The sequence below is a fragment of the Erpetoichthys calabaricus genome, chromosome 1, assembly GCF_900747795.2.
Source record: "Erpetoichthys calabaricus chromosome 1, fErpCal1.3, whole genome shotgun sequence".
In the NCBI taxonomy this organism is placed as follows: Eukaryota; Metazoa; Chordata; class Cladistia; order Polypteriformes; family Polypteridae; genus Erpetoichthys; species Erpetoichthys calabaricus.
In genome coordinates this window covers 181006924-181109423 of record NC_041394.2, presented here as the reverse complement: position 1 = coordinate 181109423, position 102500 = coordinate 181006924, and the positions used below count along the sequence as shown (strand labels likewise).

Here is a 102500-nt window from a genome sequence, read left to right as displayed (position 1 = left end):
GTAATATTATCTGAAATCCATGGTAAAAGATTGATGAAACTCTTCTACATCACTTTCAAGTCTACTATGTCCCATTGTCCTCTCCACTCAAAGGGACACTCACTTCTACAGCTGAGCTTTTGCCTCAGAGTTGTGAGCCCCAACTGTTGCTTGCAGAATGAACATTAGACAGCTCAAATTGTTATTGGATTGGCTATTTTTTTCATTATTTATTAATTTATTTATTCATTCAGCCTCTGTTAAAAAGCACATTTTCCCTTAGAGGACAAATAGAATTCTATCTATCTATCTATCTATCTATCTATCTATCTATCTATCTATCTATCTATCTATCTATCTATCTATCTATCTATCTATCTATCTAATCCTGCCAACTACGCTATCTATCTATCTATCTATCTATCTATCTATCTATCTATCTATCTATCTATCTATCTATCTATCTAATCCTGCCAACTACGCTATCTATCTATCTATCTATCTATCTATCTATCTATCTATCTATCTATCTATCTATCTATCTATCTATCTATCTATCTATCTATCATATAGTGCCTTTCACTCTATCTAACTATCTATCTATCTATCTATCTATCTATCTATCTATCTATCTATCTATCTATCTATCATATAGTGCCTTTCACTCTATCTAACTATCTATCTATCTATCTATCTATCTAACTATCTATCTATCTATCTATCTATGAGATTTTGAAACATTCATATTATTTGTCAAATGAGGTACCAAATATCCACTGATACACATTTGTATGACAAGTCAATTAAAGAGTCCGACAAACAGCAACTGAGATATTGAAACATTTTATTGAATCTGTTCTGACAGTTATAGTCTTTTAATTAAAATAATGATTATAATTATCAGAAAACGTAGCCGTTTTAATGTCAGCATAAAACCAGGCCAGTAACATCTTTGTGAAATAATATCAGCAGTTTTATAAATTCCAGAATGTACACCGATAGCACTGGCATGAACTTCCTTACAAGTATCCTTTGTCTCCTAAACTCAACAAATAACTTTCATATTCCTCCTGTTGCCCTGCTAGTCTTTTTGACAATAGTAAAGGTCATCCCCTTGAAAAAATTATATTCACGCACCAATTAATAATATGGTTATAATGTAAAACACTTCAAACAAACCTGCAAAATGTACATTTTCTTTGTTTAAGTTGACTTCTTCAATGGATCTCACACTTACAACATGGGGCACCACAACACACATACACAAATATCTTTCAGTATTTTTAAAAATAGCCTTGAAAATTGTTAGCATCTGTTCTTAATCCAAGCCACCCATTTACAAAAGAGATTTACAGGCTTGGGCCAAAAGATAAAAAATTAGACGGAAAGAAATGCCAGTCTAGTGCTTGCCACACTGACACTCGCTCATACTACTACAGTTTACAAGTGCAACCCAACCTGATGCCAACTCTTTCAGATGGGCAGTGAAACCTGGAAAATGTATTAATTGGCACAGGAAAAAAGTTTAAAGACTTATTCTGACAGTAACCAAGTTGGGGATTGTTGATCTGTGAAGTGGCAGTAAAAATAAAAAAATATTTTAAAAATCTGATTACAAAATATATCAAGAAACATCAAAAGGTATATAATGATTAATTTATGAAAACTCCATAGAATAGTTTCTAATACATGTTTTTCTTTCAACAGTCATGCTAATGTCAGAATTTGTGTGTTTTATTACCTATACTTTGTGCACATATTGAAGCTGTTTTATGGAAAACGCAAGCACATGAGTAAATAATTGTCAGCGGTTACAATTTAAATGTATATTTGCAGTATATACTGTATCATGAAATGCCAAATTAGAAATGAGAAGATGATGAAAAGTTATTTTTGCTCAATATACTTTAAACAAACTGATCACAAAATTTCCTAATTAGTTTGACTTTGTTGGTACCCTAGAGTGGCACATATCTTGGAAGAAGTCCTATCAGGTTTATTTGAATTTTAAAAAACCTAAATAATAATAATAATAATAATAATAATATCTTACATTTATATAGCATTTCTCTGGCTACTCACAGTGATTTTCATAGACATACTTAAAAAAGACAGTGTAAGCGCTTGATTTTTTTTTTTTTAATTAGTGATTGAGTGGATGAGTAAGGAACATAATAGACAAAAAAGTGATATAGAAGACTTCCTTCAATCTTTTGAAATAAATTGTGGACAATTTTGTAATTCCAGTATTAATTTTGCAAGCAGAAGACAGGGGGCACACATTTCTATACCATAGACCAAGATGTGGAAATGAGTGTCTCTTCTGCTAGAAGGGATTAAGAGACACACTCGATATGAAAGTGCTATAAAAGACTGTCTGATAGGCTTATTAAAGAAACTGTGCACAATTTTAACTGCCTGGCGTTCATTTTGTAATGGACCATGGCAGATGAGGAATGCCACAGACTGCTACAAGTTTTTAAAATACATTTGATGAGTTTTAATCTCCCATGAAAAACGGTGCACAGAACTCCTATGTGTTTTATAGGATAATTGCACCTGCTGTGAAAACAAGATTCCTCTCCAATGTACAGGGGTTAAAGGGTGGTTGTGATAGGAAATTTATTTATTTATTTTTATAGAACTATATTTCATTCCAATAGTTTTAATGACTCAAATGGCGGAAGTGAAATTTGAGTTGAACAACAAAGCCTTTCCCTTGGATTTTTTTTCCTTTTTTATCCCCAGGAAAAACCACCTGTGCAAATGTTTAAGAGCAAGCTATCACTTATAGCATAATGGATTGCTACATTTATTTTAACAAGCTGTCTTTTAAATGTCTTTGTAAAGTGTTACTGGGTGTCGAGTAATGTATTATTATTACTGATATTTTACTAAATCTTACTATCCACATTTCTTTGTTGATGAGCCCCGTTGAAGAATTTTTTGGTAACAGAACAGTAAACACGCCAAAACGACTGAAAATACAACTGACGACTGGTATTTTTTGATATCAGTTCGGATTCAGCGGGTTGGAAAATGGATGGATGGATTGATTTTAACAAAGTTTACTGTCCGCCCTCAATCACAGAGCATCCCAGTAAAACGTGAATAGCGTTTAATATACCTGCAGCCTTAGAATGCAGACATCAGGACATCGCTGCGCGTGCATGTTTAATAACAAGATATGACAGCATTTTGCACAAAGCATGCGTTAAAACAAATTGATTAAGATCAGCGATTTTCAACGGTTCACATGTGTGCCGTAAGATTTTTTAAAGCAAACTAATTAAAAACACAAATAAGTCTACGACGCAGATTCTATACCATTTTATATGATTTTTATATCATTATTTTAATAATATACATACACTATATGTGGACTATAAAGCAATACATGTATAATTTCGTGCATTTTAACCAGTTTACATCTCTCAACTTGTTAAAAATTTGTATATAATCAATTTATATGAACCTTTACTTCAATAATATACACATTATGTTTGTATTGCGTGCGCACCTTACTGTGTAATTATTTCAATGAACTTGTGGTATTGTTGAGCGAATAGTGTCCCTATTTATACTCCACTACGCAGCGGCTGAATTTGATCACGCATTCACACGTATAATAATAATAATAATTCCTTACGTTTTATAGCGCCTTTCTTACTACTCAAAGCAATTTGTAAAAATAAATAAATAAATAAAATAACAGAAAGGAAGCCCCCCGGACACAAACCAGTGATCATTTAGCTGTGAGTTAGCATTTTACTCCTACCACCACCTTTTCATGTTAGATACGCCGCATTATAATTTTGAGCACTATTTTTTTATTTTAAACTGTCATAAATAAATTATATCAAAAAGGTTTTTTAAAAAGCCAATTCAAAGCAAAGAGGGTAAGTAATAACTATTTTCTTTTGTAAGTCAATCAAAAATGCTTAAACCTAAAAGAACATCGTCCTGTCAAAATAAGAGACTCTTTCGCCTGGTTGACGTGAATCATCTTTAAATGAAATGCTGCCAATAAGGAATAATAGAAATCACCGCGCTGCTTTCTAACTTTGACGAACTAAAGTTTTATTAGGTGAAAAAAATGATCGCCCGTGACAGATACACTTAATCAGTTGTGTGTGCGACCTACGATTTGTGACTTTGAGTGTGCGTGTGTTGTGTGTGTGTACGTGCGTGTGTGTGGTTTTGTCAGTTTTACAATAAAAACAGACATCAGTTATTTGTGAAGCAGGAATATTCTGATCATTCTGATCCCTAATCACTTATAAACATTCAGAAGAAACAGCGCTATTGCAGTGTTTTCCTCCATAACATCCTTTAATGTCCCTGCTGAAACAGATCGCCCTTTAATGAAATGCTGCCAATACGGAATAACAGAAATCACTGGGCGGCTTTCGGTTAATGATAAACCAGCGTCTCTTGATGATCGCCCCTGACACATACACTTAATCAGTAGTATGTGGGACCCACGATTTGCGAATTTAAGTGTGTGCGCGTGCGTGTACGTGCGTGTGTGTGTACGTGTGTCGTTTTGTCAGTTTTACTATAAAAACAGTTAAACGTCAGTTATTTGTGAAGCAAGAATATTCTGGTCATTTTGATCCCTGATCAACATTTTAAAGAAACAAAGCAACTCCAGTGTTTTCCTCCATAACATCCTTTCAGCAAATGGGACTAAGTTCCTTGCTGAAGCATATCGCCCTTTAATGAAATGCTGCCAATGCGGAATAACAGATATCACCATGCGGCTTTCGGTCACTGATAAACCAGCATCTCATGAGGTGAAAAAATGGGACATACTGCGGTTGCGATCAATGCTTTCCGGTAACTCGGCTTTTGAGAAGAATCTGTCATGGGAGGGACAAGAGGGAGCGAGTGAGGCGGGTACAATGAGCCAGGGCGGGACGGAGCTGGGCGAAGAGGCGGGTATCTGTGCAAGTGTTTTAAATAATGAAAGGAAAAAAAGTGCTTTGAAATCAAGGACCCCCAACCAAGAGGGCTTACGAAACAAAACGTGACAGACAGGCATATGCTAGTTGCATAAAATATGCACAATAATTACAACAGTGTTGAAGCAATGATGAAGTGAAAGGGAGATGCTAAACATGGGTGGCCACGTTGTGCCTGCCCGTAAATCCCAACCAATGTATATATTTGAACGGATCTATCTGAACCAATATATATATATATGAACGGATGTATCTGAACCGATGTATATATTTAAACCAATCTATTTAAACCAATATATATATCGAAACCAATGTATATCAACCAATATATATATCTCAACCAATGTATATATCTGAACGGATGTATTCAAACCGATGTATATATCTGAACGGATGTATCTCAACCAATGTATATATATCAGAATGGATCTATGCAAACCAATTTATATATATCTCAACCAATGTATTTAAACCGATGTATATATCTGACCGGATGTATTCAAACCGATGTATATATCTGAACCAATGTATCCCAACCAATGTATATATGTGAACCGATATATATATCTGAACGGATGTATTAAAACCAATGTATATATTCAAACCAATGTATCCGAACCGATATATACATCTGAACCAATGTATATATTTACTAACCAATCTTTTTTTCCGTGATCATCTCCCCTCCCATTCACCTCATTTCATTCACTTCATTTCGCTCCAAGCTGAGCTCCGCAGCTGGCGCGGTCTTGCTGTTCTTGATTTGCTTTTCACATGGCCAAGTATACGTTGCATGCTCAAGAGTAAGCTCAGCGCACAACTTGGTCATATTACAACCGGAGGGGCGAACTGACAACATGGTATACAAAGAGATCCTTAACAAATAATTATTGGTATAATTTCCCTCAGTTTATTATTTAAAATTTTAAAGCAGTACTTCGCCGCTGCGAAGCGCGGGCATTTTGCTATATATATATATATATATATATATATATATATATATATATATGTGAATGTATGTATGTATATATGTATGTCTATATTTATATCTATATATATATATATATATATATATATATATATATATATATATATATATATATATATATATATGTAGATATGTAAATTTGTATATGTATGTATATATATATATATATGTATATATATGTATATGTAGATATGTGTATATGTAGATATGTATATATGTTTATGTATATATATGGTTACATAACGTCTTTAACACACTACTTCTCCGCTGCAAAGCGCGGGTATTTTGCTATATGTATATATATATATATGTGTCTGTATGTGTATATATATATATATATATATATATATATATATATATATATATATATATGTGTGTATGTATGTATGTGTATATATATGTTGATATATGTATATATATGTGGATGTCTATATGTATATATATATATATATGTATATATGTTGATATGTGTATATGTAGATATGTATATAAGTATATATGTTTATGTATATATATGTTTACATAACCTCTTTAACACACTACTTCTCCGCTGCGAAGCGCGGGTATTTTGCTAGTAAAATAATAATTTGGACTTTTATCTGGTGTCTGACGCATTGTCTGAGGGTTCAAGGGAGCAAGAGCTCCCCCTATCTGTCACAACATATATATATATATATATATATATAATATATTGTAAAAGAATCAGTCTCAACACACAAAAAAAGGTTTGGAGCAGCCACCCTGTCCCTGGCTGCAATTGAGTAATAGTAATGTTGCTCAGTTGAGTTCCCAGACTAAAGTGACTGGATAGTGAAATGATGGCGGCTTTAATATCCAAAACTGGAAGTGATGTAATCTGTGGCAGGAACTGGAAGTGACGTCGTTTGTGGCGTCGGAACCAGAAAGTGACATTGATGATGGCGCGTCTGGTAGGTTTTCCCGTATCTAGCCTGTAGAGGTAACAAAAGTAGGATTAGTGCACCCTGCCAGCCCCTGGCCTGGCAGGTAATTACCTCCACTTGGTCCACTCAGCTTCCTCCTACTTGCCCATGTGTGACATTATATATATATATATATATATATATATATATATATATATATATATATATGTACTCAAAATACCTCAAAATGCACATACACACTTATACTCATGAATGTAAATGAACCATCATATATAAAGATAATACTTAATCTTTTACGGGGTTAAAGGCCAGCTAAAAGAAATGTGTCTTTAATGGTGACCTAAAAAGTAACTAATGTCAGGGTAGACCTAATATAATAAGGTAAGCTATTCTAAAGAGAGGGAGTGTCCACCGCAAAGGTGTAATCCCCCTCATCCTTGACACCACTAGTAGACTTGTTGCCATCTAAACGTGAAGGAATTTCAAAAGGTAAGAGGGGGCCCTTATATTCAAACTTTTAAAAACAAGTGACAACATTTTAAAATTAGTTCTTCATCAGACCGGAAGCCAATGGACCGAGGTCAATATTGATAAGATATTGTCACTCTTGTAAGAGCCTGTCAATAGGCAAGCAGCAGAGTTCAGGACTAATTGCAGTTGTCATAATGATACCTGATCAATACCTACATGCAGAGAGTTGCAATAGTCCAAACATGATGTTATAAAAGCATGGGTGGCGTTTTCAAAATCATTCAAGGAAAGAAAGGCCTTTACCTTAGTTAAACTTCCCAAGTGGAGAAAACTACACTTAACCACAGAGTTTACCTGTTTGTCAAGTTTGAATGAGCTGTCATAAATCACGCCTGAACTGAATTTTTATTATGTATGTCTAGTCATCCAAGAACAATGTCAGAGACACTCAAAATTTCTGGGTATCTGAACATCACAGTCTCGGTTTTGTTATCATATAGTTTAAAAAAGTTCAATACCATCCAGATTCTATATTACTTAAACACGCATGAAGAGACTGTGTTGTCTCGCTCTGCTTTGATTTCAGTGGTCTCTCACAGGGATAATGGCTGTGTAAAATTCATAGTTTCCTTATTTCTCATAGTAATGAACACAGTTTATAGCAATATGGGCCTTAACAAGATTTCTTAAATGTTCATTCAACCCTAATTAGATTAAGCAGGTTTAGGAAATTAATGGATGCCTTTAAATTTTTAATATTTTACCTGAAACTGTCTTTTATATAAAGTAAAACAAATTAGTTTCTTATTCTGTAACTGATATACCATATTTTGCACAACAGATCCTCATTCATTTTGTCATTTGATGAATCTTCGTATATACAGTACTTGACATTTTTGTTTGGCCTTGTTTAAAGTAAAAGTGCTATGCTTACTTCTAAAAATGGCATCAAAACTATGAACACATATTATTCTCAAGAAATATAAAATTATAATTGCAAAAATAATTTAAAATGGAGTTTTCTTAAACTTAGCCTAGTAAATTCACATTATGTTAGTTCATATTGGACAGTTAAGAAATTATTGTCAATTGCACCCAAAAATATAACTTCAGTAATCTGAATTGCAGCTACACTACAGTGTGTGATTTACTCTGGTTCCAAACCGACCATATCATTCAAATTAATGTTGTTTATAGGTTAGGTAGAGGTTCTGGTATCTCCTGCATTTTGGATACATTTTTGTAATTATTCAAAATGCTTCACATCCCCACTTGCTGACAGATTTATGTCAAGGATCTCACAGAGCATGCAAGGTTTATCAACATAAAAAACAAGAGATCCAAATAATTTACATTAATTTGCATTATTGTAGAGGACTTTTATAATTATATATTAAACTGCTGAATTACTATTACTTTAATACAGCTGTTGTATGAATTATATTTAGAACAGCACTGAATTAAATTATTTTTAAATGAATACAAGTTCATTTTCATTTCTCCAAAACACTAAAAAAATTTGGAGGTGAGCGTCAGTAGGCTTTGCACCTTAGGAACCAAGTTGCTCAAACTATTCTATAACATTTCAGTAATTATTCACTACTTTGATGCTGATCATTCTGAACATAGAATAGGTCACTATGATAGTAATTGATGAGAAGAATTCATAATTAATTGCAGAATTATGGGATCTGAGGATTCCTCTAGAGTGCGTCTTTCTATTGCACGATTTGGCTCAGAAACTAATCAGCACATCGTCCTTTCATAATAGGGTTAAGTTTGGAGTTTGGTATTTTTCCATCCAGCTGTTTTAGCTCTAGACTGTCCTCAAGAAACTGTGATACACAGAAACTCACACACACACACAGACAGACACACACCAATCATCGAGATATTGATGTTTTTGGTATCAGAGGACACTAAAACATTGAGATCCGTCAAAAACCGCTAATTGAAATGTTTGATAAATCTAAAACTTTCACTTCTCTCCCATAGACGAGAGGTTATGGTGGGGGGGTATGCACAGCAATAAAAAGTAAAATATATGTGATAACATTTACCCATTCACCTGTCTGGAACAATTTGTTTTATGTTATAAGATGCTGGGGTATTGACATGAGGAGATTTTGTAACCTACACAATGACTAGTCGAGTAGTGTAACCCAGGTTGATGTCTGTTAGGATTTTGCTGTGATTTGTGACGAACGGCCGGGTCCCATGCCCGGCCGGGACGCCCCTGCTGTGTATGTTCTGGGGGAGCAGCCATGGACAGCTCAATACCTCCCCCGGGGCGCTTGATGGCAGCCTCCCTGGCTGACGCTGATTCCCCAACCTCCCGCAGGGCTCCATGGGAGATGGAATCCTCCACAGCTTGGTTGGGGCCCGGGGTGGCCACTAGGGGGGGCTGTCTCCTTCCAACAGCCCGGCTGGATGAATCTGCAGCCCCACCCGGAAGTGCAATTAGGAACAGGTGGTCAAGCACCTAGAATGCTTCTGGCTGGGATATAAAAAGGGCCAGCCACCACCACTCAGGCAGCCAGAGTCGGGAGGAGGAGGACTAAGCCTGAGAAGTATTGTTGTGATTATTGGGACTGTGTTGGGCCTGTGGGACACAGGGAAGGCGTGCCCCACGGCTGAAGAAAAATAAAAGTTTGTTTATTTAAGTACGTGCCTCTGCGTCAGTCTGTACCGGGTCAGGCGCTATATAGCTCCTTTCACAGATTATGTAAAATAAAGCCACACTCATTTAAATCCTATTCTGTTATCACTTTATACAAATTAAACTGATGATTTCAGAAAAGCCATAACATCTAAATTTACATTGGCATTATTGTCTTCTTGCAGGATTGGAAGAAACTGATCATTCCGTCAAGTGACCTTCGTCAGGTGTGTCCCCAGAGGCCACGGTTAACAGTCTGTGATGTTGTTGTCGCTCAGGGAAACAGTCCAGTAGAAGCAGTGGAAGAGAAGGAAATGATGACGACGGAAAAAGAAACTCTTAGGCTATAAATACAGGGATATTTACATTTTATGTTCATGACATCCTAAGCAAGCAGCAACAACATGCTTCAAAAGAGTGTTTTGCCTTTATGTTGTTTTACCTCATAAAAGAAAAGAAGGACAGAAAAAAGAAAAGTTAAAAGTAAGAAGACCACCTTTAGGGAAAAGAGAAATTATTTTTCAGGAGAAACATTGAAGAAAGCCAGTGATTTTGTACTCTCACAAACCAATAAACCTAGTTTATTTTTATACATTGATTTTTTTGAACTGTGGATGTATACCTTTGATAAATAACAGGCATTTATACTGTGCCTGTGAAAACAAAGAAGGTGCTGGGTTTAGTAGCATTATTTTTTATTACATATCAGCACTTGTTTAGAATATCTTTATGAATTATTTTGAAATATTCAGTATTAACCAAAAGTCGAAGAATACATGTTTTTTTTTTCTTTTTTTTGTTAAATCATTGCAATGTGGAACATATTTATAATGATTAACTTTCATCTTCATTTCCAAAAGGCAAAAGGACTTACTGTGTGGCTCAGGTACATGTTGAATTCAAATCTATTTTGAAGGACAATATTTTTTAAGCATTTTCACATTTTGAATTTTATTTTCTTGCTTTTATAAAGCTGCCACACAGCTTCAGAGCTCTGGGTTGGAATCCCAGCTCTAGAGGATTGTCTATGCAGAGTCCACATGTTCTTGCCATGTCTGCTTGAGTTTCCCTCAAATTACTGTGGTTTTTATCTTAAAGATGACCAGGTAACATACCCATTACTGGTTTATTAAAATTTTACTAAGTAAAAATAAAATTTGTATATGATTGGCTGATGTACCATATGGGACTGTAGGGTAAATGGCTTCTGGCCCTATGCAAACTTGAAGTTGACAATCACAATTGGTGGAAGGAAGACACCATGAACATTATTACAAACATCAGCTTATAGCATATCATAAATGAAAGATAAATAAAGAGCTTTTCTAATTTAGTTCAATGTGTTTTTACTCACTGGGTATCCTAAAATCTTACAGTAATTTGCCTTTGTATATAGATTGATTAATGTAAACCTTAATGTTTTGTTAGGTACTTATTTGAGATGGGTCCAGCTGCAGACCTCCGCAGCTCTGCAATGCAGTAGCTCTGCTGGAGATCCAATTGGATTGTAGAATTTTGTCACTTGGCTTACTTGACTTGAGTCACATAACCCTCCCCTAACCCTAATCTTAGCTATAGTGTAACCAGGCATTATTATTGATGTATATTATAAAGCGAAAACCTCCTTAATGGAGTGGAGCTCTGGAGGTTCACAGCTAGAGTCTATTAACTTGTTTCACTGAAGTTTTGTTTTTTAAAACTCAGAATATACAGTCATATGAAAAAGTTTGGGAACCCCTCTTAATTCTTTGGATTTTTGTTTATCATTGGCTGAGCTTTCAAAGTAGCAACTTCCTTTTAATATATGACATGCCTTACGGAAACAGTAGTATTTCAGCAGTGACATTAAGTTTATTGGATTAACAGAAAATATGAAATATGCACCATAACAAAATTAGACAGGTGCATAAATTTGGGCACCCCAACAGAGATATTACATCAATACTTAGTTGAGCCTCCTTTTGCAAATATAACAGCCTCTAGACGCCTCCTATAGCCTTTGAGGAGTGTCGGAGGTATTTTTGACCATTCTTCTATACAAAATCTTTCCAGTTCAGTTCAATTCGATGGCTGCCAAGCATGGACAGCCTGCTTCAAATCATCCCATAGATTTTTGATGATATTCAAGTCAGGGGACTGTGACGGCCATTCCAGAATATTGTACTTCTCCTGCTGCATGAATGCCTTTGTAGATTTCGAACTGTGTTTTGGGTCATTGTCTTGTTGGAATATCCAACCCCTAACTTCAACTTTGTGACTTATGCTTGAACATTATCCTGAAGAATTTGTTGATATTGGGTTGAATTCATCTGACCCTCGACTTTAACAAGGGCCCCAGTCCCTGAACTAGTCATACAGCCCCACAGCATGATGGAACCTCCACCAAATTTGAATATTAGGCAGCAGGTGTTTTTCTTGGAATGTGGTGTTCTTCTTCCGCCATGCAAAGTGCTTTTTGTTATGACCACATAACTCAATTTTTGTTTTATCAGTCCAAAGCACTTTGTTCCATAATGAATCTGGCTTGTCTAAATGAGCATTTGCATACAGCAAGTGACTCTGTTTGTGGCGTGAGTGCAGAAAGGGCTTCTTTCTCACCACCCTGCCATACAGATGTTCTTTGTGCAAATAGCGCTGAATTGTAGAACGATGTACAGATGCACCATCTGCAGCAAGATGTTCTTGCAGATCTTTGGAGGTGATCTGTGGGTTGTCTGTAACCATTCTCACAATCCTTCACATATGCCGCTCCTGTATTTTTCTTGGCCTGCCAGATCTGCTGGGTTTAACAGCATCTGTGCCTGCGGCCTTCCATTTCCTGATTACATTCCTTACAGTTGAAACTGACAGTTTAAACCTCTGAGATAGCTTTTTGTAGCCTCCCCCTAAACCATGATACTGAACAATCTTTGTTTTCAGATTTTTCGAGAGTTGCTTTGAGGATCCCATGCTGTCACTCTTCAGAGGAGAGTCAAAGAGAAGCACAACTTGCAATTGACCACCTTAAATACCTTTTCTCATGATTGGACGCAGCTGTCTATGAAGTTCAAGGCTTAATGAGCTAATCCAACCAATTTGGTGTTGCAAGTAATCAGTATTGAGCAGTTACATGCATTCAAATCAGCAAAATTACAAGGGGACCCAAATTTTTGCACAGCCAGTTTTTCATATTTGATTTAATTTTTTAAATACTACTTCACTAAAAATCTTTCTTCAACAAAACACCCCTGTACTCAGATGTTCTTAGGAAATGAAAGACATACCACTGTTATCTTTTTTGTTGAAAGTAGAGTAAATTATTATGCAGGCTGAGAGGGGTTCCCAAACTTTTTCATATGACTGTAGTTAGTTACTTGTGAATGGGGTTGTTTGGGGTACGTAAAAATTATTTTATTGGTTGGGGCTACGCCTGGTTTGGCTTCCTAGTTTTAGGCTTTGCACTCCTTTAATGTCATGTTTATTAGAATTGCATATGAATGTTTTGAAATCACTACAGTTTTTTTTTGTCTAGCACATCTTACCTCGCTAGTACAAGGAAATCCCCATATATGAGATAGCATTTAATGCGTCTTGATGTCTAGTTATGTAAGCTGTTGCACTTTTTTTGTCCTCTAGACCTGAAAATCCCCCATTTCTAGGACATTTTTGGACCATACTTTGTGCAGGAAATTACACCCTTATGATAAACAGTAAACTAATAGGTGTCTTCAACAAAAATGATCAGAAGGACTTGAAGTTGTACATGACACATGGACTGACTCCAGGAGTCACACTCTAATGGTATAAGAGGGGTGAAAGTTACTGCCTTTTCACACACCTTCAAAACAATGGGGATCAATAATATAGGCAGGTGGAGTGTCATTTATGCTACTTCGAGGTTATTTTTCATGAATATGATACTATTTTTGATATTTGATTCTTTACTAGTGGTTCGAGCCCTCTGTGAGCTGCTCCCAGAAGTTTAAAATGACAAATTTCAGACATAAGCATTTGGAGTATCATGTTAGACTATTTCAAGGTCAGTGATTATGAATATGATATTGGGTTTGATTTTTGATCCTTTACTAGTGATCTAACTCCCTATGGACTGCCATCAGAGGGTGAAAAATTACACATTTCTATTATAAATTTAAGAAAATGTACATGTATTGAAGCACACATTTTAATATTTCTAATTTTTGATGCAACTGTTTTTGCTTATTATGTACTTCTGCCTTACACTAATTCAGACTTGTTTGTTAGTTTTTCTTCTTGTTACTACCAGCGGAAGATGTAAGATGATCAGGGAAGGGTTACAGGACAGTTCAACTCAGTAAGTGCTAAAGTCTGTGAGCAGGTCATAGCTTTGGTTTTCTTGGCACTTTTGGTTGTCTTGTAGTCTGAGGGTGGAATTTTCTGTTACTTTTTACACTTTTCAAAGATGGTTGGGTTGTGGAGGGTGTTTTTGGGGTGACTAAATGTGGGGTGGAATTTTGAGTGCAGCGGTCCATCTTTTAGTATCGTGCACTGCTTTATTACTGCCGAGTCATGCCGTAGAACAAAATAACATACAAGAGGAAAAATAATCAATTCATTATGGTCATTTGTTTAGCTAATAGCTAATGCAAGAGCGGCATTTGGGGGTGGCAAGGGGGCCCCGCTTCTGAGGTCCGTGTGTCCTGTTCAAGTGGATTTGTCAAGTTATATTCTCCAGTATATATATATATTTGAAATGCTTCTAAGAGGAACCCTTTTAAAATCCATCTTCAAGGTCAAATTGTGTACATGTACGTCTTTGAAAACATTCCATAGTCAACCTTCATTGCTCAAAAATGGTTGCCAGTATAATCCCTTCCTAAAATAGGTATAGCCCATTAGTTGCTGGGTTGGCTTCTCCTATCTATAGAAAAAGACATTGCATCCAGATTAGACTATGAATATGTCATCAACGACTTTTTCAATCGGAAGGCAAGAAAAGTGGATCTTCGTCTCTGAACCTGGAAACCGGTAAGAGATTTCATGATGATACCTCTACATTAATTTCACACTTCCTGTTGAAACACTGAAACTCACATTTTATTTGTAGGCCATAAACATGTCTGAATACTAATACACAAAAACATGTACCGCTAATGATAACTGATTGACATGACATCAACGTGAGTTATGACCATGACATCCTGCATATCGAGACTCAGAGTATACTTGCAATTTGGGTACTTTTCTAGAAGAGGCCCTACTAATTTCACGCATGACACTGCATTGCATTTCACACTGTCATGGTATTGTCATGAATTATGAATTGCCCTTTTTTAATAGATTATATCGTTATATTTGAATAAAGTCCGCATGTTATCTTGCAAAAATTTAGCTGAATACTGTAATGAGAAAATCCAGTGTATGTTAACATTATTTTTATTAAATTTGCGTGCAAGTTTATACAGTCCACACATACTGGTAACAGAGTTTGACGTAACTGGCCCTGTGTGGGTTTGGTCAGCCCTAGGACCCATACACCCCTAAGGCTACCTCTGAGCTAATGTATCCTAATATCAAGAGTTCTGCTTCAACTACATGATTTAGTATGCTGTTCAAGATTTCTACAACTCTTTGTAAGTAGAAGAGTTTCTTGGCTTTAATCTTAGATACACTTCCCCTTAATTTCCACTGGCGTCAAGATTCATTGATTAATTGAAAGAAATCAACTAGATCAACTTTATAAATACTGTACCTTTAAAATTTTTGAAAACCTTAATAAGGTCCTAACTCAGCCTTCCCTGCTCAAGACCAAAGACATTTAAATCGCTCAGCCTGTCAGAGAAGGGAATGCCTTTTATACCTGGAATGCATTTGATTCTGTTTAGATTCTAGAATTTATTAACTTGTTTTTACTTCTGTCTGAAGCTTTCCATTTATTTATTCTTTCATAAACACTTTGTTAAATATGATATCCATTAATCTGCTATGTGCTTCTTACTTTCAATGATTTCTCACTGTGCACCTCAGAGGGTTCTTAAATTTACTTTTACTGTTTTTTTTTCCTGCATGCGAACTGGTAAATGTGTTTGCTGTTTGTTTGTCTTAAAAAGAATTGTTTTATCAGTTTGTCTTTTGACCTTCTGGATACTTTTTGATCCTTTGCTTTAGTATTTTGTATTCCTCTACCTGTAAATTTTTGGCAGTTTTGAATTTCATTGTAGAGAAATTCATTTTAGTTTTTTTTTTTTATGATGTCCTTTTTTATTCATTTTAGCCAATACTTTGGTCTTTGCATTTTATTGTTTTTAGAATACATTTACTGTGGTCATGGATTAGAAAATCTATGAAATGTCACCATTTATCATTTATAGTTACAGAGCTTTAATTTCCCCATTCTGTATTTCCCCATTCTGTTCTGTATTATCCAGAACCTCACCCCATAAAGTCTGCTTTATAAAAATGATAAGTTTCTGTTTTGGCAGATATTTGTGCGTTTCCAAAGACAAGTTGAAATCTAACTATATTGTGATCACTGTAGCTTAAAGTATCGGTTATCTTTGTTTTTATTGTTTTGTCTTTATTATTTTAAACAGCAAGGTCTAGGCAGGTGTTACCAAGTGCCGGGCTTAAAACAAATTGGGTGAGAAACGCTCATTTGTCATTAGCATTATTTTGGGTTCTGCAGTGGGCTGGCGCCCTGCCTGGGGTTTGTTTCCTGCCTTGTTTCCTGTGTTGGCTGGGATTGGCTCCAGTAGACCCCCGTGACCCTGTAGTTAGAATATAGTAGGTTGGATAATGGATGGATGGATTATTTTGGGTTTCTTTTTTTATATTTCCAAGAGGGACTTACCAATCAGTGTTTAGAAAGTTAAAATCCCATGTGATCACCACATATCAGAATTTGGTTACCTGCTGCAAATTCAGTTACCAAATTTTTGGCTTTCTTCCATACTATCTTAACACATAGTGATTCTGACATTCTTTTGTCTTGAGCTCTTCATTCTAATGATTATTTTTCACATAGACGGGTGCACGGATGGACATACTGTATAATGTCACATATCCTTCTTTCCATTTTTGTCTGCCTTTCATGGAGGATGTACAGCCATTGATATATTTGTCTTCATCACTCTCATTTGGAAATGTGCTATATAAATACAATGCATCGTCATCATTATTATTATTATATTATTAGTATTAGTATTAGTAGTAGTAGTAGTAGTAGTATTTAGCCATGTCCTAGGCTGTTCCTTCTAATCTGTATATCTCTGTGCTTGTGTTTTTTTGCTGTCTACTTAGTAACCTTGATTTGGACTATGGATGATTTAATAGTAGCTTTGTGGAACATTCTAAGTTTAGGTTTTCTAGTCCTAAACCCTTTGTGTTTTAACTTCCTTCACCAGCACAATATTAATAGTGGATTATTATAGGAAGCCTACTTTAAAGCTATTGAGGTAGTACAGTGCAATGGCAATTGTAACAGCTTTCTTCACTGTTCCTTCTGCCTTCCAAATTGCATTTAATCCTGAGCTTTTGGTTAAAAAAAATATCTTTTTCTATGTATTTAATATCTGTTTTGGCATGAATCCCAGCTCTTGGAATTAATTGCCCCTACCCATCTACTTTTGTTCCTACCCAATTTTTCACTGACTTGGTGCACAGTTTCTATGTTTTAAACCCACCCGCAGGAGAATTTTTATTCTATTCTTGCTCTCAAAGAATTCAATTATGAATTGACAATATTTTCATTTTCCATGTGCTCTGTCTTCAACACAACTGATCCAAGCTTCATCTTTTCTATCCGGTTATAAGTGATGACTGTTAAAGCTGAGATCACACTTATTTAAGACACTAGCAAGTGAGTAGAACTTTTTTTTTACAAGAAAATGAGCAGTATTGTGATCATCTCTCACAAACAATAAGTTCATGTTGTCATCAGATTTGCAGCCATATTTTCTTGAACCTCTGGTGCAGGGCAGAACAGAACTGTCAGCTGATCACCACCTTTTGGTGAATTGGGTGAATTGGGTCAGATGGTAGGGGAGGCACCAGAACAGACATGGAAAACCCAAGTGTGTAGTGATGTTGGACTTGGAATATTTTCGGGAGTCCCCTGTCCAGAAGACCTTCAACTTCCACCTCTGAAAGAGCTTTTTCAATATTCTGGAGGAGGCTGGAGACATAGAGTCTGAATGAACCTTGTTCAAAGCCTCCATTATGGAAGCGGCTGCCAAGAGTTGCAGCCTGAAGGCCATAGGTGTCTTTTGTGGTGGGGACCCAATGGTGGACACCATAGATGAAGGATATTTCAGGCTGTAGAAGGAGGCCTTCTATTTATGGTTAACATGGTGTTCAGAGAAGCAAAAAACAGAGTGTGGGAAGAGTTCAGAGAGACTATGGAAAATGACTCTGAAAGGGGAGGGCTTCACATAGACTATTCTCAACAAGATTACACACTGATAAATACTGTATAAGTCAATTCATTCCAAAAGTGACAGTTTCACAAAAAAGGGCAAAAATAAACATTCTTCTTCCTTTTCACAGTTCCTCAAACTCTAATCTTTGTGGTGGCGAAGCTGACTTCCACAAAATGAACAGTGCAGGAATTTTTTTTTTCTCCAACAGAGGAAATGCACTTTACCATTAAGCCAAGAAAAGCCTTCCAGAAAATTTCTTCCTCAGTTCATTAAACACAATATTTCAGATTTAAAGACATACAAACATCTTTAAAGCATACATTACGATGCAAAAGCGTCTTTTATTCAATGTCTTGTGTGCTGCAGAAGCTTGACTTCCTCTCAAAAAAAGTTAGGTGTGATCCCTGTAGACAAATTAAAATCACATACAAGTCTTTCCATTCAAAGATTTTTTTCTTTTTTGTGTGTAGGAAGTATGTGACTCTCCACAATGGGAAAACAGAGAGACAGCTTGAATATTGTTATCCAAAATATGTGAAATTGGTTCATTTGTAACCCATTTATCAATTCCAAGTACACAAGCAGCCAGTGTCTATGCTGGCAACACTAGTCAGAGAGCATGATCAAGCTGCATACAGGGCAGCAGTCCATTGCAAGGCTCATGTATGCACACATTTACACTCACAAAGGGCCAGTTTGGAATAGCCAGTGAATTTGCTCTGCATGTCCTTTGGAATGTGGGGGGAAAAAGGGAATCATATACCTACAGACACAAGAAGAACATTCAGCTATTTTTTTAATCGTAAACATATTAAGCAATAGCACCTCAAGTCTTATTATAACCCAAAAGATGTTTTCCTCCCACATCACGCAAGACATGCGTGATATGTTAGTGATTTCTACTTGGGCTCACTATAAGTGCCAATCTGGGTGATTGTGAGTAGGCATGCAGTGGAGTGGCATCTCGTCCAGGGCTGCTTACTGACTTGTACCTTGTGATGTCAGAATAGGGTCCTAGCCCACCAAAACCCTGAATGAAATTCAGTGATTTTGAGAATAGTATGAGAGTGTGATGGAAGAGGTCTGTGGCAATACACATTTTTAATGAAATGAATAAATTGTGTAGCTCTAACTATTATGGATTATGTATTGAAGCATTGCACCTTTGGACACTGGTTGTTTATAATAAAAGCACAAACCACTTAAACCTACCTGTTGTGTGTGTTCCCATTTGTCTGGCTTATTCTCGGTTTAGTTGTCAACGGTCCCAGGTTCAAGCTGCCAAGGACTGTGGAGCCAATCCAGACTGTCATAAAGATGAAAGATACAAAGATATTTTTTCTAAGCGTATAAAAGCCTGTTTCTTTTTTTAATAAAATCAGAAGTTTTTCCTCAGAGGAATTTAAGTAAATACATATTTTGGAAACAGGGGTACAGAGAAGTTCCACTACATTATCCATTATTGTGTGTCCATCATAGCTGTTTGAATAAAATTACAGGAATGTGTGACTGTCTGGTTCGGCACCACGCTCCCATCTCACTTCGGGGAGCCTATTAAACCCGAAACCATCGATGGTCATGAACCAAGATGAACCTGGCAAGTGTGGACACACACATTCAGCAAGTGGTTTGTGCAATAAAGTGTCAAAGTAGTTTTTTTTACAATCAATCAAAAAATGGTGTTCAAAAAGTGCAATGCAACAATGTCTTCATTAAATAAATAAAAAATCCCATAAAATTAAGTGAATGAATAATCTTTTAAAATTAGGTTAAAAATCCTGGGCAGTAAAACCATGCTACAGTGCTTCCTCTCTAAAATCTATAGTCTCCCAAGCTTGCCATCTTTGAACCTTGCAGCACAAGGAGACGCCAACCAGCAGGTACAGACAACCCTTAATCCTGGCCTATGTCACCACCGCCAGTCCTTCAACGTTCCAAGGGGCACCACTCCAAGCCTGCTCCTACTACCGCCGACATACCCTTAACATCTGCAGGATCCTTCATTGAGCATATGGTTGCTCCTGTTCTGTGGGGTGCTCAACAGGAGCAACCCACAGCGCCCTCTTGAACACTGGCCACATACACCTTCCCCAGGGCTCACTTCCTCTTTAACCTCCATTCCCTTCTGTCTTTCTCCTATTTTGTTCCTTTTGTCTTTCTCTGTTCTAATGCCCCCTTGTCCCGTGGCCTGATTGGGCATAGCTCTGATATGCCGCTAACTCCAAGGCGTGAATGAGACACCTGACTGATTCGCTCACTTTTGCACGTGTATGCACGACCAGCCAAGCACCCCAATCAACCCCTCTTGCACACACTCCCACCCGATTGGAGCCCGCACTTCCCGGGATGCAATTATTTAAAAGCTGCATTGCACCATGGACCTCTTATCATATAAAGGAAATACAGAAAAAAAGTTAAGGGTTTAAGTGTACTTAGGCAGTTTGCTTTACTACACATTTTTCTAATTTTTCTCCAATGAATAAAATTTACAGTAGGATACAACAAAAGCAGTCTAATTATCTTACAGCTAAGGTTAAGTGCATTAACTGGCTCCAAACAGAACAAAAAGGAAATCATTCACCCAGACAGTAGTTGTTGTATATTTGTAGTTACCATTCTACTGCTATGCCTTGGTATTGGTTTTGAATTTGTAAGGGCTATCATTCACATGGATGATACATAATGTGCATTCTTTTTCTTGTTAGCAATTTTTGAATAAATAGACAAATTAGTGCAAATCACACACAACCATTAACCATCAATAGAAATAGAAATACCCACCTCATAGTGACCTCACAGCCCCAGGTAGCAGTAGAAAGGAGCCCCCAGGTCACACCATTAATTTTAGAAGCAGAAAGCATAAGGTTGTCAAAAAGGGATTTACAGAAATGAAAGAATATTGTTATTTCTTGGTACAAATTAAACACTGTTTTTGTGTTGTAGATAAATTTTATATTTTAATTAGTTCATATTTATAAGATTATGTAGCATTATAAATGGAAAATATGCCAAAAAGAAATCAGATGAACTAAACTCAATTGAATTCCAGAACTCTGTTTTTGGTTACTTTGGTTTCGGTATTAGTAAAAAAAAAAAAAAAAAAAAAAAAAAAAGGAAGCGTGTTTAATAAATTTTCTTAAGTGCTCACCCTGGAAAAAAAGGCATTTAATTTATTTGTTTCTAACCGAACATGGTGAGAGATCTATTCCTGGCCCTCAACCTTGTTTCCATTTGACTTTAAAGGGTCACATTATATTTCAACCAGTCTCCAAATTAGAAGTGGACTTCCCTGAGTAATTACACTTTTTGTTTCCTTACTCTGTCTTAATGTTGAAGTCAAAATGTTGTAGAAAATCCTGTTAGCATCAGGATTCCTCAGGGGTTCACAAATATAATGCTCCTTTCACATCTGTATTTATTTTCCAGGAACCTGCTTCCTTGCAGCAGAAATTTCTACAAAGCTGAGGATGTAACTGGTTTCTGTCTTACTGAGTTATGTAGTGCTAAGAACTCACATATGCATTATAATATGCATTTAAATGCGTTATAAATTCCAGTAAACCGCAAGACAATAATTATATTTTTATATTATGTACATTAAAGAACCATCAAATACAAATCAAATCAAATTAACAATATATTGAACAATTATTATAAAAGTAAAGTTGAATAAATCGGACTCTGCAGCTGCATGAATGAAAGGTAAAGTACCATATCTGGCTAGTGGAAATAGCCCAAAAATTGATAGAAATCTACATTTTGTACCTAATACATGTATACAAATTTGGTTGACCTAAGTGAAAGCATACTCAAGTTATCGTGTTCACATACACACATACACAGACACACATAGACAGACACACAGACATAATTCCAAAAATGGTATTTTCGGACTCAGGGAGGACTAAAATGTCAAGATTCATCAAAATCTCAAAATGGAATTATTGAAGGATTCTAATTCTTTCCCTATACTTCATATACAAGAAAGTCAGAGAGGTCTTAAACATCAAGATTCATCAAAATCTCGACATCGAATTTTTGGACGATTACAATACTTTCCCTATACTTGTTATATGAGAAAGCAGAAAATGATTTAACAAGCAACCACTTTTACACCATCAATCCAGGTGTTTACCTCAGATATTCTGTACACTTAGAACATATGCTATTGAGATTGCTCTTTTTCTATTAGATACCAAATAAAGTAGAGTTAGTAAACCTCCTGTAACATTCGTTTTAACATACCCAAGATACTGCACTATTTATAAGTTAAACAAGCACCCCTTTGGGCTTCGTCAATAAATCAGTCAGAGATAAATAACCCAAAGTAGAAAGTCTGCCATATCAGGAGAGGAGGGCTCATAAGACTGAGGTTCCTTTACCTTACATTCCATTTATTTTTCACCCTGTGTGAGGGTGGGTGTGTGAATGACTGGACCCTGTGTGGACTCACAATTCATCCAGGCCTGTTTCCTGCCTTGCGCTCAGAGCTGTTTGATAGGCACCAGACCCTGAGAACCTGAGTTGGATTAAGCAGGCTTCACAATGCATGTATGTTTTTTACTGTGGGAACTCTTTTGTTCATTTTTGATTCCTTTGTTTGTTAATATTGTGGATTATTTAGTTTCTATATGTCAGTGTTTATTCTGCCATGTTCTTTATGTTTTGTGGCTGGTCCCCCAAGAGGCCCATCACTGTAAGGGACTGCCCCTGACCCTCCAACAGCCCCACCCTGACTCCTCCCAGAATTTGGCATATTTGAATATGGAAATCAATATAAATAGCAACTTCCATCCACTGTTTTGTTAAATGGCAATGGCAAAAGCATGTGGATTTCAATGGCAAAAGCATGTGGATTTTTGAAAAAAGAAGAATTTAAGCAAATGCGAAATTTAGGTCCTGCTCGTTGAAATTTAGGCGAGGAAAAACATATTATTTGGTGGCTTTAATCTAAAAATTTCCACTTAAACTTGTAGTTTATTTTGTCATTAATGTAAAACATTGTAAACCTCATTTTAAAATTGATGTTTAATTTACTGGAGTTTTATCAAACCCCATTGCAGATAAAGTAGCATGTTAAATGCATTGTATTCTAAGTGTTCTCTGACCCAGTCATTAATTGGTATGTGTTTCTTAAATGGGCTTTCTCTTATGAAGACTGGAATGCACAGGTAGTGATCGCCACATTGCTTTCACCGCTCAGAAGAGCATCCATTGAACTCTGTGTTTGTGTCCCTGACTACCAGCTCACGAACCCAACATTTACACATTATTTCAATTAAACCAGTGGGATACTTATTCATACATTTAGCCTCTTGGATCCTTATCACTGCTATAAATGTTCTCTGCATTATATGTACAACTGCTTTTCCAATCACTTTTTAGAGATACTGTGGCAAGGTGCCTGGGAATTTAATGGATGTTCTTCTGGATGAGCTTTCTTTATTCTTTATTCTTTATTTTAGCAGTACTGTCCTGTTCTTCTATTTTCTTTCTCCACATAACCAATTGCCACCATGCCCCCACATGTTTAATACATGCCTTAATGCATTTCTTCATGAAAATGAAGAATACATCTTAGTATTCTAAAATGTTCAGAGAGCTGCAATATCATGAATACAATGAATTCCATGTGGCAGTCCCTGCCTGCACGTTCCTGTCGGTGTGTTGCGGTGTATTGATTCACTGTGTCCCGACATGTTTAATTATTAAGAGTATACATTATTTAACACTAGAATAACCAGAGCCAATGAAAAAACTCGTAAATCCGGCCAACCTTAAATCCCTTCACACCTCTCTGTCAGCGTCTTTTGTCTTCTAAATGTGTCGATGAGCTCAAGCAGCAAGCAGCCTGCTCTACCATCCCCCCACTGCCTCAGAACAGGCAAGAAGTTCTCCCAGTTCCTGCCTTGATTGATTATCTGGGAGTGAGCTACCCAGAATTGTAAGGGGAAATAATTTGATGTGTGTTTTGTGTCTACAACAACCTGTGTAAACACATCGTTAAAACAGAAACATTTTTCATGTTTTAGTAATAAATGACAAAATGTAGACATGAACTGTATAATGTGTGAAGGCTGATGGGCAAATATCAAATGAACACTTTCACAAAAGGTACACGTACAATACGATAGCTTCTGTGGTGTAGCGGTAAGATCCACTTTGCATTTCATTATAAAAATGATATCAAGTATACATCCTAGTATTCTAACAGCACACAGCTCCAAGAGGATAGTTCTTGGAAATCTAAATCAACTTAGAAGCCAGTCTTCATCTTTTGTAAATATGCGCTCTCTTCTATTGAATTGAATTGAATTCCTTTATTGTCATGGTATGGTACAATGAGATTCTATAAGCAACTCCTCCATAAAGTAATTTTATTCCTTCAAAATAATAAAAAATAATAATAACAATAATGATACAATAAACAAAAATAAAAAAAACAATGAGTAATATACAGTATTAAAGCATAAGTACAATATAAATGTACATAGAGTACAGGATCATAAAGTGGCTCAGGCTGTGTAGTGTTACAGCTGTAGTGCAAGTTTGCAGTGAGGTAATCATAATTAAAAATACACAAAGTTCTTGATGGACTGATTGAGTGCATTTATAGCTCTTGGGATGAAACTGTTTCTGAGCCTTGAGGTCCATCCAGAAAAGGTTCTGAAGCGGTTGCCGGATGGGAGAATTTCAAATAAACTGTGACATGGGTGAGTGGATTGCATGCAGCTGCTGGTTGCCTTCCTTGAGGCAGCATATGCTATAAATGTCCTGCAGGACTGGAAGCTGTATCCTGATAATCTTCTGTGCTCTCGACACAACCCACCGTAGAGCTTTCCGATCAAATGCTGTGCAGCTGTCATACCACAAACAGATACAATGGGTTAAAATACTGAGTATTGCATTGAGAGTAACAACGCTAAAGCAGCTATGGTATTTGGAATAGTTTGTTAATTCCGTAGACCATTATATTGTTACAGAATCATTACAATCAAGTGCCTTAAATTTGTAAATGATATGCAATTAATTTCAGTGTACTTGATACAGCCTGGATGTGAATATGAAACTACACAGAAAAAGTAGCACTGCTTTTACGCTGAGTGTTGCCAGTTTACAAAACCAAGCAGAAAAGTGTGATCACATGGTGTGAGACTGCAATGAAAATATTCATGGCTTTACGACAAGTTTAGTTTTTACACCTCTCAAAGTGAGTGTGGCAACAGGCGTGTGCAACATTTTTATGCGTACGCACTGTTTATACATGGGGCCCTGGAGAGGAGAATGAGAGGACAGAAGTAATAGTGTATTGTTGTTTCTGTGTACATCATCTTTCTGAAGCATTTCGGTCTGTGCAAAAGGTACTGTGTCAAATGAAGAGTCTTTTTGGACTAGCACTCTGTGTCCTGGCCAGTTGTGTCTGGGGTTTGGGGTGTGAGACACCCCCTATAGTCCACAATATATAAAGGGTTAGTTTAAATTCTTAGATTTCCCCACCACCACAATATAACACCCTTCAAATCAGATACTATATTAGGGGCTGAAAATGGAATTGCTTTATGGATTAGAATTCCCCTTCCTGTCATTCTCTTACAGTAGTTGGAGTGAAAAATTTGACCAATCTTCTTTCTATCTTCAGCTAGTACTATTTAATTGCAACTCCTGCAAATATTTTGTCTCAGGGAAGTATTTTTTTCCCTGTTAAATTAATGATTGATAGCCTTGACATTCCAGGTTAAAAATGCATTCAGTGATCCATGCTTAATTGTTTTTGTATTTTAGGATTCGATTCCATTTTTTTTCAATTTTCAATTCCATTTTTTTAGACAGAATATTGGCTCATAGTACTGTAGCAAGTACGTTATATGGATAAAATACAAACTGCAAATTTTACAAACTACATAATGAACACATACCTGTATAAAAGTACTAATATCAAATAGACAGAGGATTCTTTTCAATCATGATTTTGGTCAACAATGACTTTGCTAGCAACAGTACACACAAAACAACCAATAACAACTCAAAGTAGAAGTGTAGAAATTGAGGAACTATTTGATAGTTTGATAATAAGAACAATATTCTGTGTGGAGGGAATTACCACAGTGAACAACAGCCTTTTGTCAGCCTTTCAATTAATTTTATTAGAACCTTTACAAAATAGGTAGTTTACAGTTCAGTCATTGTAAATTATTGACAAAAATTATGGTCATCATTGCTTTCATATTTGATTCTTTTAGTTGGTTGCACGATTCTAGCAACTTGTTTCAAGCCTATCATTGACATCAATCATATATTTTCATATCAATGTGATTTCCTAGCCTCATGGCCCAACGTTTTCTAATAATATAAGCTTTAGAAGTTGTAATTCAGACAGAACAATTGAGAAAGACTTTCACCTGCACAGTTCAGTACTTTGTAGCAGAGTGCAGATTACAACATGCTCCTCTTTATCAGTCAGACAGGCCTGATGCACACTCTGACTTTGTATACAAGGAAACAAAATCCTCTTATCATCACAGCGATAAAAACATATTTCATATGGGAAATGATAATTGCAATGCTATTAAATGGATTAAAAGTAAAGAAATAATACACCAACGGCATTGTCTAAAGACAGGATACTAAGCACAAAGGCAGCACAATGGTTTAACTGTATTTAGAAAAAAACAAGAAATTAGATACTAAGGGAAAATAGATTGGGGGTTGACTTTAATAAACACCATAAGGCATATTACTATATTATCATATAGTTGTAAAACCTTTGAAACCTCTAAAATCTTTTTTCTTTTTACAAGGGAAAAAAGAACTGTAGTCTAAAGAAGCAGTGACCACAAGGCAGAAGGCATTCTGCCCTGTTGTCAGACCATTGCAGGACACACTCACTCACTTACTAGTTTACAAAACTCAATTGACATAATTGGGGGGGTGGGGGGTGGGTGGGGTTTGGAAACCAGAGAACCCAAAGGAAACTCATGCCAATATGACGAAACATGCATGCCTCACTCAGAAAATGAATCCAGGTCCCAAAAGATGTGAGGCAACAGTGTTTAGCTTAGCTGTATTAAATGTTTAATCAACATGATTTCGTCTGCCTGGTTCCAGGTCAGTATGTGAAAGGCCGTACCTTGTACCTGCCGTCTGTCTTGGCTTGGGTGTAGTTTTAGATTTCTTTTCTGTTTCTTTATGACCCCCTTTCTTGTTACTCATGTTTATATACTGTAGTAGAGACTCTTTTGGTTAGGTAAATACTGGATACCTCGGGATAATAAGAAATAAGAGAAAAAATAAAGCCGCTGCAACGGAGCTCTGCTTCAAACGTCCATCTCCTGTAACAGACGAGACCAACGCAGACTTCCCAGGACCCATTCCACTGCTTCATCTCAAGTCGAGAGCGAAAATGGGAGCGAAGGTGCAAGTGATGCAGGTCACGATAGCTCGCCAATTCCAGAAGATCACTTGAAACTAGAGATGGCCTTGCAGTCCACGCATTCATCTACTCATCACGAGCCGGAAGCATCGGCTATAATGGGGGGTTGCCACTTCACCCGCGGAGCACAAAAACCGAAACGATTTGTCTGAACTGAAGGAAATGATTGCAACATTGGCCATGGCCATGGTAAGCGAGCTCAAGAAAGACACTCAGAAAAATATGAAAAAAGAAATAAATGGCTTGCTCAAGACAAACGAGAACACAACTCAAGACTTGCTCAAGACAAACGAAAAGCTACAGCTGGAGCTGCAAGAGATGTGGCAGGAATATAAAGACTTGGAAAAACATATATATAATCGTTTGATGCAGTCTTTAAAGATACAGTGGAACCTTGGTTCACGAACGTCTCTGAACATGTACGAAATCAGGTTATGACCAAAAAGTTCGCCAAAGTTTTGCATCTGTTCACGAACATACACTCGGTACATGAACAAGCCAGTTTCCCTTTCAGTTTGTGTGTGCCGAAGATTTCCGCACATGTTCAGTCTCTCCCTGTGCATTCCCTGTGCAGCGAGTGAGAGTGAGAGACCGCGAGCGAGAGAGACACAGACACACGCGCGCGCACGAGAGAGAGAGAGAGAGACAGAGACACACACACACGTGCGAGAGAGAGAGAGGGCTGGCAGCATAATGCAGAGAAGCCAGTTAAAGAATGCATCAGGCTTGTTTTTAAAGAGACTGATTCAAGCATTGTTTTAACCTCGTTGTATTTAATGAAGACTTTTTTCTATTGGATTTTAACCTCCACTTCACTTCTGTTTACAGCGATCGGTTCATAACGTGCATTGTTGCAATGTTACTTTTCTTTGTTATTTATTAAATTACGGATTTTTCAAATGTTCATTTTTTCCCCTGTGCTTAAAACGCATTAAAAAAGTGTTTTTAGTGAGCGGTTCGTAGCACTATAGCGCAAACTCTTGCAATATTAGTTTTCTCTGTTGTTCAAGGTTTTCTCAGTGTTATTCAATGTTTTTACATTTAGTTTACTGTTATACTGTGCATTCTATGGCATACTTAACTATATTTGTGCTTAACAAAATATATTTACATACAGTTCGTATGGTCTGGAACGGATTAATTGTATTTACATACAATCCTATGGGGCAAATTACTTTGGGTCACGACTAAATCGAATTACGACCAGAGTTTTGGAATGAATTATAGTCGTGACCCGAGGTTCCACTGTATGCTGAGAAAAATTGAGGAATATATTCAGGAAAATGCGTCTAAACTGAGAGAACTTGCCGGTCAGCTAGAAGACGTTAAGCAGACATTCACGGCTTGAATTGAAACAGCAGAATAATTGGCATCTAATGCCAATGGAAAAGCTACACCTGCGAATTCTGAATGCAAAAAACTCAGAGATAGACTTGCATCTCTGGAAGATGGATGCAGAAGGAATAATATTAGAATTGAAGGTCTACCTGGGAATCGTGAAAGTCCAAACCCAGTGAAATTCGCAGCTGAACTATTCTCAAAAATAATTGGAGAGAACTTTAAATCAGATACCGAGATAACAGCAGTTTACCTCATACGTGGATTAAATACCTCTAAACCTAGGACTTTAATTGTCCTCTTTGAGAGATTACAATTTAAGCTTAATGTAATGGCACTTTTCAGACACAAACAAGAGATTATATTTGAAAGTAACCGTATTTGTATTTTCCCTGATTTCTCACCCTCAACAGCTGCTAAACATGCAGCCCTGTACAACATTAAACAGCGGTTACGGAAAGCCAATATCAGATACAGCCTCTTGTATCCTGCCACACTGAAAGTGGATATTCAAGACAAACATCACATCTTTTCCTCCAAGGAGGAAGCAGAAAAGGAGTTAAGAAAGCTGATCCCAACGCTTTTTTGAAATACGAAAGTGAGTTGCATCCTGTCATGGTATGGCAAGAACATATTACCTACTGGCTGATCTGCTTGCAATGATATGGGTACCATAATTATACATCCTTTTTTCTTCTTGGCCACTTTTTGTTTATGTTTTAATTACAATTACACGCGTATGTGTGGAAGAAATTAAAGTAGTTTGTTTTTTTTTGTTTTTTTTACTATTCTAAAGCAGACTGTTTAACATCATAACCTTGGTTTATTGTTATTGCTATTATTGCATTAGAATTTACTATGCTTATCCAGGGCCACTTTTTAACACCATTCCCTGGGTTTACTGTCTTAATATTTCAAGATTGTTGATGACTATATTTTATGCTTATAGTATTTAGACTTTATTGGCAATATATATCTCTACTTATTAATCCCCAAATGCCGCTGCTGGGGGACTTGTTTTGTTTTGGACGTGCTCTGTCTCTAGGTATGTCAGAGGACTGGGACTTTGTGAAGTGGGGTCCAGCCTCACGTGGGGAGGCAAAATGGGGGTGGGGTGGGGGGATAAGGGGGGGGAGAGAGAGAGAGCAAGCTATATTTAATCTATCCTTTTAATCATTACAATTATAACTTCCAACATAACAATAGGCTGCATAGCAATAACTTGACATCAAAAATTCAGAATCAATGTTTCCATGATGGGACAGTTAACTTTGTGAGCTGGAATGTTAAAGGCCTGAATCACAAATTAAAGAGAAAGAAAGTATTCTCTCACCTAAGAGGTCTAAACGCAAAAATAGTATTTTTACAGGAGACCCACTTATTAATCAAAGATCAGTTCCGGCTGAAAAAAAACTGGACTGGCCAAATGTTCCATTCCAGCTTTACAAAGAAAACTAGAGGTGTGGGAATTCTTATACATATAACAGTCTCATTTGTAGCATCAGATGTAGTATCTGATCCTGAAGGGAGATATGTGATTGTCATGGGCAACTTATTCAACTGTAAAGTGATTCTGATAAATGTTTATGCACCCAATGTCAATGATAGGGAATTCATGCAAAATGTATTTGCATCTATTCCCAATGTGAACACTCATAAAATTATAATGGCTGGGGACTTTAATTGTGTTTTAAATCCACTCTTAGATAGGTCTCCTGTCACAGTGGGGATGACATCTAACACTGCAAAGACAATTACACAGTTTGTAACTGACCACAACGTATCAGACCCCTGGAGGTTTCTAAACCCAAACTCAAGAACATATTCCTTCTACTCACCAGTGCATCATTGCTACTCAAGAATTGATTATTTCTTTATAGATAATAATTTCTTGCCTGCGATTAAATCTTGCAAGTACGACGCTATTGCTATTTCTGACCATGCCCCTGTGATCTTGGAGCTGAAATCATTATGCCCCACACACTCATCTCGCAGATGGCATCTTAACCCACTTCTATTAGCAGACGAGAACTGTACAGAATTTATATCCAAACAAATCAGTTTCTTCCTAGAGACAAAACATCCTCTGAGATATCTGCAGGAATACTCCGGGAAACTATAAAGGCCTTCTTAAGAGGACAGATCATTTCATGTCTTTCCCACATAAATAAATTAGAAACCAAGAAGGTATCAGAGTTAACCAGCAAAATTACTAGAATAGATCAAGAACATGCCAGGTGTCCAGGTGAAGCTCTTCATAGGAAAAGGCAGGATATGCATTCAGAGCTCAACCTCTTAACAACCAAAGAAACTGAACAACTCATTTTTAAATCAAGACATCATTGCTATAAACACAGAGAGAAAGCTAATAAGCTCTTAGCTCAAAAAATCCACATGCAAGAAGTTCGCAATACAATCCCAGCAATCACCAACATGAACGGAGATAAAATCATTGACCATAAAAATATAATGCACACATTTAGAGACTACTACAAATCCTTATATTCTATTGAGTTCAAGGAAGACAACACACAATCTAATGCATTTCTGGATACATTACAGATACCACAAATAGATACTTTTATTGCAGAGGAATTGGATAAACCTTTGGCGCTATCAGAATTACTAGATGCTATAAAGTCATTTCACAGTGGGAAAGCAGCAGGCCTTTTTAAGTTTAATTTTATAAGAAATTCTCCACTTAGCTAGCTCCCCTCTTATCAGCAGCTTTTACAGAAGCTAGAGACAATCAAATTCTACCACAAACTTTTCACCAAGCATTAATCACCGTCTTTCCAAAACAAGGACTTATCACAATGTGCATCATACAGATCAAGTTCACTTCTGAATAATGATGTTAAGATACTCTCCAAAGTCCTAGCTACAAGGATGGAGAAAGTGCTGCCTTCAGTAATATCACAAGATCAAACTGGATTTATTAAAGGCCAACACTTAGCTTCCAATCTCCGACACCTGTTCAATGTAATATATTCACCTGCAAAGACAAACACCCCGGAGATATTATTATCGTTGGATTCAGAAAAAGCATTTGATATGATTGAATGGAACTACCTTTTCACTACATTAGAAATTTGGGTTTGGCCCGAATATTTGTGCATGGATCAAACTACTGTATACCAGTCCAGAAGCTTCAGTTTGTATTAACAACATTTGCTCAGACTACTTTAAACTAGAACGTGGTACCAGACAAGGACGCCTCTTGTCACCACTGCCATTTGCAATCGCCATTGAACCACTGGCAGTTCACTGTCGAAATTCTTATCAGATAAAGGGGATTATCAGAGAAGGACTGAAACAGAAAATTTCTCTCTGTGCAGATGATATGGTACTGTATATATCAAACCCACAAATTACTGTGCCTGCAGTCTTAACAGCACTTACAGAATTTTAAAAGATCTCTGGTCTCAGAATTAATTTGAATAAAAGTGTGCTCTTTCCAGTGAATTCTCAAGCATACAATATTAGATTGGACACCTTCCCTTTTATTATTGCAGATCAGTTTAAATACCTAGGGGTAAACATCATAAGTAAACATAAATCTCTTTATCAACAAAATTTCGCCATCTGTATGGAAAACATTAAGCAAGACTTGCATAGATGGTCAAACCTCCACCTCACTTTAGCTGGAAGAATTAATGTTATTAAGATGAATATCCTTCCTAAGCTTCTCTTTTTATTTCAAAGCATTCCAATATACATCAATAAATCATTCTTTAAGCAATTAGATTCAACCATAACCTCATTTATTTGGAACCTAAAACATCCACATATCCAAAGAACCCTATAAAGACCTAAGACAGAAGGTGACATGGCTCTACCTAACTTTCAGTTCTATTACTGGGCAGCAACCATACAAACTATAAAAACCTGGACATAAATAGATGAACATACACAGGCTTGGTCCGAAACAGAAATAAAATCCTGCAGTACTTCTTTATATTCCCTGCTTTGTGCCCCAATAAATGCAAGTTATTGCCAATATACTAATAACCCAATTGTGCTTCACTCACTCAGAATATGGAACCAATGTAGAAAGCATTTTAAGATGGAGAATCTTTTATCTGTGGCACCTCTGCATGAGAACCACCTTTTTCAACCCTTGCAAACATATGCAGTTTTTAATATCTGGAAAACATTTGGGATTAAATTGCTCAGAGATCTTTATATAGACAACATCTTTGCATCCTATGAACAATTACATTCCAAATTTAATTTTCCAGCAACACATTTCTTTCACTATCTTCAAATTAGAAACTTTGTTAAACAGAACCTGCTCGATTTTGCCCATCTCCCACCTTCCTCTATGCTGGAAAAAATAATCCTCAGCATTTCTGCAATATATAAAAATATTTTACAGTCCCTCCCTTTCAAAGATCCAAGAGGACAATGGAAAAGGATCTCTCACTCAACATATCAGAAAAGGAGTGGAAGGTAGCAATGCAGAGAATTCACTCAAGCTCCATATGCGCAAAGCATACAATTATTCAACTCAAAATTATATATCGAGCACATCTGTCTCAATTGAAATTGTCCAAAATGTTTCCAGGGCAAGATCCAACCTGCGAACGCTGCAATCAAGTTCCAGCCTCACTGGGTCACATGTTCTGGGCCTGCACCAAACTAACATCATTCTGGACAAAAATTTTTAAGCGCCTTTCAGACAGCCTTGGTGTCCCAATCCCTCCTGATCCACTAACAGCTGTGTTTGGTGTTCTTCCAGATGGGCTTAAAGTGGAGAAGGACAAACAAACTGTTATTGCCTTCACTACACTATTGGCACGCAGACTTATTTTGTTAAACTGGAAGAATCCTAACTCTTCTCTTTTAAGTCAGTGGTAACTGATGTTTTATATTATTTGAAATTGAAAAAAATCAAATTCTCACTTAGAGGATCTGTGCAGAACTTCTTCAAAACCTGGCAGGATCTAATCAATAATATTTTAGAATAAGCTCTCAAAGCACTAAAAAAGTAAATTCTCTCCCTATTTCTTTTTCTTCTTCATTTATCTGTATCCGCCTATTAAACTCTTCAATTTATTTATTTTTACTATTTTTAAGTTTTAGTCCGTTGGCCATGCTCTCTTTCTCAGGGGTGGGGGTGGATCTGTTTTCAATCCTATTTTTTTTTTTGTAAAAATGTATCTATTTGTATGGAATGATTACAATAAAATCAATAAAATTCTAAAAAAAACATGATTTATTTTGAGCTAATGTAGGCTAAAGGCTCTCACATGTTCATTGGCAATTCCCGTTTTGCTCTGTGTGTGTGGGTGGGTGTCTGGGATGTTCTGGTGCTTTCTCCAAGGCTTTTTCCCACCTTGTATATAGTGCTTGCAAGGATGGACTCTTAAAATATTGGCAACTGGCTCTGTATTACTGGGTATGGGAGCGTATGTGTGGGCACGTGTGTGTGTGTGTGTGTGCTCTATAATTCTCTGGCCCCCCTGTTACCCTGCTTGATAAGCAGGCTCAGCTATTGAATGAATGGTTTTACCTGACCTGCTGAGAAGATGTTGATGTATTGACCAATGAAAAACTGTCAAAACATTCTTTGTGCCTTTTAACCAGGCAGCATCCTTAAGCATGTTGTTGCAGAGGTAGCAGTAATTCAGGCAGCAGTAATTTTTCCACATTTTTCCACACAGCAGTACTTTTTGTTTGGGTTCATGACTTTGCCATACCAGTCAGTGTATTTTTTCACAGTGCTCTCACTGCATCCTTGCTGTCACTAGTGTAACTCTCTAAATATGAGGGCAAAGGGGCAAAACCATTCTGACTAGTTATTTATTTATTTATTGAATATTCACAATTAACTCTGCTGAACTGATACAGTACAAATAATTGGTTTCTGTCTCATGCCCATGGTATAAACTCTGATCACCCTCTACTCTTCCAACTGTGTCCTTGTATTGAATTAATTGAGATTGACAAATGTATGTTATGTTATACTACTCATACTCAAGGCTGACCAGTGAAAGGATGATTGAATGATTCATAAAGCGCTAAAAACTCCAGCATTCAAAGTCATACTAAAATGAGAAAGAGGAAATTAAAGCACCACCTGTTCTCAATGGCCACCACCCTTGTATTGGAAACTTCAGAATGCAAAGTAAAGATAACATTTAAATTTACAAACTGCCTTGTACTCAGAGCAGCTCACGGGAGTTAAGGTTGCTTACCAAAGTTTGGTTAAGTTTAAGAAAAGAGACCACAAACACTTTAGGATCTTGAGGATGGCAAAGCCGACACCAACAAAATAATCAAGTCAATAAAGTCATAAATTACAAGTGGCATTTCAATTAAAATGAGCAGAAATGTAAAAACTGTATTAAGCTGAAGCCAATCTTCATAAAGTGGTGTCTGCCATTCTGGTATGTAGAGTGACAAATGTATTCAGAAGACCTTTTTGAAAGCCCAGTCACATCATGGCCTCTCCTCAACAAGGCCCACTGTATCTTTGATATGCCCCCTAGTTAGATGGTGGTAGATACCATTTAACTAAAAAGACAACTTAAGTGGAGCTGAAGGTAGTAAGATCACTTCTTTGCAGCTGGAAGCTTTAGGTTTATCTGGGAAAAAGTAAAACAATAAAACATCAGCCTGCAAGATTGAAATCAAGTTGTGAGAACAAATGAAGTTTACATGATTCCTGTTTATGGCTTAGTAATATATGATATGATAGTAAATCTGTGGGTGACTTTCGAAACTGTTGGTAGTGTGTGAATTGATAGTGTTTTTTCAGGAGTTTAATAAATATAAATCATGTATTTTGTTTGATGAAATATAGCTAATATGTTCAATACAATAATATATCTGTAATGTGTTGAAATGGAAACTATCTTGCCTTGGCATCTATTTTTTATTAGGAATTCCAATTTCAGCACTATTAAAAATTAAAACAGTTTACAGCAAAATTTTTGTTTTAAAAACTTGTTACAGATGGAACCAAACTGAATGTAAAATACTTTATACTGTTAGCTTATTCTTTAAAGTCTGACCTAAAACTGCTATTTTCTTATTTGCTCCCGCAATTGTTGTGTGTGTTTCAGAGAGAATTTAGTACTAACAGTGAACATGCATGGTTATTGATCATGAAAATCATAGCTACTGAAATTATTGGAACGATGAAATGTACACTAAATTCATTCAGATGTTACACCAGATGTTAAATGAGGTATTCTGTACTTTTATTTAGTCTGAATAGTATGGCACTAATCATACATATGAGGTCTCTAACATGACAGATAATAGTTCACATTTGTTTATTCTTTTTTTCTATTGATCTTGCTTTAATGGCCATGTTGTTTACGTGGTTTTCATCTCTTGCTGAGCTTCCTGGCGTGTCTGTCAAAGATATTCCCAACTTCACAGTATTGTCAATTGTATTTCTGAATTAATCAGTCTTTCAACTTATAGTATAGCTTTTCACTGTTTATTTCCATTATTTAATTATAGAAGTTAACAAAGTAATATATTTGATAAATGTACCAGAACAGATGATTTGTGTTTTAATGTGCTGTGTATTTCCTTTTGTATGAGCATTATAGCTTCAGTTAAGGATTATAATCAACCTTGTAAATGTTTTGAATAAATTCTAAAAGCATAAATTATTATTACTTTGTATTAACTTAGCTCACATTGTTTTCCAAATCAACTTACATATCAGTACATTTGTAGTATTGGAAGGTAATCTCATCGTCATCATCCTAACTGTTACAGACAAAGCTTTAACGTGATGTGGTAGATGGCTGGATTCTCTTATCCCACTGGGACATCTCGACAGTGAAAGGACTGGGGGAGAGAGCTTATTCAGGGCATTACCTCCCCCACAGCGTTAGGTGTTAGCCCCCCTGGGTTACAGCGGTGCCTCAAACTCCCACAGGGCTCCTTGGGCACCACTAGGGAGCGTTGTAGGTACTGTTGAGCCCTTGGTGGGAGTGCTGGAAGTGCTGCTGGAAGAAGGTTGTTGGACATCTGGAGCACTTACGGGTGCCCTATAAAAGGAGCCAGTCGCCACTATTCCAGTATTCCAGGAGCCAGGGTCGGGAGGAGGTGGGTTTGGGTGGCAGGAGCACACTCTGCAGGCCACAGTGACAAACCTGTTTCTTTTGGTAAGCAGAATTTTTGTAAAAAAGCTGCTACTCCAAGAGTCACTTCCGAAAATTGTACCACATGAGGGCTTTCAAATTTTATGATACATTTACAAGTTTTGCATTCATTGAGAAACTACAAGTACTACAGCATCTTGCTTTGTGATTAACAATCATGTTTTTGAGCCTAGAAAGTAATAGTTCTGTAAATATACAATGAATTATTGCTTGATTTTTTACATCCTCTTGAATAAAGGCATTTGCTAAATAAAGAGTGTCAGTATATGTAATAATGATAAATAAAAATTACGTTTAAATCATTTGAAACATACCCAAATTATAGATATTAAATCACTTGTTTTAATGAGTTTTGAAAATCTATATATTTTTTAACATAAAGAAGTGCAGTTTTATGCAAAAGATTGTGTAACCTATGGAATTTTTAGTTACTATCTAATAAACTTTTAAAATTTATTACAGGTATATATATATATATATATATATATATATATATATATATATATATATATATATATATATATATATATATATATGTGTGTGTGTGTGTATGTGGGTGGGTGTGCGTGTGAAGCCATAACAGTATGAATTGTTAAGCACAACAAAAATGACTGAATGTAACTCAAGTGTTAACTGAATGAAACTTAAAGCTAAAAGTGCAAGAAGTCTCTGTCTTGTCTTAGAGAAGCTACCAATGTAATTTTCCAAGGTTAAGATGCAGTAAATGAGTAACAAACATCCCTCCAGAAAGCAGGCATAATCTGATGGGAAAGCCTATACCCCCCTCCTATGAAGCAGAGCTAAGATCTATAGGACAATCCGCATAGCACCCTTCTTAACAAAGCAGATATCAGAATAACGGGAGAATCAACATGAGTCAGAAATTACTGGTGGCTTTAGTTGATCGAAAGAAGTGATAACGTTTGGATATTAAGAGTCAGATGATGCGACACGGTGGTGCAGTGGGTAACACTGCTGCCTCGCAGTTAGGAGACCCAGGTTCGCTTCCCAGGTCTGCCCTGCGTGGAGTTTGCATGTTCTCCCCATGTCTGCGTGGGTTTCCTCCGGGTACTCCGGTTTCCTCCCACAGTTCAAAGACATGCAGGTTAGGTGCATTGGTGATTCTAAATTGTTCCTAGTGTGTGCTTGGTGTGGGTGTGTGTGTGTGTGTGTGTGTGTGTGTGTGCGCCCTGCCCGGGGTTTGTTTCCTGCCTTGCACCCTGTGTTGGTTGGGATTGGCTCCAGCAGACCCACATGACCCTGTAGTTGGGATATAGCGGGTGGTATAATGGATGGAGTCAGATGATGTGATGTATTAGATAAGGTGATGATCATTAGACAAAAGTATAAAAGGAGATGAATGGCTTAAATGATTACTTACTTCATGGACTGAGACATTTGTGCATAACTCTGTGCAAGTAAAGAAATGTTTTACATTCTCATCTGAGCTCTGTGACTGCCTTCTTTGAAGACAGAGGAAAGTGTTTTCCACAACAAACCCTGATTAAAATACATATATCGCTGCACCTCTACCATAAAAAGTACTATACAGTCAATGGGAAAGTTGTCTAGACTTCAGCACATACCACACATAAATTTAGCAAATAAATATTTATGTTACAATAAAATGCTCAGACTTTGCAAATGCAGAGGTTGGTCACAAATAAGTGTATAACCCTGCAAAAGCTGTGTTAATTTCTTTAGACTCAGAGATTCCGTGAAACACACAGTTTGACAAAGAATGCTTAGACATTTTTTTGCTGTGATGGGAAACCCTTTTAGCTGAGGAGAGGCTGGGGCTGACAGACTCCCTGAAAATATTACATCAAGCACCATTTTATTATGGAGAAACTATGTTTCATTCTGTTTAGCACCGGATTTCAGAAAATTTGTATTTATAGAGAGTGGCACAGCATTAAAACTGGCTCCACTGAGGCGTACTCAACACAACATTTCATCCCATAAGAAAAATAAATATACAGATTAGCTATTCTGAAACTGTAATCAATCAAAAGCTTTTATGACATGACAATTTTACTTGAACTTTCTAATTTAATTGGTTTAAAAAATATTAAGTAACAAGCTATGAAACAGAGCCAGCTGTCATCAGACTGCTGTCACTGTCCTGCTCCACTTACAGATTGAGGAGATCGTTCCTCCCCCAAACTATGCGACTCATCAATTTCACCCGAGGGGGTAAACGTTAACATTTAACATTATACAAGTTATTATACAAGTTATTGTCTGTTTTTCACCTGCATTATTATCAATCTTTAATTTAATATTATTTATTGTATCAGTATGCTGCTGCTGGAGAATGTGAATTTCCCATTGGGATTAATAAAGTATCTATCTATCTATCTATCTATCTATCTATCTATCTATCTATCTATCTATCTATCTATCTATCTATCTATCTATCTATCTATCTATCTATCTATCTATCTATCTATCTATCTAAGTTATAGTGATAACGGCATGGTAGTGCAAGAAAATGTTTCCTACACAATTGAGAATCCCAACCCTGGTTCTGGCCGCAGCAAACACAGCCAGGTGATGCTAGTCGGACGTCCCCATTGAAGTTGTATTTAATTTTGTTAGTTATATTAAATATGTTTACTGGATATTATATGTGCATACTGGAGAGTATTCATTGAAACTACATAGTGTGATTGTTGAGCTACATGTTCATACAGTCCTTCAAGTTGACATGTGGAAAACGGAACTTGTCGTCCCTATCTGGAAAGGGAAGGGTGATCGCCTGGATTGCAGCAACTACAGGGGATAACACTGCTGTCGGTGCCAGGTAAAGTCCTTGAAAGGGTTGTTGTCAATAGGATCCGTGTTCACCTGCTCTCCTACCAGTGACTGGAGCAGTCTGGTTTTATGCTTAAGAAGTCTACCATCCTGGCATTGAGGGTTCTCATGGAGCACAAATGCGAATATCTTTGCAGTCTTTGTCAATTTTCATAAAGCTTTTGACTCAGTTGATCGAGCTGCCATGTGGAACATCCCAAGACTTCGCAGGATCCCCTCAAGGTTGTTGGATATCATGGTACTGTGAGTGCTGTGCAGAGTGGAGGCCAAACCTCTGCCTTTTTTCCAGTTGATTCTGGGGTTCATCAGGGGTGTATTTTTGCTCCTACTCTGTTCAGTGGTTGCATGGACTGGTTGTTGGGCAAGGTCATGGGGTCCAGCGGGTGTGGGATATCTGTTGGTGAAGAAAGATTCACTCATCTTGACTTTGCTGACGATGCTTTGATCTTCGTGGAGTAAATGGGGGTTCTGATCGGTGCTCTCAAGAGATTGAGCAAGGGGTCTGAGTGTCTGAACTTGTGAGTGTCCTGGATAAAATCCAAGATCCAGGGGCCTCATGTATAACGCCGTGCGTAGAACTCACACTATAACATGGTGTAAACACAAAAGCAGGAATGTGCGTATGCACAGAAAAATCAAGATGCAGGAATCTGTACGTATGCAAACTTCCACGTTCTTCCGCTACATAAATCCCGATCAGCGTGAAAAGTAACGCACGTGCACACGCCTTCTGTCCCGCCCCAACTCCTCCCAGAATTGCCATGAAATACTTAATGGCTTAGGATTATGTTACCACTTCATACAATTATTAAAAGAATTAGAACAGAAAGTGCAAAACAAAGCAAGAGTATTGAAAAGGTCATCTTACAACCTCCATACTTCCATCCATCCATCCATTATCCAAACCCGCTATATCCTAACTACAGGTCACGGGGGTCTGCTGGAGCAATCCCAGCCAACACAGGGCGCAAGGCAGGAAACAAACCCCAGGCAGGGTGACCAGCCCACCGCAGGGTGCGCACACACACACACACACACACTAGGGACAATTTAGAATCACCAATGTACCTAAGCTGCATGTCTTTGGACTGTGGGAGGAAACTGGAGTACCTGGAGGTAACCGACGCAGACACAGGGAGAACATGCAAACTCCACACAGGGAAGACACGGGAAGTGAGCCCAGGTCTCCTAACTGTGAGGCAGCAGCGCTACCACTGCGCCAAGGATTACGCGTATTAGTCGAGGTATAGTTGCGATTCTTGAGAGACAATCTACCAGAAATTATCGCAGGGACCCGGGTTCGAATCCCGCTCATGGCACATTGCTCAATGGAAGAATATATCTGTAAAATAAATTAAAAAAAAACTTTCTCTTCAACGAATGGTGGTTTGAATCCTACATTGCAGATGCAGTTGTTTATTTTTCTTTTTTGATTAAACAAAAACTGTTTAATGAATGATTGATTTGTCATGGAACACATGGACAACACACAGAGTTAAAATCACACTTAAAGCAACTGCCTGCCCATTCTATTGAATAATAATTATATCAAATAATAATGCATTTCACTTACTTGTTTAGCACCTTTACCATGGTCTGAGACGGCTGCACAGATAATCAAGAGGGCTACAATTAAAATGAAAGCACAATAGGAAAGAATAAATAATAGTGCAGAGCCTTGTGTTTGTATGTATTTATAAAATCTGGGAAGTAATATATTCTAATTGATGCTGAAATTTAATTAATTTGAAGTAGGTAAAAATAAATATTTGGAAATATTGCAAAGGGAAATGTTTATATACTTATAGTAAACAGCACACACACCATTTAGTTAATTATATATATCTTCTTCTTCTTCTTTCAGCTGCTCCCCTTAGGGTTTGCCACAACGGATCATTTTATATATATATATCCTGTTCTACAGCACAATTAGAATTGTAGTATTAAAGGTGTAGGTCTATTTTATAAGCATATTTTATAACATCAATGTTAATATAGAGTATAACTATAATTATTATTATTCTGTATTAGCATTGATATGAAAGATTTGTGAAATTAGTGTTAAGTATAAAAAATGAAACTATGATTATAGAATTCAATGTTTATTATATTTATACATTATTATATCTGTCTTTACACATTTTGCACACATATTTAATAAATGTAATAAATTGCACCAAGAATATTTAAAAAATCTTTCAAAAAATGTGTATGTGAATGTAAATATATCTGCACAAACTGACAGTCGTGAGTAACATTTTTAGAAAGTTCAAAATGAAACACAAATCGCAAAGCGTTTGTGTGCTCACTCGAATAAGCTTTTGCAGAATACATTAACAAGAGGGCTGGCCCGCCCTTTCCGAGTTTTGGTAGCCAACACGAGCCGTCATTGGCCAATTCTTGGTACCTGAAACGGGTTGTGAATGGTCAATTCTTGGTAGCCGATATGGGCTGCGATTGGCCCGAGCTTTCAATTTTTGGTAGAATCTTGGTAGCAGAAAGTGATCTGATTGGTTTTCGCTACCAAGAATTTCCTCGACTCATGGCTGCTTGGGGGCACCACCGTGACCTCCATACTTCTAATCTAAATTTTAAATACCCTTAATCAGAGCTCAAGAACAAATTCTGCCTATTGGATTTTATAAATATTCTTCATATATGAATAGGTTATTAGGTTTTCTATGTAAAGGGCAAAAATGTATTTAACAAGTCAAAAATAGATGACATTCTATCAATTAATGATGGTTTTCAGCTGTGCCAAGGAGTAAGATGATGTGTAGGGTTCAAGAGATGCCTGGGGACAATGACATTAGGGCCAACGCTCACGCTCACAAGCAGCTGATAGTTTTCGAAAGAAGGCAGGTCATCAAATGCCTGTTAAAAATATCCTTTGGATAGAAGACAACTACAGTATGGAGATGCTTGTAAAATGCCAAGACTGAGAACAAGTGGGTAGATATGGGTCCCTTAGATTCTGCCTGAATTAGTGACAATCTCTGAATGTGAGAATAGTCTAACAAACAAATGACACCTTGTGTGAGCAAGATTGCAGTTTGGTAAGAAAACAGTCAAAAGTGTTACAGTAGTCTAAGGTGTGTATTTTAAAAGTGAAAAGGTGAAGTGTTTATAGAGGCAAGCACAACAAGTCCTTTCTTCTTCCAAAAGTAATCCTAGACTGAGTGCTCACATAGTGTTTGTACTCAATAGCAAAAACAAATTTTACAAATCAACTTTAAATTATGACTAAATGGCTTATTTGGGCTCTCAATAAGTCAGAGGTAAGTATTAGACTGGCAACCCTGGGTTAAAATTCAAATCCTAGCCACTTAAGTGCCGTGCAAGAGCAGGGCTCATATATTAAGTGTTATGCGCTAGGGTAGTGATAAGTAATTTTCATGTTTATTGTTATATTTTAGAATAAATGTCAATTTATACTTTTACAAATACTAAAATTAGAAACATAAAAACATTTTACTAAACCATTAAAGCACATGAGTCAATAAAAGCAAACATTTTTATTGACACGTAGATCATATCTGTATGGCAAAGAATGTGGTTGGTGATTTAAAGTCTATATTTGAATATCATCAACACCTGTAAAAGTCTGATAAGCTTTCTACTGGAAAGAAAGAAGCAATAACCCATTGTAGTTCCGTAGGTCAGACAAGACAATTTAGAGGAAGTTGCATTACCCTTTCAAAATTTGCAAAATCGTTTGGGAAAAAAAAAAATCATGAAATGACATTGCAGAGTTTCAGACTTCTCAGTTTTGAATTTGCCTGCTACTGCTGAACACTATCAGTGCCAAGGTAACATTATTCAAATGCGACTACTTCAGATATTTCATTTAAGTGTATTTGTACAATGTACTGCATGTTGTATTTATATGTGATACAAACTGTATAATTTAGTGAAGTAGCATGCCAAAACTCTGTGTATTTTAGTAACTGAATATTTCTGAAAAATCTTGCTGTCTACTTTTTTATTATTTCAGTTTCACTTCATTTCTAATAATATGATTTTTAAACAGCATTTTTGTTTAAATATACTACAGTATGAGAAGCAGATTTTTAAATGCTAGTAAGAATTATTGAAAGGTATTTTCTTTCTTTCTTTCTTTCTTTCTTTCTTTCTTTCTTTCTTTCTTTCTTTCTTTCTTTCTTTCTTTCTAGTATGGGGTTTTTCTGCACATGTGAACACCCAGGCGATGCTACATATTTAAATTGCTTTTCTTCTTTTTCTATCTTTTTGCATTTTCTCTGCTTTTGCTGTTTTTTTTCCCCGCACTTTTCGGGGCAAAGGCCACTGGGTGTCATCAGGCGGGCCTTTTTCAGGAGTGTCAGACCTAACAGGGATGACTTTGATTGACTGATCAAAATTTAAAAGTCTCTGCATTAAACATAGCAAATTTATTTAAATAAATCGTTTTTTAATGCATTCTTTTTGTAATGATAGACTAGCAGTCCCCACTGCCTTTAGGTTTGCACGAGAGAAGACCTCCTAACTGCACAATCCTATGATTGAAGATAACATTAGTTTTAATAAAAGGGAGTTGTAATTGCTGTAAGGTACTTTGTGAGTAAAAAAAAAATAATATTGAAATGGACTTGTATGTTTAAAAGAAAAAAAGTGGTTTCCTTCTCTCCTGGTATTAGGGTTCTCTGTGCAGCTGAAGAGTGATGTGACTTAGTCATTATATGAAAAGCTAAAAAAGTTTTGAAGGTCAAGTTAGCATTTCTCAGTTTTGCTTAATGCAAAGTTCATTGCTACACTGAAATCTCCTCACGGAATTTTCCATTTCTACAATAAATGTTAGGTCTTCTAGATTGTAGGTATCCTCTAACACTTATCTTGCAAAGACCATTAGCAAACAATTTGTATTTTTGTGAAACTCTAGAAGATGCCACACCACAGATTCATATTTTGATGAACACGTAGAGACAGCACCTCGGTCTTCAAAGCCTCTCATTTGTTTCATGTTAAGAGAACTCATCTTCAGGAGAGTGACCTCTCACTCAAGGTAATCAGTTTGACCCCCAAATGGAACCATCAACATTTTTATATATCGAACAATGAGTTGTTGATGGCTGGAATTGAGGAGCTGCTGTTACCCTGTCTTTATATTGATAAGTGGGGTAGCGCACAAAGTTAATTTGATTAACTTTTTATTGGAAACACAGCTTTTTGCCTTCTTTATGCTGTGCTAAATTAATGGCATTTACTGGGTGAGAGTTGGGGGATAGCAGTTTGCTTCTGTTTACATTTTTGAGGTGAGATCTGCTGGGATTTTAAACTACTTTATGCCTACATTTACTGTATCCCACATTAACTTATTTATCAGCCTTATTATTTAAAAAGTGTTGGCACTTTTTCCAATCTCACAAATGTAAAACTTCTACTCCTGTTTACATTTTTGAGTTAAGATCTGCTGGGATTTTAAACTGCTTTACACCCACATTTACTGAATCCAGTACACCAACAGCAACTCATTTATCTGCCTTATTATCTGAAATTAGTTGGCACCATTTCCACTCTCAGACGTTTAATACGGAGGTCTTAAACTCAAATTGGCTTTTGGCCACTTGTGGTATTGTCATGTCATACAAGGGCCTCATGAATGTTCAAGTACAGCAAGAGATAGTAATATTCTTTAAATCTTATTTCCATTACTAACATTTTTTCAAATCAAACTGTACTCTAAATACATTACTTTTAAATGTGCAATTCTTTTTTCATTAAATTAACTTAAATAAAAGTTTAAACTTTGCATTAACCAAAACACACACAATACCTGAATACATTTGAACTTCTATTCTACTTCTATCCAGAAACTTGGCAGCGTTTCTGCTCACACAGACTTGCCACATTTGCCCTAATGGAGTTTACAGCTGAAACGGAGTACAGCTTCAAGATTAGCATGAGTAAACTTACACTTATACTTGCATTTAAAGTTCATAGCGGAGAAAAGTTTCTCACACAGATATGTGCTTCCAAAAAGGCACATTACCTGACTGAACTCTTTGGACAGCTCTGGAAAGGATGGAGGTAATTCTGTCAGAAACTGCCCAGTCAAGTGTGCTTTTCCCTGTGCATCTCGGAACTTAGATTTTAGCTCACTATTGCACTGCAAGTCAATAAGTTCCATTTGGAACACTCTCCACATCAGCTGAAAAGGGGTCTGCAAACAGCTGGAAGGTGTTGCGGTGTGACCTAAAGTCAGCAAAACGGTGATCAAACTCCTGCAGCAGGGTTTCAATAGCAGATGTATATGTATCACTCCTGAATGCTGTGCCATCCTCCACAAGAGATCTACATGTTGGGAAATTAGCTATTTTTGGCAGAAAGCTGGGTTTGCCATAATTTCAATTTTGTGGTGAAGGCTTTCACACTTTCATAAGCTGCTGTGATGAGCTGATCAGTGCCCTGGAGATTCAAGTTAAGTATGTTCAGCTCCTGTTTAATGGCCACAAGAAAGTAAGATCCATGACCCATTGTGGAACTTCCAACTCATGAACATCCATTCTGCCATTTGCCATGAAATTTGTCATCTCTGTTCTCAACACAAAACCTCTTCAGGATATTTCCCCTGCTGAGCCAGTGCACCTCAGTAAAGTACACCACCATAAGTTGACTCAGTTTCTTCTAAAAAGGCTCTGAACTGGTGATGCTGTAAACTCTTTGAACCAGATGAAATTAATACATTTCAGAACAAGACATGTTAAAATTGTAAGCATTTGCTGCACAGTGCTTGTTGATGAATAATGAAGTGTAAAACTACTGCTGGATGAGCTTTTTCCTCTTCTTAATTTTTTTTTTTTTTGAACCAACACTACTAGTCGATTTTGTTTGCCTGTCATGGACAGGGCTCCATCTGTGGTGATGCCTACCAGTTTGTTCCATGGCAAACCAGCACACTCAATCACGTCACACAGAAGAAGATTTATATCATTCCCTGTGGTACGGCTGTGCATCGGAAATAAACTTCGCAATTCTTCAGTTACATTAAAGTGGGAATTAACACCCCTCATGAAAATCGCTAGTTGAGCATTGTCGGTTTTGTTGGTGCTTTTGTCAAGCGCCACAAGTACGCAATAAAAACTTTAGCTTTCTCGGGTATCTGATCATAAATGTCATTTGATAATTTGCTCTGCCGCAGTGTATGCTGACAAGGAGGTATTTTTAAACAAGTGCGTCTTTTCTAGACACAATATTTCAGCGACTTAACATACAGTTCTTAAGAAACTGCCATTCACTGAATGGATTTCCTGCCTTAGTGATTAACTCACTTAACACATAATTTGCTTCCACCGCACCATCAGCATCCTTCTTTGCTTTGCCAAAAAGACTTTGCTGCAATTTCAGACCTTTGTGTAGCTAGTTTTTCCTCCCTGTTCTCCCCAATACTTATCATACTGTTCTCCATGTTTAGTCAAGTTATGACGTTTGAGATTATATTCTTTCAAAACAGTGACTTTTTCTTTGCATATAAGACAGGTGGCATTTCCACTGAATTCCACAAAAAAAATACTGTAATATGTCAATCTTTCTTGAAATAGTCTGTGTTCAGCATCCACCTTCCTTTTTGGTTTGGAAAGAGACATCATTTTTATTGACAACCAAGCAAATGATTTCCAAAAAAAAACTACCTTGCTTTTTTTATTCATAAACTGCAAATTTTCACAAAATAACAGAACTGAAAGATTTACGTTAATTTGAAATAATTTTTTTATTTAAAATTATTATTTTTAAATTAGTTTGAACTTAAACAAGTAAAAGAAGGAAGTAGGCGAAAATAGTTAAATTAATTTACTGCTTGCGGGCCAGATTGCATTATTTTGTTGATGTCATATACGGACAAGTGGGAAGGGGACGGGGGTCTGGAAATGGCCCACGGACCTGAAGTTTGAGATCCCTGGCTTAAAACTTCAAAAGTCATTTTTTAAATATTGTTAATGAGAAGAAAACATGCGCAGTAATGTCAGTTCAATCACATAAGCAATACAGCGGTACTGCCATTGTGTTCCAAAAACACATAAAAAAATCCATCACACCACAAAGAAACACTACATTAGAGAGGTACTGTATATGAAACCAAAGGCCCAATGTCCATCCTTGTCTATTCCTCATGAAAAGGGTTGGGCAGCTGGGGCGAAATGCACATGCAGTGCCCACCCAAGCAGACACACTATTCCTGGGTGAGATGCTGTCCTGCCAGATGTTTGGCTGGCAGCCACTGCTATATTGCCTCAGACTGCCAGTTGGCACCAGCCTTTTCCTTCTACCATACTTAAGGATCCTGCAGAGGCTTCTGGTAAATATAGTATTTGCTGGTGTCTCTCTGGGAACATGAGTCACCTAAAATTGCTTTCCAATAAGTGGGAGAGTTCCCAGAAGCACTCCCAGGACTGAAGTTATGATGGTCAGGAGTGGAACAATGGCAAGGGTTCATCTGATGAGAAGGAAGAGGAGGTCAGTATTGTTTGGGAAGTGGTATGCGGGGAGGTAGGAAGGAAAATCTTACATGGATTTTCTGTTAGTGAGGTGAAAAATTTCCAGGAAGTCCCTAAGGAACATACATCGGGTACTTAAACCTTGTTTTTTTATCTATTTCATTTGTTCTCTCTCTCTCTGAAGTTATTATTATTTTGTTAATTTTATTAAACCACCCTTCTTATTAATAAATTGGTTTGATGTCTGTTCTACAAATGGGATCGACTCTTCAGCAACCCACATTTTCACAATATTAACACAGCAGCCAAATTTAAACATCAGTCTGGCAAGCTATTTTATGATAACAATACAGAATTCTTTCCAAATTGTCAAAAAAATTTTAACTGTCCCTCAAATTATTTTTTTTTTGCAGTTTAAGATAATGTATGTCATTTTTCTCTTTGAGATTTTTAGACGTGGATTAGGATTCTTCCAATTGAGTAATCTGCAAGATAAAGCCAGAATGTAGAGCACTCACAGAACACATGACCTAGTGAGGCCAAACATCTATTGACAGAACTTGTCAAACATCAATTGCACCCACTGACTTGGGTACAGATCAACACTGTGCTTGGTAAAAATTAGGGATGGAGCTGACAAAGATATGTTCATGCAGAAATGTTTTTTTTTGCTTACACTTGTAATCTTCCTTCTGATTTTTATGTAAACAGTAAAAATTAAAACCTATGTAAGTAAGTGAGAGGTAATTTTAACTGTATTGGAGATATTGTTGATAAACCCCTCTCAGCTGATTCTATCTTTAACATGACATATTATCAATGAACTGTATTAAAAACATGTTAAAATAAGACCAACTCACTTCTGTCAGACAGTACCCAACTTGTTTCCTAAATTTCCATTGTTACCATCAGGATGCAGATTTCAGTTCCTGATGGTAAAGAGGAACAGATTTAAGAACTCTTATATTCCTAGAGCTATACATATTTTCTGTTGCTTGTAGGGCTACTGCAAAATGTTGTATTATTGCTTTGTATACTGTTTAAGGTAATCGTTTTCTTTGTAGTAATTTTGAGGGTGTATTCTATGATAACACTACTTTTCAGTTATTGTGCCTTGGCTCATTTTTTTGTATCTGTGTAACAATGCCTTATGTTTTGTACTTTCCTAGTTTTGTACTTAGTTTAAATACTGCAAATATGTAAACATTACTCATTTTCTCTTATGCAACAAGACATTACCAGAGGCTTCTTTTGGTGATTCCAACACTTATACAGAATGTGTAAAGAGGTTATTCATCTGTGTAATGTGGTCCACTAATACAACTTTACTTTAGAATGGTCAGAAGTGGTTGAAGCAAGATAGGTTTCTCTTGATACTGCAAACTACAGTATAAGATTTGTAAATCCTTTATAATCAGATGTTATTTTGTACCAAACCCCAACCTGCTGAAGAGTGTGGTGTTTGCCATCAGATTTGCTTAGCGAAGAAACCACTTTTAAAATGAGGGATGAATAGAATCAGGCCAACACTTAAGCCCTACAGTATTCCCACTCTGACACCCGAATATTAACAACACACCAAAAAAATTGTCAAATACATTAAATCCATCCAACCATCCATTTTCCAACCCGCTGAATCCGAACACAGGATCACGGGGGTCTGCTGGAGCCAATCCCAGCCAACACAGGGCACAAGGCAGGAACCAATCCCGGGCAGGGTGCCAACCCACCGCAGGACACACACAAACACAAACACCCATACACCAAGCATACACTAGGGCCGATTTAGAATCACCAATCACAGTCCTACCACCAAAGTCTAAAAGGTAAATGGTCTTCTGAGGCACACCTCTTCACAAAAAGCATTGGTGGACTGGATTGGGGAAAAAAGAACCCACTGTCGTCTCTAAATCTGGTGGCCAGGCACAGTCCTTCTCCTCTGTGAATGGCGTTTTGGTGCTGCTAAATTTGAAGTCAGTCATATAATGAATAAATCAAAAAAGTCCCACCATATCCTTCTCTTCTGGTTTTATGTGTACAGTGCCTACAAACCCCAAAAAACAAATCTCACAAGTGTCTCCTCACCTGCTCAAACCTGTATGAAGACACAAACCCCATATTGACAAATGGGAATCTGTGTGACCAACATTGCTATTAACATTTAGCAATCACCAAACAGGAAATACTTATAAATAAATGAAACCCCCTTTGTGGCACCACTACAATTTTACCAGCCTATCAAAGCTCTTCTATGCCACACTGCATAGAAATGAATAACCACTTTACTTATGTAACGGCCAGTGCCCATTGTGCTCCTACGTTAAGACAGCCCTGCCTAAAGTGTTACCAAATATTTATAGGAACAGAAGGTAACATTTTACTACTTACTGCTGTTTCTAAAAGTTTATAATAATCATGGTGCTGTTTATAATTATACTTCTAATGGTGCTGTAAGAATTATGTTTCTAGACTTCTCTAGCACCTTCAACACAATCCAACCTCTGCTCCTTAGGGACAAGCTGACAGAGATGGGATTAGATTCATACCTAGTGGCATGGATCGTGGACTATCTTAAAGACAGACCTCAGTATGTGCATCTTGGGAACTGCACGTCTGACATTGTGGTCAGCAACACAGGAGCGCCACAGGGGACTGTACTTTCTCCGGTCCTGTTCAGCCTATATACATCGGACTTCCAATACAACTCGGAGTCCTGCCATGTGCAAAAGTTCGCTGATGACACTGCTATCGTGGGCTGCATCAGGAATGGGCTGGAGGAGAAGTATAGGGACCTAATCAATGACTTTGTTAAATGGTGCGACTCAAACCACCTACAACTGAATACCAGCAAAACCAAGGAGCTGGTGGTGGATTTTAGGAGGCCCAGACCCCTCATGGACCCCATGATCATCAGAGGTGACTGTGTGCAGATGGTGCAGACCTATAAATATCTGGGAGTGCAGCTGGATGATAAATTAGACTGGACTGCCAATACTGATGCTCTGTGCAAGAAAGGACAGAGCCGACTATACTTCCTTAGAAGACTGGCGTCCTTCAACATCTGCAATAAGATGCTGTAGATGTTCTATCAGACGGTTGTGGCGAGCACCCTCTTCTACGCGGTGGTGTGCTGGGGAGGCAGCATTAAGAAGAAAGATGCCTCACGCCTGGACAAACTGGTGAGCAAGGCAGGCTCTATTGTTGGCATGGAGCTGGACAGTTTAACATCTGTGGCAGAGCGACGGGCGCTCAGCAGGCTCCTGTCAATCATGGAGAATCCACTGCATCCACTAAATAGTATCATCTCTAGACAGAAGAGCAGCTTCAGCGATAGACTGCTGTCACTGTCCTGCTCCACTGACAGACTGAGGAGATCGTTCCTCCCCCAAACTATGCGACTCTTCAATTCCACCCGGGGGGGTAAACATTAACATTTAACATTATACAAAGTTATTGTCTGTTTTTCACCTGCATTATTATTAATCTTTAATTTAATATTATTTATTGTATCAGTATGCTGCTGCTGGAGAATGTGAATTTCCCATTGGGATTAATAAAGTATCTATCTATCTATCTATCTATCTATCTATCTATCTATCTATCTATCTATCTATCTATCTATCTATCTATCTATCTATCTATCTATCTATCTAATCATGTTAATATTTTTTACATCATACATATATTTATGTACTCATAATTGTGTTAAATTGTTTATATTCTTTGACAGTAGTTGGTTCATTATTAATATTCTGTAGATAAAAGGAATAGTTTAATTGCTAAGAATTCTCAAACACATGATACGTCCTCTGGGTGGTTACTAAGATGGTGCTGTATGTAACGTAGTACAGCACCAGCAAACAAGATCTGATAAATTTCCTTATGTTCTCTTGTATGTGCATTTGTGCTGCATGTGTTTAAAATATTTACAATCCTTAATCAGGCTGGTAATGTAAATTTTTAATTCAAAGATTTTTCTTTCTTTTTTTTTCCAGAATGCATTTGGCCATCTGGACTTATGGTATTTTAATCCTGACTTCAGAAGCAGCAAAGTATACTTCCAGATGTAGATACCCCATTCAACACAGAGTGGATCGCTCCAATACCAACTTAACAAGAGTGCCATCAAGCCTGCCTCCGGACACTCAGTATCTGGATCTGTCACACAACAACATAAGTATGATTGAGAGTGGCGATATGATAGGTCTTCCAAAACTTTGTGTACTGAAGCTGTCTCACAATGGTCTCATGAGAATCTCCTCCTCGACATTTTTAAACAATACTGAGCTACAAGTCCTTGATCTTTCATACAATGCCTTAGATATCATCCCTGACTTGGGGTCACCAATGATTAAAATTCTTGATTTATCTGGAAATTTATATGAAAATTATACTCTTGGAAGCTCTTTCAAAAAGATGACCAGTCTTCAGTTTCTTGCTCTTGGAAGCCATAAGGCTAGATTCATTAAGACCTCTGATTTTTTGCCTTTAAGTCATGGAAATCTAAAGCACTTATACTTAGGAGATGGCATAGACCTTGTACAGTATGAAAATGGTTCAATTGCACAACTGGTAAATTTGAAGGAGATTACACTTGTGATGTCATTTTGTGAGAAATTTCACTTTTTTGGAGCTATCCTCAGAGACCTAGATGAAACTGGTTGCCAGCAGATTAACCTAGTTAAGTTTCTTCCCGAGCAGTGCAATGTCTCAGTGGACCCATTTGTGGAGCTTAAAAACAAACGGGCTTTAGCAAATTTGATTTTCTTGGATACCTGGTTTAATAGTTCAGTGATGTCAAAACTGCTTTGGAATGTGGCTCAGTCACCACTCCAAATGATTAATTTTTCCAATATCACATTCTCCCAAGACAGTCCTGATGGAGTTCAGTTTAATGGTGTCCCAGGCTTCAATCAAACAAGCCTCAGAATGCTTATTATAGAAAATGTTCTACATTACCAGTACAACTACCCAAAATTTAATATCAGTGTTTCCTTCTTTTATCAGCTTGTATACTTAAAGTTTTCAGGAACAGGAATGAATATCTTTCCTTGTGACCTAATATCCTCTCTTCCTGCCCTTGAGGTTCTGGATTTGTCAGATAACCTCTTAAATGAAGATGGATTTTGGTGGTCATTGTGCACGTTCACTCATGTCTTCCCTTCATTAAAGCAACTGTATTTGAATAATAATAGGTTCATTAACCTGGCCAGTATCTCTAAAAATGCTCATGTTATCAAAGGCTTGCAAGTGCTGGATCTAGCATCTAACTCTTTAGCACTTCAAGGTAAATGCTCCTGGCCTTCTCACCTGACCAACCTTAGTCTGAGCAACAACAATCTGGGCAATTCAGTCTTCAGCTGCTTGTCTCCATATCTGAAAAGTCTTAATCTTTCAAAGATGGGTATCACTTACATAACTTATGAGGTGCTGGTCCAGCTACCCAACATAACACACCTCTACCTGAGTTCAAATAATATTAATTCTCTGCCTGGTGATCTTCGTGCCCCCTACTTGCAGGTCTTGCATGTGGACCAGAACATTATAAGTGTGATCAGTACATATGTTCTGCAAGGCATCCCTAACCTTGAACAATTTAATGCAGGGAACAACCCTTTCAGCTGCAAATGCGAATCCTTCTGGTTTGTCAAATACTTTAATAAGACTCTGCTCCTTGATTGGCCGCAGAGCTATAAGTGTGGCTTCCCAACAGAAATGGCTGGGAAACTGCTTGAAGAGTACAGACCAAGTGAAGTGACCTGCAAAATCTGGATTCAAGTCCTGATAGCAGTTCCTCTAACCTGTATTTTTGCTGTAGCTATTGGAATTTCATTTCATATGCTTGACGGCATTTGGTACCTTAAGATGCTCTGGGTATGGATGGCTGTTAAAAGAAGGAGTGGGGAGACAGAGAATAGGCTGGGTAATGCATCTTTCCTCTATCATGCTTTCATTTCCTATAGTCAGCATGATCTTCCATGGGTGGAAAGCTATCTTGTACCAAATCTGGAAGAGGCAGGCTTCAAACTCTGCATCCATCAGCGGGATTTTGTGCCAGGCGATTGGATCATAGATAACATCATCAACTGCGTTGAAAACAGTTACAAGACACTGTTCATTCTATCCAAGAACTTTGTCCAGAGTGAGTGGTGCAATTATGAGCTCTTCTTTGCCCAGCACCGTGCTCTCAGCATTCAACAAGATTCACTGGTCTTCATACTCTTGGAGCCAATCCCAGCTAACTCCTTGCCCAGGAAGTTCTTGAAGCTAAGGAGTCTTCTCCAAAAACAGACATACCTTGAGTGGCCTGGGGATGGAATGAAACAGCAGCTCTTCTGGGCCAGTCTCAAAAGAATGCTTCAGGCAGGCAGCAGCTACATGATGCTGAAGTACACTGCTCTTCAAATGGCAGACTCCACGCTTGAAATGGCAGACTCTTGTTCTTTAATTACTGTCAAATAATTAAGGTCGCAACTCTTGAAATGAATGCAAAAAAGACATATTGGTAAATGAGAAGTATAATGCTAAGATTTCATGAGGATTACTTTATGATTAAGAGATTTATTGTAATGCAAACCTCCATGCGCAATGCCTCAGAGGTAAGAAAAACCTTTGTATTGGGAAGATAAATATGGCATTGTACAAGAACTGTGTGAAAAATGCTAAATACAGTCAGACTAAAAGCTACTTAATCCAAGTCGCTTGTGGGGAACCGGAGTCTACCCAGAAGCAATGGGTGCGAGGCAGGAAAGGGCCCACTCACACAATCCCACACTTGCACTCATGCATGAGCCAATTTGAAATCATCAAGCAAACCAAGCAAACATCACATGGAAGACATCCAGGCATGGGGTTCAAACCAAGGACACTGGATCCATGAAGCAGCAGTGGTAACTTTTTGTATTACTCATTCATAATAACACACACACTTCCAAAAATGCAATGCAGGCTTTCTCTACAAAATGATACATTGTAAGTGTAATAAGCTCTATTTGTCCACACACTTCTCAGAGGCAGAGCCATTAGAGGCTGTGTCCTGTAGAGGTGCTGCTGTCAACATATTAACACCAAAATAACACAATTGTACAAATACTAGCTGAGATACCTATTTAAGACGGATTGAAATCTAAGCAATCAACATACACTTCAATGTTAATGTTTGTAGTGCACAATCTAATGGAATGTATTTTGTAATGTGTATAGAAATAAAATGCATTGCATTTGTCATTCCAACAGATTCCGCATCACAAACATATGTAGTAATAAAATACATTACTGCAAATGTTTGTGAAACGCCATCTGTTAGAATGACAAATGCGATTCATATGTCTCTCTTATATGCCATTTGATTTTTAAAAGCATTTTTAATGTTGGTGATGTGCCATCTGTTGGAATTACAAATTCAATGTATTTTATTACTACAGGGACTATGAAATATATTCTATTAGATGGTGTACTGTAAACATTAACTATGTGGTCTATGTCAAGATTTCAACCTATTTTTGCATTTTAGGAGTACAAATGTTTGTGATGCACCATATGTTGGAATGATAGAGACATAACTACCGGACGGACTCATAGACACCTACCTTTTTATGAAAGTGGATTTTATTATCAATGCATAATTTTATGGCATGGTTCAATTAAGTTATATTTAATGTTTCAGCAAACATGGAATATTTTTATTTAATGCAATGAGTAAAGCAGTGTTTTAAAAGTCTTCCAAATTTAAACCTTGCAATATGTTTGTAAAACTAAGAGCAGGATGCGAACTTATTTGAAAATCTAAATTCACATAATTTAATATGAGCAAATGTTTGTCAGCTGCCAACTTTAAGCTGGTACCTTTAGAAGTAAATGTAACTGTGCATGAGTGTGCCCTGAGGTGACGAGCATCCTTTCAGAACTTAAACAGCTGAATAAATAAATGACATGCAAAAGATGTTGTGTATTTATTGAACATATTACTGTAATAGTGCATCTACTGTCTTAATTGAAAAGATTATGTGATCTTCAAACTTTTTTGTACCACTAGGTTGATAGCCATCAGAAGAATTCTATATGGTCTGTAAAATCCTTTTTGCATTTAATAACTTGTGTGCCTAGTGCAGGTGAGAGTTAAAGGGGAGCTCTGGAAGGCATTTCTCCAAGTCTTGAAGGTGGGTCCATACATAAGAACGCAATTTTAACTCAAGATGGGGACGGTGCCAATGAAAGATTGAAGCACATACAAGTGTTGGATCATCCATCCATCCATCAATTTTCCAACCCGCTGAATCCGAACACAGGGTCACGGAGGTCTGCTGGAGCCAATCCCAGCCAACACAGGGCACAAGGCAGGAACCAATCCCGGGCAGGGTGCCAACCCACCGCAGGACACACACAAACACACCCACACACCAAGCACACACTAGGGCCAATTTAGAACCACCAATCCACCTAACCTGCATGTCTTTGGACTGTGGGAGGAAACCGGAGCACCCAGGGGAAACCCACACAGACACGGGGAGAACATGCAAACTCCACGCAGGGAGGACCCGGGAAGCAAACCCAGGTCCCCAGGTCTCCCAACTGCGAGGCAGCAGTGCTACCCACTGCGCCACCATGCCTCCAGTGTTGGATCAGTTCTGAACAAATCAAACTGTGTGCAAGTTTTAGGAGAATATTGTTTTGTTTTTTTTTTACTTTCATTCCTGGCTTACAGTCCATTTTGTCACTTTATAGTCAGTTTTCAGTTGACGTCTGTATAAAAATTGTACATTTTCCATGTGTACAAGCTGGTTTTCTCCCAGGTATTTTGGTTTAACTCCATGACCTTCAAAGATGTGCAGTTAGGTGACTTCAAACTGGCCCTGAGTGAGTGTGAGTGTAGGTGTGTGTGTTAGGGGCTCCTGTGACGGACTGGCATCCTGTCAATATCTGTTGCCTGCTTTGTGGCCATTTCTACTGAAACAGACACACTGAACTGGAGTAAGTCAGTATATGGAATGTTGTTGTTGTATTATTGGGTTAACAATGCTACCAAATACATGCAGCATCCTGATTCATATCTCAGACCTGGTTAATGGCTGTGTGGAGTTTACATGTTCTCTCTGTGTTTACATGGGTTTTCCATCCAAGTCCTCAAAATATGCAGGTGTGGTTAACTGGCAGCAGGTCTCAGTATGGCTGTGTGCCTGTGTGTGTGTCTTGTGGCAGGTGGCCGGGTGCGGCCCTCAATCAGCCGCCTATTTAAGGAGCCGCCGCCCTGCAATCAAGGCTGGAGTCGGGTGAGGAGGTGGACGAGGTCAGAGGAGGCGGCAAGGAGAGGCCCTGAGTATGTGTGTAGTGAAGAGACGGCTTGGAGGAGAAGCCAGGACTTTGGGAGACTGTTGGGGTTTGTTGGTGGCGGTGCACTTAGTGACTTGTGTATAATAATAGTGTAAATAAACGTGTGGTGATGGACTGCAATGTGTATGCCTGTCTGTGTCCGGGCTGTTCCCTTCTACAGTCTCTTGAGATGGAGTGGCTCCTTTCCAGCTTGTTTACCGCCTTGGGCTTGTTGCTTAAAAAGACTAAGGTCCTCCTGAGTTGGACTAAGTAGTTTTTCGGACATATAGTATGTATTTTGTACAAACAAACTCCACAAGTAAGAAAATATAAAACAAGTCTTTAAAACAAAAATTAAAATACTCTCATATTTCAGCAACATTGCAAGTTTTTTTTTTTGCAAATGCTAGTTAATATGAAAAATACAGAAGTTCTTTGATTCAACAAGAAGTTTTTGTTAGCATTAGTATAAAAGAGAGTCTCTCTGGTCTCATGATAAAGACGTTATTGTCATTTGCAGGCTACTGCCTCCGTGATTCGTCGCTCTTTACTGGGCAGACTTCTGTTTCTTACATTTTCACATTTCCCCTCCCTTTTGATTAGCTTTTTATTGCAATGCAAACCTAGGTTTTATTGCATAGTTTTATTAAATAAACATACTGAAAGAAGTAAAGCCAAGTTTTTCCCACACACACACCATTTCCACAGATCATAAAGAATATATTCCGTGTTTGGATTATGTTTGTTATCTTAAGTGACATTCTGTCTATAGCGTCAATAAACGATTCCAAACAGCCATGAATAGACCCATTCAACTAAACTCACTTTATTAGCAACATATTGTCAGATATGTACTGTAGCCGCAGTACATATTTCTGTGTAATTTGTGATTAAATTGCTCTATCAAAGGTCCTTGCTCCAGAAAGTCTCACTTCTGAAAAGACCATACACGGTTCTTAGTTATGTGAGTAACCAGCTGTGCTACACGTACAAAACAGTTTGAAACCTAAATAATAACGTTTGCAGTGCAGCATCTATTGGAATGTATTTTGCAATGCATGTAACAATAAAATTAATTGCATTTGTCATTTCAACAGATGGTGCATCACATACATTTGTAGTAATAAAATGCATTACTACAATTGTTTGTGAAACTCCATCTGTTGGAATGACAAATGCAATGCATATGCCTCTGTTATATGCCATTTGATTTTTAAAAAGCATTGTTAATGTTGGCGATGTGCCATCTGTTGGAATGACAAGTTAATTGTATTTTATGAAATATATTCTGTTAGATGGTGTACTGCAAATGTTAACTCTGTGGTCTACGTCAAGATTTAAACCTATTTCATCGATTGGAATAACAAATGCAGTGCATATGTCTCTGTTATATGCACGTTGGTACGCACAAATCAAAAAATAAATTCAAAATCCAGAAAACACTATTGTCAAACATGAGTAGGCATCAAAAGCCAGAAAGCCCAATCATTAAAAATTCACCAAAAAATATATGCAACAAAACAAATCAATGCCTATCAATAACGCTAATTCCTAGTATCCCAGCTCCATGATTAGGTGGCCCCTCATGCTCCACATATAGGATACAGGGCAGATAACAAATTAAACTATTACATAGATTCAAAATAATTAATAAATAACACTTTATTACATAAATAGTGGATCAAATAGACAAACAGAACAACACCTATAACAGAATTAATAACTATCATGAAAATGGAGTCCAAAAGTACAATAGTCCCAATAAGATCCAGAAGTACTTCCAAAAATGCCCGCTAAAGAAGAACATCACCATCAAATGCTAAGTTAGTAATAACTCTTATCAAATAAAACTTTACTCCCAAAATGCTCTTCAATTACAAAAAAGCTCAATGGAGTACAAAAAGCAAAGGAATTGCTCCAAAACAGTAAGGCAATCCTGTGCAAACAAGTCCCAATACAGTAATCCAGAAACACAGTCAAAACAGTGCAAATATCCAGAAACCCAATACATAAATGAAACATTAGTAAACTCATTAACTCACTAGCACATCTGAAATGAACCACCAGGAACTGTGGGAGACTCTCCAGAGCAGTTCCTGGCAGTGATTGGCAGGTGGCCCTGGCTCTTGGTGGTCCACCAACAAAACACACTGAACATAACAGACAGCTTGTATACATAGACAAAACCAAAAATGAAGAAAGATGCACATAATCAATATAGAAAGAATCAAAAATTAACAAAAGAGAAATTAAACATGAATTTGAACCCTAGCCAGGGGAGAAAACCTGGTGGAAACATGACAACATAACATAATGAAAAATAATATTTGATAAATAACCATGCTTTGCTCAGTCAAATGATGACAACTTCCTGTTTGAGTCTTGCTTGACATTCCACAGTTAGAAGAGGTGAAGTTTGACTGGGGTGTGGGTGACATCATTACAGTAATTATAGATGTGTATTCTCCTTCAGCCGAGAACAGGAGCGGAACCTGACTTAAGGGCAGTGTCACACTGTTTCCCCCCCTCCTGTGCACTCTTAAACAACATCCTAGTAAGACACTCACAATGTTTGCATACTTTGCTTTTAAGGTTTTCACAGCTGATGTTAGCATAGCCGTTTTTTATTTTGTTTGTATGTTATTCCTTCATTATACATCTCACATCATCATCCTAACTGGAATAAAGTGAGTGAACAGCAGCCTACTAGTGCATACATACAAAGAACAGATCATTGTCATGTTTTTCAGTCTTTTGTATCCACGTAAATACTTTAATGTTAATTTCAGGTTCTATAAAGCACAGTTTTCCTATTGACTATCACAAACAATCCAATCCAGGGAATTTAAGATTAAATCTATTTGTACAATTGTTTTAAAAAGGATTGTGGCATCTGTTAGGGGTTCCCAGATCAAATTTCACTGTTCTCTCGGATCTTCCAGTTTTCAGTGATACACAGTTGCCCTGAGGTAATACATTTATGTATTGACTGTGTTCACTTACTATATGGGCAACCTTGCAATTCAACATCATGTTCTATATATTATAGTGAAGCGAGTGAGAAGGCAATGTGAGTCCCAAAATAGTTGGAATGCAAACCGAGAAAACCCCATTTAAATTGAACTAAAAAAGGGAAAAGAACTTAATATGTGCACAATGGTGCTACAATAAACAATCCACCAATTGCCCTATAGAGGCATTCCTAGTTAGTGCTGTAGCTGCTGAAATATATAAGGTGTCATCAGGCACGGGTAAGACGCATGTCAAAAGAATTCTCAGAGTCCAGAAGTTCGTTTTAAAGGTATTTAGTGAAAGATAAAAGCAAATAGTCCACACAAGAATAAAAGAAAAAATAGTTACACACGTAAAATAAAAGACAAAAAAAAGAAAAAAGGTATCTTCTTTAAACTTAGCCTTTCTTGAAAGACTTGTTATTTCTATACTTAAAGATTCTTAATTTCTTCTTCTGTACGCCTTGGCGTACGGTGCGGTACTTAAGTAAATAAGTTTTCTTTACTTGCTATTTCTCACATTCAAAGAGCCCGTAGGCCGGTTAGCACAGTGCAAGTGCTCAGGCACGGAGACGTGCGATCACGGTTAAAAACCGTATGCCTCTGCACCTTATACAAGGCAAGGCTATCACTAGCTGAATGACTAATAATGTTTATTCTAAGCTGTTAGAAATGGTAAGAATATACCACTGCAAATCTATTTACGGGGGTTATAGGAACTTCCCGTTATTTATGCATTGTCATCTAAGAAATATTCATGAAACTTATAGAACAAGGAAAATGGCTCTTACAAGTGCTACCCTGACAGTCAGGCTCTCAAGTCCAAATGAGATAGCACATTCCAGGGACGTCTACTTTTAATATCGGTGGGGCTTCGCTGGTTCCATTGCCCCCAGTGGGCGGTTTCTCTGCACTCTGGCACCACATTTCATGTGTAACAATATAAAATACTTGACCTATACAGAAATCCAACAAAATGGGGGGGTGGGGGGATAAAGGGGGGAGAGAAGGAGAGCAGGTTATATCTAATCTATTCTTGTAATCCTTATAATTATAAATATCAATGCAACAATAAGCTAAAATGCAATAACTCATGGGGAATCTTGAAACTAAAATTAAAAGTGCCATATTACCAATTAAAACTATAAAATGACATTAAAAACTCAGAATCAATGTCTCCATGATGGGACAGTTAACTTTGTGAGCTGGAATGTTAAAGGCCTGAATCACGAATTAAAGAGAAAGAAAGTATGCTCTCACCTAACAGGCTTAAACGCTAAAATACTATTTTTACAGGAGACCCACTTACTAAGCAAGGATCAGTTCAGACTACAAAAAGACTGGACTGGCCAAATGTTCCATTCTAGCTTTATAAAGAAAACTAGAGGGGTGGGAATTCTCATACACAGAACAGTTCCAGATGTAGTATCGGACCCTGAAGGGAGATATGTGATGGTCATGGGCAACTTGTATAACAGTAAAATGATTTTGATAAATGTTTATGCACCCAATGCTGATGATAAGGAATTCATGCAAAATCTATTTTCATCCATTCCTAATGTGAACACTCATAAAATTATAATGGCTGGGGACTTTAATTGTGTTTTAAATCCACTCTTAGATAGGACTCCTGTGACAGGGGGGGCGACATCTAATACTGCAAAGATAATTACACAGTTTTTAAATGATCACAACTTATCAGACCCCTGGAGGTTTCTTAACCCAAACTCAAGAACATATTCGTTCTACTCACCAGTGCATTATACCTACTCAAGAATTGATTATTTTTTTATAGATAATAATTTCCTGCCTACAATTAAATCATGCAAATACGACACAATTGTTATCTCTGACCATGCCCCTCTAGTCTTGGAGCTAAAATCATTAAGCCCCTCACACTCACCTCGCAGATGGCGTCTTAACCCTCTTTTATTGGCAGACGAGAACTGCACAGAATTTATATCCAAACAAATCAGCTTCTTCCTAGAGACAAGCACGTCTACAGAGGTTTCTGCAGGAACACTCTGGGAAACTCTAAAGGCCTTCTTAAGAGGACAGATTATGTCATATCTTTCCCACAGAAATAAATTAGAAACCAAGAAAGTGTCAGAGCTAAGAAATGAAATTACTAGAATAGATGAAGAACAAGCCAGGCGTCTAAATGAAGTTCTCCACAGGAAAAGGCAGGCCCTACATACAGAACTTAACATCTTAACAACTAAAGAAACTGAACAACTTATTTATAAGTCTAGACAGCATTACTATGAACACGGAGAAAAAGCTAATAAGCTTTTAGCTCAACAAATTCATAAACAAGAAGTTCACAATGCAATACCAGTAATCACCAACAAGAATGGAGAAGAAATCATCGACCATAATAAAATAATGCACACATTTAGAGATTACTGTAAGTCTTTATATTCCACTGAGCCCAAAGAAGACAACACACAATCTAATGCATTTCTGGAAAATTCACAAATACCACAAATAGATGCTTTAAGTGCTGAGGAACTGGATAAACCTCTAGATCCCACTTCGCGATGTTCCAGTCCTCTGACATACGAAGAGACAGAGCACGTCCAAAACAAAACAAACCCCACCCTGCAGCGGCGTTACAGAATTAAAACAGAGATATCTTTTGCAGTTAAATTCTTAATACTATCTGCCGAAGATGTTCTCATTAACAATATTTAAGCTTGAAATAATCTTCAGCGCTTATAAGTTAAGATATTAAGATTAAAAAAAAAAAAAAAAAAAGAAACAACCCTGGGAATGATTTTAAAAACTAGTCTAGGATAAACCTGGTAATTCCTACTGTAATAGTATAATGGTAATAGTATAAATAGTAGAAAAAGCAATAAACCAAGGGTATGAAGTTAAACAGTCTACTTTAAGATATAGTAAAATAAATAAATAAATAAAAAAAAACGAATCCTACTTTAATTACTTCCACATTTTCACACTCACGTCTATAACTCTATAACTCTGATTAAAACATAAACATATAAAGTCCGGATAAAGAAAAGGAAAAAAAAGGGATGTATAATTATAATACCAGTCTCTTTAAACTTGGATCCAGAGAGCAGATCATAGGTCCTTCCCGTGCCTTGATAGAATACGGCTCCTTATTAACTTTCAAAAAAGTGTCGGAAACAGCTTCTTTAGTTCTTTTTCAGCTTCTTCTTTGCTTAAGAAAATATAATGTTGATCTTGAACTTCCACTTTCAGTTTTGCGGGATACAAGAGGCTGTATTTGATATCGGCTTTCCGTAGCAACTTTTTAATGTCGATGTAGGATCTGCGTTTTGCAGCTGTTGATGGTGAGAAGTTGGGAAAAATACGAATAAGATTATTTTCGAATATAATCTCTTGCTTGCGTCTGAGAAGTGCCATCACATCAAGCTTACATCGTAGTCGTTCGAAGCGGACAATAAAAGACCTAGGTTTAAAGGCGCTTGGTATCTTTGTGCGATAAGCCGTGGCTATCTCAATGTCGAGTTTAAAGTCATCTCCAATTATTTTAGACAGTAATTCTACTGCAAATTTCACTGGGCTTGAGCTTGAGCTTTCTCGTTTCTCAGGTATACCCTCAATTCTTATATTATTTCTTCTGCACCCATCCTCCAGGGCTGCAAGTCTGTCTCCAAGTTTTTTGCATTCCGAGTTCGCAGCTGTGGCTTTTTCATCGGCGTTAGACGCCAGTTGTTCCGCTGTTTCCACTCGAGCCGTGAGTCCCTGCTTAACGTCTTCCAGCTGATCTGAAACGTCATTAATATGGTCATCAAGCATTTTCAGAAAGTATGCTCTCACCTAACAGGCTTAAACGCTAAAATAGTATTTTTACAGGAGACCCACTTACTAAGCAAGGATCAGTTCAGATTACAAAAAGACTGGACTGGCCAAATGTTCCATTCTAGCTTTATAAAGAAAACTAGAGGGGTGGGAATTCTCATACATAGAACAGTTCCATTTGTAGCATCAGATGTAGTATCGGACCCTGAAGGGAGATATGTGATGGTCATGGGCAACTTATATAACAGTAAAATGATTTTGATAAATGTTTATGCACCCAATGTTGATGATAAGGAATTCATGCAAAATCTATTTTCATCCATTCCCAATGTGAACACTCATAAAATTATAATGGCTGGGGACTTTAATTGTGTTTTAAATCCACTCTTAGATAGGACTCCTGTGACGGGGGGGGCGACATCTAATACTGCAAAGATAATTACACAGTTTTTAAATGATCACAACTTATCAGACCCCTGGAGGTTTCTTAACCCAAACTCAAGAACATATTCGTTCTACTCACCAGTGCATTATACCTACTCAAGAATTGATTATTTTTTTATAGATAATAATTTCCTGCCTACAATTAAATCATGCAAATACGACACAATTGTTATCTCTGACCATGCCCCTCTAGTCTTGGAGCTAAAATCATTAAGCCCCTCACACTCACCTCGCAGATGGCGTCTTAACCCTCTTTTATTGGCAGACGAGAACTGCACAGAATTTATATCCAAACAAATCAGCTTCTTCCTAGAGACAAACACGTCTACAGAGGTTTCTGCAGGAACACTCTGGGAAACTCTAAAGGCCTTCTTAAGAGGACAGATTATTTCATATCTTTCCCACAGAAATAAATTAGAAACCAAGAAAGTGTCAGAACTAAGAAGTGAAATTACTAGAATAGATGAAGAACAAGCCAGGCGTCCAAATGAAGTTCTCCACAGGAAAAGGCAGGCCCTGCATACAGAACTTAACATCCATCCATCCATTATCCAACCCGCTGAATCTGAACACAGGGTCACGGGGGTCTGCTGGAGCCAATCCCAGCCAACACAGGGCACAAGGCAGGAACCATCTTAACAACTAAAGAAACTGAACAACTTATTTATAAGTCTAGACAGCATTACTATGAACACGAAGAAAAAGCTAATAAGCTTTTAGCTCAACAAATTCACAAACAAGAAGTTCACAATGCAATACCAGTAATCACCAACAAGAATGGAGAAGAAATCATCGACCATAATAAAATAATGCACATATTTAGAGATTACTATAAGTCTTTATATTCTACTGAGCCCAAAGAAGACAACACACAATCTAATGCATTTCTGGATACATCACAGATACCACAAATAGATGCTTTAAGTGCTGAGGAACTGGATAAACCTCTAACACTAACAGAATTACTAGATGGTATAAAGTCACTACAAAGCAGGAAATCATCAGGCCCTGATCGTTACCCTGTAGAATTTTATAAGAAATTCTCCACTCAGATAGCTCCCCTCTTATTGGCAACATTTACAGAAGCTAGAGACAACCAAATACTACCTCAAACATTTCGACAAGCATTAATCACCGTCTTTCCTAAACAAAATAAGGACTTGTTACAATGTGCATCATACAGACCAATTTCACTCCTGAATAATGATGTTAAGATACTCTCAAAAATCCTAGCTAGAAGGATGGAGAAAGTGCTGCCCTCGGTAATATCACAAGATCAAACTGGATTTATTAAAGGCCGACACCTATCTTCAAATCTCCGACGCTTGTTTAATGTTATATATTCACCAGCAAAATCAAACACCCCAGAGATATTACTATCATTAGAAAAAGCATTTGATATGATTGAATGGAATTACCTTTTCACTGCATTGGAAAAATTTGGGTTTGGCCCGAATATTTGTGCATGGATCAAACTACTGTATACCAATCCAGAAGCTTCAGTTTGTATTAATAACATTTGCTCAGACTACTAAAACTAGAACGTGGTACGAGACAAGGATGTCCCTTGTCGCCACTGTTGTTTGCAATCGCTATTGAACCACTGGCGGTTCACTGCCGAAATTCTTATCAGATAAAGGGGATTGTCAGAGAAGGACTGGAACAGAAAATTTCTCTATATGCAGATGATATGGTCTTATATATATCAGACCCAGAAAACACTGTCCCTGCTGTTTTAACAGCACTAACAGAATTTCAAAAGATATCTGGTCTTAGAATTAATCTGAATAAAAGTATACTCTTTCCAGTGAATTCACAAGCATATAATATTAGATTAGACACCCTACCTTTTACCATAGCAGATCAGTTTAAATACCTAGGGGTAAATATCACAAGTAAACATAAAGCTCTTTATCAACAAAATTTTGGCGTCTGTATGGAAAAAATTAAGCAAGACTTGCATAGATGGTCAACCCTTCATCTCACTCTAGCTGGAAGAATTAACATTGTTAAGATGATTATCCTTCCTAAACTTCTCTTTTTATTTCAAAACATTCCAATATATATCAATAAATCATTTTTTAAACAGTTAGATTCAACAATAACCTAATTCATTTGGAACTCAAAACACCCACATATCCGAAGAACGACCCTACAAAGACCTCAGGCAGAAGGTGGCATGGCTTTACCTAATTTTCAGTTTTATTACTGGGCAGTAAACATACAAGCCATAAAAACCTGGACACAAATAAATGAACATACACAGGCTTGGTCCGCAATAGAAGTAAAATCCTGTAGTACTTCTTTATATTCCCTGCTCTGCTCTCCAATAAATGAAAGTTATCGCAAATATACTAATAACCCAATTGTGCTTTACTCACTCAGAATATGGAACCAAATTAGAAAGCATTTTAAGATGGAAAATCTTTTATCAGTGGCACCTCTGCAAGAGAACCACCTCTTTCAACCTTCGCAAGTATATCCAGTTTTTAATACCTGGAAAAGTTTTGGAATTAAAATGCTCAGAGATCTTTATATAGACAACATATTTACATCTGCGTTCAAAATTCAACCTCCCAGCTACACATTTCTTTTACTATCTTCAAATTAGAAATTTTGTTAAACAGAAATTGCCCGATTTCCCCCACCTTACACCGTCCACAATCCTGGAAAAAATACTGCTCAATTTCGAGGAAATAAACACTATTTCCGCAATATATAAAATTTTATTAGAGTCCCTACCTTTCAAAGATCTAAGAGGACATTGGGAAGAAGATCTCTTAATCAATATATCAGAAAAGGAGTGGAAGGTAGCAAAGCAGAGAATTCACTTGCGTTCTATATGCGCAAAGCATAGAATTATTCAACTAAAAATTATATATCGAGCCCATCTGTCTCGCTTAAAACTGTCCAAAATGTTTCCAGGGCAGGATCCAACCTGCGAACGCTGCAACCAAGCTCCTGCCTCACTGGGTCACATGTTTTGGGCCTGCACTAAACTAACATCATTTTGGACAAAAATTTTTAAGTGCCTTTCAGAGAGCCTTGGGGTCACAATCCCTCCTAACCCATTAACAGCTGTGTTCGGTGTTCTTCCAGATAGACTTGAATTGGAGAAGGACAAGCAAACGGTGATTGCATTCACTACACTTTTGGCACGCAGACTTATTTTGCTAAATTGGAAGAATCCTAATTCTCCTCTGATAAGTCAGTGGGAAACCGATGTTTTATATTATTTGAAATTGGAAAAAATCAAATTCTCAGTTAGAGGATCTGTACAAAATTTTTTCAAAACCTGGCAGGATTTAATCAATATTATTTTAGAATAAGAGAAACAACTATTACCGCATTTAACTCCGTTCTCCATCTCTTATTTACATATATATTTACTTCTCCCTTTCTTTTGTTTAATGTTGCCTTATTAAAAAGCCTTAAGCAATTTTCCTTTAGCTAAGCTCTCCTTCTCAGGGGTGGGGTTTGATTTGTCTTCAAATTTGTTGGGTTATAAATTGATCTGTTTGTATGGAATGATTACAATGAAAATTAATAAAATAAAAATACAAGAATCCAACACTTTACCATTCAGATTCATGCTCTTTTTTTCCATACTGTAGATGTGCCTTCACATGTTTTCATTGATCACCATGATCAGCATTGAAGTCTTTCATTAGAATTACAGTAATACAGGTAAGGTCAATAGGTAGTTCCTTTTAAGCCCCATACCAAAAAAAAAAAAAAAAACCAGATGCAATACTGCATTTAGAGGTGAGGTCAGGTTATGTTACCTTTTTAAACTAACCAGAAAATTCCAACTACCTTCTAGCTAGCAAAGTACAGTGACATCCTGCCCTTTGTCAAGGTCTCATTCTGTCTACTTCATGTCTTTTGTCAGGCTAATACCATCCCTGGCTCTTGCCATTCACCTTGTCTCCACATGGCTTTTGCAGGTTAGATGCATTTGGACTAGGCTTATCTTCTGGCTATTAACTGCTCTCTGGTGAGCCTTTTGTCATACCTTGCCTTCCAGAAGTTGATCCTAGCATCCTTGTTCCAGGGAAAGTAAATAGAACTACGAGTGTTAACTTTCCTTTAGACAAGTTTGGAAATGGTGAGCCTACCAGAAGCCCAAAGTTTGCCAGAAAACAGTCCAAACTATACCTGGTTTGCAAGCCTCTGGACTGCACTAAGATTATAGTCCTAAAATGCATAAAATACTCCATGTATATTAATTTAAAGGAAAAAAACATTTGCAGTTCTATTTACATCAGCTAACCTACTGAGAAATACTAATATATATATCAGAAAAATCAAAGAATATCAAATACAGGAGAGTAGAGGGGTCTGCATGATGTTTACAGTTGTGCTGTGGAAACTGCAAATTCAAGGGGAAGCACTTAGCAGTAAGTTATGTGATTGTGCAGCTCCTTATATCATGTTTTATTAACCCAGTTATTGCATTCAAATTATAAAAGACAAGTTGTTTGATAAGTTGGTGTCTCCTATTCTCTAAGGTTATGAAACATCTGCTTTATAGGTGTACGTTCTTTGGTCACAGATGCAGTCAAGGGTGCTTCCTGTTATGTAAGATGCTTTAACTTATAATATTAAAAAAGGGAATTTAAAGACATTTTTACTTATGCCAGTACGTGCAGTTCTTAGCAAATACATGCAATAAGCATGGACTTATATGTGACATACAATAGACATGAGGAGTCAATTGTGGTTTAATAACTGTTTTGGTGTTTTTATAGATACTACAATTTGTCCTTTTTAAAATGTCTTGCTCTTTTACTTTAATATAATAATAATAATAATTCTTTGCATTTATATAGCGCTTTTCTCACTACTCAAAGTGCTCAGTAATTGCAGGTTAAGGGCCTTGCTCAAGGGCCCAACAGAGCAGAGTCACTATTGGCATTTACGGGATTAGAACCGGCAACCTTCCTTTTGCCAGTGCAGATCCCTAGCCTCAGAGTCACCACTCCACCTATATAATATATAATGAATAAAATTAGTTTAAAACAGCTAGCTGGCCTCAGTTTGCTGGAGCTGTTTATTATTTCAGGTGGCAATATTGAAATGATTTCTTATTCTTAGAAATCTAGCACTGTTATCATGGGCTGAAATACAGAGATTCGTTAAAGATTATTTTTATTGCAAAATTTTCCAGCAATTCAGTCATCAGCCTAAAGATATCAGCCAATGTAATAAAGAATAATTATTTTTTCAGTTAAAGAGGTTATGCTGTTAATTTACATCCCTGAATAAATTCATTCTTTTTTTCATTTTTATGATATCAGTGGGCTGTTGTAGAGAACACGGTGTATAAAAATAGTGTAGCTTGCTGGCATGACCATTGGACTGTAAACCACAAGGCTGATTGCTCCCACCAGTCATTGAGTGATTCCGAGAAACATATTTAATGTTCACATCCTCGTCACTAAAATATATGAGATACAATAAAACATATTTGCATGCTTCTTTGCAAAGAGGAGACAGATTTGAGAACACTGAAAAGTAGAGGCTGTCTAGTGAATCTAATAGTCAGACTCTGCTGCGTAACAAGACCTAAACAAAGACTTGGTTTATGTTAAAAAGACTTTCAAATAAAACAGTCATGTGAAATTGTACGTACGCCCCATGAAATGCTTTCTGTTTAAACATATGTGGACATATCAATATTTGATCTTCTTTTTTTTAATGTTTTTATGTTTCTGATGTGGCTGTATGCATCTGTATTTTTCCATACGGATTAATAAACTTTATCTAATCTAATGTAACCTAACCTAACCTAAACTAATCTAATCTAATCTAATCCAAACAGTATCTATAGATAAAGATAAAGGTATGATATAACAAACATTATGTTATTCTTGATATTGTAGATGAGTGTATAGTTTAAATAAGCATAAATGCAAATTTCACATGTGGAAAAAGCAAGTAGAGCACTACATTGACAACTACCTTAAATACCTCAGATTAGAATGAGGTGCACCACATCAAGTGCAAATGATTAGAACATCACTAGAGAGGCTCTTGTCTGACCCTGTCTTATTTAACTCTCAGATATTTAGTTTGGTTTAATGATTGTTGTTGAAGAGTGTGTTATTACCATGCCTAGATTGAAAGAGACTTCAGAAAAAGCTTAAACATGCCTAATTAGTCTGGGAAGTGACTTTAAAAGTTCTAAAAACAATTGGAAATCAACCATTCTACTTTTCAGCAGATCACATACAAGTGGAGATTTCAAACTACATATATATATTGTGGCGGGCGGCTGGGGGCTGTGCCCAGCCAGGATGCCTAGAAGGATAGGGAGAGGGACTATACCTCCCCCGGACCACAAAAGGGCCATGGGAACTGAGCCTGGAAGCTCAACCCTATACTGTGAACTGTGAAGCCCTGGACGTCAGCACTTCTGCCACATCCGGAGGTGCTGGCGGAAGGAATATCAGGGATGTCTGGAGTGCTTCCGGGTGCTCATGTGACATTTCCGCCACACCAGGAAGTGCCGCAGGAAGCTCATCAGGGGGCACCTGTAGCATGTCCGGGTGGGAATAAAAGGGGCCGCCTCCCTCCAGTCAGGAGCTGGAGTCGGGAGGAAGAGGACGAAGCTCGTAGGAGAGGAGCGGAAGTGGTGAAGCAAGGGAAGGATTGTTGGAAGGCCCAGACTTTAAGGGTGACTGGTGCAGGGGCACTGTGTGCTGTGCGGGACTGTGCTGGGAATTGTAAATATTGTGAATAAAATGTGTGTGTGTTGGAATCAATGGTGTCTGCCTGTCTGTGTCTGGGCTGAAGCTCCACAATATATATATATATATATATATATATATACATATATATACAGTGCATCCGGAAAGTATTCACAGCGCATCACTTTTTCCATATTTTGTTATGTTACAGCCTTATTCCAAAATGGATTAAATTCATTTTTTTCCTCAGAATTCTACACACAACACCCCATAATGACAATGTGAAAAAAGTTTGCTTGAGATTTTTGCAAATTTATTAAAAATAAAAAAATTGAGAAAGCACATGTACATAAGTATTCACAGCCTTTGCCATGAAGCTCAAAATTGAGCTCAGGTGCATCCTGTTCCCCTGATCATCCTTGAGATGTTTCTGCAGCTTAATTGGAGTCCACCTGTGGTAAATTCAGTTGAGTGGACATGATTTGGAAAGGCACACACCTGTCTATAAGGTCCCACAGTTGACAGTTCATGCCAGAGCACAAACCAAGCATGAAGTCGAAGGAATTGTCTGTAGACCTCCGAGACAGGATTATGTTGAGGCACAAATCTGGGAAAGGTTACAGAAAAATTTCTGCTGCTTTGAAGGTCCCAATCAGCACAGTGGCCTCCATCATCCGTAAGTGGAAAAAATTCGAAACCACCAGGACTCTTCCTAGAGCTGGCCGGCCATCTAAACTGAGGGATCGGGTGAGAAGGGCCTTAGTCAGGGAGGTGACCAAGAACACGATGGTCACTCTGTCAGAGCTCCAGAGGTCCTCTGTGGAGAGAGGAGAACCTTCCAGAAAGACAACCATCTTTGCAGCAATCCACCAATCAGGCCTGTATGGTAGAGTGGCCAGATGGAAGCCACTACTTAGTAAAAGGCACATGGCAGCCCGCCTGGAGTTTGCCAAAAGGCACCTGAAGGACTCTCAGACCATGAGAAAGAAAACTCTCTGGTCTGATGAGAAAAAGATTGAACTCTTTGGTGTGAATGCCAGGCGTCACGTTTGGAGGAAACCAGGCACCGCTCATCACCAGGCCAATACCATCCCTACAGTGAAGCATGGTGGTGGCAGCATCATGCTGTGGGGATGTTTTTCAGTGGCTGGGTCTGGGAAACTAGTCAGGATAAAGGGAAAGATGACTGCAGCAATGTACAGAGACATCCTGGATGAAAACCTGCTCCAGAGCGCTCTTGACCTCAGACTGGGGCGACGGTTCATCTTTCAGCAAGACAACGACCCTAAGCACACAGCCAAGATATCAAAGGAGTGGCTTCAGGACAACTCTGTGAAAGTCCTTGAGTGGCCTAGCCAGAGCCCAGACTTGAATCCGATTGAACATCTCTGGAGAGATCTTAAAATGGCTGTGCACACATTCCCATCCAACCTGATGGAGTTTGAGAGGTGCTGCAAAGAGGAATGGGCGAAACTGGCCAAGGATAGTTGTGCCAAGGTTGTGGCATCATATTCAAAAAGACTTGAGGCTGTAATTGCTGCCAAAGGTTTATTGACAAAGTATTGAGCAAAGGCTGTGAATACTTATGTACATGTGATTTGTCAGTTTTTTTATTTTTAATAACTTTGCAAAAACCTCAAGTAAACTTTTTTCACATTGTCATTATGGGGTGTTGTGTGTAGAATTCTGAGGAAAAAATTAATTTAATCCATTTTGGAATAAGGCTGTAACATAACAAAATGTGGAAAAAGTGATGCACTGTGAATACTTTCCGGATGCACTGTGTATATATATATATATATATATATATATATATATATATATATATATATATATATATATATATATATTTGTAGCTGGAGGCAAATCAAAGGCAATTTGATTCTTGTAAGTCTAAGCATTATCCTGTGATGAAGACCCCTGGCAGGGGTTGAAAGCTCAGGAATAAGAAGTACTTTATGATACGTGATTAATTTTTCTCCCTTTGTGGATCTCCAGCTGCAAATATGCAAACCGTATCACAGACCTTCTCTTCCATATATATATATATATTTACATTTTCCAGCTTGTCCAGACTGGGTCGCCCCTCCAAGTCAACTTGAGAACAGAATGCAAGATGATGAAACAAGTTTCCAAGAACCCAATGCGACCTATGCTCTTTCCACTGTTGATGTCAAAGTCAATGAGTCTGTAAGATCTACTTGGGAGGTGTGCCAGGAGGAAGCCTTTGTTGTCCATAAAAACATTAGAGTAAGACTAAAGTTTGCCCATGAACACCAAGACAAAGACCAGGACATCTGGATAGATGACATGTTTGGCAATAACCAAAGACAGCATTTAACCAAAACACCTGATACCAAATGTATACCAAGTGGTGGAACTGTTATGGTTTATGGTTGCTTTACTGCATCAGTGCCTAGGCAGGTCACCATCTTAGAATCAAATATGAATTCTTCATTGTGGCAGAAGATTCAGGCTCAGTCGAAAAGTGGAATTATCAGCACGACAATGACACCAGCAAATCCACCAAGCAATGGCTGAAAAGAAGGATATGGGGAAGTTCTAAAATGGACAAGTTAATGCCCAGATCTGAATCCCATTGAAATGCTGTTGGTTTGGAAAAAAGCTGGTCACACAAGACATCCCTGAAACATCACGCAGCTGAAAGAATTCTGCATGGAGGATTGGTGAAAGCTTTCTCCTAGCTGATATCAGAGACTGGTTGACAGTTAAAGGAAACATCTACTTAAGGTTCTTTCTGTCAAAACAGGAAATACCAGCTATTATAGCCAAGGACTAACTTTTTCCACAGACAAAAATGGCATATCTATTCATTTTTCATTGAATAAACGATTGTAAAGTCAAATTTCCATTTTTTTTTCAGTTTCATTCCCTTAATCTAAAGATATTGTTCAAATAAATATCAAATCTTGATATTTCCACATATGTTAAAAAAGAAAAAACATATAAATGGCAAAGCTAGAAATTTACAATAATCCGGCCAATACAAGGTCACTTAGTAAAAATGAACATCAAAAACAGACAATATGTAATTAGATAAAATTGAAATTACCCTTTCTTGATTCCATTCATAAACATACCACGCTGATACAATATTTTGCCTTCATCTACTTTTAGTTTATCAAAACAGATATCTGAAAATTCCTGCAGTGCCACTGCTCTTCCACATCATACTGCTGTTTCTTGTTTTCAGAGTCACTTAGTAGCTGCTGTGATCTCATGTCTGTTTTAGTTACATTACAGCCAGGGTTGATACTCTGGCTTAGTTTGTTTTCTGATTTATTGTTATTTTTGACAGTTTTGAATTATTATTTGTCTTGTTTTTGTGTTATTTCTATTAATTTTGTGTAGTATGGGTTAATTATGTACTGTGCTATATCCGGGTACTTTGTGTGTGTGACCCCAAGAGGCAGATACACTCTGACTTTACTGCTGGTGGATCCTCTCTCAGGCTTCACAAGTCAGCCAGCAATAACGAATAAGCATTTGTTCTTTGAGTGCTCTTAAGGAGTTTGTATGTATTAAATTTCTTTGATATTCCATCTTATGTGGAATTTTTTGGTCTGTCCCTGGATTCTGCCTTCAGATAATTGTTTTGGAACTGTTTGCTTTGATGTGCATTTTAGGCAGCTCCTTTTCTACTCTATTAGGCATTTTTGTTATATTTGTCTATTTTTTATTAAAAAAAAACTTTTCATTTATACAACTTCATTTCAATAATCTTTAGAAGCCAGAGTTTAATGGTTTCTCTCTCTTTTGAGATATTTTTTGAACTGATATTTACTTTTGAACTTTAAAAGCCAGTTCACCATTTTTAGGCCTGAAAAAGCTGAAGCCTGATGGTAGTAGTTGTAGTTATAACAGCATTTTAGGCCACCGGCCAAAGCAGTGCACTGGGGCCCCTACCTACACTACCACTCACAGGAATAAAAATGTAAATGGTCGATAAAATTAAACATATATTTATTCTATTGGTACTTCCAACATAATCAGTGTTTAAACATTAAAAAAACATGCTGTACAGCAAAAGATTAATGAACAAGTCACAACATACATAGGTTAGTATGGGGCCCCTATGCTCGTGGGGCCCTCGGGCAACTTCTCGGGCAACTTCTCAGCGTGCCCATGCGTTGACAGCCCTGGCCTTGGGGTATTGCTTTATCTGGGCAGGCTAGTGAAGGTCCTGATCTGCTTTATGGCTCTTTTCCGAGGCCTCAGCCCCTTTTTGTTATGCTCATGATTCCAGATCCTCACAATTTGTTCCTCAATCATTCGTCATTTTGACCCATGTTGATTTTTGACAATTTAACAATTACATGCCAGTTAATGCAGAGAATTTCAACCACTGATCCTCCTTTTCATGTAATTTATGTTTTTAAGTTTTTCTTTCAGTGTAGTCACCTGTGGTCTCCCAATATCACGCCGGGTTTACTTGATCTGGACAATGTTTATAACTTTATTTTGCAGAGACATTTTATAATTATAACATTCTTAAGCCTTAGCTCCATTAATGTCATTTGCTATTTATCCACCAACACCTGGTAGAATGAGGATTTGTTTGAATTTTTTTCTGAATGGTATGCTATGTCTTTTCTGGTTTTTTTCCTTTATCATTTTGTGTTTTAAAACACCCAAGATCTAAATCTGAGGTTATCAGTTCAAAAATGTATTTAAAGTAGTTCAATTATTTTTGATTCTTTCCTTGTGCCATTTTGTTTTTAACAGGTGCTGCCATTTTTTGGCTTCATTACCGGGATGCAGTGACCCGTCGTTTGGAGGTTTGGTTTCAGGCGTCATTACCTGTGACTCAAAACTTAGTGTGTGATTAATATTGGTTAGCATTTCCTGGTATTAGAACTTTAGCTTAGACGTTTGACATTGATTTAGGATTTCTTTTGGATTTGTTGACAGTGTGTTTTGACTTCTGGTTTTGTCCCTTGCCTGTTTTCTTTTGACAATGTTTCATTTTATGATCCCTTCCAATTTAAAAACCTGCCATCTCCATCGATGACAGTATAACACCAAGTGCCAGAGTGGACCAGACAGCGTGGTTTCTGATGATTTTCTATAACAAGCCCAGGCTCTATAGAAGTTGTCACTTTTTCATGGAACACATCAAAATCTATATTTATATTTATGTTAAAAATCAATCTGTATATTTTTCCATAGCAGATTTGGAATACATACTGCAGAACTCATTTTTCTGTTTGCTGTATTTTCTGTACTTTTGTTTACATTTATTTTCTCAGCAACATTTTACATTGCACAAAATACCCATTTCATTCTGCTTCTGTTATATCTGAGTGTATAAAACCTCATTATTGACCACAGTCCTCTGCATAAACTGGTGGAACTTCATTCAGTGAATGTATGGCTACCTTTTCTATAAAGCACAAATATTGCAATACATGAAATCACTGAAATAGCACAAACGGCACCAGTGCTTCAAAGGCATTCTTGTCATCTGCATAATGATGCCGAAATCAATCAGCAACCATAATGTAACCACAGCCACAATGAAGCTGTTCCCTGGTCAGCACAGTGTGCACATTTAAACTACGCGAGTCCTAAAACCTTCATGATTGTTTAAGGATAAAATATAACTGAAATAAAACCCATTGAGTTCCTGGTGTTAGTGGAAAAAGAGCAAAAGAAAGAGAAACACAATCTTCTGTATGTAGATGCAAACTGTGCACTTGACTGAATGCTAAGAGAAAGGTCTTAAGGTTAACTTGTTCAAGAAAGGAAATAAAACTACAGTCACCTCTTTCTTTCACTCACAGATTTGATGTTCCTCCCATGTGTCAGTTCCTTCTTGTTGCCTCAATCTGTTAAAACTGCTAATTTCATCACAGATGTTTTTCACCGAACTGTGAGCTGATTTCATACACGGCTTCCCAACCTTGAAGGACACGGTCCTTTAACTTTGTAAATCTATGTAGGTATCACTCATCCAAATACCATATTAATATGATCAGGCTAGACTAAGAAACCTTTATGATTGTGCCTTCATCATCATAAATGTGTTTCATATTTTTATTTTCAACACAAACTCAGCTACAATAATATGGAAGCAGCAGAGAGATCAGCAGCTTTAAATTTGCTCAGAAACACAAAAATTGAAGAGAACCATTTGAACATGTGCAGGAATGCTGGGAAAATACACACTACCCCATGGTGCTAAATTGGTTTGATTACTGAAACTTGTTTATTGAAGCCTTGGGTGTGTAAAGATATTTCAGCAAATTCAATCAGATAAATAAATTCATGGCTAAAAACGTCTTTAAGTCAATGCTTTTTTCATTAATAACTTTCTTCAATTAATATTTATGAGCTGTTCACACCAGTGTCTAGGTTACAGGCCAAAAGTACCAAAAGTAGAGGAAAGAACTTTTTTTTTAAAAAACACTCCACTAAGGATATAAAGAAAAGATGCAATTTATGTATACACACACACAAAACCACAGCGAAAAAGTTGTTTTGGCAGACAACATTATACTTTTTGTGTCTAAAACCCTCAACATCACAGCCATTGTGCTATATGTCAAAGCAGTTTCTGTGGATTTAGACAATACTCAGCCACATTTCATGAATAATACATATTACATTTAGGCTTGTCTCCCTGCATTGGTTTGACTGTGACTTTTAAGAATGGTGTTATGAATTTATTAATTGTGTATAAAGCTTTACATGGTTTTGCTGTACAGTATGATTTATGAGCTACTGGGACCTTATGAGGCTGAAATCATCAGATGAGTCCTTGCTGCATATAAGGTTAAAATCTAATGGTGATAAGGCATTCATTGCTAAGGCGCCAAGACTCTCGAATAGTCTTCATTTTATTATTAGATTCAGTTTCTAATTTTTGTTGAATTGAATTATTTTTTATTAATTGTTAATGAATTACTCTTTTCTTTTTGTCTTTTTTGAATGGAAATCCTGTTAGTACTGTATCATGTCTGTTGTACAGTATGCTGAGGCCAAAAAACGTAACCCTCCAATGAAAAAACTGTGGGGACCACCCTGAGCATTTCTAAAGGCCTTAGATGCTGTATTATCGTGACATTTGTGAGACTTACCAGTAACGTTTATTGGGTCCATCTACTCTCACCCTTAAAGATTGACATACACACAGATACACACAGCATTCCTAGCCAGAAAAAGTCTTGAGTTGTGCCAATTGCCAATCATTGTGCAATATTTTGCATAAGATTCTCGATATAGGGATTTACTAACAGCCACATTAACAAATTTGTGTATGTTGTTGAGACACATAAAAGCACAACTTGTTTGGTTATATGCTACTTACTAACCAAACTATGTCTTGCTTTTACTGTAGTAGCTCTAATTATTGAGGAGAGACCTCAATAGCCTTGATAAACCCTGTGAATGAGACTGTAGCCATCTAACTTACACTTCGTACCCTTTTATTATTTCAATCATTCTAGATAAAAGACAACATATAGAAAATGTAAAAGCAATGTGGTATTTATTAACATATATAGCAATATCAAATAGAAGAAAATATAATAGAATATAACATAGCAATGTCTGGATATAAACAGTCTTAGAAAATCAGAAATGTAAAGAGTGAGGTTGTTCTGGGCAGCTTTTGGTTTAGCAATCAACGTTATTTCTAGGTTACATTTTCTGACTTCCAAATCAGATGATTTCATGTCTCTTGATGTCGAACATCGCCCTTCTGTCATTGTCATGTTTGGTTCAGCAGATAAGCCATAATTATGTTTAAATGCACAAGTGAGGTTTTTGGGACATGTGACATTGCACACATTTGATCTGCTATCTTGTCCTGATGATGAATTACTCTAATTAAAGTGTTTGATCTTTTAAGTGCCTCTTTCTCTCTCAAGCTGTAAACTATTTTGTAATTCCTGGTCTTATGGCATCCATCCTTTTGCAAGTTATAAATTAATAAAAGCAGATTTAGTGGCATCTGTGCTTATTTGCCATCCCCAGGTGATATACTAATTGTAAAAGAACCTGACTGGAACAAATGCATAAATTACTGGTATAACACAGGAAGAAAGAATGCTGTACAATGCCTGTAATTAAAGTCTTGTAAATTCACTTCATCCTTGTCCGTTTAAGCAAGATAATTTAATATAATCAGTTTAAGCAGAAAATATCACTATATGCATATAATATGGTACTATATATAATATAATATATCCATCCATCCATCCATCCATCCATTTTCCAACCTTATAATATAATATAATATAATATAATATAATATAATATAATATAATATAATATAATATAATATAATATAATATAATATAATATAATATAATATAATATAATATATTGGATGTACAAAATACTGTGCCTGCAGTCCTAACAGCACTAGTAGAATTTCAAAAGATTTCCGGACTCAATATTAATTTGAATAACATTGTGCTCTTCCCAGTGAACTCTCTAGCACACAATATTAGATTGAACACCTTCCCTTTTATCATTGCATATCAGTTTAAATACTAAAGAAGAATTTAAACAAGACTTGCATAGATGATCTGCCTGTTATCTCACTTTAGCCGGAAGAATTAACATTGTCAACATGAATATCCTCCTTTTCCTATTTCAAAGCATTCCAATATACATCAATAAATATTTTTTAGGAAGTTAGATTCAATAATAACCTTATTATTTGGAATTAAAACTTTCCACACATCCAAAGGGCGACCCTACAAAGATCTAAGGCAGAAGGTGGCATGGCTCTACCTAACTTTCAATTTTATTACTGGGCAGTGAATACACAAGCTATAAAAACCTGGACATGGACACAAATAGATGAACATACCCATGCTTGGTCCGCAATAGAAATAAAATCCTGCAGTACTTCTTTATATTCTTTGCTTTGTACCCCAATAAATGCAAGTTATCGCCAATATACTAACAACCCAATAGTGATTCACTCACTCAGAATATGGAACCAATGTAGGAAGTACTTCAAGACAGAGAAGCTTTTATCTGTAGCACCTCTGCACGATAGCCACCTTTTTCCACCCCCTCAAACGTACACAGTTTTTAATGTTTGGAAAGCATACAGGATTAAATCACTTAGAGATTTGTGCATAGATAACATCTTTGCATCCAGCGAACAATTACACTCCAGATTTAACTTTCCATCAACATAATTTTTCCACTACATCCAAGTTAGAAACTTTGCTACACAAAATCTGCCCAATTTTCCTCACCTGCTACTACTTCTATTCCTGAAGAAATATTGATCAGTCGTGAGGAATCCGACAGATTTCTATAATATATATAAACATTTTAAAGTCCCTTCCATTCAAAGATCCCAAAGTACAGTGGGAAAAGAATCTCTTACTCAACATTTCAGAAAAGGAGTGAAAGGCAACCATGCACAGAATTCATTCGAACTCCATATGCACAAAACATACAATTATTCAACATAAAATCTTTTGTCGAGCTCATCTGCCTTGTTTAAAATTGTCCAAAATGTTTCAAGGGCAAGATCCAACCTGCGAACATTGCAATTGAGCTCCAGCCTCACTGAGTCACATGTTCTGGTCCTGCACCAAATTAACATCATTCTGGAAAAAATCTTTAACTGCCTCTCAGACAGCCTTGGTGTCACAATCTCTCCTAATCCATTAACAGCTGTATTTGGCGCACCTCTAGATGGGCTTAAAGTGGAGAAGGACAAACAAACTGTGATTGTCTTTACACTATCACTATTGGCACGCAGACTTATCTTGCTCAAGTGGAAGAATCATAACCCACTGCTTTTAAGTCATTGGGCAAGTGATGTTGTATACTATTTGAAATTGGGAAAAATCAGATTCTCACTTAGAGGATCTGCTCAAAACCTTTTAAAAACCTGGCAGGATCTAATCAATAACATTTTGGAATAAGCACTTAAATTAGGGAAAAGGATTATCTCCCCCTTTCTACTCTTAAAGTTTTACACTGGCTGTTTGCCTTGCTCTCTTTCTCATGGGTGGGGGTTGATTTGTCATGTTTGACTTGCTTGTATGAAATGTTACTTGCTTTTAATAAATTCAATAAAATGTTAAAAAAGAAAGAAAGAAAAATTGGAGGTTTTCCACACCAAAGGAGATGCTTTAGGGGATTTAGTCAGTTGTGAGACATGAAAATTCTAACATTTTTGTTTGGTTGCCATCCTTGTGATTCCCTCTCCATTTTACTAAATTTAGCTGATCTCTGATTTTTGAATTGGGGTCTTGTCTTTGGTTTTAATTTTGGATTACAGATTTAGATTCTGTTTGGCTTTGGGTGGCTTCTTTGGGATGCTTTTTCTTGTATTTTTGAAATTAATTTACTTATGCCTTTTTTTTTCCTATTAGGAGTGGCCAGGGTGAGATGGTGCTGGCGACCCTAGGAGTCTGTGCCAGTTGGATTGAAGTCAGGGTCAAGCCTGGGTAGCCCCATTGTTTCTAGGTGGCTTGTGCGCCCTCCAGTCTGCGGGTCAGGTCTAGCAGCGAGTTACTTCGTTCCGTAACATTTCATTACAAAGGCTCTTGTTTATCCCGACAGGACTACATCAATAACGAACTTGTCCACAATGGGCTCAAAAGTGTCTCTGCGGATTCAACTGTAAATCAGGAGTATTAAGTTCTGGATCTGTCCCCACATAGGGTTGTCTGGATAAATATGCCATAGACGAAGCTTCCGCTCCTTAACCATGGCGCTCACCATCATACGGAGGAGGATCTGTTGCTTCAGGAAGTCATAATCATCGAGTGTTTCGGGAGGGAGGTTTTGCACAATGTGTAGGGCCTCTACAGTTAAAAACGGGGCCACAATAACCGCCCAGTCTCCCCTATCCCAGCGCATCAATGTTGCCATGCACTTGAAGAAGAACAGGAAACTCTCTTGAGTCTCCAAGGGAGCCATCTTCACCAGCACATCCCTGGGAGCCTCATTTTGCTCCGCAGGTAACGGGATATCATATGCCCCTTGGGGTTCCATTGGTGCAAAACCACACTCCTGGTACCATGTGACACATGAGTTGCTGTCTTGCACTCCAAAAATGAGGCTGAGTCTCAATACTTTAGCAAAACAGCAAAACTAGTTTTATTTAAGTTGGAAAAGGAACAGCAGGGTCATTTATTACAGCTGAATCTACCACTCTCCTATACACAGACACAGCAAATGGGCATAGTTGGGGCCAGGTCAGTGGCCAAGTTATACAGTTTCCTGCATTCATAATGTTCCTTGCATCACCCATCAGCGACAGATGATTATAGCGCAACCGCAATCAGCTCATATTTGTTTCCACGGGGCTATGCCGCTGCACTGTGAACCTGTGGTTGCCTCTGTGACAGACAAGCAGGCCTTTACAGACACAGCAATCATGCTTTGATGTGCTGTCCCATTGGGGAGGGTCCCAAAATAGTTCAGAAATTTTATACATTATTTTTTAATGTGAGAACAGTAGCATGGTTTAATAAGGAATAACAATTAGCCTAAAATTTCCACATTTTTAATTTACAAAAATGTTGCAGTTCAATATGAATCCAGATCAAAAGAAGCATAAAAATAATTTAAGTTGCATGTAATAACAGGTCAAAACATAAAGAAAAATAACTTAAAGCTTGAGTGTCTTTATGTTTTATATGGTCATTATTGTCAGTGTTGGGTTCCAGTTTTGGTAACTTTAAGCCCAGTTCTGCTTCTAACTTCCTGTATTAATTGTAAAGGAAGGATGAAGGTTAACAAACACTGGCAACTCTGTCTGAAACAATAGCTTTCCACTGTTGATTAAAATTAATAATACTAAAATTAAATGTTGGATATGTGTATTTTATTATTAATTGTTAACATCTTTCTCCATTGTATATTATTCTGCTTTAGCCTGCCAACTTCTAAAACTTTTCTAAAAATTAAAGTACAAAAAGCAAGTACACCAAAACTAAAAATCTTAAAATAGTGAAAGACCAGACCTGAGAGAGACAGACACACTGTGCAGCCTGCTCATAGAATGAAGACAGAGGAGGAGAGGAGTGAAGGCTCACGGCAGAAGCACCGGGAAGCTGAGTGGTTAAATCAAACCACAGCTGAGCAGCTTCGAGTTCAGTCAGTTTATGTTTATTTAAAACCTATGCAAATTAAAAATGTTTAAAATTGGAATCATTTTTTTATTAGCATCAACTTTGCTGGGGCCACGGCTCCTGTTTGTAAACCATTGGCTTGGATAGCAAGGGGCGTCAAGAGAAAAATAATGCTTTATATCTATGAAAATGGCTTATGTGTGTTAATGCATAAACTTAAACAGCCCTAATTATTATTATTATTATTATTGTTGTTGTTTTTATTATTATTATTATTATTTTTTTTTTGTTTTGTTGTTTGGGCAATTGGAGCACATTTTGCAAAGCCTGCTTCTTGAGTTAAGGGCCAAGCGTACTTTTTGTTAGTGAGGCCTGCTTGGTTTTTATTTATTTATTTATGGTTACTTTTAGGGCAGTCTGTATTACAGGCCTGACCCTAAGATTGTGACGGGGGCTCTGTTACAGGAGTTAAGCAGCATGTCAGCATAAGTGCACACCTGGGACAGCTAGTGCGGGTATTCTGTTATTTCCAGTTTGGGTAAAAATGTTATAAACTTTGCATATAGGGTGGAGTGGTGGCTCTGAGGCTAGGGATCTGCACTGGCAATCGGAAGGTTGCCGGTTCGAATCCCGTAAATGCCAAAAGGGACTCTGCTCTGTTGGGCCCTTAAGCAAGGCCCTTAACCTGCAATTGCTAAGCGCTTTGAGTAGTGAGAAAAGCGCTATATAAATGCAAAAAATTATTAAAAAAAAAAAAAATTATTATTATTATTATATAAAGAGCGATAGAGTAAAACTGCCCCTGTACAATGTGGTGAGAATGGGAAGAGGTAGGTTTGCCAAAGGAAGTGGTGATCTCATTGCATCTTCTTAGCAATGGAGATGGTGTTAAATGACCAGGTACGGTCAGCTGCCAGGTTCACAAAGGAATATGGTGCTCTTGACCAATTTGACCACAGAGCCTTTAATGCACAGTGGGATGTGGCCAGCATAGGCCTTGGCAACCATTGTTATCTTGTGCACACTCACCCAAGATAAGCACAAAGAAAGATAATTATCTTAAACAGTATACAGTAATAATAATAATTCAGAGTTTAACAGCCTCCGTACATGTAACAGAGTTTATAGTACTTATAGCTCTTGGTACAAAAGAGTTCTTAAATCTCTTGCTCTTCACCCTTGGGAACATAAATCTGCAGCCTGATGGCAACAACTGAAATTCAGGAAGCAGAGGATGGCTACTGTCTGACAGAACTAATTTAACTTTCTTTCTAACTTTTTTGTAATACAGTGCAGTGTCAGAGGTCTGCTGCAAACCAGTAATTTTACTTCTGATTTTTATAATGTTGTTGAAGTGGTTTCTATTCTTAAGGGTGAGGTTGTCGAACCAACAAATAAAAGAAAATGTAATGATAGGTTAACAAATGTAATGACAGAAACCTTGATCTGGTTTCTTGATGTGCCTGAACAGGTTTCTGACCTTTATTAACCCTTTATGATATTTCTTTAAGATGAATGCTATGTTTTAATATGGAAAGCATAACACTTTATCCTAAATGACTATGTGACCCCTAAGTCTGATTTTTCTTCCATAATATAAGCAAATGAAAATTTAAAATTAATAGAACATGAAAATAAATTTAATAAACACATGAATGCTGTGTTCCCGTCAATGTGAGGTGACTGCAGCCACTTGTCTTAAATAAGATGGCATGAAGGAATCATCAACTGATCCATACAGAAAGGCTACACAGCAACAGGGAATTTAATGTTAACACAACGCATGGCACACACAATGGTGTCATCAGTAATGTAACAATAATAAGCATAACATCGACTTCTAGACCAATCAAGCATAAAACAAATATTCAGAGTGAATCAAAGTAACTTTAAATTACATGTGAATAGATCTGAATACCTGTGCTACCCATCAAAGGTGGGTTGACAATCTAAGTAATCAATGTAGACCTCAGCCTAAACGTTTGCACTGCATCGTATAGTGTAGACATCTGTGTTATGTGCTATTTGGTATGGGATTCGTAAAAGCAAAGTTATTGTTCCTGATGTGCCATCTATTAGAATGATAAATGCAATACATTTTATTATTTAAATGCTTGTGATACGCCATCTGTTGGAATGACAGAGACATAGCAACTGGATGGACACTCAAACTAGGACATAGCCACTTATCCTTTTATTAAGGTGGATGAGACAAGTCTGCTAAGCTTTTTGTTCATTAGTATAGTGGTTCTCTATTGGCTTTGTACAGTGTGGTATTAACCCATTAAAAACTGGAGCTAAAATTAAAGAATTAATTAAAGCTATTAGTCCCCCTTAATCAATAGAAAATTTCCTTTTGCCTCTGCCTGTGAAATTATTCTGTTTTATTAAATGTCTTTGAAAATGACCAACCATAAACATATAATAAACATGAACAAATGTGTTCTTTCTCTGTAATGCATTCTTTCCCCTTTCTTCTCACTGCGATTGCAGCATCAAGTTTTAGCCTCTGCTGGAAGCGACATGCTGCTTCTCACTAAACTTGCGGACCACAAAGGGATATGAAAACCACTTCCTTGTTGGACTTCAAAATGTCAAAGTGTCAAAAGAGGATAACTGAAAGTGTAAAAGTAAAATTAGCTTCTGTAGAACATCAAGTAACGGATAACACTTCTCAAGGTAAGGTAAAAATTAGGGATACTTTTGTGCTATTATTTGTTTCAAACAAATGTAAGAAAAGTCTCTTAGTCATGACAACTGCAGAAACACGTATCTATGTGATGAAGCAAATTGTTTTTATCTTTCTTAACCTTTGTATATTTTTCATTACTTTTACTGTACATTTAAGCTTAAATAAGATGTCCTGTGACCTTTGACAACCCAGAATCACATAATTCTTCAACATCAATCTAGAATTGCTCACCTTAAAAATTTCAGTATTATCTGCTTCTTTTATAACCTGAAAAATAGATGTAAAAACTAAGATAAATAACTATATTATTAGTAAATAAGGTCTAATAGTTTAATGCTGTTGGGGGAGAGTGTGTTTGTAAAGGTAAAAAAGAAACAAAGCTACTGTTAAAAAAAATAAAGTGCATAAGATAGAAAGGAACAGTGAAAGGGTTGAGGAAGGACTAAGTTTGGTCAATTAGAGAAAATCTGCTTTCTGGCTTGCAACTTTTCTGATTCAAACTCTGACTTCCCATTTAGTTTTGTGTTGTGTCTTTGATTTAGTGAACGAACTACTGTAGGCCTGGTTACAAGTAGAAAGAGAAAATTACTTATTACCTGCATCTATGCGAAACAAAGAAACACAAAGAAATTGTTTTCACCATAGGAGAGACCAAAACAGTTAGACTGACTCTATAAAATCTAACACTTGGGGTCCTTGTATCCTTTCATTTTTTTTTTTGTGTGGTCTCCTCTATTGGTGGTGGACGTTTTCAATTGTATGATACAGTAGTTTGAACAAGTTCTTGTTATCTATTCTAAACATAAGAGCCTTTTCCACGTGCTTTTATTATCTAATCTAAATCCCAAGGTGTATCTCATTTGTTCCCATTTTTATTTGGCCTCACCTCCCTATCTGAGAGCTGTGGAGGTACAATAAACATATTTAAAAACTGTGTGTATGTAGCTGTTCTTTTTTAAATTTCAGTATGTCCACCTATATTTAGTAATAGGTATTAGTTAATCTATTGACAACACATTCAAACATGAAAAAGCGTTTAACTCTAAAATACCTGCTCATAACCCTGACGTGCCAAGACCTGTGGGATGTCTGTTTGTATTTAGACACATTTCTTAACCATCACTTGCCTTAATTTGGGGTTCCTGTTTCTACATTGAGATTTAGGGCTACGGTTAGGGTTAGGATTAAATATTTCAGGAGTTTTATTCATCTCTTTTCTGCATCTCCTTTGTCCAGTTCAGGGTTTGATGAAAAGCTAGAGCCTATTCAATCTGCATGGGGTCTCACTGAATCATTACAGTGGAACTTGGACGTCATACCAGCTTGGGCAGATCTGGGGCAGATGAAATTTAATGTCAGGAAAAGTAAAATATTATATGTAAAAATGTTAGGTTTGAATACACAATGAGAGGTCTGGAAATCAAAGTACACCTTATGAGAAGGATTTAGGAGTCATAGTGGACTCTAAGCTATCGACTTCCCGGCGGTGTTCAGAAGCCAGTAAGAAGGCTAACAGAATGTTAGGTTATATAGCACGATGTGTGGAGTACAAGTCCAAGGAGGTTCTGCTCAAGCTTTATAATGCACTGGTGAGGCCTCATCTGGAGTACTGTGTGCAGTTTTGGTCTCCAGGCTACTAAAAGGACATAGCGGCACTAGAAAAGGTCCAGAGAAGAGCAACTAGGCTCATTCCAGGGTTACAGGAGATGAATTATGAAGAAAGAATAAAAGAGCTGAGCCTTTTCAGTTTAAGCAATAGAAGATTAAGAAGTGACATGATTGACGTGTTTAAATTTAAAAATGGAATTAGTACAGTGGATCAAGACTTATTTTAAAATGAGTTCATCAAGCGCACAGGGGCATAGTTGGAAACTTGTTAAGGGTACATTTCACATAAACATTAAGTAGTTTTTCTTCACACTGAGAACAACAGAAACTTGGAATAAGCTAGCAAGTAGTGTGGTAGACTGTAGGACTTTAGGGACTTTCAAAACACAATGTTATTTTGGAGGAATTAAGTGGATAGGACTTTGTTAGGCTGAATGGCCTGTTCTCGTCAAGATTGTTCTAATGTCTCTAAAGCAACTGCTCATATATTTTCATCTACTTATCTAGTGCAGGATATTCGGAAGTGGGAATTTCCCAGTGCCGGACCACCACACTCTCGCATAAACACATGCACCATGTGAGTCTAAAGCTTGTCACAGATAAGGTCTTTGTCCACTTCTTGAACCCTCAGGTACCACTCCAACCACGAGGTAAAAGCACAATAACTATTTATTTATACTTAAACTGTGCACAAAGCACCCTCCACTCCACACTATTCATATAACTCACAAAACCAATACTCAATAATACTCCTCCTCGCCCAGACACTTCACCCTCCTACCTCCCAGCTCAGCTCAGTGTCTGGGCTTTCCCACAGTCCTTTTATACACCCTGACCCGGAGGTGTTCCTGTCCAACAGTCCACAGTTCCTTATTCCTTCCGGGTCAGGGTAAACAGTCCTTTTCCTCAACCCGGGAGCACGTCGTTTCTTCCTGTCACGTGACGATGACGTACCCCCGGGTTATAGGGCACATAAGAGCCCACAAGCCCCCCTACAGTGACACCTGGTGGCCCCCAAGGTATCCAGCAGGGCTGTGTGTAGAAACTACATAGTCCATGAGGCCCTGCTGGAACTCGGGGCACGTCCACGCTGTCCGGAGAGCTCCTCCTGGCAGCCTGGGGGTGAGGGCCGGAGTAAGAAGCCGGCAATCCACCACAAGCTGTAAGTTAAACCTAAACTTTACATCTTTGAAACGCTTGAGGAAACTGAAATATCTAAAGGAGAACTCAACCAGACACCTTGAGCATGGGAAAGGTGCTATATAAATAAAAATTATTATTATTAACAGGTGGAATTCCTGTACACATTTCACATAGACATTGCCCAGGAGTGAGAGCGGAATGCATGAGTCTGGTGGTGGGGCAGAGGTTTCTGGGTTTGAATTCATGCCCATTTATTGCTTGTATGGCATTTGCACACTCGCCATATGTCTGTGTGCTTTTTTGTTTTTTTTGTTTTTTTTTAAACATGAACTTTCCTTCCACAGCCCAAAAACATACAAACTACTCTTAAGTGGTCAGGTATGAGGGAGCATGCCTTATGATGAGATGGTGTCCTGTCTGCAGCTGCTTCATCCCTTCGACTTGATGTTGTCAAGGCAGACTCCAGTTCCACATGACTTTGGATAATGTCAGCCACTTTTTAGTTTTCCACTGTCTGCACTTGAACTGGGAATTTATAATTCACTGGGGTCACAAAAATTAAGAATTTGGTCCACAAGTGTGCATTCATTCAAGTGGGTTCATTTGTTTTTATTGTTTTTAAGGCAGTGTGGTCTAAAGTCTATTGTGGTGACCTGTGCCACAAGGATGTCAGTTCATTCACCTTCCTTGACTTGATGTGTGATGCTGACCTGCTCAGTTTACCTAGCTGCATTTACAGTGAACAAATGTGGAAACCATTATGTCATTTGTTTTTAATATATAAGTCACTGTAGATAAATGCTTTAATACACATAGGTCCTCATAAAAAAAACATAGTGCAGGCAGCATTTTAGATGGCAATAAATTAATTTGCATAATCAAAAAAAAAGGGAACTGAACTGTTATAATGTGGGGAGTGATCTGGTAGGCCAGCCACTTACCAGCAAGGTGATGAGGAAGTTTGGATCTCCTGTAACGGAGCAGCACAAGCAGGTAAGAAAACTTCATTGTGAGAGAACTTGAACGTGTCTGATAGCAAGGAGCAAGTGGGTTCAAAGTGGAAGGAAAAAAAGAAAAATAACACAAACTCAGGGACAGAAATGTAAAACAAGGTTTTAGAGCTGTTCAGGGATGTGTGTTTGATATGAAAAGTAGTTTAAAATGTTCAAAAGAATTAATAGGAAAAAGAAATGCAAGCTGCAAAGATGAAACTAATGTTTTGCTTTTTTTTAAATAAAACTGTTAAAACCAAATAAGTCAGCTATTTAAATATTATTGAAAATGTAAAGGCAGCAGAAATGTATATGCAAATTAATATATTGGTAGAAAAGTATAGAAAAAAGGAAAGCTGCCCACAATAACGTGCAGTCGACAAGGCAGTGTGAAACACTCAGCTAGTTCATGCAATGTAAATTAGAACCATCGTCCATTATAAGAAGAAACTCTGCATTAAAATGTAACCAAAGAACAAGGACATAGAAATTAGGGTGGAAACATGGTGAAGTTTAGAAGACTGGGGATTCACTCAGCCGTCCCACCCTACATAGACATGTTGGCATGAACAAAAATGATGTTTTTTAACCACAGTTTAGTTCAGCTACCTATGGTTAAAGTGAAATTGCCTAGTAATTTCTCCATGCCTGTCTGTCAGTTTGTCTGTTATGATTTCAGATAGCATCTTTAACAGGGCACATCCATTACAAGGTGCATTGAAAAGCAGACAAGACTGCAAGTACCTTGTCTGTGTTCCTACAGTCGAACCACCAGTACTGAGTAAGGGTGAGAAATGTTCCCACTTGTATTGCAAAAGTTTGGGCGTCCTGGTGACGGGAAATGCACCTAAATATTTGCACATGTCATGTAATAATTAATTCAGTTCAGACCTTTATTGGCTTTGTACATGCAATTAAATATGAGAGATCAATGCAAATTCAAACACAGAACCACAACAAGAGTAGAGATACTGTACATCATACTTGACCTGTACTCTGCATATTTTCTGTTCACAGTTTTTCAGTGAAACACACAATTTGTCCAGAGGTTGTGCAGACATCGCCACAGGACTCCACTTAACACATATCACATCTACTAGTTAGCTCTTTTTAAGGAGGGTGTTATTATGTTAGCACGCTCATCAAGGATAACTAAAGCAACTCACTGCTTTTAGTCTCTGTACTCAATTATATTACAAAACTGCACATGGACATCATGAAAGTGTACTTGGAGTGAAATCTGATGAGATCTATGAGCGCAGCACCCAGTCAGCTATGGGTGAATCAAAAGTGAGTTTGTGGTGACTCCAGCAGAACTTGTTACTCACATATAAGGGAATGGTGCTGTAAAAGAAACCTCGAAATAAGGAGACCTTGAATAAAATAATTATGAGGACTAAACTAAATATGTAGTTTATATTAGGTTGACTGTTTAGCAGATTGTTAGTTAAGGAAATAAGTGTGCAATCAGCATGAGAGTGTGTATGGCAGACTTCCATTTGATTTTTCCCTGAGTAACAAAAAAAAATCCATCCATAAATTTTCAAATCCAATTAATCCACTTCAGGATCATGAAAACCTGGAGTCTGTTCCAACTTCATTGGGTGCAAAATGTCTGTGGATGGAGTCCATCACAACATGCACACACAAACACACACATGCTATTTACAATAATAATAATGTTGTCTGCATATTGATTTGGCAAAATTTTACACCGGATGCCCTTCCTGACGTAACCCTCCCCATTTATCCGGGCTTGGGACCGGCACGAAGAAACACACTGGCTTGTACATCTCCTGTGGCTGGGTTATTTACAATAACAATAATAATTATTTGCATTGATATGGCACTTCTCTCACTACTCAAAGTGCTGACTTATTAACTTCTCGTGTGTATCCAGTAGGGGGCACATGCTCTGTGGGAAGAGGTTCGTTAGAGATTGCAGCCTTTACTAAACCAACAATAAAACATAAAGGTATATATGAATTAAAGTATTAAATCATACCCTAGTGGCACAGCGGTTATCTAAAAGGTAGAAAGAATCAAAAACACTAATGGAAGATTATACTAGCTTCTGTTTGATATCAGCTTAACATTCACAAAAATATAATACTCTAAGGAGAGCTATACTTGGCCAAAGCATGATACAGTTGGGGTTTCCTGCAATCGGCGCTTGTCCAACTTCGAGAACGAGTGAGTGGGAAAGCATTTTGTCCTAGGCGATCTTTCTACCATGTTTCCATAGGTGAGTTCTGGGCTTCCATACATTTTGCAATGTTTAGGCCTTGCCTTTGAACACGTAACCTTCAGACGTGGTTACAACCTGTTTGCTGACAAGCATGAATAGGAAATAGCACACGGTTACTGCCTAGGTTGCTTGCTTGGCAGTATCAGTTTGGGAAGCCCTGAAATTGTGACCCCGGCCATAAAATTGATCCTGACCAAACATGGCACATCAGAACTTCAGCAATGTGTAACACTTGACTCGTCTCATCTCCCTGTCAGATTCACCCTGTCACTTGCATTCCCATTGTAAATAACATATTGTCTATAAATGACACTCACAGATCACAGTGGCACACTTGAAACCTTTGCCTACACCGTGAGAGTAAAAAATGTGTACTATGGAGACAAACATACAGAGAGAACATGCAAATGCCACACAAACAGAGGCCAAACTAGGAGTCCAACCCCAGACACTGGAGGTGTGAAGCACTGCAGCACTAAACACTGCACTACCATGACACCCCAAGTAATAAAGAGTCTACACACACAAACACAGTGTTAACTATCCTGGCTAAAGTAACCACAGCGGGGTGAACCAAAAGCTAGCTTCCTGATTTAACATGCTGGCTAGAGAAAGCTAAGATGTGAAAATATTACATCCTTATCTTTGGTCAAGTTGGGGGAAATACAGAAGAAGAAAAAACAGAACTATGAATTTGGTGTCTACTGTGCGGCAATGGTGTGTAATGTACCGTTTAATGTATTCATCTGCCCATTGCATGTAGACACTTTATATGGGTCGGGGTCACAGAGAACTGGAATCAACCCAGAAAGAACTGACCACAAAGCAGGAGCCTTCTGGTCTGTTCTGATCAAAATCTTTGGTACAAAATCCAATCAACTATATTTTCAGTTTTATTTTTGTTGTGTATTTGTATGTCCCTTAACGAGTTAAATTTACATTAATTTTGATTGACATTCCTATTGTTGGTAATTTCCAGTTGAATGTTAGGGCGTGGCAGATTAAAAGGCGAAAAGGAAGTTCTGCCAATGGGGATTTTTTCCTGTTACTGAGCGAACACAATAAGAAATTGACACGCTTTTGACAGTTATTAAAAAACTAGTTAAGAATCACTTCTCAAGGTCTATGTGTCTTCAATCAGTTTTATAATTCTATTGTCATATAGTTGGATTGTAAAGGATAAAAATGTAAATTTTTATTAGAAAAACTGCTGTTGCTACTGATTTGGAGTTTGGAGGAATAATTCTTATAATTATACCTTACCTTTGTAAATTGAAATTTAGACTTTAATAGTGAGTAGTAATGTTTTTCATGTATTTTTTTTATTTCAGCTCAGTCTATCAAATAGTGTACTACAGTAGACACTTGCTAACATTTTTACCATGTGACTGCAGGAATTTGATTTCCTTTGATAGCCTTATAAGCATTTATGGACCCATTTGCCAGCTGTCCAGTTGTTCCAGTTTCACCTGGGCTTTCTCTGGGCACTCCAGCTTGCTCCCACACCCTATATTGATTCTACATTGACCCAGTATGTGTGGGTTTATTACATGACTGGCACGCATCCATGGCTGGCTCTTCAATGATGTCGTGGTGCAGATGCTTCTTCAGATATTTTTAATAGATAAAGCAAGATCACAAAATGGAATGAAGCAATCTCACCCAGTATAAATAATGAGAAGTTGAGTAACAATGCAAAAATCAGAAAACCGCTTATAACAGATTAAAACTGTTAGTGATGGAAGAAATCCTTCTGAGACTGCATACTGACACAAATGAACCTAGCAAAGCTTTGTACACAGAAAATGCAAGAATTACAGAAGATCTCCATTCATCCATATTAAATCAACTTAATCAAAATATTAGGGAGGCAGAGTCTATCCCAGCAGCTTCTGGCACAAGGCAGGAGTTCAGACTTCCGTTTCTGATTCTTATTAGATACTGTCACATCAGAAACAGAATCATGCATTTTTTCCCCACTTTTTTCCCCACTTTTGCAAACCAAAGCCTGTCCTGGCAGGAATGAGCAAAGGCAGGATTAGGCAGCTCCATCCCCACTCAGAGCCTCATACAAATCCACCGACTCCAACCTTGGAATTACTGAGCATCAGGCACAAGGAATGAACCAACCCTGGATGGGGTGAAAGTCCGTTCATTATGTAACGGGCCTGACCATAAATCTTTTACCAATAGGCCACGAAGGAAGTTAATTTCTTTACAATTATGGCATACATTCATGGGCCACAGAAACTTGTGTCATTGAGCAAAACATTAATTTTATTCCCTGGTCCAATAGAGGGCAGCCCCCTTGGCTTGCACAGGGGACACGGGTTTGAAGCATGGAAGCTCAGCCCTGTTGGGGCTTGTGGCCACTGCCAGGGGGCACCTGGACATTTGCTGGGCCCTGTTTGACAGCACTTCCACCACACCAGGAAGTGCTGTCAGAAGAAGGTTGTTGGACACCTCAAGTTCTTCCGGGTGTCCTATAAAAGGGGGCCAGTTGCCACTATTCAACGGCCAGAGTCAGGAGGAAGAAGGACAAAGCCCGTGTAGGACTGGAGGCGGAAAGACTGTACTGTAACTGTTGGCATTATTTGTATTGTGCTGAGAATTGTGGAGCAAATTAAAAAACACTTCCCCACTGTTTTGTTTTTGGTAGAGTTATGTATTACTTTGCTTTCCCCTTTTGTATTATTAATGTGTAGCCTTTTGTCAGAGTGCCTCAAATCTCACAGATATACCACTGTTTATAAGATATTGTTCCATATAACTTCTCCTCACCTTCCCTTCTACATTTATAACCTCAGGCAATTAGGTGTAATAAAATATAAGCAGGAGTTACACTTTAAACAATGTATTAATAATATTCATAAATAATTATGCAAAGTATATTTGAATATTGGCAACCATACAACCTGATAAATGCTGATGTGTAGTTTCAGGCGGCACACAGACTTGCTAGTTATTTAAAATGTCTCTAGTTAAGTCCTCATTTTTGTAGGACTCCACTCTTTTCAGAACAGGCCGCATGCCTGTCTCAATATGACTGCTTAGCTGTGCTCTTCATTGTGTTGTCCTTTTCAGTTCATGGTGTGTGAGATGCTCCTTCATCAGTTGGTATGAGAGAGAGAGAGGGAGGGGTAAAGCAAGCAAGTTTATAGATTCTCTGTCCAAACCCTACAGCCAATAGGGTGTCATGGTACTTAAAGGCTTCAGGCAACTTTAGACCAATGGGGACACACAATACCTTTCACACCTGCCCCCAAAACCATTTGCTGTGCTGATGTTTGCCAGCTAGGCAGTCTGGCTTTCCTGTGGGGGTTGATTGAGAGAGCCCTGCAGAGAATCACTTGCCAGACTGGTTTGAGGCACTTCCCCCAACCCTGTCATAAAAATTACAAAAACTATCACACCACAACACTTGTCTGTGTCGGACTAGGGCACAATTTAAAAAATAAATGTGTCACCACCAACAGCAGTAATTAGTTTTAATCACATCATCTTCTTGGCACAATCTTTCCTGAGAGAATGATCAGTCTGTAGAATATCCTGTGGTAAGCAGGGGGTCCTGATACTTCGTCAGTGTTGGCTGGTGTCACACATGTGTGCTTGGGGTTCACCTTCCTGGCTTTGTCGAAATAACCATCTGCTGCATGGGCTGCAGGATGACACCTAGCACTCTCCCTCAGCTCTTTCCAGTTGTGGACACAATAAAGACGGACGGTCCTTAGAACACACTGCTTATTATTGCTAGCCAGTCAAAGGAGATGGAGCTCCTGCTCTTTTGCTTGTTACCGGAGTGGCTTTGCTTTTGTTTAAGTCTGCTTGTTCATAGAGTGGTTTTCTTATTGTCATTTTTTTTGGCTATACACCTGTGAATTAAATGGGTTGAGCCAGCTGATATCCCAAATCATTCCTTTATTTGCAATATATACAATTGCTTGTATTAGGAATTTGTCATTCTCATACCCCAACTGACTCCCCTGAGAGTTCTGGGCTCATAGTGCAAGGTCGGCTATTTGTACAGCACCCCTGGAGCAACTGCAGGTTAAGAACCTTGCTCAAGTGCCCAAAGAAGTAGCATTCCTTCTGTCACTGACAGCATTCAAACCGGAAACCTTCACACTATCAGCCCCGATCCTTAAGCCAGAGAGCCACCACTTCACCCAGCCACCAATTATGATCAAAAAATACGTGTTTATCTACACCTTATAGTACAGTGCTTAGAGAAATTTGTAGTTGTGATGTATGGTATGTATTTGAGATCTTCTGTGTGTATGTGGTTCATAGGGTCCATTAGCCTAGTTTTCATACTTTAGTGGTGTGCCTGTTAGCTATCCTGGCAGTTCTGTATTGTAGTAAACCAGGTCTGGCTTGCATCTGCTACTGTTGACCACATTCCTAAACACAGATGTTGTAATAGTAGTATTCTCTTCTAAATGTTATGATACTGTACATACTCATGAATGTTTTATGCAAATGTTTGGGCACCATGTTCATACTTAACAGTTCACCGGATTTTTAACATGAAACAAGGTTGACAGAACCTGTGCAGAGTTTAAACATACACGTAATATATTTGTGCCTATTTTTATGCATTGCTGCTGAGTTTAGCTGTGAATATGGAAGGTGCAAACATTTGGGCATCCTTGAAGAGTATTCATTAGTAATTTTTCATTTAGAAATTTAATGAATTATTTAATTTGAACAGAATATGACTATAACTGTGTATTATACTGAAATGGCCACTGCAGCTACCAGGCTAGCTACTAGGCCATTTTTCTTCTCAAGAAACTAAAATGAAATGATGAAATACATTATCAGTTTTTGGTGTCCCATTTGGATGGCATTGTGTTTATAGCTGAACATGTAAATTCTGTACTTACAATTTTTATTTTTTAAAGTGGCATGGACTAGGGCTTGCGATTAATATTACACTGTCTGCATTTCAGAATGATCTCTGATGTTCTGTGTGTTGACCTGTTGGTCCTGCTGGCATTAGGAGTTCAAGGCAATGATCAAGAAGGAAAGACCACAACATGCATTTTCTCCAGGAACCTAATCAATGATCTCACCAACCGTCAACTAGAAGAAGTCCCAGGAGACTTGATCCCAGACACACAGTACTTGGACCTTTCTTTCAATAACATAACAACCATTGCAAAAAAAGATCTGGCTTCCCTGTCACAACTTTGTGTCTTACAGCTATCTTACAACAGGTTGGTGACCATCTCCAGGGATGCATTTGAAAATAACACAAAACTGGAGGTTCTCAACATTTCCCACAATTTATTGGGGTTTATCCCTCACTTGGCAATACCAAGTCTTAGAGTCCTTGATTTGTCTTGCAATATGTATAGGAATTACACTTGTGGGAGCTCATTTAAGAACATGACACACCTCAATTTGCTTGTGCTTGGAAGTCCCAAAGCTAGATCCGTCGCTCTGCCTGACTTTGTGTCACTCCGCCATCTGAATCTAGCATATATGCAGTTAGGGGATGAAGCAGGATTGCAGCTTTATGAAGCTGGCTCTTTTACACAACTCCCACACCTGGTGGAAATGACACTCATCGGGCCGTTGTGTGATAAGACAGGCATCTTTTCCAGTGTCCTTCAAGACCTTGATAAAATAAATGTTCAGAGTTTAAGACTGGTCAAGCTTATTCCCAAGGACTGTAATGTCTCTACAGAATTGTTTGACATCCTTAAAGATCTGAAATCTTTGAAAAATCTCTCTTTTATAGACTGCTGGTTCAACAGCTCGGTAATGACCAAGCTTGTCTTTTATGTTGTTCAGTCTCCAGTCCAAATTCTTACCTTGTCAAACATGACTTATTTTGAGGATACCCCTGAAGGACTCCAGTTTCACGGAGTACCTGGCTTCAATCAGACGATCAAATTGAAAGGTCTCGTTATCGAAAATGTCCTTCATTATCAGTATAGCTTCCCAGTATTCAACATGAATGTTTCCTATATCTTTCAGCTTGTGTATCTTAAGTTCTCTGGGACAGGGATGAGCATATTACCGTGCAACTTAATATCATCTTTACCTTCAATGGAAATTCTTGACGTCTCAAACAATCTCTTAACAAATTATGGCTTTTGGTGGTTCAGGTGTCCTCACATACATATGTTTCCAGCATTAAAACACCTTAACTTGAATCGGAACAGATTTCAAAATCTTGATTTCATCTCTGAGAAGATTCAGCTGATCAAACATATAGAAACTCTGGACCTCAGCTTTAATTCTTTATTGCTTGGTGGAAAATGCACATGGCCTTCCACTTTAACCAGAATTAGCTTGAGTAACAACAACCTTGGCAATTCCGTGTTCAGCTGTCTGTCTCCATATTTCAGAAGCGTTAACCTTACAAAGACCGGGATTACCACCATACCATATGAGGTACTCTCTCAGATGCCCAACCTAACACACCTCTACTTGAGCTCCAATAGCATTAGTACACTACCAGATAACCTCCTTGTGCCGCTCTTACAGGTGTTTCATGTGGATTTAAATGCTATCAATGTTATCGGTAGCAGTGCGCTGAAAAGAATGCCACATCTCAAGGAACTGAATGCTGCAAACAACCCCTTTAGCTGTAAGTGTGAGCTCTACTGGTTTGTTGTCACCTTTGACCAAAGCCGCCTTCTTCAATGGCCATGGGAGTACACCTGCCAGTATCCTCCAGACATGGTGGGGAAATACTTGATAGAATACAAGCCTGGTAAAGTAGGCTGTGAAACATGGATTCAGGCTTTCATTGGAGTTATTTTTCTACTTGGTATTAGTCTGGCTATTGGTGTACCCTTTTATAAGTTTGATGGACTTTGGTACCTCAAAATGCTCTGGGTATGGATAAGAGTAAAAAGAAGAAGCAGTAAGGAAACAGAAAGGTTGGGCAATGCTAATTTCCTCTACCATGCATTCATTTCCTACAGTCAACATGATTTCCTCTGGGTAGAAAACTATCTTGTACCCAATCTGGAAAAAGCAGGTCTTAAAATCTGTATCCACCAGCGGGATTTTGTGCCAGGAGACTGGATCATAGACAACATCATCAACTGTGTTGAAAACAGTTACAAGACGCTGTTTGTTCTGTCCAAGAACTTTGTCAAGAGCGAGTGGTGCAATTACGAGCTCTTCTTTGCCCAGCACCGCGCTCTCAGCATTAAGCAGGATTCACTGGTCTTTATACTCTTGGAGCCAATCCCCTCTGACTCCCTGCCAAAGAAATTCCTAAAGCTGAGGACCCTCCTTCAAAAACAGACATACCTCGAGTGGCCTGGTGAAGGACGGAAGAAGCAGGTCTTCTGGGCCAGTCTCAAAAGAATGCTTCAGCAGGGCAGTGGTTACATGCAGCTGAGAAAGGCTGCTCTTGAACTGGTAGACTCTTGTTCTAGCTTGGACACTCTCATTTAACTGATTTTTAAAGCTAAATACTTAGTGCGAATATTACAATATTTATGGTAGATATGTTCGACTTTTAATGTTATTACACTGGAACAGATTGTGTTGTACAATAATCATGAATTTCTTTCCAATGAGAAGATGCATGAGTTTATATTAGAAAACACATGTACCAGTGTGAAGAAAGCCAAAGGTAGTGCACTCCAAGACTGAGTCAAACGTTCAGCACTGTGGCTCATTGGGTTACCCTATGGCAGCACACTCAGATGATCTGCATAAATTACATTTTTCTAAAGTTTGTCAGCTAGTCTTTAACGTTTCTACAAATATGCTTATCATTAGACATACGGATGTTTCATATGAACCTTTATATTGCAAATTCTTTGCTTTAGCACGATTGCCAAGTTAGCTTAATATTAGATCCAATTTGATTGTATAATGGAAATTGAAATGAATCGTTTAGAGACATTATTAGAAAAATGGCTCACGAGAATCTAATATTGGAAAAAGCAGAGCAAAGAAACAAAGAAAGAAAGCAAGGAAGATGCTAAACTGCAGCTCTGAAAAACTAAACAAAGGGGGGGATTTTTAGGTAGAGAAAAAGGGAAATTAGCTGTTCATTGAGGTTTTACACAATTATTAAACAAATGGAGAAATAAACACAATTCATCTAATTTGTTGGAAAATGGTTGGATGGATGTAGTCTAAAATTACTTGACAAGGCTTCAAGACAACCAACACATTTCCCTAAATATTTGCTGGGGATTTATTCACAAATAAAGAAGATGATAACTCAGTTAAAAGACTAAGTTTAGTAAGGGGGTCAAGAATAAAAAGCTTATTACTGATACTGTATATAATTTGATTTTGGTGGCAACCTTGTAAAGATTTGCTATACAGAATCACACATATAATATTTAAAGGAATACTGCACCCAAAAATCATTTCTTTTCAATTTACTTACCCAGTGTGGTTTGTGGCGATGGCCAAGAAAAAAAATTTAATCTCACATTTTCATGGAGAATGGAATTAACATATTTTCTGATAGCAAGGGCATCAATGGAGACCAACACTAGACAACTAACAATATGAACACATCCATGAAAAAAAAATCTCACATTAGTTGGGTCATATAATTCACATATCAAATTATCCAGTCATATGCTTACAATATGTCAGACGCATGCATTTTTTTGCTAAACGATTGTTAATAAAAATTCTAGAGAAAGTCACAAAAAACTTAAAGAGAAAATGATATCAGGGAGAAAGAATAGCAAGGAAGATCAATGACAAGGGGTCCCTCTCTTTGAAGCTCAAAGGTTTGAGTCTTTTCTGAGTCTACATTTAGAAGCTGGTACTTAAACTGACACATCCCATTTTTAGTCAGCAGGCCTTCAAGCTTTCAGAGAAAACAATATTTTCAAAGCCTTCAGATGACCAACAGTTCTAATTGTATTAAAGTACAGAGGTGGCAATGGAGTTCATGGATATTTCATTGACACTTCTCTTATCATAGAGTGTTTTCCTTGGTAGGCATTGGTGGGGCACAACCAAATGAAAAATTCCATCAGTTAGAATTGGATTAGAAGTTCTTTTGTGAACCGGAGAAAATGGTATGGACCTCTGTGGGTAGCCGCAAATCTCCCAGATGCCCAATTTCCCTTAAGGGTTTATATTTCACATATTTTGTCCATTCTAATGTACACTAAATTTGAAAGGTGAGACTCCAGCTCCTGACTTCTATCCCCTCACCTGCACGTCTTTGTCATCTTTCTATCTCTTCTCTCTGCAGAGGCCAGGAAGATGGTGGAAGGTTTTGTGGCTGATGACTTTAAATAAAGAGCTTCTGCTACCAGGAACACTTGCTGAAAAACTTCACTGACTTCCTGTGAACTTGCAATAAACTCAGCAAAAGAAAACAAAGCACTTGGCAAAGTTTGCATTCACTATACTAAATTGAGTTTACATTAATGTTTGGCTTATACACATATTTACTGAATGTATATTTGATTCAGCATGTCTGCACACAAACACACATTTACATATTACATAATGTAGGGCTCTGCGGTGGGTTGGCACCCTGCCCGGGATTGGTTCCTGCCTTGTGCCCTGTGTTGGTTGGGATTGGCTCCAGCAGACCCCCGTGACCCTGTGTTCGGATTCAGCGGGTTGGAAAATGGATGGATGGATAATGTAGGGCTTATATGAATCTTCCGACAATATCAATCTATATAAATCTATATATAAATCTATATATATATATATATATATATATATATATATATATATATATATATATATATATATATATATATATACAATGGAACCTTGGTTCACGACCATAATTCGTTCCAAACCTCTGGTCGTAAACCGAATTGGTCGTGAACCGAAGCAATTTCACCCATAGGATTGTATGTAAATACAATGAATCCGTTCCAGACCGTACGAACTGTATGTAAATATATTTATTTTAATATTTTTAAGCACAAATATAGTTAATTACACCATAGAATGCACAGTGTAATAGTAAACTAATGTAAAAACATTGAATAACACTGACAAACACCCAAGCTCCCT

The 102500-nt window shown here is 37.5% G+C and overlaps 2 protein-coding genes across 2 annotated transcripts in view; both read left to right on the top strand.

Annotated features, from left to right (window-relative positions):
- Positions 1 to 11296, top strand: part of LOC114654537 (sodium- and chloride-dependent GABA transporter 2-like) — a 160281-nt gene extending 148985 nt beyond the window's left edge. Inside the window, exon 16 of the mRNA XM_051930797.1 lies at positions 10149 to 11296. Coding sequence (XP_051786757.1) covers positions 10149 to 10313 — 165 coding nt within the window. The 3' untranslated portion in view covers positions 10314 to 11296. The remainder of the gene's footprint in view (positions 1 to 10148) is intronic.
- Positions 11297 to 43796: 32500 nt separating this feature from the next.
- Positions 43797 to 100596, top strand: LOC114657484 (uncharacterized). Its single transcript, XM_028809347.2, has 4 exons — positions 43797 to 43861; positions 52498 to 54961; positions 93929 to 94044; positions 97466 to 100596. Exons 2-4 carry the CDS (start codon positions 52499 to 52501, stop codon positions 99933 to 99935), a joined length of 5049 nt encoding a protein of 1682 aa, XP_028665180.2. The 5' UTR covers positions 43797 to 43861; position 52498; the 3' UTR covers positions 99936 to 100596.
- The last annotated feature ends 1904 nt before the right edge of the window (positions 100597 to 102500 follow it).

What these genes read in the sequence shown, in the direction of transcription:
- LOC114657484 (XM_028809347.2), top strand. Translation starts at nt 52,499, where the DNA reads ATGCATTTGGCCATCTGGACTTATGGTATTTTAATCCTGACTTCAGAA. An exon ending in GTTCTTTAATTACTGTCAAA is followed by an intron (nt 54,962 to 93,928) that starts TAATTAAGGTCG and finishes TTCCTTTGATAG; the next exon opens with CCTTATAAGCATTTATGGAC. An exon ending in ATTGATTCTACATTGACCCA is followed by an intron (nt 94,045 to 97,465) that starts GTATGTGTGGGT and finishes TCTGCATTTCAG; the next exon opens with AATGATCTCTGATGTTCTGT.